General features: G+C 44.2%; 1 protein-coding gene across 1 annotated transcript; it reads right to left on the bottom strand.

Annotated features, from left to right (window-relative positions):
* Positions 1-41,306: 41,306 nt before the first annotated feature.
* OCSTAMP (osteoclast stimulatory transmembrane protein) lies at positions 41,307-118,457 on the bottom strand. The gene is made up of 4 exons (XM_073582519.1): positions 117,842-118,457; positions 117,575-117,683; positions 43,174-44,234; positions 41,307-41,575 (listed from the first exon to the last, which is right to left on the bottom strand). The coding sequence occupies exons 1-4, from the start codon at positions 118,455-118,457 to the stop codon at positions 41,307-41,309; spliced, it is 2,055 nt and encodes a 684-aa protein (XP_073438620.1).
* Positions 118,458-144,179: the final 25,722 nt, after the last annotated feature.

Below are 144,179 nucleotides of genomic sequence, written 5' to 3'. Positions count from 1 at the left end.
ACCCTAACCCTAGCCCTGGCCCTAACCCTAAGCCTAGCCCTGGCCCTAACCCTAACCCTGGCCCTAACCCTAATGGGAAAATGGAAATAAATACATTTTCTTTTAATTTTATTATTTTTCCCTAACTAAGGGGGTGATAACGGGGGGTTTGATTTACTATTTATGGCGGTTTTTATGTTTGGCAGCTGTCGCACGCTAAAAGACGCTTTTTATTGTAAAAATAGTTTTTGCATCACCACATATTGAGAGCTATAATTTTTCCGTATTTTGACCCACCGAGTCATGTGAGGTCTTATTTTTTGCAGGACGAGTTGACATTTTTATTGGTACCATTTTCGGGCACATGACATTTTTGATCGCTTTTTATTCCGATTTTTGGGACACAGAATGAACAAAAACCAGCGTTTCATGAATTTCTTTTGGGGGGGTGCGTTTACACCGTTCCATGTGCGATAAAATTGATAAAGCAGCTTTATTCTTCGGGTCAGTACGGTTACAGCGATACCTCATTTAGGTTTTTTTTTATGTTTTGTCAGTTTTATGCAATGAAAACAATTTTATATAAAAAATAATTCTTTTTGCATCGCTTTATTCTGCGAGCTATAACTTTTTTATTTTTTCGCTGATTATGCTGTGTGGTGGCTCATTTTTTGCGGGACAAGATGACGTTTTCAGCGGTACCATGGATATTTATATGCGTCTTTTTGATCGTGCGTTATTGCACTTTTTGTTTGGCAGTATGATAATAAATCATTATTTTTTTGCTTCGTTTTTTATTTTTATTTTTGAAGGGGTTCGCTAAAGGGGTTAACTAATGGGACAGTTTTATAGGGCAGGTCGTTACGGACGCGGTGATACCTAATATGTGTACTTTTATTGTTTTGGGTTTTTTTATTTCCAAAAAATGGATTTATTGGGGGAATTTTTTTTTTTTTTTCTAATTTATTTGGCGATTTTTTTAAAAATTATTTTAACACTTTTTTTTTTTTTACTTTATTGCATAGTCCCAGGTGGGACATCACTGTCCTGTGACAGATCGCTGAACTGTCACATCACTGTGACAGATCAGCGATCTGTCACAGGCACTGCTGCAGACTTCCTCATGCCTGCGCTTTGCAGGCACTGAGGAAGCCAGCTCCCTGCAGGCCCCCGAAGGCCCCCGTCGCCATCTTGGATTCGGGGGCCTGCAGGGAAGGAGACTCCCGCAGCAGCGCTGCACATTGCGCTGCTGTGGGGGGCTCAGGGAAGCACGGAGGGAGCCCCCTCCCTGCCGATGCTTCCCTTTAACCCCCGATTCTCCGCGATGGTGTTTGATCGTGGGGTGAAAGGGGTTAACGTGTCGGGGGCGGTCCGTGACCGCCCCTGACACATTGTGCCGGGTGTCAGCTGTGATAATCAGCTGACACCCGGCCGCGATCAGCGGCGCTCACCACGTGGGCGCCACTGATCGCTATGACGTACTATCCCGTCCCTGGGAATTAAGTCCCAGGACACATGGACGGGATAGTACGTCTCATGGCAGAAAGGGGTTAATCAGTATTTTACCTCAGTGTTTGATCAGTATTTTACCCCAGTGTTTAGTCTGTACTTTACCTCAGTGTTTGGTCAGTATTCTACCTCAGTGTTTGGACTGTATTTTACCTCAAATAAAAAAGAGGAGAAGCCAGCACTGCTTGTGGTCAGAACACAATACATAAATTGCATATGCACATATTGATTTCTAACTGTATTTCAAAATGAGACATTTAGCAAAAAATTGATCAATTAGAGCCACCCCGCCAAGGCATTATGACTCTATCTATGTACTCTGAGTGATATCAGAGTACAGGGATAGTGCACAGAAATAATAAAACATAATCAGTGATGTCATAATATGGGGGTAATAAACAGTCATGTCATATTACAGATATAATAAATACTATCATGTAAGAATGCGAGTATAAGATACACAGTGATGTCACTATATATATATAGAGAGAGAGAGAGACAGAGAGAGCGAGAGAGTAGACACATTAAAGGGTTTGTCAGGTCTTAAACTACAAGTCTGTAGTCGCTTAATGTGACTGCAGACTTGTCAATCCACTCATTGCATGCACTGTGTACAGTGAGGATTTTCCAGTGGCAGTGCAGATTAAGGCGCTCATGTGTCCACAAGTATGCAATATGCATAGTCCCGGCTAGATACCGACTAGATTGGGGTGGCCTCACTCAATGCAAGTTTATTACTTATTTTTTTCACATTTTCTGTTCAGACAGATTCCTGGCTACTGGAGAGACCTTATCATCTCTACATTTTCAATTCTGGATTGGAGCGTCCACCCTTTCTGGGATTGTTGGAGACACCTGCCGTGCTTTATGTGACATTCTGAATGAAGAATTCCTCCCCCAACCCACAACTGAACTCTGGCTGGAAAATGCTTCAAAATTTCTGGACATTTGAAATTTTCCAAACTGTCTGGGGGCTGTGGACGGCAAACATATTCGGATTATGAAACCAGCTGGAAGTGGATTCAAGTATTTCAATTACAAAAAATACCTTTCAATTGTTCTCATGATGATTGCAGATGCTGACTGTCAATTTGTCGCCGTGGACATTGGCTCATTTGGATGAGGAAATTACTCATAGACTTTCAAAAACTCAGTCATGGGCCAACGTTTGTATGGTAATGATTTCAATTTTCCACAGCCATGACCTCTTCCGAACACTGAAGGACCGCCAATGCCATTTGTTGTGGTTGGGGATGAGGCGTTTCAAATATGTGCCAACCTCATAAAACCATATTCAAGTCGCGACTTGAATCACACCAAAAGGATTTACAACTACCGACTGACAAGGGCATGAAGAACTGTGGCGTGTGCCTTTGGATTGCTGTATCTAAATGGCGCATTTTGGGTACAGCTATCAATCTTAAAATTGAGACAATTGAGGAGGTTGTGAAAGGGTGTGTTGTTCTGCACAATTACATCCTGGCAAAAGAGGGACCCAACTTAGAACTTGAGGAACCTGTTAATACCACATTGCAGGATTACCAAGATCACCCTCTGAGGACTACAGTGGAAGTTGACCAAATGAGGGATAAATTTGCTGCCTACTTTGTTTTGGATATTGGCATGGCAAGACAAAATGGTTTAAGCCGCTAAGTAAACTGTACCTGTAATGTTACTTTCAGGGTCTGCGGGATGGAGTTACATTGTTGACCTGGGGGGTGTCGGGCTGCGATGGTAGGCTATGAGTGGTTGGGGAAGTTGTTACAGGGGAAGTGGCAGTTAATTGGAGGATTGGATCAAAAACATTGGCAGAGGACACATTGGGGGAAGAGGACACATTAGGAGTGGAATACAAGTTGGAAGAGATTGACACATTGGATGGGAGAGAACCAAGGGAAGGTGTGGACAGACTTGAAAACAAAGACACATTCAGAGGTGAGGGTGGAGGGGGTGGTTGATGTTTCTTCGCTACTTTTCTTTTTCTGGCCTTCATTTTGCTGGTTCCTCTGCCTTTTTTCCTGTTCCTGGGGTGCTGAACTCGGCTGCGTAGTGGAAGTTGAAGGCGGGGTTGCTGCACTCGGCTGCATAGTGTAAGTTGAAGGCTGGGCTGCCGAACTCAACTATGTGGTGGAAATTGAAGGCTGGGCTGCTACATTCAAATGTGTGGTGTAAGTTGAAGGCTGGGCTGCTGCACTCAGATGCGTGGTGTAAGTTGAAGGCTGAGCTGCTGAACTCATCTGCATGGTGGAAGCTGAAGGCTGGGCTGCTGCACTCGGCTGCATGGTGTAGCTGGGTACTGTGGGAACAGTCCTAATGTCCAGCGGTGGTGGTGGTGGATAGGTCACTTGTTGAGCAGATTGGTATCCAAGTCCTTGCGATGTTTGGAAAGGTGCTGGCGGATTCTGCCACTGATACTGAGGTTTGTGCCTGCTGCTGATATTGGGACCATTGCATGGCTTTGGTGTAAGCAGCCTGACAGGCCTTCATCACATCCAACAGCTAAGCTAAGGTTTTTGGACACGCCCCATTCTATGGCAGAAAAATAATGTTGCGCTGGTCTATTAAGTTGGCTTTCAGGCGGTCAAGGCGTCTGTGGACTTCTTGGAAAAGTGTGTTCACCTGAGTGAACCCACTATCCAGTCTTTCTACAACTGCCTTAATCCCATCCTGGAAGATGGAGCCTAAGTGAACAAACTCGGGCATGACTGTTCTCTCCCAGGCCCTCTGCTGCTGGTGAGCAGACCCAAGTAAAGTAGTGGCAGAGGGCTGAGGGGAAAACCTGCTGGACCGGCTGCTTGTTACCCAGCCTGTGAAACCTGCCTGGTTGCTCCATCGCTGGTGGATGAATGGGATTGGGCCATAAATAAATGAAAAACATTAGTAAAAAATCAGGCAAATCAGGTGTTTCAGTCAAATCCTGATCGTTTCAGGATCGTTTTTTGTCCAATCACTTTAATGGTGTCAGGAAGCAATCTGGAGTAACTGGATTCTACCTAACACCATTAATGTGAATGGGAAAAAACTGGATTCTGATATTATCAGGATTTGGACGAAAAACCTGATTTTGACTGATTTGAAAAAAAAAACACAAGTGTGAAACCAGCGACACTGGATGAGTGTAGCAGCGCGCTCCAAGTGTCAGTGTGGGTGCACACAACATGGCTGCAGGCACGCTCTGATGCCTGCTACCTGTCTGCTCTTGGCTTCCCAAGTTGTGTGCACAGACTCAGTGTGTGATGTCAGTAAGGGGCACGACCGCGAAAAATGCCTAGGGCAGCATGAAGGCCAAATACAGCCCTGGCTGTGCGCATGCGCACTCTTCCCAGTGTCTCTCAGTGATCTGTGGGACTGGGATACACATGAAAATAGGGGGGGGTGAGGAGGAATCGTTAGTCTAGGTAGGAGAAGGGCCGGCCCGCCGGGAATAAAAGTCTGCAGGGCTGAGTGCTGACAGTCTAGACAGGCTCCATGTCTCCCCTGCTCATTTCCTGTGTTCCTCTGGGACGGACCAGCTCCCTGCAACTGCTCTCACTGTAGGTGCACATTCCATGTGATGTATGTTGATCTGTCGAGTGTGTATGTGTACTGCTGTTTATATAGGGCTAGTGTGTGTCTATACTGCTGTGTATATAGGTATATAGGGCTAGTGTGTGTGTATTTTCTGCTGTGTAATCACACATATGTGATTATAGGTATTTTATACACAGTGTACATGTCATGGTCACGTGTGTCGGGACGCAGATGATACCGCAAGGCGGACCCATAACACACGTGACCCTGGATACACCGCCTCCAGTGGGGCGCATTTAAATAATAAAACGTGCAGGTGGATACGCCGCCTCCACCTGGCGAATTTAGGTATTACACGTTATACATACAATAATCAAATAATAAAGGGGGAACCTGGGAAACTTTAACAATGGTGGGCCCTGCGATAGGGAATGGGGGACGTGGAGACTTCCTAAGCTCCCCTGAGCCAGTGTCCCTGCACTCCTTACATTCCCTAAACAGGCTCCGCACCTGTCGCCGCACGCGTACCTTAACGCCCTTGCTCACCCTGACCCTAAACCCTCACTAGGGAATGGGTCGGTGCGGAGACTAATCCCACCACTGCACTAATAACACACATGAGGAAAGAGACAATACAGGGGAAACACCACTTAGCTTTGCTCTGTTGCGTGCGCTCCTAGCAACAGAGCCCTCCACCTGAGTGCATTTTCTCCTCCACCTGGATCCATCACCATAACAGGATCCTTCACCTTAGTGCAGCCTTGGAGCAGAGTCCAACACCAGTTGCAGCTGCTTAGTACCAGAGTCCCAAGGAAGTGTTCAGCTTCTGCCACGAAGTCAAGCATGCTTGAGTCCAGCTCAGCGGCCAAGTCCCACATGGTGAGTGCCACTCTCCATAGTCGCCACTCCACCAGCCCATGCAGACACTTCCCGCTGACACCATCACTGCGACTCCACCACGCCATGCCAGCCCTTCGTCCAGACACCATAGCTGACACTCTTCCCCCCTGGCTAAGCTGCACAGGACTCCTCACCAGCTCCATCCTTCCTCCAGGCTCTCCACTTCAAAGTGAAAGCAATCTCACAATATCACAGGCAATGATTGCACACCTCTAGCACACCTTTATAGGGTGTCACACCTGATACCTAATTAAGTGCACAAAAACCCAAAGTGCAATACCACAACCACCACCGGGGACAGTCAAAACACCTTTAAACTTAACCAAAGTAAAAAAAGTTCACTTTGTGCTTTTAATACCGCCAGATCCAACACTGGATCATGACAGTACCCCCTCCTTAATGAGGGGCCTCTGGACCCTCAAGACCACCCCTCATTCGGGAAACACCTACAGCGGGGACGCCCAGATCCTGAGTTCACCCCACCATTACCTGACACTTCAGGTTCATGACAAACACCGCTGGTATTGGCAATACATGTTCATTTTGGAGGCACCACTCATCTCCACAGCGCCGACCTGGGGAACGAGATTATGTATGTGTATGTATGCTAAGAGCTGATCAGACTCCACAACACATTTCCAAGATGTTTTTTGGTGGCACCCATACATGCTCGTTCACACACAGGTCCGGACCTGCACGTTTATTGCACACATACATTTGTCATAACTTGGTGAACTAACTCTGGACTTGACAACAGAAGCGTCCCCCTGTGTCACCACACTCACACCCCCACTATTCACCAAGGGACACACCCTCCAACCCTTTCACCATGAGGACTGCGCCTCCTAGGGTTGGTTAATGGCGAGGGTAGAGATTTGTCCCTACTCCCCCGCAGCACACCTGCTGCACACACCAGGAGGAGAAGGGGACAGGGAAATGGAAGAAATATACTCTCGCTGGTCGCCTCCACATGACCAGGAGGGCGGCTTCTTCGATGGCATAGAAGATATGGCGTAAACCCCGCGGACTATCACACCAGTCAGCTCACCACAGGGGCGTACCCCTTCACCTCGGGGAATACCAGGCAGCTCCGTGGGGCACCATTCCTCCCACCTGCCTGGGTGCGCCCGCATGCATGAACCAGTCCCGCTCCCCAGCAGCGACTCTAGGGAGTTTTAGTACCATAGCCGCAGGAATATGAAGGAAAATATATATACTCGCTGGTCGCCTCCACACGACCAGGAGGGGCGGCATCGAAGATTTGGCATGAGCCCCGCGGACTATTCACCAATCTGCTCACTACAGGGACGTACCCCTTAACCTCGGGGAATACCAGGCAGCTCCGTGGGGGCACCATTCCTCCCACCTGCCTGGGTGCGTCCCCTGTAAGAGCAAGTCCCGCTCCCCAGCAGCGACTACACACCTAGTCTGCTCACCACAGGGATGTACCCCTTCACCTCGGGGAATACCAGGCAGCTCCGTGGGGCACCATTCCTCCCACCTGCCTGGGTACCTCCCCGTGCGAGAGCAAGTCCCGCTCCCCAGCAGCGACTCTAGGGGCTTTTGCCAGACCGCAGCCGCCATTTTTGCTTCTCTTGTTATCTGAGCAGAGGCCCCAGACCCTGATAACTGCTGCTGCAGCGGCTTAAACACGCCTTGCCACTCCTCACTGCACCTCAGTGAGGCCCGGCAGCAATTACCACAGGTCTCCACATGGCCAAAGCTCACCAGAAAAAAAAAAACTGTATGGCCTGTGATAATGTCATGGTCACGTGTGTCGAGACGCAGATGATACCGCAAGGCGGACCCATAACACACGTGACCCTGGATACACCGCCTCCAGTGGGGCGCATTTAAATAATAAAACGTGCAGGTGGATACGCCGCTTCCACCTAGCGAATTTAGGTATTACACGTTATACATACAATAATCAAATTATAAAGGGGGAACCTGGGAAACTTTAACAATGGTGGGCCCTGCGATAGGGAATGGGGGACGTGGAGACCTCCTAAGCTCCCCTGAGCCAGTGTCCCTGCACTCCTTACATTCCCTAAACAGGCTCCGCACCTGTCGCCGCACGCGTACCTTAACGCCCTTTCTCACCCTGACCCTAAACCCTCACTAGGGAATGGGTCGGTGCGGAGACTAATCCCACCACTGCACTAATAACACACATGAGGAAAGAGACAATACAGGGGAAACACCACTTAGCTTTGCTCTGTTGCGTGCGCTCCTAGCAACAGAGCCCTCCACCTGAGTGCATTTTCTCCTCCACCTGGATCCATCACCATAACAGGATCCTTCACCTTAGTGCAGCCTTGGAGCAGAGTCCAACACCAGTTGCAGCTGCTTAGTACCAGAGTCCCAAGGAAGTGTTCAGCTTCTGCCATGAAGTTAAGCATGCTTGAGTCCAGCTCAGCGGCCAAGTCCCACATGGTGAGTGCCACTCTCCTTAGTCGCCACTCCACCAGCCCATGCAGACACTTCCCGCTGACACCATCACTGCGACTCCACCACGCCATGCCAGCCCTTCGTCCAGACACCATAGCTGACACTCTTCCCCCCTGGCTAAGCTGCGCAGGACTCCTCACCAGCTCCATCCTTCCTCCAGGCTCTCCACTTCAAAGTGAAAGCAATCTCACAATATCACAGGCAGTGATTGCACACCTCTAGCACACCTTTATAGGGTGTCACACCTGATACCTAATTAAGTGCACAAAAACCCAAAGTGCAATACCACAACCACCACCGGGGACAGTCAAAACACCTTTAAACTTAACCAAAGTAAAAAAAGTTCACTTTGTGCTTTTAATACCGCCAGATCCAACACTGGATCATGACAGTACATGCATAAGGGGGCCCCCGACGTATTTCCTGCACAGGGGCCCATTGCTGCTTGTGTCCGCCCTGGTACAGAGTACAGACTGCAAAGACAGTCAGACAATTTCAAAGCTTCTATACTTACATCCAAAGTCTTGTGCTTGCATCCAGAGTCTTGAGAGTAATGAACTTGCTGTGTCCTCACCCCTTTTATACCCCTTTGTTTTAGGAGTGGCTGAAACAAGTTCCTGGACCTGTTCAGTCTGAAGTACGCATGCGTATCGAACACATTGGTACGCATGTCCTTGCGTTGTTTTGAAGCACTCAATCTGCAATCATCCAAATGTGCATGGCTGCACATAACTGATGCCTCAAAAAATGCAACATGCTGCGTTCGCCACACATCGCGTCCCTGCGTACAACATGTTAAAGATATGTGCGCATGACACATACGGATCTATGCAGATCATACGCTGCACACAGATACACTAATGTGAAACCAGCCTTAGCGAGGCCGGAAACAGTCAAGTCGGAATGTGTATATTCTAGACTTGTAGATTAAGATTGGACAAACCCTTTAATGTCACAGTCAAACAATTAGGAGGAGCCCAAAAGAAGAAACGTTACCTGTTAGATCCCAGTCCAGTGATAATAAATACTTACATGGGTAATTTCCACAATACAAGGATAATACATACAGTTGTGCTCAAAAGTTTACATACCCCAGCAGAATTTTTGCTTTCTTGGCCTTTTTTCAGCGAATGTGAATGATAACACCAAAACTTTTTCTCCACTCATGGTTAGTGGTTGGGTGAAGCCATTTATTGTCAAACTACTGTGTTTTCTCTTTTTTAAATCATAATGACAACCCAAAACAGCCAAATGACCCTGATCAAAAGTTTACATACGCTGGTGATTTTGGCCTGATATCATGCACGGAAGTTGACACAAATGGGTTGGACTGGCAACTAAAGGTGACATCCTCACCTGTGACCATTTAATTTTGTACGCATAGTGGGAATTGGATTTTTTGAAATCCCATCCACTATACTGTATCATTTGGACGCTGCTCAAGTACACAGTGTCTAATGAGTATAACAAATTACATAAAACTACAGGCAGCATCTTTACACTCACCATTATGGCTTGAGCTAACATCTAATACACTCCCATACTGTCGTCCAAGGTATTTTGTAATGTTTTTATTGTTCATGTAGCGGTCGGTAATGATGGACCGAGAAATATGGTCAAATATACTTGAAAGGTAAGAGCAAGAGTTAGTAGGAGAAGAGTGAGGTAGAATCACCGAAAATTCCCTTTATGAAGTTTTTTCTAATTTTTAACGCTTTGATTCTGTTTTTACAGAAGAAAAAGTCCCAGTAATTCTGTAAAGTGTTCCATGTTATAGAGGATGTTAGTTTCCTGTTGTGGTCAATATACATTGAATGACTATACTGTACATATGACTCATCAGTAGAGGCAGGGACAGTTTTAGGCAAAGTGGGGCCCTAGGCAAAAGTTTAAAATGGGGTCCCAAATGCTAACATATTGTACCATCACACAGAAATATTTTGGTTGTATTTACATGCGCTGATTTCAGGCCACTAAACGAGTGTGATCAAAATATTGAAGTCGTTCGCCGCTTGTTTCCCAGCCTCTTTACACCAGCTGAGGAACAATGATGGGGACAGAATGATCACTAGTAATTCAATTTTTCCACATACAGTACCATCTTCGCAGCATATCTGCAGTTTTCACCGGGCGATGCACTGATGAGAATAATGATTTTTGTTCCAGCATAACCAATCCAATCACTTGATGAAAAAGCTGCATTTTGCACTCACCCTAGTCCTTCATATAGTATAATACATCCGCATAGTCCTACATATAGTATAATATACTCCCCCTAGTCCTCCATATAGTATAATAGACTCCCCATAGTCCTTCATATAGTATAATACACCCCCATAGTCCTCCATATAATATAATACATCCCCATAGTCCTCCATATAGTATAATGTACTCCCCCTAGTCCTCCATATAGTATAATGCACTCCCTATAGCCCTCTATATATTATAATAGACTCCCCATAGTCCTCCATATAGTATAATAGACTCCCCATAGTCCTCCATATAGTATAATACACCCCCATAGACCTCCATATAGTATAATGTACTCCCCATAATCCTCCATATAGTATAATACACTCCCCATAGTCCTCCATATAGTATAATAGACTCCCCATAGTCTTCCATATAGTATAATACACTCTCCATAGTCCTCCATATAGTATAATACACCATACAGAATATACTTCTGACCTCATATAGTATAATGCAGCCTCCCACATAGACTATAATGCAGCCCCCCATAGAATATAATGCAGTCCCCCATAGAATATAATGCAATCCTACAGTATTATGGCCACCATGTACTCACTCGCTCACTGATACATACCATATTCATGGTCATGGAGAGCAGTGACGATTCATTCCCTTCAGTAGCGGGCACATGTGATCGCCCAGCGGCTGTGGCTACTGTGCCTGCTATTAAAGTGAATTGAATTTTTACTGCTCTCCACTTCTATAGTCCCTCCCATCTCTAGGCGCTGGCTTCAGTGCATAGCGGTGGGAGGGACTATGGGCATGGGGAGCAGTGAATATTAATTTCACTTTAGCAGCATGCACAGGCTTTAGCTGCAGCAGCCAGCTCCTGCCTCCAGTCACCTGCTGCTCTGCTACTGCTGCTGCTGCTGCTTAGCTGACACCGGGCGGGTCCTCCTGACTCATGGGCCCCATAGCAGCTGCATGGTGTGCCACTAATAGCGTCATGCCACTGGCTGGGGGCAGTGGCGGACACTAATAGCTTGGGGCCCCTGTTTAAGAAATGTGTCTACGCCCCCCTCCATGCCCAGTATGCTGCTTATGATGATGGCAAGAAAAACAAGGCAGATTGCCCTCATTATTACTGCCCTGTAAGCAGGGGCATACATAGTAATCACAATAAATAGAACACTACAGGCATGGCACATGACAGCAAGTGTGCAAAGTGCCTCCTCGTGGTTATGTGATTACTGCTGGAACTGGCAGAGCCCGACCAAGTATATATCACATTATATGTCTGGTATCTGTATCATCTGGTATCTGTGCTACATATACCACACATACATAAACACACATACCATACATACATGCACCATACATACACATACATATAACGTACATGTAAAACACACATATACCATACATTCACACAGATGCATATACATATACCATCATCCATACACATACCGTACATACACACACACATATAGACATACATACATACACCGTACAAACATACAGCTACACATGCCTATACCGTACATGCATACACACACACATATACCATACATACATACAGATACACATACCATACATACATACACACACATACCGTACATACACACACATTTACATATACTGTACATGCACACACACACAGACATACAAACATACCATACATGCACACACATATACCGTACATACAGTAGGGAAAAAAAGTATTTAGTCAGCCACCAGTTGTGCAAGTTCTCCCACTTAAAAAGATGAGAGAGGCCTGTAATTGACATCATAGGTAGACCACAACTATGAGAGTCAAAATGAGAAAACAAATCCAGAAAATCACCTTGTCTGATTCAGCAAGATTTTTTTTGCAAATTATGGTGGAAAATAAGTACAGTATTTGGTCATTAACAAAAATTCATCTCAATATTTTGCTATGTATCCTTTGTTGGCAATGACAGAGGTCAAACGTTTTCTGTAAGCCTTCACAAGGTTGGCACACATTGTTGGTGGTATATTGGCCCATTCCTCCATGCAGATGCAATCTAGAGCAGTGATGTTTTGGGCCTGTCACTCGGCAACACGGACTTTCAAATCCCTCCAAAGGTTTTCTATGGGGTTTTCTATACATCCGTACAGGTAGTCCTTCCAGGTCTGTGGTAAACATGGCCCAGAAGGGTTCCAGCGTGACTCGCTGCTGCGACCGCAGGGGTTCGGATAGCAGGGCACTTACCTCCACCCCCCCTCTATGGACCTACTGGCCTTATCTTTGGCCAGCATGTCCATGAGAGGGTCTTCCTCCCCGTCCTTGGGCAAGTTGCAGACCGGTAGGACGCAGGCTTCACGTTCTTGATGAGCCTTCATCATATTGATGTGAAAAGCCTTGCGCCTACCCCGAGCGTGGTCAAGAGTGACCACATAGGTGACTGGGTTGAGCTGTTGGTGTACGACGTATGGCCCTTCCCAGGCTTTCTGAAGCTTATCTTTTGGTACAGGGACCAACACTCACACCTTCTGACCCACCTGGTAGGTCCGCTCCCAGGCGTTCTGGTCATACCAGTGCTTCTGGTCAGCCTCAGCCTGCGCCATGTTTTCATGCACCAACTGCGTCAAGGTCTGCATCTTGTCACGGAAGCGCATGACATAATCCATGATGGTCACTTCTGAAGGGTTCAGTTCTTCCCAGGATTCCCTTACCAACCCAAGGGGTCCCTGGACTTGCCTGCCGTACAGGAGCTCGGAGGGGCAAAACCCTGTCGAGGCCTGTGGAACCTTTCGGTAAGCGAATAGCAGGTGTGGGAGGTACCGCTCTCAGTCGCATCCTTGGGTCTTAACCAGCATTCTTAGCATCTGTTTGAGAGTACCGTTGAAGCGATCACACAAACCATTGGTCTGGGGGTGATACGCGCTCAATACCAGACGCTTCACCTGCATTTTCTTACAGAAAGCCTCCATTAGGCGAGACATAAATTGAATCCCCTAGTCGGTAAGCATCTCCATGGGAAACTCGTACTCATGAAAAGATGGCCAACAGTTGAGGACAGAGCCACTGCCTTCGGGTACCGGGTAGCGTAGTCTACCACAGTGAGGATGTATTGCTTTCCAGAGCTGCTGGGGATGTCCAGTGGGCCCACAATGTCCACCGCGATTCTCTTGAAAGGCTCCTCTATCACTGGCAGAGAGATCAGGGGAGCCTTGGGAACAGGCCCTGACTTCCTCACTCTTTGACAGGTGATACAGGAGTGGCAGTAGTTCGTCACATCTGTCCCCATCTTGGGCCAATAGAAGTGATGAGACAGCCAGGTCTTAGTTTTGCTGATCCCCAAGTGTCCAGCGAGTGAAATCTCATGGGCAATCCGCAAAAACTCACCCCTAAATTGGTACGGGACGACCAGCTGTCTTTCGCTCAACTACTCCTTTTGGGATTTACCAGGAACCGTCTCCCGATATAGCCTCCCTCGTTCCCTGAACACCCTCTCCTTATCAGACTCGGAGGTGGGCTCCGGGGCAAGGCGTCTCAAGGTATCCAGGCTCGCATCTGAATGCAGAGAGGCCTGGAACGTCAGGCTGGAGGCAGCCAGAAGCGACATCAAGGTTCCTTCCTCACGGGAACCCTCTGGGACCTGCTCTTGATCCATCTCTGGTTCAGTCAACCCAATAAGGAGGGTCCAGAAGGCAGGGTGTCGCCTACATTCTGGGCACTCTGACTGCGGGTGACAGCGGCTACGTAGGCTGTCTCCCCGGAGTTTTCCACAGACCAATCAGCTGGCGCTGCTATGGGTTCTACCTCCCGATCCACCCCCAATACCTCAGGAGCAGTGCTATATATGGGGAAGTTCCCTTCCTCTGTGGTACTGGTCAGTTGCACGGCATCACCTTCCTCATGGTAACTGTGCATCTCCCCATTTCCCTTAGCACCGTCACTTGCTCCTTTTAGGGGTTCCTCAGCCATTTCACCCTGCAGAGTGACGTGGCTGAGCACTCCTGCACCTGTAGGCACATCATCATTTTCAGATAAATTATTAAACCACTGTCAGGTAAAGCATGCAATTTCACATTGTTATCATTAGCATTATCATTACCCTTAGTATCAGATTGGGGAGGGGGTCAGGGACATAACATGCAAACATTCTCCCCAAATCAGTCCCCATCAAAATGTTGGTGAGCAAGTTTTCGAAAAACTCCACTTCTTTCACCCCGCTCCTGGCACCCCAATCTATAAAAACCTGGGCCATTGGCAAGTGACAGCGGATGCCCCCCATCCCAGTGACGGTCAAAGTTTTCCCCGGAATAATCTCTTCAGGGGCCACCAGTTCAGGTCGGATGAGGGTTCGTTTAGCCCCGGTGTCCTTGAAGCCTCTAGCGACACGGCCCCCCACGGTGACGTTCTGCACAGGGTCTCCGGTGAGTCACCTGGCAGGGGCATTGGGGTTGGTTGATGGCTTACCTCCTCTCCAGCTAGTGGTGACTGGCTTTCACACCTACAGTTTACAGTTGTCCTCATAGGTGTCGGCGATCTGCCCTGATTTGTATGCGTCTTTGTGCTCTTGATCCATCATGAACTGTCGCACCTCAGCTGGGCAAAGATGTAGGAACTGGTCTTTGATCATCAGGTCTCTCAGCTGCTCAAAGATGGTCGCTGACAGTCCTTGGATCCACTGGTCAAAGTGAGTCCTGAGTCCATGCACCACATCGCTGTATGTGTCGTGTGGACCACGTTGGAGGTTCCGGAACTTTTTACGGTAAACCTCAGGTGTGCCCTGTGTACTGTGTGGCCCGGGCCCCCTGACTACAGGTGAGTACTCACCAGTCACCATTGGGACGCACCACGCAGGAGGACGGCAGCCAGTGAGCGCTTTCATCACTGTGGTGGGGAAAGCGTTCATTGGCCAGCGTCTCTCCCTGCATGACATACCCCCTTTTTGAACTCGGGCACTCTGCGTGCAGCTCTCTCCCTGACTCTGGGTATCCTCTTGATTAATGGAGGGAGTGAGAGAGGCTGATGCTGCATGACACCAGGGGCCTTTCACTCCCGCCCACAATTTTGACTGAGTGGCCCAACAGCACTATGGTGCAGTTGCATCAGCAGTATGTCTGCCCTAGGCAGCTTCCTTGTCTGCCTGCCCCTAACACCGGCCCTGAGTAGTGGTAATATGATAACTGGAAATGTAAAAAAAAAAGTTGTCCGGGGCAAGCACGCTGCTGAGATGTCTGTAGGATTGATCAATGTCACGCTCGTGCCTTGGCAGGTTGGAGCGAGCAAGGGGGTTGTGGCCCACTGTGCCACAAACCAAACTACCCTGTTAGGGGCGTGAATAGGACAGCTACCTCAGTCTTCACTGGAGCCTCTGATGGTGACAACAGGCTTGTGCGGCAGGTAGCTGCCAGGTGCCATCCCAGCGTGGTGTCTGGCTGTGGCTGCTGATCCCACTGGGGAAAAGGATGCTAGGACAGGTGCGACTGACAGACAGGCAGGTGAGCACAGCAGGCATGGCTGATACTCTGGCAGACAGGCACGGCTGAGACACAGACAGGCGGGCACGGATGAGACACTGGCAGGCGGGCAAGGCTGAGACACTGGAAGGCGGGCATGGCTGAGACACTGTCAGACGGGCACGGCTGAGACACTGGCAGGCAGGCACGGCTGAGACACTGGCAGGCGGGCTGGAAGGAGTGGTGTATAGAATAGGTAGAGACCAGTTCACACAGGAGGTGCAGGTACTGGTACTGGCAGGAAGGATTAATGTATGAAGTAACAGGTTTGAACCTGTTCACAATGGAGAAGAACCGCAAGGCTGTGGAGAGAAACTGCAGTTGACAGCAAGTGGTTCAGTAGCAGCAGAAGCAGAACAAAGCAGAATAAAGCAGAACCGCAGGAGTGCGGAGCACCAGCAGAGCTGTAAGGGTATGGAGCACAAGCAGAGCCGCAAGACTGCGGAGCATAGGCAGAGCCACAAGAGCGTGGAGAACAGGCAGGGCCGCAAGAGTGTGGAGCAGGCAGAGTCACAAGAGGGCAGAGCACAGGCAGAGCCACAAGAGTGCGGAGCAGGCAGAGCCGCAAGAGTGCGGAGCAGGCAGAGCCGCAAGAGTGCAGAGCAGGCAGAGCCGCAAGAGTGCGGAGCACAGGCAGACGGAGAGGACACAAGAATAGACACAGCAGGGAAAGAAGCCACAGACAAGAAGACTGAGAGACAGACATAGGTAACAGTACGAGACAAGATACAGGAAGAAAGACACAGAAATCTGGATATAGTTCCTCCTGGTGGGCAGAGAGGACAGGTATGAGACAAGACAAGAAACAATAGCACAGGGAAAAGGATATTCTGCCTCCTGAGGGGCGGACGGACAGGTACAAGGCAAGGCTAGGAACACAGACACAGATACCAGGATATACTACCTTCTGGAGGGCAGACAGACAGGTACAAGATATAGGACTAGGAATCAAGCCTCCACAGAAGGTGAAACACGGGACAGGACCTGGCAACTCAGTAGCACTGAGTAAAGGCGTTGCTCAGGCAGCTTCCACAGGGTGGAGCTGCACTAAATACTAGAGGCCTCTTGGTGATTGGCCTGGGGCACATTAGGCAGGAGCACCCTGATTCCATAAGAACTAGAGAATGCCGGCGCCGCCCCCCTATGCACACAGCCAGAAAGCATGCAGAGAGCAGGCAGGAAGCAAGAGGCACACAACACATGGCAGCAAACGGAAGTCACAGCATGGCCTGGAGCAGTGAGTATGTTGTTGTGTGGGGAATGGGAGACCATGCAGTGATGCCGGTAGGGTTGTTACAGTCATGAGTAGAGTTGAGTGATACCGTCCGATACTTCAAAGGATCGGATCGGAATGGATCGGCCGATCTTAAAAAAAAGTATCGGTATCGCCGATTCCGATACCGGAAGTCCCATTCAAGTCTATGGGACTTCCGGTATCGGAATAAGAAAAACCCTGTTTTTGCCTTGTACAGCCTCTCTGGGGTCTGTACGGGCCTTTCGGGGGGCTGTGCCGGCCTGCATGGGGGTCTGTGCAGGCTCCGGTGGTCTGTGCCGGCCTGCCGGGGGGCTGTGCCGGCCTGCCGGTGGTCTGTGCAGGCTCCGGTGGGCTGTGCCGGCCTGCCGGGGGGCTGTGCCGGCCTGCCGGGGGGCTGTGCAGGCTCCGGGGGGCTGTGCCGGCCTGCCGGGGGGCTGTGCCGGCCTGCCGGTGGTCTGTGCAGGCTTCGGGGGTCTGTGCAGGCATCGTCCGATGGGACTACAAGTCCCATCAGGCGATGCCTGCTACCATGACAGTGACTGACACATTAGCCAATGATGGGACAGTAGTAGTCCCATCATCCGGCTAATGTGTTGAATGTAAAAAAAAAAAAAAAAATTACATGCTACATACATGCTACATACATACAACATGCATACTACATACATGCTACATTCATACTACATACATGCTACATTCATACTACATATATACTACATGCAACATACATACTACATATATACTACATGCATGCAACATGCATACTACATATATACTACATGCAACATACATGCAACATACATACTACATACATACTACATACATACTACATACATACTACATGCTACATACATACTACATATATACTACATACATACTACATACATACTACATACATGCTACATACATACTGCATGCTACATACATACTACATACATACTACATACATACCACATATATACTACATACATACTACATGCATGCTACATACATACCACATACATACTACATACATACTACATACATAACACATATATACTACATGCATGCTACATACATACTACATATATACTACATACATACTACATACATACTACATATATACTACATACATACTACATACATACTACATGCATGCTACATACATACTACATACCACATACATACTACATACATACTACATGCTACATGCTACATACATACTACATATATACTACATGCATGCTACATACATACTGCATGCTACATGCATGCTACATACATACTACATACATACTACATGCTACATACATACCACATATATACTACATACATACTACATACAATACATTCATACAATACATACATAGACATACAGTACATATAACATAGAGTAACATACTTACCAATACTTGTCACATTGTTCCCCGAAGCCATTGTCTTTTACGGAATAAATATCAACATAACAAACCACAAAAATACTCACCCACGATCCGAAGCAGTCCACGAGTGTGTCCCACGACGATCTTGGGTAGAGAACTGCAGCATCAGCTGATGCTGCCGTTCTCTACGGGCTGCAGGAATCCAATGACGGAAGGTAGGTATCCTTCCGCACTGTATTCCTCCGCCACTTAAAAAAAAAAAGTCCCTAGTCTCACTTTATGCCATTGCTGTGTGGGAATTTCCCACACAGCAATGGCATAAAGTGAGACTAGGGACAATGTATGTAGCATGCATGTAGTATGTATGTAGTATGTATGTAGTATTTTTTTTTTTTTTTTTTTTAACATTTAACACATTAGCCGGATGATGGGACTACTACTGTCCCATCATTGGCTAATGTGTCAATCACTGTCAAGGTAGCAGGCATCGCCCGATGGGACTTATAGTCCCATCGGACGATGCTTGCACAGACCCCCGGACATCAGCACAGCCCCCCGGCAGGCCGGCACAGCCCCCCGGCAGGCCGGTACAGACCCCCACAGGGTGCACAGACCACCGGCAGGCCGGCACAGCCCCCCGGCAGGCCGGTACAGACCCCGGGCAGTCCACACAGCCCCCCGGCAGGCCGGCAGAGACCCCCGGAAGGCCCGAAATGACGGCGCATCATGATGCGCACACACCGCGCATCGTGATGACGTCATTTCGGCTGTCAATCAACTTTGAACTTCAACTTCCGATTCCGATGCCGACTTCCGATATTGAAAAAATATCGGAAGTCGGTATCGGAATTCCGATACAGCAAGTATCGGCCGATACCCGATACTTGCGGTATCGGAATGCTCAACACTAGTCATGAGTTTAAGACTGGTTGAAAAGTACATGTATGTGCTTCTGTCCACACTGTACATTACTTACATCTGGCCATTATGGGAGCAGATATCAGCTGATCATTTAGTGTGCCGGGTGTCGGACCCCTCCAATCTTAACTTGATGGCATGTCCTGTGGATAGTTAACCAATATGTTAGTCCCTTATAACTCCTTTAAAACATACTCATCATGATACATTAATCAGTCACAGAATTAAAACTACTAAAAGGGGAAGTGAATAACAAACATAAATAAGGGAGCAAATGAAGAGTCAGTTCTTGAAGCTGATGTACGAGGTTATGCCATATATGACTGACCAGTGTGGGTCTGATTACTGGAGCCCCCTACCATGCCTGCCCCACACCCTGTTTAATAATCATGGTATGAGAAGGAAAAGTTTACTTCTTTAGTATTATGATACATTTGTCTATTTTATTCTCCTGACCACTAAATTCACGACTGTTGGAATTATATAATAATCTCTTTAGTAATTATAGTTAAAGATTTTCACAGCGGACAACTTGTCATTACAAAAATTACTTTCTAAAGCTAATGGCTCGGAGACTTTAATGGGACATTTCTATCCCTGGAAGTTTAATATTTCTGAAATTGCAGGGCAGCTAAATTAAAAATTGAAGGGAAAAAGTACTCCTCTGCCACCATCTATCTGTTATGTGACATTGCAATGGCGCACTCAGGCCTGTTGTATTCATGACCCAGGAAGCTCAGGATGGACAATAAAAAATGAATTCATGATAGTACATCTGATTGATTCAGCAGTGAGAAAGCATAGAGGTGTAGGGCACAAAAGTGGTTGCCCTGCTGCCAAATTTTATGGGGTGAGAGAATTTTGGATACCCCCATCTCCACTGCAATTTTTTTTAAAAATCCAGTGCATGGATCTCTTTTTTTATGGCTAGGGTTAGGGCAATGGATAGATGTAGGGTTAGGTTTGGGGCTAGGGTAATACAATTTTAAATAAAAAAATGTAGTAATAAAAATTAAAAGTAAAAAATATATGTATTATCACAATGTATAACTTTTCAATTTTACATTTTTATATCAGATTTCAGCAAAATGCAAATAATATTAGGTGGTCAAAGGGCAAACTAATAAGATAAGATAAGGGATCAATACTGGAATGGAGGAAGGGACTCAAGGAGTTCAAATGGTTCACAGGTTAGGAGTGCAATATTTGCCTTGCCCAGAGCCCTGGAAACCAACACTACACCATTTCACCTGCATCTAGTCTTGCAGTCTATGGGGGAGGAGGATTCCTTGAATAAAATATACAGACTTCTTTTTCTCCTCTTGTTTCCACATATTTGAGTGCTAAAAGTGTAATGCAGATATTTGGCAGTGAACTTCTGCTTTTTGCTCAGCTCTCACATTGTTGTGAACCTCCCGCAGAAAAGCTTTGTATTTCTAAAGTGATGTGTACAATGGAGTAGATAACAATGCAGCTATATGAATGGCAAACCTTTCCAAATCAATTGTAAAAAAAGATTGTGGGGAGTTGTACACAAAACGCTGGTCCCATTCACTACGGAATCTCTTAAAACTTGACCTTTAGAGATTATACTACGTAGTAATAAAATGCCCATGAATTCTTCACTATTCACTCCATTAATTGAGATTTCCAAACACAAGCCAGTACTGTAGAACATACCAGCTCTTAAAGAGATACTTCTAAATACAGAATTTGGATTTTGTTTGGCAAACTGGAAAAGGGACCACTGTGAAAGATTACATGGGGATTACTTCATGACCCCAGATAGAAGGATTCGATGCTTCCATAGGCCGTGAGAGATTGTTCCCACCTTGGTTTGCTAAATGTTGTAGGACCTGGCAGGAGGGGGTACTGCACCGATTTCATATAAAAGGTATGCTGCATTTACACTGAATGATAATCGTGAACAAGCGTTCTCAGTCAGTGTGCACTGTGATATCTATTGCACCTACTTTAGAGATATAAATGGGCTCCCTTACCTTTTGAACCCCTATGCGAACGCACAGATTGCACCAATGATATGTCCTCCTCTTCCACTGTTAAAACTATCAAAGTATAGGGGATGACTTACCTAAGGCCACATGCACACATTCAGTATTTGGTGAGTTTTTTACCCCAGTATTTGTAAGCCAAAACCAAGAGTGGGTGAAAAATGCAGAAGTGGTGCAAATGTTTTTATTATGCTTTTCCTCTGACCGTTTCACTCCTGGTTTTGGCTTACAAATACTGGGGTAAAAAATTCACCAAAATACTCAATGTGTGCACATGGCCTAATTCTGGAACTCTCAGGATCTTAACAATGTGGTGCTGTAGAGGTCCGTTTGAATGGAGCAGAAGGGCATATGCTTGATCTCTGATCTATTCATTAGGTACCAACAAACCAGACTAATACACATGGTATTTTACCAATCAAATAACATTAATCATGTGCATTTGGATTACTACCGCCTATCATCAAATACGACATAGATAAATCTCAACAAAAGATTACAAGGCAACAAGTTTTTTAAATGTCAAAAAAGTATAATTTTATTAGAAAAACACATTAAAAACATAATGCCAAGATATGGGGAGAGAAGGGAGAGGGCAATATGCTCACCGCCATGATCACTCAATAACATGCATAGCCAGCCGGCAGAAAGTACTATAAATGCAGGAGGATTAGTTTACAAATCAACATATCTACCACAGAAGTGTACTTGTTGCGGCCATAAAAGTAGACTATCTGTTGCCAACAACCTTATTAAGTATGACACTAAACTAGCACATAAAATTGTGCTGATAGTTAATCTAAATATGCAGAGAAAAGAACACCTCCACGCAATAATAATGCTTGTGTACCCTTAGGTAAAGTATAACCAAATAACATAGCAGAGTGCAGAATGTCTCCAGTAAAATTGCCTCTAAGGGGTCCACAATGCTGTACCACTGCCACCTGGGGCTGCACGTCCGCCCCGACGCGCATTTCGGTCTCCTTCCTCGGGGGGCCTGTGACTAATGGTGTGTCCGGATCTTTTATATCCCCTTGCGGCGGCTGAATCAGCAGCGCAACCGGAAATGATACTCCCGACCCGGATGTGACGAGCCTCGCTGTCAAGACGACCGAGACGCCAGCCAGCGTCGGCATCAGACGGGAGGCGGACCCTAATTAGTTACTCACAATTAACCACTGATGATCGGCGCTCATAGCAAGTCAGAATTTCTGCTACATACAGGCGATCTTATCATCGCCTGTGTGTGTAGCAGAGCCGATTGGGTTATGGTAACTTCTAGTCTCCCATGGAGACTATTGAAGCATGCCAAAAGTAAAAAAAAGTTTTTAAAAATATAAAAAAAGTTCAAATCACCCCCCTTTCAAAATAAAAAAGCCCTCACCCAGCCCAAGATCACAAAAAATGTGGATGCTACGGTTATCGGAAAATGGTGCCATTTTTTTTTTTTTTTTTTAACAAACTTTGGAATTTTTTTCACCACTTAGATAATAAAGAATCTAGATATGTTTGGTGAATTCGTAATGACCTGGAGAATCATAATGGCAGGTCTGTTTTAGCATTTAGTGAACATAGTAAAAAAGGAAAATAAAAAACAATTGTGGAATTGCACTTTTTTGGCCATTTCACCGCACTTGGAATTTTTTCCCATTTTTCAGTACACAAAATAAACACATGCTAAAAAGGAAGAAAGAAATGTTTAACAAATGGAAAGAGGGAGGCATATCTAAAGAAGAATATAATGCTGTCTGCAGAACCTGAGGGAAATGAATCAGATTAGTTAAAGTTGACAAGGAATTAAGGCTTGCAAGAGATGTCAAAAGCAATAATAAAGGATTTTGGGGATATGTCAAAACTAAAAGAAAAGTCAAAGATGCTATAGGATTTTTACAGGATGAAAATGATGAAATGGTAAAACAGGATGTTGAGAAGGCCGAACTTTTAAATTCCTATTTTGCATCTGTTATCTCACAGAAAGGAAATGTAACATCAACTGATTTTCACAGTCCTATTAAGGGAATAGAATAATCCAGGATATCAATAAACAAAAAGATAGTGAGGAAACACTTAGCTAACCTAAATGAATTCAAGTCTCCAGGTCCAGATGAATTACACCCCAGAGTACTGAAGGAGGTAGCAGAAGAAACTTTTGAACCACTCTCCATAATCTTTGAAAAGTCTTGGAGAATAGGAGAAGTCCCAGAAGACTGGAGAAGAGCAAATGTTGTTCCTATCCTCAAAAAGGGGAAGAAGGTGGACCCAGGCAAGTATAGGCCGGTGAGTCTGACTTCTACACCAGGAATTATCTTTCAAATTATTAAACAACATGTATGTAAGTACCTGGATAAGAATGAAGTGACTAACCAGAGTCAGCATGGGTTTGTAACCAATAGGTCATGTCAGACTAACTTAATTTCTTTCTATGACAGAATCACTGACTTGGTGGATCAGGGATATGCTGTAGATATAGTATATCTTGACTTCAGCAAAGCATTTGACATAGTATCTCACACAATCCTTATTTAAAAAATGACTAAGTATGGAATGGACAAGGCAACGGTTAGGTGGATTCATAACTGGCTTAGTGATCGGACCCAAAGAGTGGTCGTAAATGGCTGCACATCCAGTTGAAAGAATGTCTAAAGTGGGGTACCACAAGGCTCTGTCCTGGGCCCTGTATTGTTCAACATCTTTAGCAATTATTTAGATGAAGGAATTGAGGGTAAACTGATTACATTTGCTTGATGATGCAAAGCTAGGAGGGACAGCTAATAAACTGGAGCAGTGGGCAGCAACTAACAGAATAGTTTTTAACAGGGAAAAGTGCAAAGTACTACATCTGGACAATAAAAATGAAAAAAGCATATACAGAATGGGAGGAATAGGGCTAAGAACAGCACATGTGAAAAAAGACTTGGGAATACTAATAAATCACAGACTGAACATGAATCAACAGTGTGATGCAGCAGCAAAAAAGGCAAATACATTTCTAGGATGTATTAACAGAAGCATACAGTCTAAATCACATGAAGTCATTATTGCCCTCTACTCCTCTTTGGTCAGACTTCATCTGGAATACTGTGTCCAGTTTTGGGAGCCACATTTTAAAAAATACATCAACAAACTGGAGCAAGTTCAGAGAAGAGTGACCAGAATGGTGACCGGTCTGCAAACTATGTCCTATGAAGAACGGTTGCAGGATTTGGGAATGTTTAGCTTGCAAAAGAGAAGACTAAGAGGAGACTTAATAGCTGTCTACAAATATCTCAAGGGCTGTCGCATTGTAGAAGGATCATCTTTATTCTCATTTTCACAAGGAAAGACTAGAAGAAATGGGATGAAACTGAATGGGAGGAGACACAGATTAGATATTAGAAAAAACTTTTTGACAGTTAGAGTGATCAATGAGTGGAACAGGGGGTGAGTTCTCCTTCAATAGAAGTCTTCAAAAAGAGGCTGGACAGACATCTGCCTGAGATGGTGTAGTGAATCCTGCTTTGAGCAGGGGGTTGGACCAGATGACCCAGGAGGTCCCTTCCAACTCTTCCATTCTATGATTCTATGATTCTATATGTTAAAACCAATGTTGTGATTCAAAAGTACAACTCGTTCTGCAAAAAACAAGCCCTCATATGGCCATATTGACAGAAAAATAAAAAAGTTATGGCTCTGGGAAGAAGGGGAGCAAAAAACGAAAATGCAAAAACAAAATACCTCAGGTCATGAAGGGGTTAAAAGAAAGAATTTCTAAACTGGACTACCCCTTTAAAGTCTGTCTTTAGTCACCTAGAAACCCATCTTGCAAAGATATACAGTCTATTCCCATCCTTTCGAGCAATACACCTTTAATAGCCCACATACCCTCTTGTACCTTATGCTTGGATTTGCAGGAAGACCCTATTAACAGTTGTTGAGTCACTAGTGAAGTGATGGAGGGGAGATATGTATGTGTCACTGCGCATGAGGACGTCCGTGATGTAAAACCAGAATCGTTTCCTCCAGCTACTATGTGTTGGGTCGTTTTATTGGAAGTAATATTACGGGCTGGTTTTAGTGGACCTCCATAGAGCGGGAGGGAGTGGGTCCACATATCTCCCTTGCAGTGTCCTTATAGGACCTGTGTGATGTCAGGATCATGTGATCAGTCACATGATGGACAGTCACATGGTCTGGCTTTAAATAGCGGAGCTCCAGGGTTAGTCTGAGCTGTTTAGGGCCTGGCGAGGAAGTGTGGAGTGTTTGTGCATGGACATTATTAACCATGAGTGGGCTGACCCCCCCACTAGTGCAAGGACTGCACAAAGCGTTTTGTTTTGCTGCTTTGCCCAAAGGGCCGTATTTATTTTTGTGCTTAAGAACTTGGTTTATGCTGTACTAATAAACCAAGTGCATCCTTAAAGGTGCAGTGTTCCATTGACTACCGCTGAGTGAGCCGATCTACCACACAGTATACAAACTATACAGACAATAGGCTTCTATTTATTTCTATGAAGGACATAGAATTTTAGAGAACACCACTACAAATACAACTATACAAGCTGTAGGATGAATAAGATCAGTGCATTTTACCATATGCTGGAGTTTATCAGGGGAACGTGATTGCAAAGACCCAGAGAGGTTCAGATCAGTGGGAATACTTGAATTATGAAAGTCAATTCCTGTGTACAACCCACTCAAGCTGTGATTCTTTCACTTGTCTCAATTCCTCATTTCTAAGCTTTAAACAAAAGCTTTATTCTTTATTTATGGGCAACAAACTTAAAGCAAAGCAGATGGTAAGACACTAATGCCTTACTGGAGGGCACAGTGGCAGCAATGGATGTTTCCATTAATGTTAATATCAAATTTAATCAAAATATATGTAATTCTACCACAAGATGTTCACAGACATAGGCTGCTCGGACCTCCAGAGATTTGCTGCCAAGATGGTTCATAGTCACAAGGTGTATGTCTGCTGAGCAAAAGTATGAGGATCATACCATATTACCTCACAAATCTGACCTAAAAGGGGTTTTATGGCTTCGGAAATCCCATTTTAGCCGGTTGAAGTTTGTTTAAAAAAACAAACTGGACTTTATTCCCCAGGTCCAGCACTGATTCCCGTCACACTGCTAACGGTGTCTGTTATAGTCTACAGCACTGATGTCATGTTGACGATGCTGCAGCAATCGGTGAGCTCAGCGGCTCTGAGCAGCTCATATCATCAACTGGGCAGAGCTCTGATGTAGCAGAGTCGGGGATCGTCGTGGGATGGATTTACAGCAGACCCCTTTGGATTATTTTTTTGTTTAAAGATAATAAATGGGTGAAAGAGGGTCAGAGAGTGTTTTGTACAATTAAAACACTTTTCTCTGTGTGTGTTTACTGCTTTTGACTATGGAGTTAGTAATGGGGATGTCTTATAGATGTCTCTCCTTTACTAACCCCTGGATGTCAGCGGACATTACACAGATAATACTCGTATCAGTCCCAAAACCATTACTCCAGTTGCCAACACACAAGGGCATGCAGGAAGAGCCAACACTAAGAACCAGAATAGGCACATCTAATGGATGTGCCATTATTGGGGCAGCTGAGGGCTGGTGTTATTAGTTTGAGAGGGGGCCAATATCCATGGCCCCTTCCCAGCCTATTAATATCAGCCCGCAGCTGTCTGCTTAGCCTTTGCTGATTAATAAAATTGGGGGGACCCCACATGATTTTTTCAGGATGACACACACGTGGTACGTGTGCCTGTGAGATTTTTTTCTCACATCTATTGACTTGTATTGGTGAGTCTCAGCTATTTTATGCAGCCATACACAACATGCTGCAATTTTTTCCTCACCCCAACTCCAGGTAAGGAAAAACTTGCATGTGAACACTGCCTAATTGAATAACATTGTTGCGAGAAAAAAAAAAACATACTTGATTGAAAAATTAATCAATTATTTGCTAAATGTCTCATTTTAAAGTACAGTTAGAAATTAATATGTGTATATGCACTTTATGTATTGCGCTCTATCCTTAGGCAGCGCTGGCTTCTCTCTCTGTGAGAAAAAATCGAATTGCACTCGCTGATTTTTTACGCAGATGTGAGTTCAGCTTTACGGTTTGTTTTGTTTTTTTAAACTAGCTACAGCCACGTGACGGGGGCTTTCTGAAACAGGAAAAGCCCCTTAATTACGAAACTTTCTTAATACCTATAGTCAAGGGGCCGTCTAACATATTTAGCTGTGATAACTTATTTGATATTATTATTTTGTGGGGAGTTTTCACAATTTGGTACTTTATTTTAATTAGTTGTTTTTCGGAACTATTTGTTATCAGTCATCCTTCAGTGACCGGCCTCATACTGTAGGCCTTGAAAAAAAATGTACCTGCAGCAAAATGATGCAGTAGCATCTAGTATGATCAGTGACCTGTCATTTAAGCCACAATAATAATCTTTATTTTTAAATAGCGCTAACATATTCCGCAGAGCTTTACATTATCTTCACTGTCTCCAACGGAGCTCACAATCTAAATTCCTTATCAGTATGTCTTTGGATCATGGGAGGAAACCCACACAAACATGGGGAGAACATACAAACTCCTTGTAGATGTTGTCCTTGGTGGGATTTGAACCCAGGACTCCAGCGCTGCAATGCTATCCACTGAGCCACTATGCTGCCCCAATAATGAAGATGAGGCCAGAGAGCACCAAATAAAGCCCCGTCCACAGTCCCGCCACGGAGTACAAGAATCTCATAAACTGAAAATAAAGATTACACAACAACCACAAGACAATTTTTTCAACCCAGGTATCATTTTAATCAGTGTAGCAGCACCAACCTGACAGTGTCTGTAGTTTACTTAGCAAAATCCTGATGACAGGTTCACTTTAAGGACACAGTAAATATTTTCATGTTTCTATTACTGTGTTTAAACCAGTTGAAATTGCCTACAATGGATGTGTTTCCCAGAATGAGTTGTAATTTAATTTTGGTTTACATACAGTGGGTACGGAAAGAATTCAGATGACTTTAAATTTTTCACTCTTTGTTTCGTTGCAGCCATTTGCTAAATTCAAAAAAGTTCATTTTTTTTCTCATTAATGTTCACTCTGCACCCCATCTTGACTGAAAAAAACAGAAATGTAGAAATGGTTAGGGCAGCACGGTGGCTCAGTGGTTAGCATTGCAGCGCTGGGGTCCTGGGTTTGAATCCCACCAAAGACAACATCTGCAAGGAGTTTGTATGTTCTCCCCGTGTTTGTGTGGGTTTCCTCCCACACTCCAAAGACATACTGATAGGGAATTTAGATTGTGAGCCCCATCTGGGACAGTGATGAGAATGTGTGCAAAACTGTAAAGCGCTGTGGAATATGTTAGCGCTATATAAAAATAAAGATTATTATTATTAAATGGTTGCAAATTTATTAAAAAAGTAAAACTGAAATATCACATGGTCATAAGTATTCAGACCCTATGCTCAGACACTCATATTTAAGCCTCATTCTGTCTATTTCCTTGTGATCTTCCTTGAGATGGTTCTACTCCTTCATTGGAGTCCAGCTGTGTTTAATTAAACTGATAGGACTTGATTTGTAAAGGCGCACACCTGTCTATATAAGACTTCACAGCTCACAGTGCATGTCAGACTAAATGAGAATTATGAGGTCAATGGAACTGGCCAAGGAGGTCAGAGACAGAATTGTGGCAAGGCACAGATCTGGCCAAGGTTACAAAAGAATTTCTGCAGTTTTCAAGGTTCCTAAGAGCACAGTGACCTCCATAATCCTTATATGGAAGAAGTTTGGGACCACCAGAAGTCTTCCTAGACCTGGCCATCCAGCCAAACTGGGCAATCGTGGGAGAAGAGCTTTGGTATGAGAGGTAAAGAGGAACCCCAAGATGACTGTGGCTGAGCTCCACAGATGCAGTAGGGAGATGGGAGAAAGTTCCACAAAGTCATCTATCACTGCAGTACTCCACCAGTCGGGCCTTTATGGCAGAGTGGCCCATCGGAAGCCACTCCTTATTGCCAGACATATGAAAGCCCACATAGAGTTTGCTAAAAAACACATGGAGGATTCCCAGACTATGAGAAATAAGACTCTCTGATCTGATGAGACTAAGATAGAACTTTTTGGTGATAATCCTAAGCGGTATGTGTGGAAAAAAACAGGCCCTGCTCATCACCTGCCCAATACAATCCCAACAGTGAAACATGGTGGTGGCAGCATCATGCTATGGGGGTGTTTTTCAGCTGCAGGGACAGGTCGACTGGTTGCAATTGAAGGAAACATGATTGCGGCCAAGTACAGAGATATCCTGGATGAAAACCTCTTCCAGAGTGCTCAGACTTGGCTGAAGGTTCAACTTTCAACAAGACGATGACTCTTAGGCTAAGTTCACACGTACTGGAACCTCGCGGAAATTACCGCGAGAATTCCGGAATTCCATTCCGGGGGAAAATCGCATTTTAAATTCCCACAATTTTCCCACGGAAAAACTAGCATTTTGCAAGCATAATTAGCTTGCAGAATGCTAGCGTTTTCCAAGCGATCTGGAGCATCGCTTGGAGAACTGATTGACAGGTTGGTCACACTCGTCAAACATAGTGTTTGACAAGTGTGACCAACTTTTTACTACTGAGGCCGCCTATGCAGCATCAGTAGTAAAAGATAAAATGTAAAAAAAATAAAAAATGGTGTTATTCTCACCTTCCGACGACCCGCACAGCCGTTCCCAGTAATCCTTTGCGAAAATGCCCGCGATGATGTACGCTCTCGCGGGACCGCGACGTCTCGCGGTCATTCGCGATGACGTCGCGCGAATGACCACGAGACTTCGCGATCCCGCAAGAACGGACGCCATCACGGGCATTTTCGCAAAGGATTACTGGGAACGAGAGCGTGGAGAGAGGCGGGAAGGCTGCGCGGGATGCCGGAAGGTGAGAATAACAATATTTTTTATTCTAAATTCTATTTTTTACAGGGATATGGTACCCAAAGCCCGGAGGACAGTCTCCTCTCCTCTGGACCGTGGGTACCATCCGCAAATGTTCTGCTTACTTTCCGCATGGTGTGCACAGCCACATGCGGGAAGTAAGCGGAACAATGCATTCCTATGGGTGCGGGATCGCCGCATTTCCGCAAAATTAATGAGCATGCTGCGGTTTTTACCACGAAGCGATTCCGCCACGGTAAAAACCGCAGCATTAGCACAGCATTGCGGAATCCCATAGGAATGCTTATTTTTCACGGCAAAATCGTGCGGTTAAAACCGCCGCGGAAACGCGAAAAAAATGCAACGTGTGAACTTAGCCTTAAGCAAACAGCTAAAATAACAAAGAAGTGGTTAAAGAACAACTCTGTGACCATTCTTGACTGGCCCAGCCAGAGCTCTGACCTAAACCCAATTGAGCATCTCTGGAGAGACCTGAAAATGTTTGTCCACCAATGTTCACCATCCAACCTGACTGAACTGGAGAGGATCTGCAAGGAAGAATGGCAGAGGATCCCCAAATCCAGGTGTGAAAAACTTGTTGCATCATTCCCAAGAAAACTCATGACAATGTAAGGGAATGGAAAATGTTATTGTTCTATCTTTTACCTCTTTCTTGTATTTCACTGGTACTGCTACATGTTCATGTGTATTATCATTATGTGTGTGTCACATAGGTACTGCCACACTATTCTGTGTTTATTACCCATGGGTTAAAAGTGTAATGTATATTTATGTAAATGCTATTCATATCTACTGTAAGGCTGGAGTTACACTAGATAGAAATACGGACGAGTGCTATGCGATAAAAAATTGCATAGCACTCGGACCAATGTTAATCTATGGGGCAGCTCCCATCATCCATTTTTTTCTCACCCGTATTATACGTGCGGGTGAAATCGCAGCATGCTGCAATTTGCACCGTATTACGCCCGAGACTCACCAATGCAAGTCTATAGGTGCGAGAAAAAAGCAGATTACACACGGATCATACGTGTGACTTGCGGGAAATACCCACCGGTGTCCTTTAGAAAAGCCGTCAATTCAGTGTGCTATACTGTAAAATCACACTGACAGGTTAAAATAGAATAGATAGAATACATGTATACACATAGTATAGGTATATATATACAGTGGGGAAAAAAAGTATTTAGTCAGTCAGCAATAGTGCAAGTTCCACCACTTAAAAAGATGAGAGGCGTCTGTAATTTACATCATAGGTAGACCTCAACTATGGGAGACAAACTGAGAAAAAAAAATCCAGAAAATCACATTGTCTGTTTTTTTTTCATTTTATTTGCATATTATGGTGGAAAATAAGTATTTGGTCAGAAACAAAATTTCATCTCAATACTTTTTGATATATCCTTTGTTGGCAATGACAGAGGTCAAACGTTTTTTGTAAGTCTTCACAAGGTTGCCACACACTGTTGTTGGTATGTTGGCCCATTACTCCATGCAGATCTCCTCTAGAGCAGTGATGTTTTTGGCTTTTCGCTTGGCAACACGGACTTTCAACTCCCTCCAAAGGTTTTCTATAGGGTTGAGATCTGGAGACTGGCTAGGCCACTCCAGGACCTTGAAATGCTTCTTACGAAGCCACTCCTTCGTTGCCCTGGCGGTGTGCTTTGGATCATTGTCATGTTGAAAGACCCAGCCACGTTTCATCTTCAATGCCCTTGCTGATGGAAGGAGGTTTGCACTCAAAATCTCACGATACATGGCCCCATTCATTCTTTCATGTACCCGGATCAGTCGTCCTGGCCCCTTTGCAGAGAAACAGCCCCAAAGCATGATGTTTCCACCACCATGCTTTACAGTAGGTATGGTGTTTGATGGATGCAACTCAGTATTCTTTTTCCTCCAAACACGACAAGTTGTGTTTCTACCAAACAGTTCCAGTTTGGTTTCATCAGACCATAGGACATTCTCCCAAAACTCCTCTGGATCATCCAAATGCTCTCTAGCAAACTTCAGACGGGCCCGGACATGTACAGGCTTAAGCAGTGGGACACGTCTGGCACTGCAGGATCTGAGTCCATGGTGGCGTAGTGTGTTACTTATGGTAGGCCTTGTTACATTGGTCCCAGCTCTCTGCAGTTCATTCTCTAGGTCCCCCCGTGTGGTTCTGGGATTTTTGCTCACCGTTCTTGTGATCATTCTGACCCCACGGGGTGGGATTTTGCGTGGAGCACCAGATCGAGGGAGATTATCAGTGGTCTTGTATGTCTTCCATTTTCTAATTATTGCTCCCACAGTTGATTTCTTCACTCCAAGCTGGTTGGCTATTGCAGATTCAGTCTTCCCAGCCTGGTGCAGGGCTACAATTTTGTTTCTGGTGTCCTTTGACAGCTCTTTGGTCTTCACCATAGTGGAGTTTGGAGTCAGACAGTTTGAGGGTGTGCACAGGTGTCTTTTTATACTGATAACAAGTTTAAACAGGTGCCATTACTACAGGTAATGAGTGGAGGAAAGAGGAGACTCTTAAAGAAGAAGTTACAGGTCTGTGAGAGCCAGAAATCTTGATTGCTTGTTTCTGACCAAATACTTATTTTCCACCATAATATGCAAATAAAATGAAAAAAAAAACAGACAATGTGATTTTCTGGATTTTTTTTTCTCAGTTTGTCTTCCATAGTTGAGGTCTACCTATGATGTAAATTACAGACGCCTCTCATCTTTTTAAGTGGTGGAACTTGCACTATTGCTGACTGACTAAATACTTTTTTTCCCCACTGTATATCATTGACACACACATATATATATGTATATATATATATATATTTCATAGAGATATAGATAGCAGAATAAGTGATAATTCAATTGTCAGCATCTGTAAAATCATTACAGAACCTGACAGGATATGAGACATGGTTTACATACAGCAAACCATTGCATATCCGTTAGCTTTATACACTGTGTTGCAAATTATTAGGCCGGGGTCACACTGGCGAGGAATACGGGAGAGTGAGAGGCGCAAAAAGCACGCATTACACACGGACAAATGATTTTCTATGGGGTCCCTCGCACCAGGCGTATATTTCTCCTCAGTATCCTACGCTCCGTGCCACTCGCAGCATGCTGCGATTGTCAGCGTACTACGCCCGTAGTACGCCAATGCAAGTCTATGGGTGCGCAAAAAATACGGATTACACACGGACCACACGTGTGACTTGCGAGAAATACGCACCAGGTGTCTTTTAGCAAAGCCGACAATTCAGTGCGCTATACAGTAAACTCACACTGACAGGTTTAATAAAGAAACGAAAGAATAGATATAGACACATAGAATACATATATATATAAATATATATATATATATACACGCATTCTATGTGTCTATATCTATTCTTTCATTTCTTTATTAAAACTGTCATAGGGCTCCATTATATGTCCATTTTGCAAGCCTGCGAGAAAATCTCACCATACGGATGCCATACGGATTATATACGGATGCTGACATGCGCAAAATACGCGACCACACCTTGATTACGGATGACATACGGAGCACTGTTTAGGGGTCTGTCATCCGTATTACGCATGTAAAATACTGACCGTATTTTGCGCAGGTTAGTGTGACTCTGGCCTTAAGCAAATGATATTTTTCTCTGATTTTCCTAAATAGTCGGTACAAATGACAGTCAGTCTAATAAAAGTCATCACTCGTTAGAGTATACATCAAATTTTATTGAAGAAACCTCTCAATGATAACAGTATAATCTCCAAAATGAATAAAAACTCAAATTGCACTGTTCCAAATTATTAGGCACATTAGAATTTCTAAACATTTGATCTGTTTTAAAGAACTGAAAATGTTCATTTGTGGAGTTTGCAGCATTAGGAGGTCACATTCACTGAACAAAAAAGCTATTTAACTTCAAAACATCCTAACAGGCCAAGTTACATGTTAACATAGGAACCCTTCTTTGATATCACCTTCACAGTTCTTGCATCCATTGAAATTGTGAGTTTTTGGAGAGTTTCTGCTTGTATTTCTTTGCATAAAGTCAGAATAGCCCCCCAGAGCTGCTGTCTTGATGTGAACTGCCTCCCACCCTCATAGATCTTTTGCTTGATGATACTCCAAAGGTTCTCTATAGGGTTGAGGTCAGGGGAGGATGGTGGCCACACCATGAGTTTATCTCCTTTTATGCCCATAGCAGTCAATGACTCAGAGGTATTCTTTGCAACATGAGATGGTGCATTGTCATGCATGGAGATGATTTTGTTCCTGAAGGCATGTTTCTACTTTTTATACCATGGAAGACAGCTGTCAGTCAGAAACTCTTTATACTTTGCAGAGGTCATTTTCACACCTTCAGGAACCTTAAAGAGCCCTACCAGCTGTTTCCCCATGATTCCAGCCCAAAACATGACTCCTCCACCTCCTTGCTGACGTCGCAGCCTTGTTGGGACATGGTGGCCATCCACCAACCATCCACTACTCCATCCATCTGGACCATCCAGGGTTGCTCGACACTCATCAGTAAACAAGACTGTTTGAAAATTAGTCTTCATGTATGTCTGGGCCCACTGCAACCATTTCTGCTTGTGAACACTGATAAGTGGTGGCCGAATAGTAGGTTTATGCACCACAGTAAGCCTTTGAGGCTCGAGGGACTCCAGAGGCACCAGCAGCTTTAAATATCTGTTTGCTGCTTTGTAATGGCTCTTTAGTAGCTGCACTCTTAATCCGATGAACTTGCCTGGCAGAAACCTTCCTCATTCTGCCTTTAACAGCACAACATGTCTGTGCTCAGAATCAACCACAAATCTCTTAACAGTACGATGATCACGTTTAAGTTTTTGGGAAATATCTAATGTTTTCATCTCTTGACCAAGGCATTGCACTATTTGATGCTTTTCAGCAGCAGAGAGATCCTTTTTATTTCCTAAATTCTGTGAAACCTGTGCCCTGCTTAATAATGTGGAACATCATTCTTAAGTAGTTTTCCTTTAATTGGGCTCACCTGGTAAACTAATTATCACAGGCGTTTGAGATTGATTTCAGTGATCCAAAGAGCCCTGATACACAATACCATCTATGAGTTTATTTGAAAAACAAAAAATTACATCTTTAGGACACTTAAATCCAATTTGCATAATAATTTGGAACACAGTGTATATGTCCCTCACTAATAATGTTAGTAGTGTGTGTGTGTGTGCAAAATTTTGTAGGTGTTAAATTAAAGCATTAATTCATGGTGTGGGCTCCTGCGCAATTTTCTCCGCCAGAGAGGGAAAGCCAGTGACTGAGGGCAGATATTAATAGCCTAGAGAGGGACCATGGCCATTGCCCCCCCAACTAAAAGAAATCTGCCCCCAGCCACCCCATAAAAGGTGCATCTGTAAGAAGCTCCTATTCCGGAACTTACCCTCTCTCTTCCCATTGCTCTGTAGCGGGTGGCATATAGGGTAATAAGGGATTAATGTCACCTTGCTATTGTAAGGTGACATTAAGCCTGGTTAATAATGGAGAGGTGTCAATCAGACACCTCTCCATTATTAATCCACTAGTCTGAAAGAATTAAAAACACACACACATTAAGAATATAGACTTTTAATGAAATAATTAAACACACATTTTTGCCATCTTTATTTAAATCCCAATCCAATCGAAGCCCTTGATCTCCTGTAAAAAATCCCAAATAAAAAAGCAACAATATCCCATACCTGTCCGCCGTATAGTCATGTCCCACGCTGCAATCCATCTCAAGGGGTTAAATAGTTTACAACCGAGAGTGGTGCTAATGCTACCTCCCCGGCTGTAAACCACTGCAGAATGAATGAAAAGCTGCCTGCGCAGCCTCCCTACCTGACTGGACATGAACTCATTAGTGTGGGATGTTTTCCTTCCCTCAAGATCTGTTGATATAACTGAATATACGCTGGGTCCTAATATGTGGGACCGTACTGCCATTAAAGGAAGGGTGAAGCCCAACCCCAAATACTGTGGACCTTATACATGGAACATTTTTGTATATATGTTTATGTCCAATGGACGGACAGGACTGGAGTTCAATGAACATTGTCGTGGAAAGAGACTTTCCTTGTCACGGATCGTTTTATTGGACTGTAGGTGACCTGGACGACTGTGAGCCAGGCACTTCAGATAAGAAAAGTGTAAGAGTTTAATAAAAACATTGCTCATGTTGAGCTAAGGTGAATTATTTTTAAATGCCTCCCTGGGTGGAGAATTGACTGTAAATAATAAAGTGGGTATGGAATGGTCAGGGACGACCATTGTTGATGGAAGGAAGAATGTAAGGGAATGGAAAATATTATAGTTCTATCTTTTACCTCTTTCTTGTATATTACTGGTACTGCTACACGTTCATGTGTATTACCATTATGTGTGTTTCACATAGGTACTGCTACAATATTCTGTGTATTACCTTAAGGGATAATAGTGTAATGTATATTTATGTAAATGCTATGTATAACTACTGTTATAGTTGTAGGGAAAGCGTAGTACTCAAGTTAGGCCACTAGATGGGGGTGGAGCGCATACTCAGCCTGTAAATAGTTAAAGTAGGAGGAGTGTTGTGAGCTCATTCTCTGGTTCACCAGTTGTGAGTTCTCCTTCCAGACTCCCTCTGGTGGTAACAGGAGGTAGTGAGGCTGATTTGATCGGTGGAGATCTGCCACCTGAGAATGAGGATGACGATTGGACCTCAGGAGTCTCAGATTGGATTTAAGACAGTCGACGCCCTATTCAGTTGCTGGTGATTCCTTCTGGCTTGTCAGCTCTTGGTTTTCAGCTCTGTTCCAGTCATCTAAAGCTAAGTTTTTTCTGCTAATGTTCACACTTGATTTTGTTGGTCTATTCAGTTTCTTGGTGTGGTCAGCCAGCCCCGGCTGGGGGCTGTGCTGAATTTCCACTCTTATTTATCAGTATTTTGCCAATTTGCTTTTTGTCCCTTACTAGTTTGGTCTCTTTTTGCTCTGTCTCTGAATATTTCAGAGTGCTGATATAGTGGGAGAAGTCTAGTGACTTCAGGGTTAATTTTGCTATCCGAAGTGTTGGACATTATTTTTGTAGGGTTTTTTGCAGGTTGCAGACAGTGTCTTTCCTTTCCTCTCTAGTTAGTTTGGGCCCCATCATTTGCTCAGCCTATTTTCCTGCCTGTGTTTGTGCCTTCATCTTGTTTCACCGTCAATACATGTGTGGGGGCTATCTATTCCTTTGGGGTCTGCTCTGGGGCAGTTAGTTTTCCCCTTTTCTTGCTTCAGGCTTATTTAGTCCTCCGGCTATGACGAAGCGTCTAGGAACATCGTAGGTACGCTCCACTGCTGCTGCTAGTTGTGTGGTAGGATCAGGGATCTGCAATCTGCATAGTTGCCAACCTCTCTGGTTTTCTGTGACTTAGCTTGTTTTGTTTTTTTCTCCTCGGTGACCCATTCATAACAGAGGAGCTAACGGCCATTAAGCTGGGGTACAGCTTAGATTTGAATCAGTTGGGCGGGAGCGCCCTGACAGGGCAGTCAACTCCGTAACATTAGAGACACGGGCCCAGCCGTTCAGGGCCTGAGGGCCACAGATTACAACACTGCAGAACACAATCGCACAGATCACAGCAGTGCAGAACATAGCAGTGTAGATGACTACACTACAGATGGTAGTGAGACAGTTGGCAGTGGTACAGCAGCACAGATCGCTCATTTTGAAGCAGCTTGCTATGTGGGCAGATGCCCTTTTGTCTGGGGCGAAACAGACAGGGGAACTCCCAAAAATGGTAGAGCTGGACAGGGAGGAAGCTGTGATGCTGAACGGAACAGGACGTCCCAGGAATGTTCTGGAAGAAGACAATGAGAAGCTAGGGAAAGTGACAGAATTGTGCACTGTGGAAGCTGAGGTAACTGCTGTAAAGAAAATGGATGTGCTGCATACAAAAATGAGTAAAGCTGTTATTGTTAAAGTTGAGCTGGACTGTGTCTCCGTTTGTACCACAATGCCTGGAAAAAGTATACAGCAACCTAGAGAAAGCCCTGATAATGAGAAGAATGAGGCAACAGGTATGCTGACAGAAAGCTGTCATGTCTATGTGAGGGGAGGCCAGGACACAGTTGCTCCAGAGTCCTCAGCCACAACTACAGTCCTGGCCAACCCTTACAACTGTACTAGCTCAAAAGGGCGCTTCTACTCAATACTGAGCAAAGGGTCTGAGTACTTATAACCATGTGATATTTCAGTTTTTCTTTTTCAATAAATTTGCAAAAATTTCTACATTTCTGCCTTTTCTTTCAGTCAAGATGGGGTGCAGAGTGTACATTAATGAGAAAAAAATGAACTTTTTTCAATTTACCAAATGGCTGCAATGAAACAAAGCGTGAAAGATTTAAAGGGGTCTGAATACTTTCCGTACCAGGAACTACTTTTGATGCACAGTGCAAAAGACAGAAGGAAAGGAGCACCATCATTTAGTACAGATTTTACTGTTTTCATTTGCGGATACCACTGGGAGAGCACCTAAGATGCTAGAACAACAGAACCCACCATAAGTGACCCCATTTTACAAACTACACCTCTCAATTAATTCATCTATGAGTGCAGTGATCATATTGACACCACGGGTGGGTCACAGAATTTTATACCAATTGCACAGTGAAGAAAAAATAAACACATTTTACCAGAAATAAATTGTTTTAGTCACAGATTTTACACTTTCACAAGGGTAAATGGGTGACAGTGGCAAAAAAATTTGTCACACAATTTCTGTTGAGCCTGGAAATACCCCATATGTAGCTGTACAGTATTTCTTAGCCACACGGCGAAACTCGGGAGTGTCGGAGCGCTATTTGCCTCCTGCAGCACAGATTTTCTTAGATTAGTTTACAGACTCTATATACAAAGCCCCTAAGTGGTAGAAGACCAGAATCCCACCCTCAAGTAACCCCATTTTGGAAATTATACCCCTTTGGGAATTTATCTACAGATGTAGTGATGATTTTGCCTCCATTGGTGTTTTTCAGAAACAAGCAACAGTGAATGTTGCTGAGTGAAAATTGTAAATCTGCTATTGTAGTGTCTGTACATTGTAGTGCCAAGTACATTATTCCCAGCTCTTGCTTCTGGAGACATGCACCCATAAAATAAGCAGGCTCCCATTGCTACAGAAATGCCTTTGTTTTTCATAAAAATATTTATATGCAGTCTAATCGCAGTTATAATGTATAACACATGAACAAACCGGTCTGTGCGCCCCAATACTCTTCAACTCCATATGTGGGTTCAACGTTGCACATCAAGTTGAAGTTTCTGCTGGCATTGGTGGGCTTCCACCCACACGGGCCCAGTCACAGTCGCGACCTCTGCAACTGTGGTCATTATGGTACATACTGAGTACATTACGTCCTGACACTGCACAGCAGCTGCCAGGACAGAGTATAAGTCAATATGGGCCACTGGCTCCCAGACAGTAGAAGAGGCACAGCAAAGGTGAGCAGGACCAGGCTTGGATTGTCTCACAGGAGAACAGGAGAATCCTCCAGTGGGCCCCTGTGGAAGACTGGCAACACCCTCTTATATGAGCAGTACTTGGCACAATAACCTTGAATCACTATGTACAAATAAAGGCAACATCTTATTCTTTTAACAATCTACCTAGTTCATTGTTATATAAATTTGTGACTGAGGATATTGTCACATTTGCATGAAGCTGAAAAATGGGCCCTGGAGTTGGATACTGGTGGGCCCTTGGCTCCCCAGTCCAACACTGAGCAGGACTGTTTACTTGTCCTCTGCCAGAGCAATAGAGTTGCAAATATCTGCTTGTGCTTTTTTGCTCTGCCTCTTGTCCTGCTGAGTGCCGCACTGCCCAGTGTTATCTGTAGCTCCATCGCAGGCAGATGTCAGGAGCGCACATCTCTTGTGCAGTCTTGAGATCAGCTGATGCTAGCAATGCGCTCCCGACCTCTGCTACTGCCATGGAGTTACAGATAACACTGGACAGCTCGGCACTCAGCAGGACAAGAGTCAGAGTGATATGCACATCTCTGACCCTAGAAAACAATAGATGAGTGCGCTCCTAGCAGGGGCACCTCTGTGGATAGGGGATCCTTGGCAAGTACTCAGTCTTCCCCCTAGCGCCAGCCCTAACACCCTGACATCACAACATGTTTGTTTGAGGAGCTAACTAGGTGTAGGGCAACGCACGTTGGGATATCCTGACTCCATAATGTAACAACGTCTCATCGTGCATTACTGAGGCCTAGTCATGGTGGAAGGAGAAATTCATTGCTATGCCAGAAGAAAAGAAGACACAAGAGTCACAGAGAAAAATTGTCTGACTAGGTGGGGGGCCGTAGCAGCGGGACAAGTGAGTAGCGAACTGAGTATAATTTTTTTAAACCCTATTCAACCCATAGGAATGCGGAAAATTGTCAGCTGGAGGAGTGGAGACCCAATTTATTTTATAAAATTCAAGTGGAATTTGATTACGGTAATATCATATTGTTTTGCTCCTAGATAGAATGATTTTGCAAAAGTCTTCACATTCTTGAGGAGGGTTATACACTTAAATTGATTGTCTAGATAAATTGAATAATTTGGTAAATTTAACATTTTTGGTATTTTTTTTTCCTTATTTATAACCAGCAAACCATAATCACAGTATAGCTATAGGGTCCAAACAAGCTGGAGGTCTCTAGCACCTGTTTAACCAGTGACTGCTGATTTGGCATTTTGTGGCATTTTTACCATTTGGCAGTGTATGGCAATGCTAGTTGGGCATTGCTGCTTCTGATCACGATGTCATCATTTTTTTACTATTTGGTCAAATAAGAATGAAATTCTTTCTTCTTCTCTTGATCGATAGAACATGGCGGAGATCTTGCGGCAAAGACGTTGAACATACGTTTCCAAACATACGACAACAAGCAAGATGCCGTAGATGAACACAATGGATGCAGTCACGGAAGGATCTGGAGGACTCGCAGGCAGCTTGCAATGCTCAGGAAAGAAAGTAAAGTTCAGCTGGTGTGCTATGTCAAGTAAGGCGACATTTCTAAACTGGATGAATGGCCCTAGAGAGATCTGCATAAACAAAACAAGGGATCAGATTAGATCGATCATTTTGACGTTTAAAGCAACATCACTGAATAACTATGCAACAGTACAATAATAGGTGAACAATTATATTAAAGGGATTCAAAATTAATAGAGATGTGCTCTCTTCCAGGCTTAAAACAGTGCCACTCGTGTCCATTGGCTGAGATTGGTATTTCAATTAATCTATAGTCAAATAGCAATTAAAGGGATCCTGTTAGCGAACCCATCCTGCCTGAACTATAGGTAGCATGTACCAGGCACTGGCTGTATAATCTCAGACTTGTTTGACTCTGAAATGCTGCAGTAGAAAAATGTGCTTTACAAGCCGCTGCAGACCAAGCCACATGGAGGACTAGCTCTTTCCCTGCATGTGTGTATAGGGAAATAACTGTAAGTAATTGGTAGTGGGAAAAGACAAGCCACTGGAGTCAGGCTTTTTTGACTAGTCATGTTGGTCCAAGATGGCTTTTAAAGTATGTCAAACAAACCTGGCTGAAATCCTCCAGCCAGTGCCTGATTAATGCAGCTCATGGATCAGGCAGCATACGGTATATCAGCTGTCAGGTTCCCTTTAAGGTAATGAAGACTAAACAGTTGTGTAATACTTCAGAACTCTTATGTGTGAATTGGTTAGTTTATCTTTAGTGGCAATGTGTACGATTAACCACTTCAGATGCAAATGCTTCTAATAGTACAAACCCTCATGAATTTGTTTGCTAGGACTTTAAGGACTTTAGCTTACAGTCCATGGTTGCAAAAGTGGCTGGATTTGCTTAATTTGCTTACACGTCAATGTATTTAGTTCCCAAGACAACACTGTCACATCATAGAAGACCTTGAAGCTGCATTAGAGAGAAAAAGTCCTATCTCTGTATTACCGTAAAGTTGGTGCAAGTGGATTCGCACATCCCAGTCCATCAGCTACAACAGTCAACAGTAGCCACTGGACAGGAGTAGCAGAACTGCCTCTTACCTGACGGCATCCACAGCTCCTCTTTTAATCAGGCAGCCTGGCGTGACATCACTTGTACATCACGCTGCAACAATGACAACACACCTAGCCGGCTAGTCAAAAGAAGATCTGCAGATGCCATCAGGAAAGAGGCAATTCTCCCACTCCTGTCCGGCAGTCACTTGCCATTGTTGTGGCTGATTCATTGGGTGTTAGAGTCAATTTACATAAACTTAGCCACTGAATATTATGAATCTGGCTCAAAGGTCATAGAAAGGATAAGAAATGGAATATGAAGATCAGGCTCCTCTGTCTTTGGTGGCAAAATATAAAGCTATTATAAGGATGGAGGACGTGATAACATTTTGACCTTTTCAATGTACATCAATGTTGCTATGTAATAAATAACAACTTTTTGATGTGTGGGCAATGAAGTCTTCTCTTGGGGACTGCCATCAAAGAAATTTTATAGGCTTAGTATAATGGTTGCATTAAGTTGTCTAAAAATGGCAACCAGGACATAGTAGTCAATGAGATATAAGTTCACCAGCATAACTGTTCAAAAGATCCTTCAGGTAATATCCCAAAAAGGTTCAACCCTTGCCTCCCCTTGACCATGACTAATACTTACTTGGGAGTTATAATTCATATGAAAAGTCACTTGCATAGCAGGCAGTTTTTCTACCCAGTTGCCAACCTCCAAAGCAAGGTAAAAGACAATATGGTCCATGGCTAAGATGAGCGCAGAAAGCAGAGCAAATACCAAAATGCTCAGAAGACGAAACAAGATAGAGCCAAGCTCCTTTCTCGACATCTTAAATCCAGTTGACTTTATTAACCTTAGTGAAGAGCGATTGTTTAAATCTGTAATGTTATTTTTCTGGGCCATTTCCACTAGTTGCCTTGTAATATATTTGTTGTCAAACTTGATGTTAGTTAGATAGTTTCTTAAGTACCAGGTAGAATTATAAAGAACATACAAGATGAAACATCCAGCAATCACCCTATTTGCTACTAGGTGTAGATCCTTAAAAGCCAATTCCACAGTTTCAAAATCCTTATTCATGTTATTGGCCACTGCAGATATTTGATTAGAAACCAAAGAAGTATTAATATTTGCTAAAAGGTTCACCTCCGGACTAAACTTCAGCTGAAGTCCTGCCATCACGTCTGCAGTCTTTTTAATTATGTTCCTCAATTCAATAGTTAAATCACGGAAGGTGCTGGTGGAGTTAAGGACCTCTTCTGAAGAGTGTTGGGAAATACATCTAATGATATTGAAAATATTTTTGAGGTTTCTGAAGATATTTGGTAAGATGTTAAGAGCCATGAACATAAAGCAGGTGGACAACAGTAGCCGGCGGCCTTGCTTGGTTCCTAGGGTTGGGATGATGATGGTCAAGATGCAACGGATTGGGTGGATGAAAACAAGGATAATGCACAAAGGAAAGGCTGTGGATATGGCCAGGACAGAGGCGAGTAATGAGTTATACTGCAAGGAATAAGATAACCATACAAAAAGAAATGTCCCAGCCAAACATGTAAAGGCAAAGCATAAAATAAAAAGTTTTAGAGTTTGCTTCCAGTCTTTAGGAACCGGATCAGAATATGCAGCTGAGAGTTCCCATAGCCAGCCATGAATTTTTAAGTGAATCTTCTTAAAGTCCTGCCAACATGATGATCTGGAATGAAGGAGGAATATTAATTGGAATATGAAACATGTAAAGGAAAATTTAGAGAAACAATAAAACATATGTTTTAGCTTGAGAACACCAAGGCTTTGTCTACCAGATACATTTTTCTGTCTTTACAGGTTTCGCAACAGAATTGAAAACTCAGTTAATTACTGGTTGAGATACATCACCACTGAACCCAGTGATTGAATGACCAGTTATTTATTGTGTCTCAAGAAGATCCAGGAAATGAAAACTGACAGCTCTGCGAATGTCTTAAAAGAAGAGCAGAGAACAATCAGAAAGGTGGACAATACTTCTGCTGTTTTTGTTGTGCAATTTTGACCTTTTTTATAAAATAAATAAATGTATATTGGCTATCCTACCCTTCTTAGCCTTCTTAGTTGGAGTAATTCTGGTCCATTGAGGTTGCAACTTGGATAAGTCTGTACCAATCATGAGATCATTCTTTTTAGTAGCGGGTTGGTTTCCCTTTTTGTACAGGGAGAGCTGCCAAAAAGTTCAATGTCCAGGACGTCCTAAACTATTATCAACATTACCCATCTTAAATCTCGTACCCAATAATATACATTTAATGGGTGATCTGTGAGTGTCATAGCATGATCAGAATAAAGTATAAAGATCATGTTATATCTACTCTTTAGGAAATAATATGGGGTTTTTTTAAACCATTGAGGACAACACCATATATTTATTGGGTCTCTGGTGAGTGGGACAGAAGATTAATCAATGCTCATAGCACCAAGCAGCATACAGCCTTGGCAATTCTCTTGGGACATTGGTCTCTGATAGGAGTATAGTAATAAGTGGTAGAGAGGTAGCAATTACACCCAGGCCTTGCTCCCCTCAGAAAGGCCCAACTTTGTCATATGAGAAGAAATTTGCATGCTAAATGTGATCTCGTTACAGATTTTGTATTGGGACCTAGGTGTACAAGCTATACCCCACAACCCCAAATGTAATACTTTTTGATTAGTGGCCAGTGGAAGCTGAATAAGTCAAAAAGTACCAAGAAAGTTCAAATTTTATTTGAGAAGAGGAAGCTTAGTCTTAACCAGCAGACATAGAGATTTCTCCTCCAGTTCACAGCTATGATCCTGAAATATCTCATCTTTATCTGGCACAGTGGAGGGGACTTCCTGTGAAATGTTCCTCATAAATCACTCTCAATTCTGCTTATCCCACCTACTTATACTAAAATGATAAGATTATTAAAGAGGTATAACCAGCTTTGATATTATTAGTATATCTATAGTATGTTATAAACATATCTGCTAAATATCCCAGAATGTACAGAAGGCTCTCGAAAAAGAGAAGATCTCCCAGACTCCCGGAATACTTGACAGACTTTCCACATCTCATAATAACCTTCCAGAAATTGCTGGCCAGGTATGATTTCTGGTTTCAAGAGATGGGACTACAGGTATTGAAGGGTTGAGATTGATCAATAAGTAGCCAGGTGAGTGGGTTGTGGCCTATAAAAGGTGGATGTTCTCTCCTCCTCTTTCATATGTTACCTTCAGAAATCTGGCCAATATTGTCATAAATGTCTGACTGATATCTATACCACCACTGAGTCAAACATGTACAGTATCTATAGAATAGTAGTCCATTGCCCCCCATTCTCCCTTGTGAGGAGTTCACTATGAATGGAGAAGTGGTCCTTAATTGATGGGAGTTTCAAAAACAACTAAGAAAGAGGGTGCAGGACGTCAAGGGCAGCACAATTTCTCGATGGTTGGCACTGTAGCCTTGCAGCACTGGGGTCCTGCATTCAAATCCCACCAAGGGCAACATCTGCAAAGGAGTCAGTATGTTTTCTCCATGTTTGTGTCGGTTCCCTTGGGTTCTCCAGTTTCCCTCCACACTCCAAAGACATACTGATATGGAATTTAGATTGTGAACTTCAATAGAGACAGTGATGACAATATCTCTAATCATTGTGAAAATTAATTAACCCCTTCATCACCTATGACATATAGGTGCATCATAGGTCGCTTCCCTCCCTGTGATGCGGGCTCCAGCGCTGAACCCGCATCTTATCCCTAACAGCCATGGGTGGAATCGCGATGCACGTGCAGCTGTTAACATGTTAAATGCCGCTGTTGATCTCTGACAGCGCTATTTAACAGAAGCGCATCACAGGAGCGACAGATGACCCCTTGCCTGTCATTGCAGATCTCCTATGGATGCTGGCATTCAATGGGTTATTAAGCGAGTAAAATAAATGCAAATTGAATTAGCAGAGATGAATTTGTCCTTCACAACATTTTTAGTGCATCCACATACCTGACAAACCACAATGACATTCAAGGCAGTCAGCCAAGTACTGTGCTACCTGTGATAGATCTGGGTCGCCCTCCCAGGGCTGTGGGGTACTCGGTACCGGGCCGGTGTCAGCGGGATGTGTCACAGCAGCGGTGACCCGGTCCGTGGCCCTGGGCGCCCAATGTCAAAAGGGGAGATGTAGTTAATGGAATAGTTCGTGACGCCACCTGTGGTGTTCGGCAAGCGAGATGTTAGGCCGACACTGCATGCAGGTCCTCTGGGGCTGGTGGTGTGTTGCAGCCAAGATGGTGAAGCTCCCCACAGGTTGAGCTGTAGCCCCAGGGCAGTGTAGATGTAGGGGTAGAGGAGAGGCACAGGCGGTGTAGAAACTGGTACCCAGATGTAGCGGTGCTGGGTGCGTTGGTGCAAGAATGAATGGAGGACACCAGGGCTTGTAGTTCCAAAGCTTTACTCACAGTCTGTAGTACACACAGGTGCCTGCCTCCGTGCTGTGTCCTCTGGGTCAGGGACTCAATCAACCTCCAGGCCAGATGGAATGCTCCCTTCCAATACTCCGCCACCATGTGCCTTTCTGAACGTCTCCTCTTATAGCGCCTTTAAGGGTGAAGTACTCCTAGTACTGAGTTACACTGGAGTGCCTCCTGACAGATGTTCCCAAGAACTCTACTTGTACGGCAGACAGCTGTAGCCTGCTTCGGGGACTCCTTACTCCTGAGTCCCGGCTCACTATCAATGTTGCTGTTGTGCCCCCAAGTCTTAGATGGGTGTTGTGAGCTCATTTTCGGGTTTGCCTCTGGCATCTGGTGAGAGTTATGGAGCTGGCTGTGCTGACAGAGGAGTAGTGAGTTCTCTATCTGGACTCCCTCTGTTGGTGAAGGGAGGTAATGAAGCTGATCTAAATGGCAGAGACCGGCCACCTGAGGAAGAGGACTGTGATTGGACATCAGGAATTTCTGATTGGATTTAAGGCAGCCGACTCCCTAGTTTCTTGCTGGTGATTTCTCCTGACTGTGGCTTCTGGTTTCCAGTTTGGTTCCTGCCATCTTAAACCTAAGTTTTCTCTGCTATTGTTCATATGAGTTTTCATCTGGTTTACTTTGTTTTTGTGTTCAGCCAGCCCTGGCTGGGACTGGGCTGAATCCTCATTTTGTCTCTGATCTGTTGATCTCTTTTGCTCTGTCTTCAGAATATACCTGAGTGTTGTGAGTTAATTTTCCCCTCCGTCACTGAGGCCTGGTGAACTCCCTATTCTAGTGAAGGAAGGTAGTGAGCCTGATTATCAGACACCTGGGACTGATGAAGACGATTGGCTGAGTGGAGTCACTGACTGGATTTAAGGCAGCCTACGCCCTTTCTGCCCTGCGGGTGATTTCTCTGTGGACTCTTGGACACCAGTCTGATTCCTGCTCTCCTAAAGCTAAGTTTTCTGTTTTGCCTTTTGCATTTAAGATTTGTTTTTGTTTTTCTTGCTTATTGGATTCTGCCACTCCCTGCTGGAGTGTGCAGTGTTCCTTGAGCTCTGTCTTCTGAAAGTACCTGAGCGCTGATTTAGTTTTTGAAGCTTAGTTGCTTCAGGGCCATTTTTATATCAGCTTGTTGGCTTTTGTCTCTGATAGGGTTTTGGCAGATTGCAGACAGCAGCCTTCCTATCCGTTCCTATCTAGGTAGTTTTTGGGCCCCGTCTTTGCTCAGCCTGTCTTTCTGTCTGTGTAAGTGTTGTCATCTTGCTTCACCGTCATTATATGTGGGGGGCTGCCTATTGCTTTGGGGTCTGCTCTGGGGCAGTTAGATTTCCCCTTTCCTTCTTTAGGCCTATGTATCTCTCCGGCTGTGATCGAGGGATCTAGGTCATCGTAGGAACCCCCCATGGCTACTGCTAGTTGTGTTGATAGGTTCAGGGGTCTGCAATCTGATAGTTGCCAACTTCTCTGGTTTTCAGGACTTAGCTAGCATTTCTGTTTTTGCCTCCTACGGTGACTCAATCATAACACCTGAGTGCTGATATAGGGAATTGAAGTCTAGCGACTTCAGGGCCTTTTTCTATCAGACGTGTTGGACATTTTTTGGCAGGGTTTTTTGCGTGATTGCAGACAGCAGCTTTTCTTTCCTGTCCTTTCTAGTTAGTGAGGGCCCCATCGTTTGCTCAGTCTATCTTTCTATCTGTGTTTGTGTTTTCAGCTTGTTTCACCGACAATACATGTTGGGGGGTGTCTATTGCTTTGGGGTCTGCTCTGGGGCAGTTTAGATTTTCCCTTTCTTTCTTTAGGCTTATTTAGTTCTCCGGCCGTGACGAGGCGTCTAGGACCACCGTAGGCACGCTCCACGGCTACTGCTAGTTGTTGTGGATAGGATCAGGGGTCTGCAATCCGCTAGTTACCAACCTCTCCGGTTTTCTGGGCTTAGCTTGCTTTTTGTTTTTTCCTCCTCGGTGACTCATTCATAACAGATGGGAGTAGTGCATTTACAGCCCACTACTCCACTGGTGTCTGCTGTAGAACCATTAGTGTCCATATAACTTCTGGGACCGGGCCTCGGCCTTGCGCTTAGAACTTCTAGGCAGGGTTCTTCCTCTAACCCACGTCCTCTATTCCCTTTTACTCCTACATTCCGTACTAGTCTTTCCTTCTTATGGAAGATCAGGTTTCGGTTCAATGTCTTTCTCCTTCTTTCCTTTCCCATGCCAGCAGACCCAGATCACTGAGGTCTACTGCAGCACGTCCTTCCTCCATCCCTCTTCCAGGGATCTTCTTTCCTCACTCCTCTCTGAGTGACTCTCTGACTGACAGACCTCGAACTCACTGAAATTCTAAACCTTCCCACTCTTTTATGTATTCTAACTCCACCCGCCTGCCAGCACGTTTAGTGTTCCAAGCAGGGAGCCACCAAAAGTGCTCTGCTACACTCCAAGCAGGGAGTCGCAATGTGGCTTTGCTGAACTACTCTGTTGTGTGGGATGCAGGTGTTGGAGCGTGGTCAGGAGCCTCCAACTTACCTGGATGGTGGGGCACCACACCTCAGGAGGAGGTGCAGTACCTCTGTGGCGACTGAGCCTCAGGGGCGCCACAGATCCATCTCATCACTGTTTATAATGGAAGCCGTAACATTAGTGTGTACAGAGCCTAATACATTAGGTTACCTGCAGCCCTATGTAAAATAACAAATGGCGCATTATCAGTTGTGCCCAACAATCTCAGCTCTGCTATACTTCCAAGGAGCTCTTCTCCTTTTACTGTAAATAATGAAGACACATGTTGTTCTAAAAATATTAACCACATAATAGATTTTCCACTTCCGCTTGTATATTTTCTTTGAAGTCAAAGGGATGTTGTATTTTATGGAATTGTGGAGGCTTTTCTTAATGTGTTTTAGAATCCTTCATTGTATCATAGAATAAGACCAACTTTAGACACAGCATCGAAAATAATAGATTTTTAAAAGGCAGAAAGATAGATAAATATGAGATTAATAGATTATGTTATTATTTCATTAATTCTTCTTTTTTTGGGCTATTTGCTCCTTTTTTATTTTATTTCTAGTGTGCATTAAATTTAACAACTATTTGCACCATATAATTTGAGCCTAAACTAACAATTCAGAGTTTTGTCTTTGAACGTGTATGGGATTCTTTTTTGGATACTTTCTTGTGACTTCTTAAAATATTTTGTGCATTACTGCTCCACAGGATAGATTCCTAAATTAGTGAAACCTTACCTGTCAAGAAAATGTTTTTACAGTGGGTACAGAAAGTATTCGGACCCTTTAAAATTTTTCACTCTTTGTTTCATTGCAGCCATTTGGTAAATTCAAAAAAGTTCATTTTTTCTCATTAACCCCTTCATGACCCAGCCTATTTTGACCTTAATGACCTGGCCATTTTTTGCAATTCTGACCAGTGTCCCTTTATGAGGTAATAACTCAGGAACTCTTCAATGAATCCTAGCGATTCTGAGAATGTTTTTTCGTGACATATTGGGCTTCATGTTAGTGGTAAATATAGGTGGATAATTTTTGTGTTTATTTGTGAAAAAAATGGAAATTTGGCGAAAATTTTGAAAATTTCGCCATTTGACTTTTTGAATGGAAAATTAGCTCCAATCGTTAGCGGACACCGTGTCGTGTTTGGAGAGCCCCTGTGTGCCTAAACATTGGAGCTCCCCCACAAGTGACCCCATTTTGGAAACTAGACCCCCTAAGGAGCTTATCTAGATGTGTGGTGAGCACTCTGAGCCCCCAAGTGCTTCACAGAAGTTTATAACGCAGAACCGTGAAAATAAAAAAAATGATTTTTAGCCCACTATTTTTTATTTTCACAAGGGTAATAAGATAAATTGGACCCCAAAAGTTGTTGTCCAGTTTGTCCTGAGTACGCTGGTACCCCATAAGTGGGGAGGGGCCACTGTTTGGGCACACGTTGGGGCTCGGAAGGGAAGTAGTGACGTTTTGAAATGTCGACTTGATGGAATGGTCTGCGGGCGTCATGCTACGTTTGCAGAGCCCCTGATGTACCTAAACAGTGGAAACCCCCCACAAGTGACCCCATTTTGGAAACTAGACCACCCAAGGAACTAATCTAGATGTGTGGTGAGCTTGTTGAACCCCCAAGTGCTTCACAGAAGTTTATAACGCAGAGCCGTGAAAATAAAAAATAATTTTTTCTCCACAAAAATTTTTTTAGCCCCCAATTTTTAATTTTCCCAAGGGTAACAGGAGAAATTAGACCCCTAAAGTTCTTGTGCAATTTTTTCTGAGTACACTGATACCCCATATGTGGGGGTAAACTACTGTTTGGGCACATGTCGGGGCTCGGAATGGAGGCAGCACTGTTCGACTTTTTGAACGCAAAATTGGCTGGAATAAATGCTGGCACCATGTCGTGTTTGGAGACCCCCTGATGTGCCTAAACAGTGGAAACCCCTAAATTCTATCTCCAACCCTAACCCCAACACACCCCTAACCCTAATACCAACTCTAACCCTAATCACAAACCTAACCCTAATCCCAACCCACCCCTAACCCTAGCCCTAACCCTAGCCCTAACCCCAGTCCTAACCCTAGTCCTAACCCTAGCCCTAACCCTAGCCCTAGCACTAACCCTAGCCCTAGCCCTTGCCCTAACCCTAGCCCTAACCCTAACCCTAGCCCTATTTCTAACCCTAACCCTACTTCTAACCCTAATTGAAAAATAAAAATATTTTATTATTTGTCCTTATGGGGGGTGATAAGGGGGGCGGTGATTTACTTTTTTTTATTTTGATCACTGTGAGAGTTTATCACAGTGATCAAAATAAAAAAAACAAATCTGTCACCGGGAAATGTCGGCGGACGCACTGTGCATGCGCCCGCCATTTTCCAAGATGGCGGCGCCCATGGACCGGGACGGCCAGATGGCCGGACATCGGGACGGCCAGGGGGGTTAGTGAGTATAGTGGGGGGAACCAGAAGGTGGGGGGGAGCGGAGGGGAGGGGGGGCAGATTGTGACAGTGGCGGCCGATCGCCGCCGTCAGTCGGTGGCGGCGCCCGATCAGCGCCGTCAGTCGGCGGGGGGGTTAACTTAGTGTCTCCAGCCATGTCCGATGCTATTTCAGCATCGGCCATGGCTGGATTGTAATATTTCATCAATTTTCATTGATGAAATATTACTATCGCTCTGATTGGCTGTTTCACTTTTAACAGCCAATCAGAGCGATCGTAGCCACGTGGGGTCGAAGCCACGCCCCCTGTGATGAAGAACAAAGCCCCCTGTATCTGCGGGTCGGATGACCTTTCAGTGACCGGTCACCCGACCCGCAGGGGGGGCTTTAAAGTCATGACGCTACATAGGCGTCATGGGTCGTTTTGGCACGACTTTTCATGAAGCCTATGTGGCGTCAAAGGTCGTGAAGGGGTTAATGTACACTCTGCACCCCATTGTGACTGGAAAAAAACAGAAATGTAGAAATTTTTGCAAATTTATTAAAAAAGAAAAGCTGAAATATCACATGATCATAAGTATTCAGACCCTTTGCTCAGTATTGAGTAGAAGCACCCTTTTGAGCTAGTACAGCCACGAGTCTTCTTGGTAATGAGGCAACAAGTTTTTCACACCTGGATTTGGGGATTCTCTGCCATTCTTCCTTGCAGATCCTCTCCAGTTCAATCAGGTTGGATGGTGAACGTTGATGGACAGCCATTTTCAGGTCTCTCCAGAGATGCTCAATTTGGTTTAGGTCAGGGCTCTTGCTGGACCCATCAAGAATGGTCACAGAGTTGTTCTGAAGCCAGTCTTTAGTTATTTTAGCTGTGTGCTTAGGGTCATTGTCTTGTTGGAAGGTGATAGGTGAACCTTCGGCCAAGTCAGAGGTCCAGGATATCTCTGTACTTGGCCGTATTTATGTTTTTTTCAATTGCAACCAGTCGCCCTGTCACTGCAGCTGAAAAACACCCTCATAGCATGATGCTGCCACCACCATGTTTCACTGTTGAGATTGTATTGGGCAGGTGATGAGCAGTGCCTGGTTTTCTCCACATATACCGCTTATAATTATCACCAAAAATATTCTATCTTCGTCTCATCAGACCAGAGAATCTTATTTCTCATAGTTTTTTATATGTCTGGCACCGAGGAGGGGCTTCCGTCGGGCCACTTTGCCATAAAGGCCAGACTGGTGGAGGACTGCAGTGATAGTTGACTTTGTGGAACTTTCTCCCATCTCCCTACTGCATCTGTGGAGCTCAGCCACTGTGATCTTGGGGTTCTTCTTTACCTGTTTCATCAAGCCTCTTCTTCCACGACTGCTCAGTTTGGCTGAAAGGCCAGGTCAAGGAAGACTTCTGGTGGTCCCAAACTTCTTCCATTTAAGGATTATGGAGGCCACTGTGCTCTTAGGAACCTTGAGTACTGCAGAAATTCATTTGTAACCTTGGCCAGATCTGTGCCTTGCCACAATTCTGTTTCTGAGCTCCTTGGCCAGTTTCTTTGACCTCATGATTCTCATTTGGTCTGAAATGCACTGTGAGCTGTAAGGTCTTATATAGACAGGTGTGTGCCTTTACAAATCATGTCCTATAATAATAATAATAATCTTTATTTATATAGCGCCAACATATTCCGCAGCGCTTTACAGTTGAACAGTTTCAAACACAACAGTCATAAGTAACAACGTTAACAATACAATAATTAAAGCGAAATAAGACGACCCTGCTCGTGGAGCTTACAATCTACAATGAGGTGGGGGGGGATACAAAGCACAGGTTTGTATTTACAATGATGTATTTACAATGACGGTCCAGCCATCTTCAGGGGGTGGGGGTTAGATGGAGATAGTGAATGGGCTACACACACACAAACATGACTTTGATTACTGAATGTGATAGGCTGCTCTGAACAAATGTGTTTTGAGCGAGCGCCTAAAACTATGCAAATTGTGGATGGTCCTAATATTTTGGGGTAGAGCATTCCAGAGGATTGGCGCAGCACGGGAGAAGTCTTGGAGTCGGGAGTGGGAGGTACGGATTAGGGCAGAGGTTAGTCGAAAGTCATTTGCAGAGCGCAGCGGTCGGTTAGGCCGATAGACAGAAATGAGGGAGGAGATGTAAGGGGGTGCCGCACTGTGGAGAGCTTTGTGGGTGAGAACAAGTACTTTGAATTGTACCCTGTAATGAATTGGCAGCCAGTGTAACGACTGGCGAAGAGCGGACGCGTCTGAGAAACGATTAGCCAGATGGACAACCCTGGCTGCTGCATTAAGGATAGACTGGAGAGGGGAGAGTCGAGTGAGAGGGAGGCCAATTAATAGAGCATTACAGTAGTCTAGGCGGGAGTGGATCAGGGCGACAGTGAGAGTTTTTGTTGTTTCCATGGTGAGAAAAGGGCGGATTCTAGAGATGTTCTTTAGGTGTAAGCGGCATGAGCGGGCAAGAGATTGTATATGGGAGGTGAAGGAGAGATCGGAGTCGAACATAACACCCAGACAGCGCACCTGCTGTCGGGGTGTTATTATGGTGCCACCCACAGAGAGGGAAATGTCAGATTTAGGGAGGTTAGTAGATGGTGGGAGCAGAAGAAGTTCAGTTTTGGAGAGGTTGAGTTTCAGATAGAGAGCAGACATGATGTTGGAGACTGCAGACAGACAGTCAGTGGCGTTCTGTAGTACAGCGGAGGTAAGGTCAGGGGATGATGTGTACAGTTGTGTGTCATCAGCATAAAGATGGTACTGAAAGCCAAATCTGCTGATGGTCTGTCCAATTGGGGCTGTATAGAGAGAGAAGAGAAGGGGGCCAAGGACTGAGCCCTGAGGTACCCCAACAGTGAGAGGAAGAGGAGATGAAGTGGAGCCAGAAAACAGAACACTGAAGGAGCGGTCGGAAAGATAGGAGGAGAACCAGGAAAGAGCAGTGTCCTTAATGCCTAGTGACTGGAGCCTAGAGAGTAGGAGAGGATGGTCAACAGTGTCGAAAGCTGCAGAAAGGTCGAGAAGAATGAGCAGAGAATGGTCACCATTTCGTTTTGCTGTCAGAAGGTCATTGGTCACTTTGATGAGTGCAGTTTCTGTCGAATGTAGGGGGCGGAAACCGGACTGTGAAGGGTCTAGGAGAGAGTGAGTGGAGAGGTAACGGGTAAGGCGTGAGTATATCAGGCGCTCCATGAGTTTAGAGATGAAGGGGAGATTGGAGACTGGTCTGTAGTTGTTTGTGCAGGAAGGGTCAAGGGTGGGTTTCTTTAGTAATGGAGTAATGATAGAGTGTTTGAAGGAGGAGGGGAAAATGCCAGAGGAGAGGGAGAGATTAAAGATTGTAGTTAGGTGAGTTGTGACGACTGGGGAGAGAGACTGGAGGAGATGTGAGGGAATGGGGTCGGTTGTGCATGTAGTTGGACGAGAAGAGGAGAGGAGCCTGGAGACTTCTTCTTCTGTGATGGGAGCAAATGTGGAGAGTGAGCCAGGGGAAATGCAGGGAGGGATGGGAGTCACTGAACTTGGTGGTTGGGAGCGGATTTCCTGACGGATATTGTCTATTTTCTCTATAAAGTGGGAGGCCAGGTCATCAGCGCAAATGTCTGTGATAGGGGCTTGTGCTTTTGGCCTGAGGAGGGAGTGAAAGGTGTCAAAAAGTTTCTTGGGGTTGTTGGATAGTGAGGAGATCAGGGTGGTGAAGTAGGTCTGTTTGGCGAGGTGAAGGGCAGAGTTATATGTCCTTAACATAAATTTGAAGTGTATGAAGTCTTCTGGTGTGCGTGTTTTCCTCCATAAGCGTTCAGCACACCTAGAGCATCGCTGGAGAAATCGGGTTTGCGATGTGAGCCAGGGCTGTTTCACTCTGTGTTTGGAGGTTCTGAGGGTGAGGGGAGCTACTTGGTCAAGGGTGCTTCTAAGAGTGTCATTGAAGTGATGTACAGCCAGATCAGGACAGGACAAAGAAGAGATTGGGGACAATGATGAGTGTAGGGAGTCTGAAAGTGTATGAGGGTTAATGGCTTGTAGATTTCTGACTGAATGGTAGGTAGGAGGGTGCTGGGGTGAGCGAGGATTTGTGAGTGTAAAGGAGAGAATGTTGTGGTCAGAGAGGGGAAGCGGTGAGTTATCTAGGTAGGAGATTGAGCAGAGCCGGGCGAAAACCAGGTCCAGGGTGTTACCGTCTTTGTGTGTTTCAGAGGTTGAGAGCTGAGAGAAGCCTAGAGAAGTGGTTAGTGATAGAAGCTGGGATGCAGATGTGGAAGTGGGGCTGTTAATGGGGATGTTGAAGTCTCCCAGGATAAGGGTTGGTAGTTCTGAGGACATGAAGTGCGGCAGCCAGGCAGAGAAATGGTCCAGGAAGTGGGTGGGTGAGCCTGGGGGCCGGTATATGACCGCTACTCTGAGGGAGAGGGGACGAAAGAGCCTGATGGTGTGGACTTCAAAAGAAGGGAATGAGAGTGATGGAACTGAGGGGATGACCTGGAAAGTGCATTGTGGGGACAGGAGTATGCCGACTCCACCACCAGGTCTATTTGTCGGTCTCGGGGAATGGGAGAATTGTAAGCCACCATGGGAAATGGCAGCAGGAGAGACAGTGTCAGAATCCTGAATCCAGGTTTCCGTGAGGGCCAACAAATTCAGAGAGTTTTTCAGAAAGTAATTGTGTAGGAAAGGAAGCTTGTTGCATACAGACCGTGGATTCCAAAGGGCACAATTGAAAGAAGGAGATGAAGGAGTGCAAGTGATATTAGTAAGATTATTAAGGTTTCGATGTGAGGTAGGGTAGGGGTTGAGGTTGGGGGATGGTGGACCGGGGTTGGGGGAGATGTCCCCTGAAATCAGTAGGAGCAGGAAGATAAAGAGCAAGTAGTTTTTGGAATTGTATGAAGATTTTATGTGCAGTGTGTTTGGGCAAGATGGGCTGAGGCTTTTTAAGAAGGTGAGAAGTGCATGGGAGCTGTACATGGGAGAAGCAAAGAGAGAGGAGCTGATGTATATGAGTCGTGATGGAGGGGGGATTGGTCGGTGAAAGTGGATTGCAAGAGAACATAGGAGGATAGGAATAAAGCACATGGTTAAAAGGGACAGCAGAGTGAGGGTTACCTGACTCCTGTCCTGACTAACTGCCATGTAATAACTGCTGTATCCCGACGCTTATCTTCGTGACGCTTTGCTTCTGTGATGCGTGCACCCCCACATGCGTGCACCCCTATGGATGGTTCTAAATTTATAGTCCAGACTGCAGGGTCTGAAGAGATGGATTGTGGGAACTGGTTGAGGATAATTTGGCAGCTGGGGTCAGCACACCAGGGTTTTTTTTTTGGTTTTTTTTTTGGGATGATCAAAGACATTCAGCCTGGCAACATCTATTTTAACACCTCCACCAGATAAGATCTACACTGATCCCAGTCATGGAAATGCAACAGTGAGTTTTAAGTACAATGCACCAAATGATTTATAACAAAGAATTAGCAGACACATTAAACTATGTTTCTAGATGGTAAAGCAGCAGATGACACAGCAGACAGCAAGCAGAGGGAATTTTTACCATTAGAGTCTATTGCAGCAGATGAGACAGCAATCAGAGGTGGGAAGTTGTACCATTTGAATATGTTGCAGAAGACAGCAAGCAGAGGGAATTTTTACCATTAGAGTCTATTGCAGCAGATGAGACAGCAATCAGAGGTGGGAAGTTGTACCATTTGAATATGTTGCAGAAGACAGCAAGCAGAGGGAATTTTTACCATTAGAGTCCTATCAGTTTAATTAAACACAGCTGGACTCCGATGAAGGAGTAGAACCTTCTCAAGGAAGATCACAAGGAAATGGACAAGATTTGACTTAAATAAGAGCAAATTAAATTAATACATTTGCAAAAATTTCTACATTTCTGTTTCTTTTTCAGTCAAGATGGGGTGCAGCATGGGCGGACATACCGAGGGTTTAACCGGTGCGTTGCACTGGGGCCCAGAGGCTCCAGGTGGCCCCTGCAGGGCGATTAATGATGAGAGCAATCTGGCCGGTTTCTCCAGGCCCGAGGCTCCGGGGGGCCCCTGGCCAGATTTCCCTCATGTGTAGCGGCGGGCAGGGAGAGATCCCAACAGCTCTGCTGCCTGCAAGAGAAAACAGAAGGAGTGGAGCGGCATGGATCCTTCCTGCCCGGCACCAGCGCTTCCTGTGTCTCTCTGACACAGAGAGCAGCACCACTGAATGACGTCATCATTCAGCGGCACGGCTGCTGTGCCAGAGACACAGAAAGCAGCCGGAGGCGTTGATACTGCGGAGTGGACATACTAGGTACTGTGCTGCCTGTCACTGCTGCTGTGTGTGTGTGCGTGGGACTGTGTATGTGTGTGTATGTATGTAGTATGATGATGGGAGTGATGGGGAGAAGGCAATGGTGTAGTATGTAGTATGTGTGTGGAGTGGATGTGTGTGTATGTATGTATGTGTTGTGTGTATGTGTGTGTGTGTGTGTGTGTGTGTGTGTATCGATGTGTGTGTGTGTAGGTGGAGAAGGCCATGATGGGGTGATGGGGAGAAGGCCATGATGGGGTGATTGGGAGAAGGCCATGATGGAGGTGATGGGGAGAAGGCCATGATGGAGGTGATGGGGAGAAGGCCATGATGTAGGTGATGGGGATAGGGCCATGATGGAGGTGATGGTGAGAAAGCCATGATGGTGGTGATGGGGAGAAGGCGATGATGGAGGTGATGGAGAGGGCATTGATGGGGATGGTGGGGGAAGAGGAAATGATGGAAGTGGTGGAAAGGGCAATGATGGGGTGGGGGAGAAGGCAATGATGGTGGTAGTGGAAAAGACAATGATGGGAGTGATGGGGAAGGAGGCAATGATGGGGGTGGTGGAGAAGGCAATGATGGAGGTGGTGGAATGGGCAATGATGGGGTGGCAGGGGAGAAAGCAATGATAGTGGTGGGGGAGAAGGCAATGATGGAGGTGGGAAAGAAGGCAATAATGGGGTGGGGGAGAGGACAATAATGGGATGTGGAGAGAGGAGGACAATGAGGGGTGTAGGGCTTGGGATGGGAGGAAGGGGGACTTATAATGGACTTAGGAACGGGGGAGGTGGAGGAAGACATTATTATCGCTTATTATGTCTAACACAGTCCCTTAGTATATAGTGTACTCACTTATTATGTCTAACACAGTCCCTTAGCATATAGTATACGTACTTATTATGTATAACACAGTCCCTTAGCATATAGTGTAATCACTAATTCTGTATAACACCCTCCTTAGTTACATAGTTTCCTCTTTTATTATGTATAATACCGTCCCTTATTACGTACCATCCTCTCTCGTATATATGGTGCCATCCCTTATTATATAGTTTCCTCTGCTGTTATGTACAGTGCTGTCTCTTACATAGTGTATTCTTGTTAATTTTGTTATTAACAGTGCCCTCTTTTATTACATAGCCCCCTCTCTTTTTAGTTATAAAATGACTGCTGATGGAGGAGCCGGTGACCAGACAACCAGTTCATCATCTCCTCCATTAGAAATGAAGCTTTCCTAGCCATCATTGCATTATACAGCTAACAAGACTGGACGGTATGTAATAAAAAACGAGGCTCTGTATAATCCAATATGTAGGGAACGATGCTGTACATAGCAAGAGAGGGCACTGCATAATAAGGAACGGCAATATACATGTATGTATTGTGGCGTGGCAAAGGGTTGTGTAGTCGATGGGAGATATGTGTCTCATAAATGGCTTGTCTCCATAATGTAAGGCATAACAAACATTGCTGTATTATTATTGTTTGAAGGACCTGTGGTGAGGTCACAGTCATGTGACCAGTCAGCTGCTGGGTTCGTGGGTGTCGCTACACCCTTATAATGTGGCCTGCTCCTGAACCAGGGGGCTGTGTGTGAGGGGGTATACACCTCCTGTGTGCACTGAGGCTCGCAGACTGAGCCTGAAGGAAAGGACATTCGATGTTACTTTGTCTCCTGAACTGAAGGCTGTTTATTTTGGTGACTTGCTGTTTGGTTTATGACGTAATAAACCGCATGAACTTTAAGGGGACCTGCCTCCTGACTGTCTCCCATCGCACCTAAGCGAGTAGAATCCCTACAATTGGTGGAGAATGCGGGCAGCGTTCCCGGCAGAGCCGTGAGACTGTTACTGCATGTCCTGGGTCAAGTTTGCAACAAGCCAGCAAGCATTGCCTGGTAAAATGGAGGACCTGCTGAAACACCTGGTCCAGGTCCATGCACAGCAACAGGAGACCAACAGGCTGTTATTACAGCAGATCCAACAGAGCCAGCAGGAGCAATGGCAGCAGTTCCAGCAGAACCATCAGGAGCAACGGCAGCAGTTCCAGCAGAGCCAGCAGGAGCAACGGCAGCAGATGCAGCTTCTGGCAACCGCCATCCAGGAGGGTAGGACGAGCGCCCCAACTCCAGATCTGGCTGATGCCACCCCCGTCGAGAAGGCGGTAAGACGCGCATTACAAAAAATGACCCCTGAGGATTATGTTGAGGCCTTCCTGACGGTGTTTGAGAGGGTGGCTGAGAGGGAAAAACTTCAGCCAGAGCAGTGGGCAAGTGTACTGGCCCCATACCTGACGGGGGAGCCCCAGAAAGCGTACTATGACTTAACTGTAGAAGACGCCAAGGAGTATCCCAAACTAAAAGCGGAAATTCTCGTACGTTTGGGGGTGACAATGATTACCAGGGCACAGAGAGTTCATCGCTGGGCCTATCACCGGGACAAACCGCCGCGCTCCCAAATGTTCGACCTGTTGCACCTGGTCCAGAAGTGTCTGCAGCCAGAGTCGTCTTCCCCGGCACAGATGGTAGAGTGAGTGGTCATGGATCGGTTTGTGCATTCTCTGCCGAGACCCCTACAGACTTGGGTTGCCAAGGGTGATCCCCAAAATGCCGATGAACTGGTTGGGCTGGTCGAGAGATACCAGGGGATGGAAGGTTCCTTGGGGAAGCAGCCCATTCCGTATTGGGGGAATCCACAGACCACCTCCAAAGACCTGCAGCATCATCTTGCTGCAGATGGTGTCACTGTGCATCGGTCAACAATACAGCGCACTTTGCACAAGGAGAAGCTGTATGGGAGAGTGATGCGAAAGAAGCCGTTTCTGCAAGCACGCCACAAACAGAGTCGCCTGAGGTATGCAAAAGCACATTTGGACAAGCCAGTTACATTTTGGAAGAAGGTCCTGTGAACTGATGAAACAAAGATTGAGTTGTTTGGTCATACAAAAAGGCGTTATGCATGCGCTGTATTGTTGACCGATGCACAGTGACACCATCTGCAGCAAGATGATGCTGCAGGTCTTTGGAGGTGGTCTGTGGATTGTCCTTGACTGTTCTCACCATTCTTCTTCTCTGCCTTTCTGATATTTTTCTTGGCCTGCCACTTCTGGGCTTAACAAGAACTGTACCTGTGTTCTTCCATTTCCTTACTATGTTCCTCACAGTGGAAACTGACTGGTTAAATCTCTGAGACAACTTTTTGTATCCTTCCCCTGAAAAGCTATGTTGAATAATCTTTGTTTTCAGATCATTTGAGAGTTGTTTTGAGGAGCCCATGATGCCACTCTTCATAGGAGAATCAAATAGGAGAACTACTTGCAAGTGGCCACTTTAAATACCTTTTCTCATGATTTGATACACCTGGCTATGAAGTTCAAAGCTCAATGAGGTTACAAAACCAATTTAGTGCTTCAGGAAGTCAGTAAAAAGTAGTTAGGAGTGTTCAAATCAAGAAAATGATAAGGGTGCCCATACTTTTGCACCGGTCAAATTTTGTTTAAATGCAGATTGCACATTTTCTGTTAGTACAATAAACCTCATTTGAATCCAGAAATATAACTGAGTCCATCAGTTATTAGATATATGAAACTGAAATAGCTGTTGCAAAAACCAAAATTGTTATAAAGAAAAAAGGTTAACATTAATAGGGGTGCCCAAACTTTTACATATGACTGTATAGCTGCCCGTTGATCCCAGGCCACCGAGCAGATGGAATGCAGCATGGGACGCCATAGTTCATACTATGCATATCCAGCTTGCAGTGTGAACTCGCCACCTAACGAGGGGCCACAAGCCTGTCCCGTAAAGGTTAACGGTCAAGCAGCAATGGCGCTTCTGGACTCCGGGAGCTTAGTGACCCTTGTAAGGGCCAGTTTTCCTCTCAACCTAGTCACAGGGAAAAGGGTTGGCATTCGTTGCATACATGGTGATGTGTTATGAGCTCATTTTCTCCTTCACCTTTGATGTCCAATGAACTCCCTCTGCTGGTGAAAGGAGGTAGTGAAATTGATTTGGATGGGAAAAATCTGTCATCTGAACAGGTGGAGTGTGATTGGACATCCGGAATCTCTGAGTGGATATAAGGCCGCCGACGCCCTGCTGGGTTGCTGGTGATCCTCTCTGCTCTGAGCTCTGGCCTCCAGTTTAGTCCTGTCTACTAAAGCTAAGTTTTTGCTCTGCTATTGTTCCATGAGATTTTGTCTGGTTTACTTAGTGTTTGTGTTCAGCCAGCCCTGGTTGGGACTGGCTGAACTCCATTTTTGTCTCTGATCAGTTGATCTCTTTGCTCTGTTTTCAGAATATACCTGAGTGCTGATATAGTGATTTTGAAGTCTAGTGACTTCAGGGCCTTTTCTATCAGACGTGTTGGACATTATTTTTGGCAGGGTTTTTGCGTGATTGCAGACAGTTGCTTTTCTTTCCTGTCCTATCTAGTTAGTGAGGGCCCCATCGTTTGCTCAGCCTGTCTTTCTGTCTGTGTTTGTTTTCATCTGTTTTCACCGTCAATACATGTTGGGGGCTGTCTATTGCTTTGGGGTCTGCTATGGGGCAGTTTAGATTTCCCCTTTCTTTCTTTAGGTTTATTTAGTTCTCCGGCTGTGAACGAGGTGTCTAGGACCACCGTAGGAACACCCCACGGCTACTCTTAGTTGTTGTGAATAGGATCAGGGGTCTGCAATCCGCTAGCTACCAACCTCTCTGGTTTTATTGACTTAGCTTGTATTTTTGTTTTTTACTCCTCTGGTGACTCATTCATAACAGTGATGCAAAAGACTACCCTATGGCCAGGTTGAACATTGAAACGGCGCATGGCACCGAGTCCCATGAAGTTGGTGTCGTTCGGGACTTGTTGCATCCGACAATTATAGGCCGGGATTTCTGTCTGTTTTGGGATCTGTGGGGTAAGGGTTCTGAGATGGCTAACAAGAGCAGGGAACCCATGAACCCTAATAAGGTATCAACCCCAACAGAGGCAGATGGGTTTCCTTTATGTGTCCTTTTTGGGGATGAGGAGGAAGTGTCCCCTGTACCTGACATTCCGGAGTTAGGGGTGGCCGGTGAGAATTTTAGGACTGCCCAAAAGAGGGACCCCATGCTGAGGGAGGCCTTCAACAATGTCACCATCATTAATAGGGTTGCACAAGAGCCGGAAGCAGACACAAGGTTTCCCTATTTTATGTTGAATGGGGAATTGTTATACTGGGTCACAAAAATATGGGAGGAGGTGGTGGAGCAGTTAATAGTACCAGGCCCCTATAAACGGAAAGTGTTGGACATGGCCCATGCACACATCTTGGAGGGACACCAGGGGGTGAGAAAAACGTAGGAACAGATTGTACAGAGATTCTATTGGCCTGGGTATCACCAGGAAATAGCTAACTATTGCAGCTCCTGCCCAACATGTCAGTTAACTGCCCCCACATCTCATTTTCGGAACCCCCTTGTGCCACTGCCCATTATTGAGGTGCCATTTGAGAGAACTGCCATGGACTTGGTCGGTCCCTTAGTTAAATCAGCTTGGGGCCATCAGTATATATTAGTCATCCTGGACTATGCCACACGCTATCCTGAGGCAATTCCACTGAGAAACTCCTCCGCGAAGAGTATAGCCCTCGAGCTGGTCCATGTGTTTTCCCGGACGGGTCTGCCAAAGGAGATCCTGACCGACAAGGGCACACCTTTTATGAGCAAGGTGATGAGGGAATTGTGCAGAGTCCTGCAAATCTCCCAGTTGAGGACTTCAGTGTACCATCCGCAGTCAGATGGCCTTGTTGAGAGGTTTAACAAGACACTGAAGAGCATGCTAAGAAAAGCCATAGAGAAAGACGGTAGAGACTGGGATTGTCTCTTACTTATCTGCTGTTTTCTATCTGTGAAGTCCCCCAGGCTTCCACAGGGTTCTCGCCCTTCGAGCTTCTGTACAGCCGACATCCGCGAGGTCTCCTAGATATAGTAAAGGAAACCTGGGAAGCCGAAGTCACGCCCCACAGAAGCGTCACTAAGCATATAGCACTGATGCAACAGTGGGTTGCGAAGGTGATGCCCATTGTTAAAGAACATCTCCGCCAGGCACAAGAGGCTCAGGCCAGGGTCTACAACCGGTCAGCCAGAGTGAGGCAGTTCAATACGGGAGATCGAGTTCTCGTGCCAATCCCGACGGTGGAGAGTAAGTTCTTGGCCAAGTGGCAAGGGCCGTATGAGGTGGTGGAGAAGCTTGGAGACGTAAATTACAAGATCCACCAACCCGGAAGATGGAAGCCATACCAGGTTTACTGTTATGAATGAGTCACCGTAGGAGGCAAAAACAGAAATGCTAGCTAAGTCCAGAAAACCAGAGAAGTTGGCAGCTATCGCATTGCAGACCCCTGAACCTATCAACAACAACTAGCAGTAGCCGTAGGGGGTTCCTACGATGTCCTAGACCCCTCGATCACGGCGTGAGAACTGCCTAGCCTAAAGACAGAAAGGGAAATCTAAACTGCCCCAGAGCAGACCCCAAAGCAATAGGCAGCCCCCAACATATAATGACGGTGAAGCAAGAAGAAAAAACACTAACACAGATAGAAAGATAGACTGAGCAAATGATGGGGCCCAAGCTAACTAGATAGGACAGGATAGGAAGGCTGCTGTCTGCAATCCATGAAAAACCCTATCAAAATTTTGCATCTGTTTTCTCTCGGAGGGGAAGTGTGACATCAACTGTTCTTCGCTGTCCTATTCAGGGAATGGAGGAATCCAGGATGTCTATGGACAGAGGGATGGTGAGGAAACACTTGGCTGACCTGGGTGAATTCAGGTCTCCGGGTCCGGATGGATTACACCCCAGAGTGCTGAGGGAGATAGCAGAGGAGATTTTTGAACCCCTCTCCATGGTCTTTGGGAGTTCTTGGAGAACAGGAGAGGTCCCGGAGGACTGGAGAGGAGCGGGTGTTGTTCCTGTCTTCGGAAGGGGGAGGAAGGTGGACCCAGGCAACTGTTGGGCCGGTGAGTCTGACTTCTATACCAGGAGAGATCTTTGAACGGATTGTTGGACAGCGTGTGTGTCGGTACCTGGATGAGAGTGAGGTGATTGGGCAGAGTCAGCATGGGTTTGTGACTAATGGGTCATGTCAGACTGGCTTGATTTCCTTCTGTGACGGAGTCGCTGATTGGGTGGATGGGGGAGGTGCTATAGATGTAGTGTGTCTTGACTTCAGCAAAGCATTTGACAAAGTATCTCATGCGGTCCTTGTTGAGGAGGTGACTGGGTATGGAGTGGACAGGGCAACTGTTGGGTGGATTCGTGGCTGGCTTGGTGATCGGACCCAAGGAGTGGTCGTAGATGGCTGCACATCCAGTTGGAAGAATGTGTCAAGTGGGGTACCACAGGGCTCTGTCCTGGGCCCTGTATTGTTCAACATCTTTATCAATGATTTAGATGAAGGAATTGAGGGTAAACTGATTAAATTTGCTGATGACACAAAGCTAGGAGGGATAGCTAATACTAGAGAAGAGAGAGAGAGGATTCAAAAAGATATAAATAAACTGGAGAAGTGGGCAGCAACTAACAGAATGGTTTTTAACAGGGAAAAATGCAAAGTACTACATCTGGGCAATAAAAATGAAAAAAGCATATACAGAATGGGAGGAATAGGGCTAAGCAACAGCATATGTGAAAAAGACTTGGGTATACTAATAGATCACAGACTGAATATGAGTCAACAGTGTGATGCAGCAGCAAAAAAGGCAAATGCAATTCTAGGATGTATTAACAGAAGCATACAGTCTAGATCACGTGAAGTCATTATTTCCCTCTACTCCTCTTTGGTCAGACCTCATCTGGAATATTGTGTCCAGTTTTGGGCACCACATTTTAATAAAGACATCAACAAACTGGAGCAAGTTCAGAAAAGAGCGACCAGAATTTCTAACTTAATTTCCTTCTATGACGGAATCACTGATTGGGTGGATCAAGGAAATGCTGTAGATATAGTATATCTTGACTTCAGCAAAGCATTTGACAAAGTATCTCATACAATCCTTATTGAAAAAATGACTAAGTATGGAATGGACAAGGCAACTGTTAGGTGGATTCATAACTGGCTTAGTGATCGGACCCAAAGAGTGGTCGTAACAAACAAACTGGAGCAAGTTCAGAAAAGAGCAACCAGAATGGTGACCGGTCTGCAAACCCTGTCTTATGAGGAAAGGTTGCAGGATTTGGGATTGTTTAGTTTGGAAAAGAGAAGACTGAGAGGAGACTTAATAGCTGTCTACAAATATCTCAAGGGCTGTCACATTGTAGAAGGATCATCTTTATTCTCATTTGCACAAGGAAAGACTAGAAGCAATGGGATGAAACTGAATGGGAGGAGACACAGATTAGATATTAGAAAAAACTTTTTGACAGTTAGAGTGACCAATGAGTGGAACAAGCTGCCACGAGAAGTGGTGAGTTCTCCTTCAATGGATGTCTTCAAACAGAGGCTGGACAGACATCTGACTGGGATGATTTAGCTAATCCTGCTTTGAGCAGGGGGTTGGACCAGATGGCCCAGGAGGTCCCTTCCAACTCTACGATTCTATGATATGATTCTATGATTCTATGATTCTATGAATGGTGACCGGTCTGCAAACCCTGTCTTATGAGGAAAGGTTGCAGGATTTGGGAATGTTTAGTTTGAAAAAGAGAAGACTGAGAGGAGACTTAATAGCTGTCTACAAATATCTAAAGGGCTGTCACATTGTAGAAGGATCAACTTTATTCTCATTTGCACAAGGAAAGACTAGAAGCAATGGGATGAAACTGAATGGGAGGAGACACAGATTAGATATTAGAAAAAACTTTTTGACAGTTAGAGTGATCAATGAGTGGAACAAGCTGCCACGAGAAGTGGTGAGTTCTCCTTCAATGGAAGTCTTCAAACAGAGGCTGGACAGACATCTGACTGGGATGATTTAGCGAATCCTGCTTTGAGCAGGGGGTTGGACCAGATGGCCCAGGAGGTCCTTTCCAACTCTACGATTCTATGATTCTATGATTCTATGAAAATAAGAGCCAACAGACTGACAGGGTAAAAGGCCCTGAAGATGCTAGGCTTCAAAAAGACTATGTCAGTACTCAGGTACTTTCTGAAGACAGAGCAAACCGACAAAAAGGAATTCAGCTCACCCCAGCAGGGAATGGCAGAATCCAGAAAAGCAAGGCAAACTAAAACCAAAACACAAATGCAAAAAGGCAAAGCAGAAAACTTAGCTTTAGAGGAGCAGGAATCCGACTGGTCTCCTAGAATTCCACAGAGAAATCACCAGCGAGGCAGAAGGGCGTCGGCTGCCTTATATCCAGTCAGAGATCCCCGTCGCCCAGTCATCCTCTCCCAGCTCAGGTGCTTGGTAATCAGCCTCACTACCTTCCTTCACCAGAAGAGGGAGTTCATCAGACCTCAATGGTGAAGGGGAAAATGAACTCATAACAGTTTACCATGTCAACCTCATCAAGCTGTGGCAAGATAGAGAGCCAGCGGTAACTCCGTGCCTGCTGGGCAACCTAGCAGGGGAGGTTGGAACGGTTACCATAGCGGAGACACTATCGAAGACCCAGAAACAGCAGTGCCGGGAGTTACTTCAGAAAAACAGGGACCTATTTTCAGAGTTGCCAGGGTGCACGAAGGTTGTGGAGCATGAAGTTCTGACCGAGCCATATGTGCGGGTGAACGTGAAGCCTTATCGAATCCCTGAGGCCCGTCGAGAGGTAATCTCCAAGGAAGTCCAGCGTATGTTGAAGCTCAGGGTCATTGAGGAATCCAAGAGCAGCTGGTCGAGCCCGATTGTCCTGGTCCCGACGGGTGCTTCCAGTATGTCTGGATGCCGTTTGGCCTGCAGGGAGCTCCGGCAACCTTCCAGAGGGCGATGGATAGAATCCTTGCGCCTCATAAGCTATACACTGCTGCTTACCTGGATGATATCGTCATCTTTACCCCGGACTGGGAGACTCACCTGGAAAAGGTTCAAGCAGTGTTTGATGCGCTAAGAGAGGCGGGGTTTACAATAAACCCGAAGAAGTGTGCCTTGGGTAGAGAAGAAGCCAAGTACCTCGGATATGTAGTGGGGCGTGGTGAGATCAAACCCCAAATCAATAAAGTGGAGGTAATTCAAACATGGCCGAGGCCTCTGTCAAAGAAGCACATTAAAGCCTTCCTGGGGATCTCAGGATATTACAGGAGGTTCATCCCAAACTTCACCACAATGGCTGCACCTCTAACTGTCCTGCTTAAGGGGACAAAGTCAGTGATGGTCAGTAGGTCCGAAGAGGCGGAGTCAGCCTTCCAAAAAATGAAAGGAGCTTTATGTATGCACCCTGTTTTGTTGGCCCCAGACTTTAAACATGAATTTGTCCTCCAGACAGATGCCTCAGATGTCGGGGTAGGAGCAGTCCTTTCCCAAGAGATACGTGGGGAGGAGCATCCTGTTCTCTACTTGAGTAGAAAGTTGTCTTCTTGTGAGAAAAATTACTCAGTTGTAGAGAAGGAATGTTTGGCCATAAAATGGCCAGTGTATACATTACGATACTACCTGGTGGGACGGAAGTTCAGATTAATATCCGACCATGCCCCGCTCAGATGGATGAGGGAAACAAACGGTAAGAATGCTAGGGTCACCCGCTGGTTCTTAGCCCTGCAAGATTTCAACTTCCATGTAGAGCATAGGGTTGGGAAACTACATGGTAATGCCAATGCCCTCTCAAGAATACCTTGCCTGGTAGGTGAAAGTGCCAAGCCCCATGGCTTTAGGCAGAGGGGGGAGGTATGTGGCATGGCTAAGGGTTGTGTAGTCGATGGGAGATATGTGTCTCATAAATGGCTTGTGTCCATAATGTAAGGCATAACAAATATTGCTGTATTATTATTGTTTGAAGGACCTGTGGTGAGGTCACAGTCATGTGACCAGTCAGCTGCTGGGTTTGTGGGTGTGGCTACACCCTTATAATGTGGCCTGCTCCTGAACCAGGGGGCTGTGTGTGAGGGGGGTATACACCTCCTGTGTGCGCTGAGGCTCGCAGACTGAGCCTGAAGGAAAGGACATTCGATGTTACTTTGTCTCCTGAACTGAAGGCTGTTTATTTTGGTGACGTGCTGTTTGGTTTATGACGTAATAAACCGCATGAACTTTAAGGGGACCTGCCTCCTGAGAGTCTCCCGTCGCACCTAAGCGAGTAGAATCCCTACAGTATGTATGTAATATATACATATGTGTGTGTGGCGCAATATATATAATATATATATATATATATATATATATATATATATATATATATATATATATATCTTTCTCGCCATAAATGGAAGGGGGCGGTCCAGACACATATCTTTCACAGGGGTCCCAAGCTGTCAGTGTCTGCCCCTGGGGTGCAGAGTGTACATTAATGATAAAAAAATGAACTTTTTTGAATTTATCAAATGGCTGCAATGAAACAAAGAGTGAAAAATTTAAAGGGGTATGAATACTTTCCATACCCACTGTACATACAATCACAATGGCAATCAGTAGGTTAATATCGTTTTAAAGTTGTGCAAGGGGATAATTAAAAGTGCTTCCAGTTATTGGGGCCACATTGATGGAGGTAAACAGTCAGCACTCACTATAAATTCAATGGGTAGAGATAATTAGCGTGGGGAAAATAATTATTTAATACACCATAGATTTTGCAAGTTTTCCCAACTACAAAGAATCGAGAAGTCTGTAATTTTTAGCGTAGGTACACTTCAACTGTAAGAGACCGAATCTGAAATTAAAAAACAGAAAATCAGACACCTGTCCACACACTCAATCAATCACATGCCAACCTGTCTACCATGGCCAAGACCAAAGAGCTGTCTAAGGACAACAGGGACAAATTTGTAGACCTGCACAAGGCTGGGATGGGCTATAGGACAACATGCACGCAACTTGGTGAGAAGGCAACAACTGTTGGCACAATTATTAGAAAATGAAAGAAATACAAGATGTTAATCTTCCTTGGCCTGCGGCTCCATGCAGGATCTCGCCTCATGGGGTAGGGATGATTCTGAGAAAGGTCAGGAATCAGCCCAGAACTTCATGGGAGGACCTGGCCAATAACTTGAAGACTGCTGGGACCACAGTCTCAAACATTACCATTAGTAACACACTATGATATCATGGCTTAAAATCCTGCAGGGCGCGCAACGTCCCCCTGCTCACGCCAGCAAATGTCCAGGTCCATTGGAAGTTTGCCAATGACCATATGGATGATACAGAGGAGGCATGGGAGAAGGTCATGTGATCAGATGAGACTAAAATAGGACTTTTTAGTAACAACTACATTACCATGTTTGGAGGAAGAAGAATGACTACAACCCCAAGAACACCACCCCAACCGTGATGCATGGTGGGGGAACACATCATACTTTGGGGGTGCTATTCTGCAAAGGGGACAGGACAACTGCATAGTATTGAAGGGAAGGTGGATGGGGTCATGTATTGCAAGATTTTGGCCAAGAACCTCCTTCCCTAAGTAAGAGCATTGAAGATGGGTCATGACTGGGTCTTGAAGCATGACAATGACCAAAAACAAACAGCCAGGGCAACTAAGGAGTGGCTCCGTAAAAAACATTTCACGGTCATGCAGTGGCCTAGCCAGTCTCCAGACCTGAACGCAATAAAACATCTTTGGAGGCAGCTAAAACTCAATTTTGCTGAGTGACAGACCTGAAACCTGAAAGATCTGGAGAAGATCTGTGTGGAGGAGTGGGACAAAATCCCTGCTGCAGTACGTAAAAACTCAAGAACTACAGAAAACATCTGACATCTGTAATTGCAAACAAAGGTTTCTGTACCAAATATTAAGTTCTGTTTTTATTTTGTACCGAATACTTATTTCATGCAAATTAATTGTGTAAAAATTCTACAATGTGATTTTCTGGATTTTTTTAAGATTCTGTCTCACACAGTTGAACTGTACCTACTATAAAAATTACAGACCATCCATTCTTTGCTGGTGGGAAAAGATGTAAAATCAGCAGTGCATCAAATATTTATTTTCCCCACTGTAGACAGATAGCTATCCACATGTGCTACTAAAGTCCACACTTCTTGCCTATTAATGGAGTGCTGCTTCTTCTTATCTCTATATGATAGATAGATAGATAGATAGATAGATAGATAGATAGATAGATAGAAAAACAGACAGACAGATAGATACCGTATATACTCGAGTATAAGCCGACCCGAGTATAAGCCGACCCCCCTAATTTTGCCACAAAAAACTGGGAAAACTTATTGCCTTGCGTATAAGCCTAGGGTGGAAAATGCAGCAGCTACTGGTGAATTTAAAAAATAAAAATAGATACCAATAAAAGTAAAATTAATTGAGACATCAGTAGGTTAAATGTTTTGAATATCAATATTGAATCAGGAGCCCCAAATAATGCTCCATACAGTTCATGATAGCCCCATAAGAAGCTCCATACAAAATACACCCCATATAATGCTGCACAAAGTGTAATAATGGCCCCATAAGATGTTCCATAGAATAATATGCCCCATATGCTGCTCCATAAAGGTTATGGCCCCATAAGATGTTCCATAGATTATGCCCCCATATGCTGCCCCCATAAGATGCTCCATAGATTATATCCCTATATGCTGCCCCCATAAGATGCTCCATAGATTATGCCCCTATGTCATGCTGCCGCTGCTGCTGATGCCCTTAAAAATAAAAAAATGACATACTCACCTCTCGGTCGCTGGGGGCCAGGTGCCGGTGTTACTGCTGGCACCTGAGATATTCACCTGTCGGGGGTCCATTGCTGCTTGCTGCTGTCTGCCACGTCATCTGTCAGTGATGTTCAGACTGCAGGGGGCACGGCGTGCACTAACCACGTCACCGTGCCCTCCGCTGTCTGAACGTCACTGACAGATGACGTGCCAGACAGCAGCAAGCAGCGATGGACCCCGGACAGGTGAATATCACTATACTTACCCATCCTGGCACTGTCTCTGCAGCCCCCAGCTTCTCCGCGATCTCCTTTCCTGCCTTCAGCGGTCACGTGGTACCGCTCATTAAACTCATGAATATGTGCATATTCATGAGTTTAATGAGCGGTACCATGTGACCGCTGAAGGATGGAAGGGAGATCGCGGAGAACCTGGGAGCTGCAGAGACAATGCCAGGACGGGTAAGTATGACCTGACACCCCCGCGCCCCCCTCCCCCTCCGACCCCCTGGTGTATATGACTCGAATATAAGCCAAGAGGGGGACTTTCAGCCAAAAAAATGGGCTGAAAATCTCAGCTTATATTCGAGTATGTACGGTAGATAGATAGATAGATAGATAGATAGATAGATAGATAGATAGATATGGGATAGATAGATATGAGATAGATAGATAGATAGATAGATAGATAGATAGATAGATAATAAAAAGAATATAGGTTTCAGAGTGTCAAAAATATTATGTAGTTAAACCACCACAGGGACAATTGATCAATAAGTTATTACTTTACTATTCTCTTCAACAATTTCTTCTGAAGGAATAAAGGGGAACTGCAGCAAAAAGCTTGTGTGCAGATGGCTTTGTCTGTGTTGCCACACACGTCTTATCCATTATCAGCAGTAAAGAATTACAACAGGATTTCCTATGAAGTTATATTTGTAACTATCTTTCGTCTATGTGAACTAAATATAAAAAAGTGAAATAATGTAACAAAGTATGATGTAATGATACCTTACTATGGGATATAGAAGATTACCATAACACAGCAGCTTCCTTCCAGACACAGCGACACTATTGTCCATGGCCTGTGTCTGCTATTACAGTTCTGCCCTATTTCAGTCTGGATGGGTTGTATTGTGCTTTGTCTTTGTTTTTTTTAATCTGAATATTTGATAATTGTCACTACTAGTTTGTAGATCCCCCACTGATGCATTGTAATCAATAGAGGAACCATCATGTCGTTTTTCTCACAATGATACACAATTATGGGAAATCTAGTAAGAAGGGCAGATAGGAAGTGGTTGTGCAACTCTAAGAACTTATTAGAAAATATAGTTGTTAGTGTTTCACATAAAGCTCTGGCAAAAATTTAGAGACCACTGCAAAATTTTCAGTTTGTCTGATTTTTCTCTTTATAGGTATTGTAAGGTAGCGCTTGTTACTCAGGTTGGGGATACTCGCTTTACAGCCAAATAACCAGGTCCGACATGGGTTTTTCATATAACATCAACAGTCCATGCGTTTTTTTTATCATCATAAACCAAAGCAGCAACCAACAGTCTTACAGCAGACAACAGTGTATTCATAGTGGAGCTCTGCTCCCCTTAGCCCTCTGGTCAGACAGGCTGTGCTTCATCCAGCCAATAGGCTATACAGTCTCTTAGTTACAATCCCGTGTCCGGGTTACCTCTTAGCTGCTTCACACTGCAGTCGACCATTCCCTCCAGGGAACTGTCATACACACGTCGCCATTACTCACAGCATCCAGACATGCACCCAGGAAGGCAGCCACATCTTCCAGCACGTCAGCCAGACGAGACCTTCCATACAGACCAACCGGGTCCAGGCATTCACTCATGTGACCTATCCTAGTCACCTTATATGGTCCGTAGCCACGCCCACCGGATCACATGGCTATGACCTCATTGCAGGTCCTACAACCATTCATACACATGCGCTTTACTATTGGCTTTTTATACACACGCCCCTGGATGGGTTTGTAGGTAGTTGGTTCCACCCGTCTCACCAACCACCTAAAGGCTTCCCTAACACATTGGAACAGAACATCAGCAGTAGCCCTGCTGATCGACACATAATCAAGCCTTCATCCCAAGGCCACCCACCTTGGGATACATAATGGTCATCTAGCATCGTGCTCCTATTACGACCCTGAATATGGCTATATGCCCGTCCTGGGACACCCACACAGCGTCCCATAGCGGGCACAGTGGACACTACACCACATACCTCCCCCTCTGTTCGAACTTGTGGGGTTGAACACACAACATCACCCAGGGATCTCAAGACCGGGCACCCATGTCACCTTGCCCAACAGGTTGAGAGAACCGTCTCTGTCTGTTTTGTCTGTCATATGGCCTCATCTCTACGTTAGGCCTCTCCCACCCCCAGTGGTCAGAATATCAGTCTTGGGCTTTGGCCCTCCAGTCACAGTCTGTCTGCGTCATCAGACACTGTTTAGTCACCACACTTCTACAGTACGCTCCGTCAACTCCTTTTTTGCCTATGCGTCTTGTAACAAATGGTACATCACCACGTCTAAGTTTGCTTGTCAGTGCATTAACCTCACGGCTCATTGCATCTGCTGTCTCTGTAGCATCCTCCAGCTCACGCTGTAATCTACAGTGCAATGTATTGGCATGTTGAGCCTCTTTCTCTGCTTCTTTCACCTGGCGCTTCAGTTGTTTCCGACGAACATTATTTTCCTCCGCCTCGTCTTTGTACTGCTCAGAATTACGCCTTTCATCATCCATTTGCATTAGTACATCCTTCAGTTTTTTTCTCTGTACGACATACTTATTTGCTTGCAGATTGTCGCTCTTTAGTTTCAGCATCAAGTTGTTCCTCTAGTTGTGCAACCTTTGCTGCAAAAGCGGTGATTGAAGCCTTGAATTTAGATTTAACAGAGCCTTCTAATTCTTATAACTTTGTTTTTAACTCCATATTCTGGAGATCTAATTGCTGACGGGCATTCTCGTTCTTCTGAGCATTACTACGTTCTGCATTCAGATCAGCATTCATCTGGTCAACCTGAAGTGTGGCCTTACTCAGCCTGTCATTGGCTAATTCAACGCTGCCTTGTTCCTCCTCCAATTCTTCTTCAAGCTGTGCAATGCGAGAATCTAAACATCTCTTTTCTTCCAAAGCCAGAGCACCTTTACCACTGCTGTTGGCAAATCATCGGCCAGTTCATCTCTTTCCTGCTGTGCATGCCTTTTAGCACGCTCTGCAGCAGCAAGCTCCTCCTGCATGTGAATCATCTCTGCTTCCATACTTTTCAGTTTCTTCTTGTCTTCACTCGGTTCATCACTCGGGCCCGGCCGCTGTAAGTCTTCGTCCCACTTCTTCTCCTGCAGAAGACCTCTTACAGTTTCTGTGAGTACTCCTACCTCTTCTATGAGGGTCTTATTCAGACCTTGCCACGTTTCCAGGTGACCTTTGAGCTCGGAGACTTCCTTCTCTAGCTCTCTAGTCTGTGCTCCCTTTCTCTCTCAGCGCCACAGTCACCCCCAGAGACTGAGTCACCCCGATCATCCGAGTGAACCCTCCAGTTACCCTCTGACCGTGTGTCCGCTCCAGTCATCTCATCTCCCAGCCCACCATCCGTCATATCACGAGACAACAGGTCAGTAAGTTGGGCAGATGTACCCCTTCTTTCGGTCACTTCTACAACTGACTTGTCCACTTTAGCAAGTGTCACCATCTCAATATCTGCTAGCCCAACAGGAAGAAACGCCTCCATCTCCCTGCTGTAGAGGAACTTACCTCTCCCACAAGCCAGAGAACAGTCTAGAAACCCAGCCTATAATCACTGGACAGGACAGATTCGGGACTATCGCGACATCCTGTCCCTCGATGTCCCAGCCTGTCTCAAAGACTACCCGGGCCACTGGACAATCCTTAGTGCCCCCGTGGTTGCAAGTGACCCCAAACTTTCTGCCGGGTATCTCAGGAGCAACCCTTAGCAGAGTCACCGGGCTCTCCGGGTCGACCAGACCAACTATCTCTTCATTATTTATCTGGAGACCACACCCCAGTAGCATCGTGCCAGCTGGGTAGTTCACCAGGCAGATTGGACAGACATAGGACATTTGCTCCTGGCAACAGTTCATCTGTCCCATCCCCTTCACGTTGGGATGCCCCTCCCAATTTTGGGCCACTGTCCCCTTTTTGGACTCTGCCTCCCCCAGGGACTCCACACCTTTTTGGGTTACCGCCCCCTTTCGGGATCTCCCCATGTCCTTTCAACAAGCCTCCTTAGACCAGAGTTCACACAAAAATGGTTTGTCTCTTGGGCTTGTACTTGCCCTTTAAGCACGATACCACACCAGTTCTTGCTGGCACTGCCACAGCTCCTGCTGTCACTAATCACCGACACCTCCGGCTGCCACTCACACACAGCTGCTGGTGTCACCTTGTAACCCCGCCGAGTTACAGCAAGCCGCTTGTCACCATCGTAACCCCGCCATGTTACAGCAAGCCGCTTGTCACCTTCTTGACCCCACTGAGCCACCGCAAGCTGACTTGAGAGGGAAAAGAAAAAAAAAACACAACACAAAACACACATGTCCTGACTCCTGTCTGTGTGCTATTCAGGGCGTCGGTCTCCTCCTGAGACCGTCCAACACACGGCGCATCGGGTGCTATTCAGGGAGCCGAACCTCCTCCCAAGGTTTCCTAACACATCTGCCACACCAGGTCCAAAGGCTCAGCTTTTGTTATTCAGGACATCCGTCTCGACCTGAGACTGCCCAGCAATCACACCTCACCAGATCCAAGGTCACAGCACGTGCTCCAGGGATCCGATTCTTCTCCCAGAACCTCCCAACACTGACCCTCCAGTACCTTGCACACTGAACCATCCAGATACACAGTCTTTCTCACTGACCCTGGTCAGTACAACACAGACTCCTGTCTGTTACCTGTTGGTGATGGCCACACAGGTTCTCGGATGCCTCTTCTCCTCAGAGGTATCCCACAATTTATCAGTCTTTTTTCTCTGACCCCGGTCAGTATACCACACGGTTTTCATGACGGTTACCTGCCGGCCACGCAGGTTCTCGGACCCCTCTACAGCAGAGGTGTCCTATAAATCTCTTCCACTGACCCCGGTCAGCATACCACACGGTTTTCAAGACCGTCCGCCCTCCTGGCTCAGAGTTGCCAGCACTGCAACATGTGCTTTTGGGACCGTTGTCCTTAGCAACCGAATTTTGCAGACCTCGTCTGTTGCCCCTAGCAACAAGGCTACAACAGTGCCCTTCGCATTCGCCACCAATTGTAAGGTAGCGCTTGTTACTCAGGTTGGGGATACTCACTTTGCAGCCAAATAACCAGGTACGGCACGGGTTTTTCATATAACATCAACAGTCCATGCGGTTTATTAATCATCATAAACGAAAGCAGCAAGCAACAGTCTTACAGCAGACAACAGTGTATCTTCATAGTGGAGCTCTGCTCCCCTTAGCCCTCTGGTCAGACAGGCTGTGCTTCATCCAGCCAATGGGCTATACAGTCTCTTAGTTACAATCCCGTGTCCGGGTTACCTCTTAGTTGCTTCACACTGCAGACGGCCATTCCCTCCAGGGAACTGTCAGACACACATCGCCATTACTCACAGTGTCCACACGTGCACTCAGGAAGACAGCCACATCTTCCAGCGCGTCAGGCAGATATGACCTTCCATTCAGACCAACCGGGTCCAGGCATTCGCTCATGTGACCTACCCTGGTCACATTATATGGTCCGTAGCCATGCCCACCGGATCACATGGCTATGACCTCATTGCAGGTCCTACAACCATTCATACACATACGCTTTACTATGGGCATTTTAGACACACGCCCCTGGATGGGTTTGTAGGTAGTTGGTTCCACCCGTCTCACCAACCACCTAAAGGCTTCCCTAACACATTGGAACAGAATATCAGCAGTGGCCCTGACATAATGGTCATCTAGCATCCTGCTCCTATTATGACCCTGGATATGGCTATATGCCCATCCTGGGACACCCACACAGCGCCCCCTAGTGGACACAGTGGACACTACACCAAAGTATATTTTTGAATAAAATGTAAATTGCTCTTTTATTCTATAAACTACTGACATGTCTTCACATTTCCAAGCACTAAATTTTGCATTTATTTTCAGAAAATGAGAAATGGTCAAAATAACAAAAAAATGCAGTCCTTGCCGACCTCAAATAATGCTAAAAAAACAAGTTCATAATCATTTACCAACAACAATACTAATGTTTTAACTCAGGAAGAGTTCAGAAATCAATATTTTGTGGAATAACCATGATTTTTAATCACAGCTTTCATGCGTCTTGGTATGCTTTCCACCAGTCTTTCACACTGCTTTTGGGTGATCTTATGCCACTCTTGGCACAAAAGTTTAAGCAGTTCTTCTTTGTTTGATGGCTTGTGACAATCCATCTTCCTCTTGATTCCATTCCAGAGGTTTTTCAATGGGGTGCAGGTCTGGAGATTGGGCTTGCCATGACAGGGATTTGATGTGGTGGTCCTTCATCCACACATTGATTGACCTAGCTGTGTGACATTGCACATTGTCCTGCTGGAAAAAACAGTCCTCAGAGTTGGGGAACATTGCCTTAGCAGAAGGAATCAAGTGTTTTTCCTGGATAACCTTGCATGCGGCTTGATTCATAAGTCCTTCGTGAAAAATAACCTTCCCAATTGCAGGCTTGCTGAAGCATCCCCAGATCATCACTGATCCTCCACCAAATTTCACAGTGGGTGCAAGACACTGTGGCTTGTACACCTCTCCAGGTCTCTGTCTAACCATTAGATGACCAGGTGTAGGGCAAAGCTGAAATTAGACTCATCAGAGATTACCTTACTCCAGTCCTCTATGGTCCAATCCTTATGGTCTTTGGCAAACTTCAGCCTGGCTCCCCTTTGTTTCTCATTGATGAAAGGCTTTTTTGTAGTTTTACATGACTTGAGCCCTGCCTCTAGGAGCCTGTTACAAATTGTTCTTGCCATGCACTTCTCCCCAGCTGCCATTTGCCATTCCTTTTGTAGGTCACTTGATGTTATCCAGCGGTTGCTGAGTGACATTCGAATAAGATGACGGTCATCCCGGTCAGTGGAGAGTTGTTTTCGCCCTATGCCGGTCTGTAGCTTTGTTATCCCCAATGTCTGCTGCTTGACCTTGTTGCAATGGACTGCCGTCTTAGAAATTTTAAGGATGGAGGCAACATGATGCTCACTGTATCCCTCTGCTAGTAAAGCCAGAATTGAGCCCTTCTTTTCCTCACTCAGGACTTTTCTTTTCAACTCCTTTGGCATGGTTAAAAGTTATTTTTTCATTCCTAATACTTTTGGGACATTACTAGCACTTGTTTTACCATCCAGCTTGTCCTATTGCAAGAGGATTATGAACACCACAGCAGGGTTTTTATACTTTCCTTCATTAAATAAGATTTGGTTCAGGTGATCACCTAATCAGAAGCACATTAAGTAGAATGAGGTGTACTCTGGTTGGATTTCAACTGAAACTGGAATGGAATGGCTGTCAGACATGTAGAGAAGATGATTTTTATGAAACTGTGCAGTGGTCTCTTAATTTTTGCCAGAGCTGTATTTAGTAGATAGATATAAATTAGATAAATAGAGGTAGATACATTATGTAAACAGACATGAAAGAAAAATGGAAAGATGATAGATAGATAGATAGATAGATAGATAGATAGATAGATAGATATGGGATAGATAGATAGATAGATATGAGATAGATAGATAGATAGATAGATAGATAAATAGATAGATATGGGATAGATAGATGATACATAGATAGTAATAGATGATTCATAGATAGTAATTCATGTAAAATCTATCAATAATCAGTATAATTACCGCATATTAGAAGCTTTTTGGAGAGTCATCCTATAGGTTGTGAGGACTTGTCAGTGTCAGATGATGTTGCACACTGCATACACCACAAGCAGATGACACTGATAAGTTATGGCACTGCTGATGCCCACACCCTCCTCAGATCTGACGTGGTTTTTAGAGAAATTCCTTTTTCTAGTTGGATTTTGAAGTCCCTTGATACTAACACTTGAGACAGCTGGATGTGTTTAATTGTATGTGACACTATATACTATACTCAAACTATATAAACAAAAGTATTGGGGCGCCTACACATTGCACCTCCAGGAGCTTTTATGACATCCCATCCTGCATCCATATACATTACTATGAAGTTGCATCTATAACAGATTTCTATTTTCTGGGAAGGTCTTTTTTACCTATTTTGGAAGGTGTCTATGGGAAGTTTTGCCCATTCATCCAGAAAAGCATTTGTGAGGTCAGACACTGATGATGAAGAAGAGCACCTGGTTCCCAATCTCCGTTTTTCATTTCAAAGGTGTTGCATGGAGTTGAGGTCAGGGTTCTATGCGGCCGCTCATGTTCTTCGATGCTAAATTTATCTACTATGCACGTCGCTTTGTGTACAGGGGCAAATTCATGGGGAACAGTAGGAGCCTTACCCAAACTGTTCCCACAAAGATAGAATCTACAGTTTTCTAAAATGTCTTAGTAATGCTCTTCTGTCATTCATCAAACCCAGACTCATCCATCAGATGACAGATAGAGGAGTATGATTTGTTGCGCCACAGAACACATTTCTGCTGCTCCAGACTTCAGTGGCAGCAGCTTTACACCACTCCATCATACGATATGCATTGTGCTTGGTGATGTAAGGCTTGTACGATACTCTTCAGCCATGAAAACCCATGTCATGAAGTTTTTGTGCTGATGTTAATACCAAAGTAGGTTTGGACTCTGCAGTTACAGTCAGCTGATCGCTGGTGACTTTTCTGCCCTCCTCCTCAGCACTCCGAGACCCCGCTCCGTAACTTTACCTGGTCTACGCTTCATGGCTTCGTGGCTGAGCTGCTACAGTTCCTAAATTCTTCCACTTTTCACAAATATCACTCACAGCTGATAGTAGAAGAATGTAAGGATGGAATAAATTTCACAAACTGAATTGTTACGTCGGTGACGTCCTATTACAAGACTGTGCTGGTGTCAGTGAGCTTTTTAGAATGATCCATTGTTTCACAAAAGCTAGAAAAAGGTAGACAACGTGGTAATGGGTCGGGTTATACACCGGGGGCAATGAGACTGAAGGAAAAACCTGAATTCAGTGGTTAGTATCCCAATATGAGACTGAGAGGAGACTTAATAGCTGTCTACAAATATCAAGGGCTGTCACATTGTAGAAGGATCATCTTTATTCTCATTTGCACAAGGAAAGACTAGAAGCAATGGGATGAAACTGAATGGGAGGAGACACAGGTTAGATATTAGACAAAAACTTTTTGACAGTCAGAGTGGAACAGGCTGCCACGAGAGGTGGTGAGTTCTCCTTCAATAGAAGTCTTCAAACAGAGGCTGGACAGACATGTGTCTGGGATGATTTAGCAAATCCTGCTTTGAGCAGGGGGTTGGACCAGATGACCCAGGAGGTCCCTTCCAACTCTACCATTCTATGATTCTATATTCATGTCCATATGTATAACAAATGTGTTTTCGGCACTTAGTGACTTGCTGCTGATAGTGCAACACCATTTCGATGGCAGGGTTTAATCAGGCCCGGATTGATAATGTGCCCAATCGGGCATTTTCCCGCTGGGCCGCTGTCATGTGGGCTGCGGGCTGGCAGCGCCCGCTTATCTGACCTCTTGCCAGCTGATGCGGCCACTGGCCTGGCTGTTCTTCATGCCGCTGGCCCTCTGCGGGCACAGCGGTTATAGCAGGGAGATAAGCTGCCAAGCCCCTCCACGCACCCCATCCTCGCCCTCCAGAGACCCCCCTCCTCAATTGGCTGTTATCTTCTCTGCGAGAAGGTCCTATGATGAGGTCACAGGAGGGGAGGAGTCAGGGGGTCACATGATCAGGATCCTCTGTCCAGACCCCTCCCCTTCTGTGACCTCATCACAGGTCCTGTGCGCACATCCCTGCCTCTTGGTGTCTGCAGGAGTCTGCTGTGTTGGTTGTCATGGTGCTGGATAAGGGAAGTTTCTGTGGGGTCAGGAGGGGTTCACAGGGTGGATATAGCAGAGCTGTGTGTGTACGAGGTGTACGGAACAGAGCCGCGTGTGTACAAAGTGTATGGAGCGGAGCCGTGTGTGTACGGGGTGTACTGAGAGCAGCCGTGTGTGTACGAGGTGTATGGAGCGGAGCCGGAGGTGCATGAGGTGTACAGAGTGGAGCCAGATGTGTACGAGATGTACGGAGCGGAGCCGTGTGTGTACGAGGTGTATGGAGCAGAGCGTGTATGAGGTGGACAGAGCGGAGCCGTGTGTGTACGAAGTGTACGTAGCGGAGCCGTGTGTGTACTAGGTGTAAGGAGCAGAGCCGGAGATGTACTGAGCGGAGCCATGTGTGTACGAGGTGTATGGAGCAGAGCGTGTATGAGGTGGACAGAGCGGAGCCGTGTGTGTACGAAGTGTACGTAGCGGAGCCGTGTGTGTACTAGGTGTAAGGAGCAGAGCTGGAGATGTACGGAGCGGAGCCGTGTGTGTACGAGGTGTACGGAGCGGAGCCGTGTGTACAAGATGTGCAGAATGGAGCAGAGCCAGGTGTGTATGGGGTGTACGGAGCGCAGCCATGTGTGTACAAGGTGTACGGAGGGGATCCAGAGGTGCACAAGGTGTACAGAGCGGAGCCAGATGTGTATGGAGTGGAGCAGAGCTGAGGGTGTATGGAGCAGAGCCGCGTGTGTACGAGGTGTATGGAGCAGAGCCGGAGGTGTACGGAGTGGAGGAGTGTACAAGGTCTACGGAGCGAAGCTGGGTGTGTATGAGGTGTACGGAGCGGAGCCGTGTGTACAAGATGTGCAGAGTGGAGCAGAGCCAGGTGTGTATGGGGTGTACGGAGCGCAGCCATGTGTGTACAAGGTGTACAGAGGGGATCCGGAGGTGCACGAGGTGTACGGAGCGGAGCCAGATGTGTACGGAGTGGAGCAGAGCTGGGGGTGTACGGAGCGGAGCCGTGTGTGTACGAGGTGTACGGAGCGGAGCCGGAGGTGTACGGAGTGGAGGTATGTACAAGGTCTACGGAGCGGAGCCGTGTGTGTACGAGGTGTATAGAACGGAGCCCTGTGTGTACAAAGTGTACGGATTTGCGCATTGTGTTTACGGAGCGGAGCAGATCCGGGTTTGTACGGAATGAAGCCACATGTGTGCGCGGTGTACGGAGCAGAGTGGAGCTGCGTGTGAATGGAGCGGAGCCACGTGTGTACGAGGTGTATGGAGTAGAGTTGAGCGAAACAGGTCGAAAAATTTCAAAAGTCACCGACTTTTGTCAAAGTCGGGTTTCATGAAACGAAACCCGACCCTAGGATGAGGTCGGCCACGAGGTCGGCGACTTACGCGCCAAAGTCGCGTTTCAAAAGTTTGTTTTGTGCTCTTTTACAGCCAATCAGGATCCACGGACACTGTGGGCAACGTGATGACATAGGCAGGGGTCACCACCATCTTTCAGAAGGGCATGCAAGTGATTGGCTTGCTTTGGTGGGCATCACAGGGGGTATAAAAGGGCGTGCACGCCGACCGCCATCTTACTTCTGCCGATCTTAGCATAGGGAGAGGTTGCTGCTGATTCTGTAGGGAGAGCGTTAGGCAGGGAAGAAGAAAAAAAAAACTGCTTATGCTGCTAGCGATTTGGCCTGCACAACACACAAGTCACTGTGTGTGCAGTGCAAGGGGAGGCTATATTGTGGTGTATCAGTGGCGTTGGGCTGCCTTTTAAGGCTTCCTGACAGGCTGGCATTGCTGTTTACCCACTGCTCCGCAAACTGCTTTTTTAAAAGCAATCCCAATTTTTTTTTTTTGTCCTGCTGAGAAGAAAAAAAAACTGCTTCTGCTGCTAGCAATTTGGCCTGCACAACACACCAGTCACTGTGTGTGCAGTGCAAGGGGAGGCTATATAGTGGTGTATCAGTGGTGTTGGTTGTTGGGCTGCCTTTTAAGGCTTCCTGACAGGCTGGCATTGCTGTTTACCCACTGCTCCGCAAACTGCTTTTTTAAAAGCAATCCAATCTCCCTTATCCTGTAGTCACTTTGGTCACAGCTGTGCCATCGAGCCTGTCACATAGCGCTCAGATATTCATTGGGCCTCACACAATCCACAAGTGTCCAGTGTCCAAAAGTGTGTGCAGAGATTCAAAATCTCCCTTATCCTCTCGTCACTTTGGTCACAGCTGTGCCATCGAGCCTGTCACATAGCGCTCAGATATTCATTGGGCCTCACACAATCCACAAGTGTCCAGTGTCCAAAAGTGTGTGCAGAGATTCAAAATCTCCCTTATCCTCTCGTCACTTTGGTCACAGCTGTGCCATCGAGCCTGTCACATAGCGCTCAGATATTCATTGGGCCTCACACAATCCACAAGTGTCCAGTGTCCAAAAGTGTGCGCAGAGATTCAAAATCTCCCTTATCCTCTCGTCACTTTGGTCACAGCTGTGCCATCGAGCCTGTCACATAGCGCTCAGATATTCATTGGGCCTCACACAATCCACAAGTGTCCAGTGTCCAAAAGTGTGTGCAGAGATTCAAAATCTCCCTTATCCTCTCGTCACTTTGGTCACAGCTGTGCCATCGAGCCTGTCACATAGCGCTCAGATATTCATTGGGCCTCACACAATCCACAAGTGTCCAGTGTCCAAAAGTGTGTGCAGAGATTCAAAATCTCCCTTATCCTCTCGTCACTTTGGTCACAGCTGTGCCATCGAGCCTGTCACATAGCGCTCAGATATTCATTGGGCCTCACACAATCCAAAAGTGTCCAGTGTCCACAAGTGTCTGCAGAAATTCAAAATCTCCCCTGTCCTATAGACACCTTGTACCTTGTTTTACATTACTATATAGTTTGTTGCATTTTGTCTACATTTCTACCAAAAATGAGGAAGGCTGGTGGAAGAGGCCGTGGAATTGGGCGGGGGTTGGCAGCTGGTAATGATGGTGTTGGTGGTGGATCTGATGGTAGTGGCAAGAGCAAAATAGGACCGAATGCAGGAGGTGTTGAGCCTGCGTCATCATCTGGCTACATAAGGCCTCGAACGCTTAGTTTTCTAGGAGTTGGCAAACCGCTTTTAAAGCCAGAGCATGAGGAAAAAGTTTTGTCTTACATTGCTGACTCAGCCTCCAGCTCTATCGCCTCCTCTTCTTCAGTTGTAAAAAGTAAAAGCACTGAGTCGTCATTGGAGGCTCATGTTCATGAACCACACCTTTCCTTGTGTCCTTCACCCCAACCAAGATTGAAGGATGACGCAGGCCATACTACTGATTACTCCATGGAGCTGTTTTCACATACCATGCCTGGATTATCAAGTCAAATGGTGAATTACCCAGGCCAAGATGAATCTGACATGGAGTGCACTGATGCACAGCCGCTGATGGATGATTCTGCTGGTACATTCACTCAGAGCACTACATTGTCCTCGCAGTGTACAGAGCCAGATTCTGACCCTGATGAGACTCAGGTGCCCCTTCCCGCACACTATACCACCATACACGGTGACACAGAGGAAGGTGCACATGACATAGAAGAGGAGGTGATGGATGACCCAGTTGTTGACCCAGATTGGCATCCATTGGGGGAAGAGGGTGCTGCTTCCAATAGCTCAGATGAGGAGCATCCACAGCAGACATCGACATCGCAACAGCTGTTATCTGGCAGGCCCGTAGCACTCCAAAGACAGGTTCCAAACATCAAAAGAGTTGCTGGACAGCTTGTCTAGAGGGTCAAAACATCACAGCGTGCTAGGCCGCAAAATGTCTGCCAAAGTAGGAAGAGTGCAGTGTGGCACTTTTTTAAACAAAATCCTCATGATCAGGCCAAGGTTATCTGTAAGAAGTGCGCAAAGACCTTTAGCCGAGGGAAAAATCTGAAAAATTTGAATACCAGTTGCATGCTTAGACATTTAACCAGCATGCACTTGCAAGCGTGGACACAACACCAAACCTCAAGTGCCACATGTGCAACTGATCACAATGAAGGTAGTCAGCAACGCTACATTGTTTCCCCCACTGTAAGCCCACCGGTTAGCACAGCAGCAAATGTTGAGGTGTCGTTGCAAGGCCACAGCAGTCAGGGAATCCCACTGTTATATCAACGAAAGACTGATTCTAGGCCATCAGAAAGAACACCAACTCCATCACCATCATCAACCCTCTCTCAGTCCGCCCTGTCCACCGCTACTTCCACCATATGCAGCTCTCAAGTCCAGCTCACCCTCCCAGACACTATGAGTAGGTCAAGAAAGTACTCAGTCTCTCATCCGCGTACACTGGGTTTGAACGCCCACATTGCCAAACTAATCTTGTTTGAGATGATGCCCTTTCGGTTGGTGGAAAGCGCAGCTTTCCGCGAACTCATGGCCTATGCAGTACCACGCTATGACCTACCCAGTCGCCACTTCTTCTCTGGCAAAGCCATCCCAGCCCTCCACCATCATGTGAAAGACCGCATTGTCCATGCACTCAAGCAGTCAGTGAGCGGAAAGGTGCACCTCACAACTGATGCATGGTCCAGTCGGCATGGCCAGGGCCGTTACGTGTCCATCACTGCGCACTGGGTTTATGTGGTGGATGCAGGGTCCACAGGGGACAGCGGTGGTGGGACAGTGCTGCCTAGCCCACGGTATAGGAAACAGTTGGCTGTAGGCGTTCGACCCTCCTCCTCCTCCAGAAGCAAAAGCTCGTCCACAGAGCGCAGTCGTACGAGCACTCCATCTGCAGCTGCCACTGTTGCACACGATGTGTCCCCCTATCGAGCAGCTAGTGGAAAGCGTCAGCAGGCTGTGTTGCAGATGATGTGTTTGGGCGACAGACACACCGCCGAGGTGCTGGCCGAGTACTTGAAGCGACAAACTGAGTCATGGCTGGGCAGTGTACATCTTGAGGCAGGCAAGGTAGTTAGTGATAACGGCCGTAATTTTGTGGCAGCCATAGCCCTTTCAAAACTCAGCCACATACCTTGCTTGGCTCACACCTTGAACCTGGTGGTGCAGTGCTTCCTCAAAAATTATCCGGAGTTAACAGCCCTGCTCCAGAAGGTGCGAAGACTGTGCGCGCACATCCGCCGGTCGCCTGTACACTCCGTTCTTATGCTGAAGCTGCAGCGATTGCTCCACCTTCCCAACCACCGCCTCATTATCGACATTGCAACAAGGTGGAACTTCACCCTGCACATGGTGGAGCGGCTGTGCGAGCAGAGGCAGGCCATAATGCATTTGTGGGAGGATACACAGCCAGGCACTTTGAGAGCAGATATGGAGTTGACAGGTGTGCAGTGGTCGAAGCTGAAAGACCTCTGTAAAGTCCTTCAGTGTTTTGAGGAATGCACACGGCTGGTAAGCGCAGACGACGCCATCCTAAGCATGAGCATCCCACTTATGCGTCTGCTCATGCAAACTTTGACGCACCTTAAGGTGCAGGCTTCTGCAGCCAATGTTGATGAGGAGGAAGAGGAGGAGGGAATCCTTGATGACATTCAGCCATTGTCTGCTCAGGGACCTCTCCTGGACGAGGAGGAGGAAGAAGAGGAGGAGGAGGATGATGGGGATGATTACTTAGGGGAGGAGGATGCATCTCGTGGGGCAAGTGAAAATGTTGGCGTGGCAAGGTCTGGTACAGGGTTTGTGCGTGACTGGAGGGATGTGGATTTGCCAGAAAGTGCTCCTCCACCCAGCACTCGCAGTGCATCATTGACACCGGGAACATTGGCCCACATGTCAGATTATGCCTTGCAGATCCTAAAAAGGGACCCCCGCATTGCCAAAATGATGAACGATGACGACTACTGGTTGGCCAGCATCCTGGATCCACGCTATAAAGGCAAATTACAAAACATCATGCCACAGGAGAACCTTGACCTAATATTGGCTAATAAACAAGCAACTCTGGTAAATCGGTTGCTTGAGGCATTCCCAGCACACAGCAGCGGTGATGGTTCTCACATGAGCCGTACGGGCTGGGGGCAGCTTGGCAGAGGTGTTCGTGGTGCACACAGCAGAAGTGGCGTTGGAGACAGGGGTTTCATGACAATGTTGTGGACTGATTTTTCAAATACCGCTCACACAACTGGTAATACTGCATCGATGGAAAGTGACAGGAGACAGCAGTTGTCAACTATGGTAACAAACTACTTTTCCTTCCATATCGATGTTCTCCCACACAGGTCATTCCCCTTTGACTATTGGGCCGCTAAACTGGACACCTGGCCTGAATTGGCCCAATATGCCTTACAGGAGCTCGCTTGCCCAGCTGCAAGTGTGCTATCGGAAAGAGTCTTCAGTGCAGCTGGATCAATCCTGACAGAAAAAAGGACCCGTCTGTCAACCCAAAATGTGGATGATCTAACCTTCATTAAAATGAACCATGCATGGGTTTCCAAGGATTTTGTCCCACCTTCCCCTGATGACACATAGGGTGACAGAAAAATGGCTTCCTTTGGTCCACCTCTTCCTGGGACTTCACCTATTTCGCCTTTTGCATCAGCTGAATGTCCAACATCAACATATGCCACTTTCTAAAACTCCCTAACTGTGCTACCTCCCCCCCATGGCCGGGGTCACCACCTAGCGCACGACACCGTGCGAGTGCCGTTGCCCTGGACAGGTGGGTAGGCCGACTCTTGGGCGCGGGCACTGGCACAGGGTCCCTCATAGTGCAATCAAGTGTCTCTGACGGTGGTGGTGCACACCCGCTGTCAGACACACCGCTGTACTATGAGGGGCCCAGTGCCAGTACCGACGCCCACGAGTGGGCCCCCCTTGCTTGGGCAGGGCCCCAGCATTTGCAATCTTTACCTCTCCCTGCTCCTCCGCTGTGTAATCTGGGCCATCAAATCCATACTGTGCCTGACACCGTCTGAGCCTGCCTCCTGAGACATATATTTTGAATGTGTACGCTATCCATACATGTTATCCGGGGAAACGGTACCCTTTCAAACCTTTGTACAATCACGTGCAATCCATACTGGGCCTGACACCGTCTGAGCCTGCCTCCTGAGACATATAATTTGAATGTGTACTCTATCCATACATGTTATCCGGTGATACGGTACCCTTTCTAACCTTTGTGCAATCACGTGCAATCCATACTGGGCCTAACACCGTCTGAGCCTGCCTCCTGAGACATATATTTTGAATGTGTACGCTATCCATACATGTTATCTGGGGATACGGTACCCTTTCTAACCTTTGTGCAATCACGTGCAATCCATACTGGGCCTAACACCATCTGAGCCTGCCTCCTGAGACATATATTTTGAATGTGTACGCTATCCATACATGTTATCTGGGGATACGGTACCCTTTCTAACCTTTGTGCAATCACGTGCAATCCATACTGGGCCTAACACCGTCTGAGCCTGCCTCCTGAGACATATATTTTGAATGTGTACGCTATCCATACATGTTATCTGGGGATACGGTACCCTTTCTAACCTTTGTGCAATCACGTGCAATCCATACTGGGCCTAACACCGTCTGAGCCTGCCTCCTGATGTATAGACATATATTTTGAATGTGTACACTATCCATACATGTTATCTGGGGATACGGTACCCTTTCTCACCTTTGTGCAATCACGTGCAATCCATACTGGGCCTAACACCGTCTGAGAATGATAGATGGGGCCCACCATACACTGGAACATTCCAAAGGTGGACATCAGACACTGGAGCAGCATTTACAGGGCCCATTATACACTAGAGCATTAGAAATGGGGCCCATTATGTTTGGAGCATTATTTGGGCCCATAAGACAGTAGAGCTTCATCCATGGGGACCAACATATACTGTAGCATTATGTGGAGCTCATCATATACTGTTTCAAACATTATATGGGACCAATGATTCTGTATGGAGAAATAGATGGGCCTCGTCATGAGATGTAAAAAGTGAGGTATTTTTCATTGTACTATACTGCTATTTCTCTGCCGTATCGGAGCATGATGAGTTGTGGTATGTGTTAAAGGGGCGCTCTTTCGCCCAGGGCACATGAAAACCTGGAGCCAGCCCTCCCCCCCCACAGTCTGTAGCCAAATAACCCCCATTTTTCAGTGCGTAACTTGTATTATGAAGTTAATTAAGGTTGACAAGCTTAAGTAAGAAGAATTGATGCTTTTGGCATTCAAATGGGCACTGTAGGTGTGTTTCCTGTCCTCCTCTCACAGCCGACTTTTATTCCCCATTGACTTACATTGGGTTTCGTGTTTCGGGACGACACCAACTTTTCCCTATAATCGGACGATCTTGCTCGACCCGACTTTTAGAAAAGTCGGGTTTCACGAAACGAAACGCGACCCTAAAAACCCAAAGTCGCTCAACTCTAGTATGGAGCAAAGCCGCATGTGTACAAGGTTTACGGAGTGGAGCCATGTGTGTACTGAGTGGAACCATGTGTGCGCAAGGTGTACAGAGCCTAGCCGTATGTGTACGAGGCATACAAAGCTGAACCGTGTGTATGAGGCGTGCGGAGACATGCGTGTACGAAGTGTATGGTGGGGAGCATTAAAAACGTCCTGTATCCAATGGGACAGTCCCGATTTTGAGAGAGAGAGACTGCCCTAGCTGGGAGCTTACTTTTCCCATGCACACAGGAGTACACCGCGGAGCCCCGAGGAGCACTTTAAAACTCGAACGTGACGTTCTACCGGAAGTGACATGCTAGAAGCTGACTGGAAATGAGGTAATTTAAGGAGGAGATTGTGACGGAACCATGGAGGCACTTCAGGGAATGCTTCAGATCACCATGTCCTCCACTGACAGCGCGGACAGCGGGATTGTCTTGGAATCTTTGTCTCTCTCTCTCTGTTCATTCTTTTTTTTCCTCAGTACCAGCCACTGTGCCCTAAATGGCTGATGTATATACACTGTACACTGTATATACATCAGCCTCGAGTCAGCACCTATGTACAGTGGGGAAAAAAAGTATTTAGTCAGTCAGCAATAGTGCAAGTTCCACCACTTAAAAAGATGAGAGGCGTCTGTAATTTACATCATAGGTAGACCTCAACTATGGGAGACAAACTGAGAAAAAAAATTCCAGAAAATCACATTGTCTGTTTTTTTTTTCATTTTATTTGCATATTATGGTGGAAAATAAGTATTTGGTCAGAAACAAGCAATCAAGATTTCTTGCTCTCACAGACCTGTAACTTCTTCTTTAAGAGTCTCCTTTTTCCTCCACTCATTACCTGTAGTAATGGCACCTGTTTAAACTTGTTATCAGTATAAAAAGACACCTGTGCACACCCTCAAACAGTCTGACTCCAAACTCCACTATGGTGAAGACCAAAGAGCTGTCAAAGGACACCAGAAACAAAATTGTAGCCCTGCACCAGGCTGGGAAGACTGAATCTGCAATAGCCAACCAGCTTTGAGTGAAGAAATCAACTGTGGGAGCAATAATTAGAAAATGGAAGACATACAAGACCACTGATAATCTCCCTCGATCTGGTGCTCCAAGCAAAATCCCACCCCGTGGGGTCAGAATGATCACAAGAATGGTGAGCAAAAATCCCAGAACCACGCGGGGGGACCTAGTGAATGAACTGCAGAGAGCTGGGACCAATGTAACAAGGCCTACCATAAGTAACACACTACGCCACCATGGACTCAGATCCTGCAGTGCCAGACGTGTCCCACTGCTTAAGCCTGTACATGTCCGGGCCCGTCTGAAGTTTGCTAGAGAGCATTTGGATGATCCAGAGGAGTTTTGGGAGAATGTCCTATGGTCTGATGAAACCAAACTGGAACTGTTTGGTAGAAACACAACTTGTCGTGTTTGGAGGAAAAAGAATACTGAGTTGCATCCATCAAACACCATACCTACTGTAAAGCATGGTGGTGGAAACATCATGCTTTGGGGCTGTTTCTCTGCAAAGGGGCCAGGACGACTGATCCGGGTACATGAAAGAATGAATGGGGCCATGTATCGTGAGATTTTGAGTGCAAACCTCCTTCCATCAGCAAGGGCATTGAAGATGAAACGTGGCTGGGTCTTTCAACATGACAATGATCCAAAGCACACCGCCAGGGCAATGAAGGAGTGGCTTCGTAAGAAGCATTTCAAGGTCCTGGAGTGGCCTAGCCAGTCTCCAGATCTCAACCCTATAGAAAACCTTTGGAGGGAGTTGAAAGTCCGTGTTGCCAAGCGAAAAGCCAAAAACATCACTGCTCTAGAGGAGATCTGCATGGAGGAATGGGCCAACATACCAACAACAGTGTGTGGCAACCTTGTGAAGACTTACAGAAAACGTTTGACCTCTGTCATTGCCAACAAAGGATATATCACAAAGCATTGAGATGAAATTTTGTTTCTGACCAAATACTTATTTTCCACCATAATATGCAAATAAAATGAAAAAAAAACAGACAATGTGATTTTCTGGATTTTTTTTTCTCAGTGTGTCTCCCATAGTTGAGGTCTACCTATGATGTAAATTACAGACGCCTCTCATCTTTTTAAGTGGTGGAACTTGCACTATTGCTGACTGACTAAATACTTTTTTTCCCCACTGTATATGTAAGCCTCAGCACCAGTATATACATCAGAACCTGAATAATACACAGGTGCTGGGGCTGATGTATATACAGGTGCTGGCGGCGGTGATGTATATACTGGTGCTGACTTGAGGCTGATGTATATATGGGCTGTATGTATATACATCACTGATAAGCCTCTAGTCAGCACCTATATATACACCAGCCCCAGCACCTGTATATACATCAACCCCAGCACCCATATATACATCAGCCCCAGCACCCATATATATACCAGCCCCAGCACCCGTATATACATCAGCCCCCCGCATCATATATACATCAGCCCCAGCACCCATATATACATCAGCTCCAGAACCTGTATATACATCAGCTCCAGAACCCGTATATACATCAGCCCCAGCACCCATATATACATCTGCCCCAGCACCCATATATACATCAGCCCCAGCACCCATATATACATCAGCCCCAGCACCCGTATATACACCAGCCCCAGCACCCGTATATACACCAGCCCCAGCACCTGTATATACATCAGCACCAGTATATACATCAGCCCCAGCACCCGTACATACATCAACCCCAGAACCCGTATATGCATCAGCCCCACCACCCATATATACATCTGCCCCAGCACCCATATATACATCAGCCCCAGCACCCATATATACATCAGCCCCAGCACCCATATATACACCAGCCCCAGCACCCGTATATACACCAGCCCCAGCACCTGTATATACATCAGCACCAGTATATACATCAGCCCCAGCACCCATACATACATCAACCCCAGAACCCGTATATACATCAGCCCCAGCACCCATATATACATATGTATATACAGTAGTCTCAATGTGATATATATTCAGCAGTATGTAACATATAGTATAATACTGTCAATTATGATGTAGAGTTGTGTGTATATAGTGTAGAGCTGTTCATATAGTATGATGCTGTGTATATAATATATAGTGTGGAATCCACAATATATACACTGGCCCATCTCTACATTATATAGTATATACACAGCTCCACTCTATATTCCTTACCACAGTATATATTGTGGAGATGTGTACATTGTGTATACTCCTCCTGTCCTGTATACCTGGTGTAAATATATGTATCTGCTCTAAGTGTGTGTATATATGAAAATAAAAAGTGCTCCGATGAATTGTGGAAAGTGGCAGACCCTTTATTAGCCCATATGACAAAGTTTTGGATCTATAACCAATCATTTCTCTGCTATGGAATTGAAATATTATTACCACATGGGCTAATAAAGAGTCCTCCATTTTTCTCTTATTTAATCATTTTATCGGTGTGCTGATTATTTTCTTTTTATAAATGCCTTTGATTTAAGGATGTGTGTCCTAAAAGCATTTCACCCACTGCTTAATATTTGGTGGTGCTCAATTATGACACACATATCAAGGCTGACATCACCACCACCCGGCAAAAGCGAGCAAGTGCCGTCAGGGACTTGGCATGCTATGGGGCTCGTAAGTAGTGGGGCTCTGGTGCCAGTGCCGACACAGTTGAAAACAATGATGAGTGAGGGAGCCATCTGCTGATTCTCCCTCTCTCATTATTCCCTCTCTGCGTCTGAGCTCTGTGACGTCTTAGTGCAGAGGGTGCAATGACATCACTACAGCGAATTGTCTGTGCCAAGCAGTGCAGAGGATCAGAATACACTGAGGAGACCAGAGCAGTGGGGACAGGAAGAAGTATTATATGGGACCCATTATACTGTATGAAGTAATATATGGGGCCCATTATACTGTATAAAGTAATATATGGGGCCCATTATACTGTTTGAAGTAATATACAGTTTGAGGGCCTATTATACTGTATGGACCATTATATGGGGCCCATAAAACTGTATGCAGTAATGTATGGGGCCCATAATAGTGTATGGAGCATTATATGGGTTCATTGTACCGTATGGAAGAATATATGGGGTCCATTGTACTGTATGGCGCAATATAAGGGGCCATTATACTGTATGGAGCAGTATGTGTTGCCCATAATACTGTATGGAGGACTATGTGGTGCCCACAATACTGTATGGAGGACTATGTGATGCCCATAATACTGTATGTAGGACTATGTTGTGTCCATAATACTATGAAGGACTATGTCATGCCCATAATACTGTATAGAGGACTATGTGGTGCCCATAATACTCTATTAAGGACTATATGGTGCCCATAATACTTTATGGAGGTCTATGATGTGCCTATAATACTCTATGGAGGACTATATGGTGCCTATAATACAATATGGAGGACTATGTAGGGCCCATACTGTATGGAGGACTATATGGTGCCTATAATACTCTATAGAGGACTATATGGTGCCCATAATACTGTAAAGAGGACTATGTGGTGCCAATAACAATGTATGGAGGACTAAGTTGTGCACATAATACTGTATGGAGGACTATGTGGTGCCCATAATACTGTATGGAGGACTATGTGGTGCCCATAATACTTTATGGAGGACTATGTGGTGCCCAAAATACTGTATGGAGGGTTATCCAAATTCAGAAGTTCTCCTCTATCTTTTGGATAGGGGATGACTTTCTGTTTGTTGTGGATCTGACCGCTGGAACCCCAATGGTCCTAGGAAATGTAGCTTTGAAGAGCACCATGTAAATGGAGCTGTGGTCCAATCATACGCACTGTGACGCCATTCACATGTGGCTCTTTAATTAACTCCTTTAAAGGAGTGATGAGAGGATGAAAATATATAGTAAAAATTCACTGATCGGAGCTGATGAGTGTTATAGTTTGTGGCCTGGTGGGATTTGTGTGGCAGAGCTGCTTTTTTGTCCCAGTCCGGCCCTGGGTTTAATGCTCTTTTTAGTCTTCTAGACACTTCCCTACCCCCAATCAGACATGGTATTAGATGACCTCTCATCAAGCTGGGATTGCAACTCATCTCAGGGCCATTGAAATATCAACCTTACCAGGCTTGGGTTATGCAGATGTCCATGTTCGTGACCCATGTAGACTATATGGGTGAAATTCAAGCAAATTCTGATATGTAGGAGAAATCTTGATGTGATTGTAAGGCTTTATTCAGACATCTATTTTTCATGTCTGTCTTTTATGCATGGTGTTCACAGCTAGAACATGTACATGTTACACTATACGGAGTTGTTCAAATGGCTGGGGGGATTTTGCGGACTGTGTGGTCTGAAAAAATCACAATGACATCTTATTTTGAGATGAGTCAGAAAAAAATCACAGACATCTGAATGAGGCCTAAGGGTACCGTTACAATTTGCGATGCACCAGCGATCCCGACAACGATATGGATCGCTGGTGCATCGCTAGGTGGTCGCTAGTGAGCTGCCACACAGGCAGATCTCACCAGCGACATCGCAGGGGTCGGGGGTCGCTACTTACCTGTCAGACGCGGCGATCCAGACGTCCTCCGCCCGCCTCCACGCGTCACTCGTCGGCGCCACAGGAAGCCCAGCAGGAAGCGCCCGACGAGAAATGGTCCAGGACGTTCTCGCGCGATCAGCGATAATCAGCGGGGGAGCCGGTCGGAGGTAAGTATCAGACATAGCGATATCGCTAGCAATATCGCTGCTACGTCACAAAATCGGTGATGTTACAGCGATATTGCTAGCAATATCGCTATGTGTAACGGGGGCTTAAGGGAGATGTTCCAGAATGTGCAGTCATTACTACTGTAAAGCCACAGGCTACTGAATTTTGCTCTATGCTTTATGCCCTAGTTATTACTAGTCATGGTGTAGTGGTATTATGTAGCCTACAATGTATGGTACCAAATTATTACATGAGCACTACAAGGGGGTATTAAGTGGTGTATGATTGCACTACTATGGATTAGACTGTATGAAGCTGTTAATATATATTTATGTATTTATTTTCATCTCTTTTATAGCGCCATTAATTTCCATAGTTTTTTACCGACATTATCATCGCTGTCCCCATTGGGGCTCACAATCTAAATTTGTTATCAATATTAGAGATGAGCAAAAAAACGTTTGCCAATTTCAAATTCGGTACCAACATAGCTCATTCGGATTCGTGTTTGGATTCCCGAGGATTTTCCCTCAAAATTGGCAAAATTCGGGCTTTTGTCATTGGTTGCCAAAGTCACATGTCCCTCTCCATATAAAAATATAAAAAGCGGCCATGTTGTTTTGCTGGCGCCATTTTCTCAGTGTAACAGCGTAGAGAGGCCGCTCCTGCTGCTGCTGCAAGTTGTCATATAGTTAGATAGGCTCCTGTCCTGAGTGAAATCGACCTTCCAGCATCAAATTAGTTTGTGCTAATAGCCATTTATCAAAAAGTTGTCCACAATTCGAAAATGGACATACACGCTGCTTTAGTAAATTTATGCAAAACAGACCTAATTCCTGATATATTGGTCAGGAACATGCAATCGAAGTGACAAAAAGAGTTAATATAAAAAAAATAAAAATTTCAGGAAATGGATACTGGAATGGAAAGGCTTAAATGCTAACAGTAATAACAATAGCAGCACAGTATCTAATACTGCTTTTTCAAACACAATTTCAGGGTAATTCAAACAAGATAGTAAAATTAATTTGTAAACATGATCAGATCACCTCTTCAAGTTAACTAGGTGGCATAAACTTACTCAAGTGCTAAAGTGCATGTGCTTAGGACTAAAGAAAACCCAAAATAGGTGGGGGGGGCATCAAGATTTTTAGTGATGCTTCGGAATTCTATCCTATGAAAGGCCACTAAGGCTACTAAGATCACTATATTATCATTTCAATATTTCATTTTTTATGTCTATAGCAAAGCATATTCTAGAACAAGAATTCTGACAAAGGCATCTACAGAACAAAAACTATTAGAATATACCTACAAATAAGCTGCAGTGAGGGAAGATGTGTGTGAAGCTCCAGCCTTCTAGCCTTTATGCACGCATTTCTCCTTGCTTCTTCGATGGGCATGGGAAGCAGGACAAAACGCGCGCATCGGGGCTAGAAGGCAGCAGGCCCTGTTTTGCCTAATTTTGGGTTGCAGGCACCAGGCCCCTTTTCCTAATCCAGTTCATTTGGGCTAATACTGTGTTTCAGTCAGGACTCAGGACATCACGTTTGCTAATCAAAATCGTTTTGGCTAATATTGAGTTGCAGGCACCAGGCCCCATTTTCTAACCCAAATAGTTTTTGCTAATACTGTGTTGCAGTCAGGACTCAGGAGGTCACATTGAGGGTGTGTGCACACACTGCAGATTGGGGTGCGGGTTCATCCGCACGGATTTTGTAAAATCCGCAGGTGAAACCGCAGGTCAAAAGACCTGCGGTTTTACCTGCGGATTGCTCTGCGGTTTTTCATCTCCTCAATAGAGGAGATGGCAAACCGCAGCAGAATCCGCAGAAAGAAATGACATGTCAGTTCTTTCTGCGGTTTGAAATCCGCAGATAATCCGCGCGGAAAATTCCGCACCGTCTGCACTGCGGATTTTGATTCCCATAGGGAATCATGGTACTGTACACTGCAGCAAAAACTGGTGCGGGTACGCAGCGACCAAATCCGCTGCGGAACCGCAGCAAAATCCGCAGCGTGTGCACACACCCTGAATAATTAAAATCATTTTGGTTAATGTTGAGGTGCAGGCAGATGTCCGTACTAATATTGGTGTGTAGGCACCAGACCCCATTTCCTAATCCAAAACATTTGGACTAATACTGTGTTTCAGTCAGGACTCAGGAGGTCACATTTAATAATCAAAATCACTTGTACTAATATTGGGGTGCAGGCACCAGGCCCCTAATTCAAATAGTTTTTGCTAATACTGTGCTGCAGTCAGGACTCAGGAGGTCACATTTACTAATCAAAATCATTTTGGCTAATATTGAGGTGCAGGCAGGTGCCCAGATTTACAATCAAAATTGTTTGTGCTAATGTTTGTCATGATCTCCGTGCGGGTTTGACTCGGACATGTGGGGTTAATGTCTGGAACCAGTGCTGATGACTGGCACGTCTGAGGTTAAAGGTTATGATCCCAGTGCAGGCTTACCTGCACACCTGGGGCTCATTATTGTAGCCTCTCCCTGGTTCTGGGAAGGCTTCTTATGGCCTCAGGAAGCTCCTATCCCCGTCAGTTATACTTTCACCCTTGGCAGAGTGTGTTGACCCCTGAGTGTGTTTGTGCTGTGTTCTTGTTTGCCTGATAACTTGGTGTATGACTCGGCCTGTTCTCTGGATACTGCTTGTTGGATTCTGCTTGGTACCTTCTATGTCTGTTTGGCTTTGACCACTGCCTGTTCCCGACTATCCGTTCTGTCTCATCCCTGGTACTTTACTGTTATCTCTGTGTATGACCCGGTTTGTCTGACTTTCAGTATTCCTGTTTAGTATTTTGCCTATCTCTGGCAGCAGGATGCTAAGCCCCACCCCCTTGCAGTCACATGACCGTAGGTCCTTCACTGCTCACTGACTCAGGTTCTCCAGGTCCTGTTTGCCTGAACTATCTGGCCGTGTCTAACCACGGGCCCCTCTGCAGTGTGGGTGAGTCCTTGCTCAGCGGTGACTGCACACCGACCCTAACAGGACCGTGACAATATTAGGGTGCAGGCACCAAGCCCCATTTCCTAATCCAAATCGTTTGGGCTAACAATGTCAGGACTGCAAATTTCATAATCCAAATTGTGTGGGATAATAGCCTGATTGAGGCACCATTTCTCATTTCATAATCCAAACCGTTTGGGATAATAGTCTGGCGCAGGCACGAGGCCTCATTTCATAATCAAAATTTTTTGCACTAATTCTGTGGGCCCGCCACCAGTCCACATTTCAAAACATACTGTACATCTTTTGTGCTAATTCTGTGGTCTAGCCACACTATATCAGCCAATAAATACTGAATATTTATTTAGTGACAGGTGACTGACAGGTCTGGGCCTAGAGTTGTGAAACTCCTGGTTAAAAGAAGGGAAGGGTACTTCCAACAACATGAGTGGGGAAAAAGCAAGGTGTGGTGGAAGGGGGAATAGGCTTGGTGTTCGAGGTGTACGTGGGGTAGGTAATAATGCTATTCAAAGCTCTACTGAACAAACACTGGCTCGTCCTATTCAAAGACAACTGACAACTTGTTACTGGATGGGCTACTCCACTCCCTTTCTTTGGCAGCCGCACAGCAGCATGTCTTGTAGATGAGGGCCTGAAAGAGCATGAGCTACAGTGGATGGCAAGTGCTGCATCAAGTGGCCTCTTCTCCTCTTCCTCCACCTTAACTTCACACACAGTACAGTCTTAAGAGGTAGAATCAGAACTACCCATGTTTCTCCCCGCGTACAACACTTCAACCTCCCAACTGACCAAGAGTACAAATTGTATAATTGTGCAGCATGGATGCTTGGGGCAGGGTCTGGGACAAGGCTTGAACCAGCATTTCTAGCTTAAATTTTGATCAGTAACAGATGGATGAGTGACAGGTGTAGTCCTGGTGTTCTGAGAGCCTTTACAAATTCAGGCACCAAAGACAGTTAGGTCCATATATATGGACAGAGACAACATTTTTCTAATTTTGGTTCTAGACATTACCACAATGAATTTTAAGCAAAACAATTCAGATGCAGTTGAAGTTCAGACTTTCAGCTTTCATTTGAGGGTATCCACATTAAAATTGTATGAAGGGTTTAGGATTTTCAGCTCCTTAACATGTGCCACCCTGTTTTTAAAGAGACCAAAAGTAATTGGACAGATTAAATAATTGTAAATCAAATGTTCATTTCTAGTACTTGGTTGAAAACCCTTTGTTGGCAATGACTGCCTGAAGTCTTGAACTCATGGATGTCATGATCCCAGTGCGGGTTGGACCCGCTCGCTTGGGGTTAATGTCTGGAACCAGTGCTGGTGGACCTGCACTTCTGGGGTTAAATGTTATGATTAACCAAAAAAATGTCCACAGGACCAGGGAAGAAATATCAAAAGTACCTCTCTATCTGGACAACTCACATGTAATGAATGAGTCACCGTAGGAGGCAAAAACAGCAATACTAGCTAAGTTCAGAAAACCAGAGAAGTTGGCAGCTATCGGATTGTAGACCCCTGATCCTATTAACAACAACTAGCAGTAGCCGTGGGGGGTTCCTACAGTGTTCTAGACCCCTCAATCACAGCCGGAGAACTAAATAGCCTAAAGACAGAAAGGGAAATCTAAACTGCCCCAGAGCAGACCCCAAAGCAATAGGCAGCCCCCAACATATAATGACGGTGAAGCAAGATGAAAAAACACTCACACAGATAGAAAGATAGGCTGAGCAAATTATGGGGCCCAAGCTAACTAAATAGGACAGGGTAGAAAAGCTGCTGTCTGCAATCCGCCAAAACCCTATCAAAACAAGAGCCAACAGGCTGATAGGGAAGAAAGCCCTGAAGATGCTAGGCTTCAAAAAGACTATATCAGTAGTCAGGTATTTTCTGAAGACAGCGCAAAAAAGAATTCAGCTCACCCCAGCAGGGAATGGCAGAAATCCAGAAAAACAAGGAAAAACAAAACCAAAACACAAATGCAAAAAGCAGAGCAGAAAACTTAGTTTTTGAGGAGCAGGAATCAGACTGGTCTCCTAGAATCCCTCAGAGAGATCACCAGCAAGGCAGACGGGCGTCAGCTTCCTTATATCCAGTCAGCAATTCCCGTCACCCAGTCATCATCATCCAGCTCAGGTGCTTGGTAATCAGCCTCACCACCTTCCTTCACCAGAAGAGGGAGTTCATCAGACCTCAATGGTGAAGGGGAAAATGAACTCACAACAGTACCTACCCCTTGAGGAGGGGTCACCGAACCCTCATTCATGCCACCAGGGCGATCAGGGTGAGCCTCATGAAAGGCACGCACCAATCTTTTGGCATGAATATCAGAGGCAGAGACCCAGGAATTATCCTCCTGACCATAACCCTTCCACTTAACCAAATACTGGAGTCTCCATCTAGCCAGACGGGAATCCAGTATCTTCTCTACCTCATATTCCATGTTACCTTCAACAAATACAGGGTCCGGAGGTGCCACCCCAGGAACTACTGGTTCAACAAACCTCTTCAACAAGGACTTATGAAACACATTATGGATTTTAAATGTGACAGGAAGAGCCAAACGAAAAGAGACCGGATTAATAATCTCCAAAATCTTGTAAGGTCCAATAAATCTAGGCTTAAACTTAGGAGAAGCCACCTTCATAGCGATATTTTTTGATGATAACCAAACCATATCACCAACCTTAAACTGGGGACCAATGGTCCTATGTCAGTTGGAAAACCGCTGGGCCTTTTCCTGGGAGAGAGATAACTTATCCACCACTTGGTCCAGATCTGGTGCATTCTCTCCACCACAGTGTCAACACCTGGGCAGGCAGAAGGCTCCACCTGCCCTGAAGAAAATCGAGGATGAAACCCAAAGTTACAAAAAAAAGGTGACATCAAAGTGGCAGAACTAGCTCTATTATTTAAAGCAAATTCGGCCAAGGGCAAAAATGAAACCCAATCATCCTGATCAGCGGAAATAAAACATCTCAAATACGACTCCAAGGTCTGGTTTGTTCTCTCCGTCTGCCCATTGGTCTGAGGGTGAAAAGCAGAGGAGAAGGACAACTGAATTCCCAGCTTGGAACAAAAAGTCCTCCAAAATCTAGACACAAACTGAACTCCTCTGTCAGATACAATGTTCTCAGGAATCCCGTGCAAGCGAACCACCTGTTGCAAAAACAGGGGCACCAACTCAGAGGAAGATGGCAACTTAGGGAGTGGTACAAGATGAACCATCTTAGAGAACCTATCACAAATCACCCAAATAACAGTCATTCTCTGAGAGACAAGCATATCAGAGATGAAATCCATTGAAATATGGGTCCATGGCCTCCTGGGGACTGGCAAAGGCATCAACAACCCACTAGAGCGAGAACAAGGTTTAGACCGGGAGCAAATACCACAGGACTGCATAAAATTCCTGACATCACGAGACAAGGCGGGCCACCAAAAAGACCGACTCACCAGATCTCTAGTACCAAAAATTCCTGGATGACCAGCCAATGCAGAGCAATGAACTTCAGACATCACTCTCTTCTTCCACTGGTCAGGAACATACAACTTTCCACTGGGACAACGTTCAGTTTTGTCCTCCTGGAACTCTTCCAGAGCACGTCTCAAATCGGGCGAGATGGCAGAAAGAACTACCCCTTCGCCTAAGATGGTAGCAGGCTTGGTCACCACAGGAGGATCAGCAAAGAAGCTCCTAGAGAGAGTGTCAGCCTTGACATTCTTAGTGCCAGGATGAAAAGAGACCACAAAATCAAAACGTGTAAAAAACAAGGCCCACCTAGCCTGTCTAGGGTTCAAGCGTTTGGCCGACTCCAGGTAAATCAAATTCTTGTGGTCAGTGAGGACCACGACTTGATGTTTAGCTCCCTCCAACCAATGTCTCCACTCCTCAAATGCCCATTTCATGGCTAACAGTTCCCGATTCCCCACATCATAGTTACGTTCAGATGGAGAGAACTTTCGGGAAAAGAAAGCACAGGGATTCATTTTAGATGTTACAGGATCCTTTTGGGACAAAACAGCTCCTGCACCAATCTCAGAAGCGTCCACCTCTACCTGGAACGGGAGTGAGAGATCAGGTTGCCGCAAAACCGGGGCAGAAGTGAATCTTCGCTTCAGCTCCTGAAAGGAAGAAACAGCCTCCGGAGACCAATTCAACACATCAGCACCCTTCTTAGTCAGATCAGTCAATGGCTTGGCAATACTAGAAAATTTTGCTATAAATTTCCGATAAAAATTAGCAAAACCCAAAAACTTCTGGAGGGCCTTCAAAGAAGTGGGCTGAACCCAATCATAAATAGCCTGTACCTTGGCCGGGTCCATTTCAATAGTTGACGGAGACAAAATAAATCCCAAAAATGAAATCCTCTGTACCCCAAAAAGGCATTTCGATCCTTTGACATACAGGGAATTCTCCCTCAAGATCCGAAACACAGTCCGAACATGTTCCACATGAGAATCCCAATCCTTGGAGAAGATCAAAATATCATCCAGATAGATAATCAAAAATTTATCCACAAAGTCTCGGAAAATGTCGTTCATGAAGCACTGGAAGACAGAAGGGGCATTAGTGAGCCCAAAAGGCATCACCAGGTACTCAAAATGTCCCTCCGGAGTATTAAACGCCGTCTTCCATTCATCCCCATGCTTAATGCAAATAAGATTATACGCCCCCCTGAGGTCAAGCTTGGTAAACCAGCAAGCACCTTTAACTCTGGAGAATAGATCCGAAATCAGGGGTAACGGATACTGATATTTAATAGTAATTTTGTTGAGGGCACGATAATCAATACAAGGCCTTAATGAACCATCCTTTTTGGCCACGAAAAAAAAACCAGCACCTAAGGGTGAAGAGGATGGTCTAATATGACCCTTCTCCAATGCCTCCTTAATATAGGATCGCATAGCCTCGTGCTCGGGTACAGATAAATTGAAGAGCCCACCCTTGGGAAAGTTACACCCCGGGCTCAGTTCAATTGCACAGTCATAACTCCTATGAGGAGGCAAAGACGCAGACTCATTCTCACTAAATACATCATAAAAGTCCACCAAATAGTCCGGAACATCATGCGACTGAGGAGAGGTGGAAAAAACCGGCGCCTCACTAAGGGCAGACCGACAACCCCAACTCACCACAGACACAGATTTCCAATCCAAAACTAGATTATGAATTTGCAACCAGGGAAACCCCAGAACAATGGTATCATGCAAATTATGCAACACCAAAAATCTGCAATTTTCTTGATGGTCTGGGGCGACCCGCATTACCACCTGGGTCCAAAACTGAGGTTTATTTTTCGCCAAAGGAGTAGCATCAATCCCCTCAAAGGGATAGGCGTCCGCAGAGGTGTCAACAGAAATCCACAACGTTTAGCAAAATTCAAGTCCATTAGGTTCAGGGCTGCTCCCGAATCCATAAAAGCCTTGGCGGAAAATGTGGACAGGGAGCAGATCAGAGTAATTGCCAGAAGAAACTTAGGTTGAACACCACCCACAGAAAACGTGTGTGCAAAACGTTTCTCTCATTTAGGATAGACAGAAATAATATGCGAGGCATCTCCACAAAAAAAACACAGCTTATTATGCCTTCTGAACTCCTGACGTTGCTCCCTGGACAAAACTCTATCACATTGCATAGGTTCAGACACTTGTTCAACAGGTGGCAACCCCTCTCGTGCAGTCCTGCGTTCACGTAAACGCCGATCAACCTGAATGGCTAATGACATAGAATCGTCAAGACCAGAGGGAACAGGAAATCCCACCATAGTATATTTTACGGCTTCTGACAAACCCTTTCGAAAGAGAGCAGCCAAGGCATTATCATTCCAGGTAGTAAGGACCGCCCACTTTTGGAATTTTTGACAGTACAATTCTGCAGAATCTCGACCCTGGCTCAATGCCAACAGGGTCTTTTCAGCCTGATCAATAGCATTAGGTTCGTCATACAACAACCCCAAGGCTTGAAAAAATGCATTCACATTAGTCAGAATAGGATCATCTGGTTTCAAAGAAAACGCCCAATCCTGGGGATCGCCACGCAGCAAAGAGATGACAATTTTAACCTGCTGCACGGAGCTCCCTGACGAGTTAGGCTTCAAGGCAAAAAATAATTTACAATTATTTTTGAAATTCAAAAGTTTAGACCGATCCCAAAAAACAAATCAGGAGTAGCGATCTTTGGTTCAGCAGCATGTGAATGAGCAAGGTAGGCGGAAATGCCCCGCACTTCCGCAGCGAGCTGCTCCACACGATCAGACTATTGCTTTATCTCCATTGAGAGAAAAAAAAATTCCCCCTACGGCCTTAGAGATATAGAGGAAAAAATATACACACTTTTTTTTTTTTTTTTTTTTACAATTCTTTCCTGCTATTGAGTATCCTAGGATCTGCGGCATGGCTGGTGATTCTGTTATGAATGAGTCACCGTAGGAGGCAAAAACAGCAATACTACCTAAGTCCAGAAAACCAGAGAAGTTGGCAGCTATCGGATTGCAGACCCCTGAACCTATCAACAACAACTAGCAGTAGCCGTGGGGGGTTCCTACGGTGCCCTAGACCCCTCGATCACAGCCGGAGAACTAAATAGCCTAAAGACAGAAAGGGAAATCTAAACTGCCCCAGAGCAGACCCCAAAGCAATAGGCAGTCCCACAACATATAATGACGGTGAAGCAAGATGGAAAAACACTCACACAGATAGAAAGATAGGCTGAGCAAATTATGGGGCCCAAGCTAACTAAATAGGACAGGATAGAAAAGCTGCTGTCTGCAATTCGCCAAAACCCTATCAAAACAAGAGCCAACAGGCTGATAGGGAAAAAATCCCTGAAGACGCTAGTCTTCAAAAAGACTATATCAGTACTCAGGTATTTTCTGAAGACAGAGCAAAAAGGAATTCAGCTCACCCCAGCAGGGAATGGCAGAAATCCAGAAAAACAAGGAAAAACAAAACCAAAACACAAATGCAAAAAGCAGAGCAGAAAACTTAGCTTTTGAGGAGCAGGAATCAGACTGGTCTCCTAGAATGCCTCAGAGAGATCACCAGCAAGGCAGACGGACGTCGGCTGCCTTATATCCAGTCAGCAATTCCCGTCACCCAGTCATCATCATCCAGCTCAGGTGCTTGGTAATCAGCCTCACTACCTTCCTTCACAAGAAGAGGGAGTTCATCAGACCTCAATGGTGAAGGGGAAAATGAACTCACAACATCACATCCATGAATTGGCTGGTTCCTTATTGTGCCTCCTGATGAACCGTGTGGATGGTGAAACGCGTCGAGCTGGAAGCTAAGTTTCGGTTAACCCCCAGCTGTTTCTATAATTTTTTTTTTGTTTGGCAATAGGTATCATCCATTGCCTTCTATGGGAACCAATATGGATATAATTCTGATGTTCCTTTATTGAACCACGCTATTTTTTTTTACCTCTTGTCTGTGCTTGTCTGATTTTACTGCAGAGAGTTTTTTTTTTGCTTTATTTGATAATGCATATGGAATCTATGTTTTCTGTAGTCTATTAATACCCAAAAAGACAAGATTGCCACTATCTACTGGTAGCTTATGGAATCTATATTTTCTGTGGTCTATTAATACCCAAAAAGACAAGACTTGCTACTATCTATTGGTTATACAAGAGGTTTCTCTATGTTTTCTCTATGTTTACATGTAATATCCTGTCTTTTATATATTGTACATTAATAGCCTGTGTATTATATTAAGCACTATCTTTCATCTCTTTTATTTGCTTATTGTTTTCCCACCTGTAGTTTATAAGGGTCATTTAGGGCGAGTCTGGGACAGCCGCCGCGGAGTGGGGGCTCCAAATCGTATCTTTTAGGGTGCCAACCTCCACTGTCAGGAAGGGATAGCAGGCTAGTGTAGGGCTATCGCAGGTTATTATTGTACAGAGTTTGTTAATTGTGTTATTGCACTAGGGGGGTGTTTTGTACCTCAAATTATTAAAGTTTCATATTTTTAAAGGGATTATATGATTGCACGTTAAATGTTATGATCTCAGTGCAGGCTCTTACCTGCACACCTGGGGCTTATTAGTGTGGCCTCACCTTGGTTCTGGAAAAGTTTTTTATAGCCTCAGGAAGCTCCAATCCCCGTCAGTTATATCTTCGCCCTTGGCAGAGTGTGTTGACCCCTGAGTGTTTGTGCTGTGTTCTTGTTTGCCTGATACTTTGGTTTCGACTCGGTCTGTTCTCTGGATACTGTTTTTTGGATTCTGCTTGGTACCTTCTATGTCTGTTTGGCTTTGACCGCTACCTGGCCCCGACTATCCGTTCTGTCTCATCCCTGGTACTGTACTGCTATCTCTGTGTATGACCCCTGTTTGTCTGACCTGAGCATTCCTGTAGTTGTGTCCTGCCGATCTCTGGCAGCAGGACGCTAAGCCCCACCCCTTGCAGTCACATGACTGTAGGTCCTTCACTGCTTGCTAACTTCAGTGTCTCCAGGTCCTGTTTGCCTGAGCTTCCCGGCCGTATCTGACCCTCGGGCCCCCCTGCAGTGTGGGTGAGTCCCTGCTCAGTAGTGGCTGCACGCCGGCGCTGACAGGACCGTGACAATGGACATCACCAGACGCAGTGTTTCCTCCTTTTTGATGCTTTGCCAGGCCTTCACTGCGGTGGATTTCAGTTGCTGATTGTTTGTGGGCCTTTCTGTCTGAAGTTTAGTCTTTAACAAGTGAAATGCATACTCAATTGGGTTGAGATCAGGTGACTGACATGGCCATTCAAGAATATTCCACTTCTTTGCTTTAATAACCTCCTGGGTTGCTTTGGCTTTATGTTTTGGGTCATTGTCCATCTGTAGTATTAAACGACGACCAGTTTGGCTGCATTTGGCTGGATCTGAGCACACAGTATGACTCTGAATACCTCAGAATTCATTCGGCTGCTTCTGTCCTGTGTCACATCATCAATAAACACTAGTGACCCAGTGCCACTGGCAGCCATGCATGCCCAAGCCATCACACTGCCTCCGCCGTGTTTTACAGATGATGTGGTATGCTTTGGATCATAAGCTGTACCATGCCTTCGCCATACTTTTCTCTTTCCATCATTCTGGTAGAGGTTGATCTTGGTTTCATCTGTCCAAAGAATGTTCTTCCAGAACTGTGCTGACTTTTTTAGATGTTTTTTAGCAAAGTCCAGTCTAGCCTTTTTATTCTTGATGCTTAGTGGCTTGCACCGTGCAGTGAACCCTCTGTATTTACTTTCATGCAATCTTCTCTTTATGGTAGATTTGGATATTGATACGCCTACCTCCTGGAGAGTGTTGTTCACTTGGTTGCCTGTTGTGAAGGGGTTTCTCTTCACCATGGAGATTATTCTGCGATCATCCACCACTGTTTTCTTCTGAGGGCGCCCAGGTCTTTTTGCATTGATGAGTTCACCAGTGCTTTCTTTCTTTCTCAGGATGTACCAAACTGTAGATTTTGCCACTCCTAATGTTGTAGCAATTTCTCGGATGGGTTTTTTCTGTTTTTGCAGCTTAAGGATGGCTTGTTTCACCTGCATGGAGAGCTCCTTTGACCGCATGTTTCCTTCACAGCAAAACCTTCCAAATGCAAGCACCACACCTCAAATCAACTCCAGGCCTTTTATCTGCTTAACTGAGAATGACATAACGAAGGGATTGCCCACACCTGTCCATGAAATAACCTTGGAGTCAATTGTCCAATTACTTTTGGTCCCGTTAAAAACAGGGTGGCACATGTTAAGGAGATGAACTCCTAAACCCTTCATCCAATTTGAATGTGGATACCCTCAAATGAAAGCTGAAAGTCTGAACTTCAACTGCATCTGAATTGTTTTGTTTAAAATTCATTGTGGTAATGTCTAGAACCAAAATTAGAAAAATGTTGTCTCTGTCCAAATATATATGGATCTAACTGTACATCAAGGAGATCCAACTTGGAGTCCAAACATTTCCAAAAATTAGGGGCAGATACCACTATAGTGTCATCAATTTCCCCAGAGTAGAAATAGTATAATGGGCCTCTGACACCTCCTCCACTACAGGCAGCCCACCAGATGGAGACTTGACAGGCGAGCTCAGGCCACTCTTCCATTTTTGAAGACCAAAGTGCAAAAGGGTACAAATTCGCCCTGATGGCATTGATATCGAGCTTGAGATACTCCTGCACCATCCTCTGCAGCAGGGGTGGGCACTTAATTTTTCCAAGGGGCCACATGAGAGACCGTGACTGTTGTGGAGGGCAGAACCAATAGCTTGAAATTAATTCTACTCACAATTAATATTAATAAATTGATATTATCACTTAATATTGAGCAGAATTAACTATGATGACACCCCCTATATATCTTTGAACCCAAGTACAGCCCCTTCTGTAGATCGTAAGAACCCCCCACAGCCCCTTATATACAGCATGAGCTTCGCACAGCCTCCCCATAAACAGCATGAGCGTCGCACAGCCTTCCCATATACAGCATGAGCCCAATACAGCCTCCCTATATACTGCATGAGCCCCACATAGCCTCCCTATATACTGCATGAGCCCCACACAGCCTCCCTATATACTGCTTGAGCCCCACACAGCCTCCCTACATATTGCATGAGCCCCACACTGCCTTCCCATATATTGCATGAGGCCCCCATAGCCTCAGCGCGTGCTGCCTGTCACCCCCATAGCCTCCCCATGTGCTGTATGTCACCCCCATAGATTCCCCATGTGCTGCCTGTCACCCCCATAGAATCCATAGAATCCCCATGTGCTGTCTGTCACCCCATAGAATCCCCATGTGCTGTCTGTCACCCTCATAGAATCCCCATGTGCTGTCTGTCACCCCTATAGAATCCCATGTTCATACACACAAAAAAAATATACTCACCTCAGTCCCGTTCCTTGGCGCTCTGCTCTTTTCCCTGCCTCCGGTGCGCTGACTCTCCGGTGGTACACAGCTGATGCCATGAGATGACGTCATTGCGTCAGCTATTTAACAAGCTGATTGATGGAGGAAGTGGCCGGAGGCCCCTCCTCCGCCAATGCTGACTGCACCTAGGGAGACAATGAAGGGAGCCAGCGGACGGGAATGGTGCGGCCCGCGGACCTCTGGTTTCCAGCCCCATGGCTGTCTCGGTCCGTGGGCCGGATGTCGCCCACAGGTCGCACTTTGCCCAGGTCTGCTCTGCAGTCATTCACAACGTGTCAGACTTGTACTCTGTTCTGATGGCGCACATGCTGGCCTAAAAAAATGTATGAAATGGCTCACAGAAATTGCTTATTATGTCACTTACACTGCTGCTGCTAAAGTTTTTGTGTTGACAACTCGATGTTCCCAGGGTTGGAAGTCTATAACTGTGATGCACGTTGTTTGCCTGACTACTATCGGTCAGGGAAAACCACTCTTAAGATTGTCTACAAGCATGTTTCGATACTCCAGCATGCGTGCGTCCCTTTCCAGAGGGAAGCATTTGGCAAAATTTTCTCTTTTACTGTGACAACAGTACAGAATGGGAGGAATAGGGCTAAGCAACAGCACATGTGAAAAAGACATGGGTATACTAATAAATCACAGACTGAATATGAGTCAACAGTGTGATGCAGCAGCAAAAAAGGCAAATGCAATTCTAGGATGTATTAACAGAAGCATACAGTCTAGATCACGTGAAGTCATTATTGCCCTCTTCTCCTCTTTGGTCAGACCTCATCTGGAATACTGTGATCAGTTTTGGGAATCACATTTTAAAAAATACATCAACAAACTGGAGCATGTTCAGAAAAGCACGACCAGAAAAGGTTGCAGGTTTTGGAAATGTTTAGCTTGCAAAAGAGAAAACTGAGAGGAGACTTAATAGCTGTCTACAAATATCTTAATGGCTGTCACATTGTAGAAGGATCATCTTTATTCTCATTTGCAGAAGGAAAGACTAGAAGCAATGGGATGAAACTGAAGGGGAGGACACACAGATTAGATATTAGAAAATACTTTTTGACAGTTAGACTGATCAATGAATGGGACAGGCTGCCACGAGAGGTGGTGAGCTCTCCTTCAATTGAAGTCTTCAAACAGAGGCTGGACAGACATCTGTCTGGAATGATTTAGTGAATCCTGCTTTGAGCAGGGGGTTGGACCAGACAGCCCAGGAGGTCCCTTCCAACTCTACAATTCTAGGATTCTATAACAACCCAGTAGTCCGCAATATTTCTAATCCTAACAATACGGGCATCATGTTGCAGATAGTGCAGCAAGAAGGGGTGCTTCCATAAGGTCCAAGTCCATGGTGTCTTGATGGCAGTGTAGCACTCAAGCTTGCTTCCTACGTCCCCTCCTGCCAACCACCGACAACTGAGAGGGGATCATTATCCTCTTCACCTCCTGACTGGTCCGCACCCATCACTTCTTCCTCCTCAACCTCCTCCCTTTGTGTCTCGGCACCTGCACCTTCACTAATAGTTTATCTGGTACCATGACCCTCATAGATCATTGTAATCCACCCTCCCATGGTACGCCCTTGTGCGACGACAGTCCGGAACTTTGACATATTCTTATCACTTCTGCATCCTCTTCTTCTTCCTCCTCCCGCAGACTATTCAAAGTTTGCTCCAGCATGTAGATGACCGGAATAGTGAAGCTGACCTTGGTGTCCAGTGGTTTAGTTCATGATCCCTTGTTGTGTAGTGGATTAGTTCTCCATCCCCTGGTGTGTAGTGGTTTTGTTATCCAACCCTAGGTGTTTAGTAGTTTACTTCTCCAACCTCTGTTATCTAGTAGTTTAGTTCTCCATTCTCTGCGGTGTACTAGTTTAGTTCTCCATTCCCAAGGGCTCTGCAAGTCTTGGAGATTCCAGGACTTGTGGAGCAGACCCTTCCCTGCCTGCCCCCACAGTCACCAGAGTCATCCAGTTCCCAGTCAGCGAAATGTAATGCCCCTGGTCATGCTTGCTGGTCCAGGTGTCAGTGATCAAATGCACCCTGGCAGACATAAATTTTTTTCAAGGAACGGGTGATGTTGTCTGCAACATGCTGGTGTAGCGCAGGCACAGCTTTCTTAGATAAGTTATGGCAACTGGCCAACTGGTACTGGGGACTGCGACAGGCATCAGTTTTCAGAAAGCATCTGTATACACTAGGCAGAAAAGCAGCATTTCTGTGGCCAAAAGATTGGAGATGATGAAGTTCAAGCTCTTAGCTTTGCCATGTGTAGGCAGAAGCAAACTTTTATGTGACCACAACTTCGAGACCGAAGGCTGGCTGCTGTGCTGAGAGAGGGTGGAGTAGGGTGAAAACGACAAACTGCTGGCCTGTGAATGAGGTGCAAGAAGAGATCCTATGGTGGATTGAGAAAGATGTGATGTGTTCGGTGTCTGAGATCGGTCAAAAACAGCAGGCATGTCCACTCCCTTAACAGCTGACGGGCTGTCACTCACACCGACTGTAGCAGCTAAATAAGTGGAGGTTCTGTGACCGCAGACCTATATGAGAACACTTGCCGCGGTGACGGAGGAGGAAGAAGCAGCAGATGCAGTTGAAGGGATACCTAGTGGTTGGTGAAGCCCACTAGGCCTTTTTTTTAGGGCAGTGATATTCCCACACTAACGGATGTTGATCGCGCATGTACTGGTTCATGCATGTTGTAGTCAAACTAATTAAATTTTTGCCTCTAATGAGTCTTTTTTAACAAAGTTGGCAGACAACATGAGTTGAGTGATTCTTTCTGGTCTCAAGAAAGGCCCAGGCTGGAAACTCTTGCCACCCATGTAAACTGCAGACCCACAATAGCTGCTGACCACAGCCAAAGTTGTGGCTAAGGATGCAGTGCTTGTCTTGGTTGCATTACTCTGTGTCTGTGCGGCAAGCCACAACGTAACCGCCTTGTCTTCCTCCTCTACCTCCACTACTGAGCTGCTAAGCTGCGTGCCTCTGAGTTCACAAAAACTGGGATCTACAACCTCATTTTCATCCTCTCTGTTTTAAAACTCCTCGCCTGAGTGTCACACTCCTCCTGTTATGAATGAGTCACCGAGGAGGAAAAACAAAAACAAGCTAAGCCACAGAAAACCAGAGAGGTTGGTAACTAAGCGGATTGCAGACCCCTGATCCTATCCACACAACTAGCAGTAGCCGTGGAGCGTACCTATGATGATCCTAGACACCTCGTCACAGCCAGAGAACTAAATAAGCCTAAAGCAAGAAAAGGGGAAATCTAAATTGCCCCAGAGCAGACCCCAAAGCAATAGACAGCCCCAAACATGTATTGTCGGTGAGACAAGATGAAAACACAAACAGATAGAAAGATAGGCTGAGCAAACGATGGGACCCACACTAACTAGAAAGGACAGGAAAGGAAAGATGCTGTCTGCAATCACGCACAAAACCCTACCAAAATAGGTCCAACACTTTCTGATAACAAAACCCTGAAGTCGCTAGACTTCAATTCCCTATATCAGCACTCTGGTATATTCTGAAGACAGAGCAAAAAGAGACCAATCTGATCTGGGACAAAAAGCAAACTGGCATAAACAGAGACATAAGAATGGAAAATCAGCACAGCCCCAACAGGGGCTGGCTGACCACAAAAACTGAGTAAACCAGACCAAATCTCATGTGAAAAAATAGCAGAGCACACTTAGCTTGAGAAGGCAGGAACAGAACAGGAAACCAGAACCTCAGGGCAGGAAAAATCACCAGCACAAAATTAGGGAGTCGGCTGACTTAAATCCAGTCAGAGACTCCTGATGTCCACTCACAGTCCTCCTCCTCAGGTGGTAGGTCTCTGCCGTTTAGATCATATAAGAAAAAAATCCGGCACTCCCGAATGCAAAAAGAAGTTCCTTTTTATTTTTCACAGCTTAATAATCCACATGATGTACATTCAATAACGTTTCGGTCTCTATAATGGACCTTCTTCAGACTGAAAGTGACACAACGAAAGAAAAAAGAAAACAAAAAATCACAAAAATAAAATTAATAAAACAAAGCTGGTTCTCAAAACGCCTATCAAAATACGAATACTGTCAATGAAGACTAGATCTGCACAGGAAACCAGATTATATAAGAGTGAATCATATGCGCATCATATTTATCTAGTGGTCACAGAAATAAGAACACATAATAATCATATACACATTTTAGAGAGGTAAAGTATCCCATATGAAACAACACCAAAAATATCATACAGCATAATATAGAGAAATACAAATACAGATGGAACTCCCAATACACGGGTTACTGAAGAGATATTCCATCTAGCTATCAAATCGTCATTTAGCTAATATCATTAACGAAAGCAAGTGATAAAATGCCCAAAAGACTGACATCAGAGATCTTAAAAAAATACAGGAGAAATAAAGAAAAAAATAAAGAAAAAAATAAGGAAAAAAAAAAAAAAAAAAGGATAAATAGCTAGTAGAGCAGAAATACTCAATGACCTAGCATATGTCTAACAAGTTGAATAGTATTATTAAGGTTCAAAGTGACCCAATAAGTCACAATCATGTTGATTAATCTGAATAGACTCCACTACTTCAAAAAACAGACGCTGAACAGTCCAACTGACATCCATAGACGCAAAAAAAGTGCAAAAAAAGTAATGTAATGGTGCTTACCATGTGGAGCTGTGAGGATCGCCACGTGCAGAAAAACATGCGCTGTCAGTTGTATGCTGCCATAATAAGAAGTGCGCTACTGGCGATTGTATGCCGCCGGGATTAAATACCCGACGGCAGTGCGCACAAATGCGCACAAGTGTAAACTCACAACTGGGGAAAAGCCGAGAGTGAGGAGTGAAACGCTCCATGGAGCGCAAACCGGAAGTGCGTCATAGAGACTGCCCGCGACCGGAAGTAGTGGAACGCAGTATAGATGCGGCGGTATATTCAATGGTGACTCGTTCCTTCAATGTGGCTAATCCCTCAATGCAGTGACACTAGGTAGAAAGAAACAAATGCGCGTTATATGGCAGCAACTTATATGTAGCGTAATGTACAATGTTAATAAAAGAAAAAAAGGAAAATTAGTTTATTATCATACTCAAACAAAAGGGAGGATAGGGGAAAAGGATTAGAAGGGGAAAAAAAGGATATATAAAGAAAAAAATATAAAGTAAAAATATGCATAAAACTAGAAAAAAATTAGAAAATAACTACATAAAAAACAGACAAATAACTAAAGAAAAAATAAAAATAAAAAATATAACTATACGATGGGAATAAGAAAAAACAAAAATTAAAATTAAAAAATAACAAAATATTATAAACACCATACCCCTCCAAAGATACTTTCTAACGAGATTGCTGCTGCTGTAAAAAATGAAAAAAAAGGAAAAAAAAGGGGGGGAAGAAAAAAAGAGAGGGTTAAGAAAAGATCTCATGATATCAACCTTAAAATAAACTCATAACATCGTATTCTCTATTCAACCCTTTGGGTTCCAAAGTTTGTAACGAATGAATCCAAAAGGCCTCTCTGAGCTTTAATGATTTAACCTGATTGCCCCCTCTTCTATGTGCTGGAACGTGTTCGAGGACAAGAAACTTTAATTGGGCTATAGTATGTCCCGCATTATGGAAATGAAATGGTATGGGTAGATGATGGCGTCCACAACGTATATCTGACTTATGGTGAGAAATCCTATCCTTCACGTTCTGTGTCGTTTCACCTACATACAATTTGCCACAAGGGCATTTAATCGCATACACCACAAATTTAGAATCGCAGGTGTAGTACCCCTTGATAGGGATGTCTACACCTGTCTGTGGATGTGAAATAGAGGAACCTTTTAAGACATTAGCACATTGTGCACACTGTAGACACGGAAAGGTCCCTCTTTTCTGTGTTTGGAGAAAACTTTGCCTAGAAATTTTTAATGCAGAGCCAATATCTGCTCTAACGATCTTATCTCTCAGATTATTGGGTCTCCTAAAACATGGGAGAAAAGGGACCTGAAAATCGGGTATCTTCGGGAAACTATCCCGAAGTATAGACCAATGTTTACGGATTTTCTTGTGCAGTCTGTACATGAAAGGATGGAAAGTATGCACGAAGGGAATTCTAGAACCCATACTCAGTTTATTGCGGGAACGGTTGTCATCCCGGCATTTCTTGAGCAAATGGCGGGGATAACCCCTCTCCACAAATTTATCTTCCATACTGCTTAATCGTGTGGAACATATTAGGGGATCACTAACAATCCTTTTAACTCTATCAAACTGTGAAATGGGAATTGATTTTTTCACTGCCACTGGATGACAGCTTTGGTATAGCAACAAGTTATTCCGTTCCGTTTCCTTTGTAAACAAATCTATCAAGAGATTACCAGAGGAATCTTGTATAATCACAGTATCTAAAAAACTAATCTTAGTTTTATGGCTATTCAAGGTAAAGGTCAATTCAGGCCAAACACTATTGAGGTATATATGAAATTCCTCTAATGAGTCAAGTGATCCATGCCAAAGGCAAAATACGTCATCGATGTACCTACGCCAAAGTAAACAATGAGATTGGTAGTTATCATGTGGATATATAAATTCAGACTCAAACTGAGCCATGAAACAGTTAGCATAGGGGGGTGCCGTATGCGACCCCATAGCTGTCCCCTGTATCTGAAGATAAAAAGAATCTTCAAAAAGAATAAAATTTTCTGTCAGTACCATTCTCAATAAATCCATCAAAAAATTAATGGCATTAGGCTCAATTGTAGACCTCTCTAATAGAAGTTTAGTTGCTCTCATTCCCTTCTCATGTTGAATAGAAGTATACAAGCTGTTAACATCAAAGGTCACCAATAAGGTGCCTTCTGGTAATTGACCAAAACCCTTTATAATCTCCAGAAACGCCCCAGTGTCCAAAATAAAAGAGGGAGTGTCCTTAACTAGTGGAGTAAGTGTTCTCTCTAGAAGTTGGGACAAAGGGGATAAAATGGAGTCAGTTGATGCGACTATCTTTCTACCTGGGGGATTATAAAGCCTTTTGTGTATCTTTGGGAGTGTGTAGAAAACAGGAATAATCGGCTCTATCTTAGTTAGAAAATCTCTCATCTTCTTATCGATCGTACCTTCCCCCAATGCACGTGTCAATGTCTCCTCAACTTTATCCCGAATAGATCTTGTGGGATTATGGGGTAGTGGTAAATAAACCTCCCTATTCATAAGTTGTGATAGAATCTCGTTGCGATAAGTTGAGCGGTCCATAACGACCGTGGCTCCCCCCTTATCCGCTGGTTTGATAATTATGTCGTGATCATGGATTAGGGCTTGTAAGGCATCCCGTTCTGTCTGATTCAAATTAGAGCGGAAACTCAATTCACCCTTGGTGATCTGTTTAGTATATAATAAAACTTCCTTCTCTATCAGGGAAATAAAAGTTTCGACCGGTGGACTTGTTCTAGGTGGATTAAAGGTACTCTGTAGTCTAAGGCCCAAATCAGTAATATTTACCGGTGTTTTAACATATTCTAATCCCCTAGATGGAGTGGGTAACTGTGTACCAAAATGAGCCTTTAACCTCAGGTTCCTATAGAACCTTTGTAGATCTAGATCCAACTGGAAGGTGTTAAATTTATATGTAGGACAAAAAGACAGTCCTTTTTGTAATAAAGCTATTTGTGAGGGATCTAGAGAGTTAGAAGAAATATTCACAACCAGATTTGTTATGTTACCTGTCTTGTGCTCATTATGTGGCGATTGGTGTCTGTGGCACTGGCCCCCCCTCCTCGTCCTCTTCTTAGATTGTAACTCCTGTCTTGGCCTAAAAAAGAAGATCTGCCTGTGCCTGTTTTCTCGTTGTCCGAGCTTGAGGCTGAGGAGCCGTCTGTAAATCTGTAATTGCGATAGTTCGGACGAGAGGAGCCGGTAGAGCCCTGCCATCTATAGACTCTTTTTTGTAGGTAATCTTGTGTATCACGAATAAACTTCTGGCGTTTACGCTTCTCAGTCTCTTGTCTAAAGGTTTCTAGACTCTCCTTGGTACGGCTTGCAATATTATCAAATTCTTCCTTCGATAGTGTATCCTTAAGTTGTCTTTCAATATTAACAACCTTCTCTTGTCCACTCTTTATATCCTTGTTCAGATGTTCGAGAGTCAAGGCCATCAAATCCAGTGAGCATTTATTCAGAATCTGTTCAAATTTTTCACAGAAGTCAGTATTATTCTGAAACAGAGTGGGTCGCAGTGATACCCTAAGGCCTCTTGGTATTCGCTGTGTTCGAATATACTCTGCTATAGTTGCGCTATGTAACTCCAGACCTATAAGATGTCGAGATTCCCTCTCAAGGTCTCGCGTCTTGAATTCACTTCCAGGAATTTGTAAAAATTCACTTGATGTAGTAACCTGTGAGACTATGTCAGCTACTTCTGTCTCATTAAATGAGAAACTATTGGCAGACATCTCACAAAAATAATTTTTCTTCGAAAAACCAGTAGTAGCGGGTGCCCGTGTGTATGGTCAACTACAGTATAACAAAAAGACACGTCACTCCGATAATTAGATAAGGGGTGCTCAGAACAGGATACCAGTCCCAATAAATCATATAAGAAAAAAATCCGGCACTCCCGAATGCAAAAAGAAGTTCCTTTTTATTTTTCACAGCTTAATAATCCACATGATGTACATTCAATAACGTTTCGGTCTCTATAATGGACCTTCTTCAGACTGAAAGTGACACAACGAAAGAAAAAAGAAAACAAAAAATCACAAAAATAAAATTAATAAAACAAAGCTGGTTCTCAAAACGCCTATCAAAATACGAATACTGTCAATGAAGACTAGATCTGCACAGGAAACCAGATTATATAAGAGTGAATCATATGCGCATCATATTTATCTAGTGGTCACAGAAATAAGAACACATAATAATCATATACACATTTTAGAGAGGTAAAGTATCCCATATGAAACAACACCAAAAATATCATACAGCATAATATAGAGAAATACAAATACAGATGGAACTCCCAATACACGGGTTACTGAAGAGATATTCCATCTAGCTATCAAATCGTCATTTAGCTAATATCATTAACGAAAGCAAGTGATAAAATGCCCAAAAGACTGACATCAGAGATCTTAAAAAAATACAGGAGAAATACAGAAAAAAATAAAGAAAAAAATAAGGAAAAAAAAAAGGATAAATAGCTAGTAGAGCAGAAATACTCAATGACCTAGCATATGTCTAACAAGTTGAATAGTATTATTAAGGTTCAAAGTGACCCAATAAGTCACAATCGCCAGTAGCGCACTTCTTATTATGGCAGCATACAACTGACAGCGCATGTTTTTCTGCACGTGGCGATCCTCACAGCTCCACATGGTAAGCACCATTGCATTACTTTTTTTGCACTTTTTTTGCGTCTATGGATGTCAGTTGGACTGTTCAGCGTCTGTTTTTTGAAGTAGTGGAGTCTATTCAGATTAATCAACATGATTGTGACTTATTGGGTCACTTTGAACCTTAATAATACTATTCAACTTGTTAGACATATGCTAGGTCATTGAGTATTTCTGCTCTACTAGCTATTTATCCTTTTTTTTTTTTTTTTTTTTCCTTATTTTTTTCTGTATTTCTCCTGTATTTTTTTAAGATCTCTGATGTCAGTCTTTTGGGCATTTTATCACTTGCTTTCGTTAATGATATTAGCTAAATGACGATTTGATAGCTAGATGGAATATCTCTTCAGTAACCCGTGTATTGGGAGTTCCATCTGTATTTGTATTTCTCTATATTATGCTGTATGATATTTTTGGTGTTGTTTCATATGGGATACTTTACCTCTCTAAAATGTGTATATGATTATTATGTGTTCTTATTTCTGTGACCACTAGATAAATATGATGCGCATATTATTCACTCTTATATAATCTGGTTTCCTGTGCAGATCTAGTCTTCATTGACAGTATTCGTATTTTGATAGGCGTTTTGAGAACCAGCTTTGTTTTATTAATTTTATTTTTGTGATTTTTTCGTTTTCTTTTTTCTTTCGTTGTGTCACTTTCAGTCTGAAGAAGGTCCATTATAGAGACCGAAACGTTATTGAATGTACATCATGTGGATTATTAAGCTGTGAAAAATAAAAAGGAACTTCTTTTTGCATTCGGGAGTGCCGGATTTTTTTCTTATATGATTTATTGGGACTGGTATCCTGTTCTGAGCACCCCTTATCTAATTATCGGAGTGACATGTCTTTTTGTTATACTGTAGTTGACCATACACACGGGCACCCGCTACTACTGGTTTTTCGAAGAAAAATTATTTTTGTGAGATGTCTGCCAATAGTTTCTCATTTAATGAGACAGAAGTAGCTGACATAGTCTCACAGGTTACTACATCAAGTGAATTTTTACAAATTCCTGGAAGTGAATTCAAGACGCGAGACCTTGAGAGGGAATCTCGACATCTTATAGGTCTGGAGTTACATAGCGCAACTATAGCAGAGTATATTCGAACACAGCGAATACCAAGAGGCCTTAGGGTATCACTGCGACCCACTCTGTTTCAGAATAATACTGACTTCTGTGAAAAATTTGAACGGATTCTGAATAAATGCTCACTGGATTTGATGGCCTTGACTCTCGAACATCTGAACAAGGATATAGAGTGGACAAGAGAAGGTTGTTAATATTGAAAGACAACTTAAGGATACACTATCGAAGGAAGAATTTGATAATATTGCAAGCCATACCAAGGAGAGTCTAGAAACCTTTAGACAAGAGACTGAGAAGCGTAAACGCCAGAAGTTTATTCGTGATACACAAGATTACCTACAAAAAAGAGTCTATAGATGGCAGGGCTCTACCGGCTCCTCTCGTCCGAACTATCGCAATTACAGATTTACAGACGGCTCCTCAGCCTCAAGCTCGAACAACGAGAAAACAGGCACAGGCAGATCTTCTTTTTTAGGCCATGACAGGAGATACAATCTAAGACGAGGACGAGGAGGGGGGGCCAGTGCCACAGACACCAATCGCCACATAATGAGCACGAGACAGGTAACATAACAAATCTGGTTGTGAATATTTCTTCTAAATCTCTAGATCCCTCACAAATAGCTTTATTACAAAAAGGACTGTCTTTTTGTCCTACATATAAATTTAACACCTTCCAGTTGGATCTAGATCTACAAAGGTTCTATAGGAACCTGAGGTTAAAGGCTCATTTTGGTACACAGTTACCCACTCCATCTAGAGGATTAGAATATGTTAAAACACCGGTAAATATTACTGATTTGGGCCTTAGACTACAGAGTACCTTTAATCCACCTAGAACAAGTCCACCGGTCGAAACTTTTGTTTCCCTGATAGAGAAGGAAGTTTTATTATATACTAAACAGATCACCAAGGGTGAATTGAGTTTCCGCTCTAATTTGAATCAGACAGAACGGGATGCCTTACAAGCCCTAATCCATGATCACGACATAATTATCAAACCAGCGGATAAGGGGGGAGCCACGGTCGTTATGGACCGCTCAGCTTATCGCAACGAGATTCTATCACAACTTATGAATAGGGAGGTTTATTTACCACTACCCCATAATCCCACAAGATCTATTCGGGATAAAGTTGAGGAGACATTGACACGTGCATTGGGGGAAGGTACGATCGATAAGAAGACGAGAGATTTTCTAACTAAGATAGAGCCGATTATTCCTGTTTTCTACACACTCCCAAAGATACACAAAAGGCTTTATAATCCCCCAGGTAGACCGATAGTCGCATCAACTGACTCCATTTTATCCCCTTTGTCCCAACTTCTAGAGAGAACACTTACTCCACTAGTTAAGGACACTCCCTCTTTTATTTTGGACACTGGGGCGTTTCTGGAGATTATAAAGGGTTTTGGTCAATTACCAGAAGGCACCTTATTGGTGACCTTTGATGTTAACAGCTTGTATACTTCTATTCAACATGAGAAGGGAATGAGAGCAACTAAACTTCTATTAGAGAGGTCTACAATTGAGCCTAATGCCATTAATTTTTTGATGGATTTATTGAGAATGGTACTGACAGAAAAATTTTTTCTTTTTGAAGATTCTTTTTATCTTCAGATACAGGGGACAGCTATGGGGTCGCATAAGGCACCCCCCTATGCTAACTGTTTCATGGCTCAGTTTGAGTCTGAATTTATATATCCACATGATAACTACCAATCTCATTGTTTACTTTGGCGTAGGTACATCGATGACATATTTTGCCTTTGGCATGGATCACTTGACTCATTAGAGGAATTTCATATATACCTCAATAGTGTTTGGCCTGAATTGACCTTTACCTTGAATAGCCATAAAACTAAGATTAGTTTTTTAGATACTGTGATTATACAAGATTCCTCTGGTAATCTCTCGATAGATTTGTTTACAAAGGAAACGGACCGGAATAACTTGTTGCTATATCAAAGCTGTCATCCAGTGGCAGTGAAAAAATTAATTCCCATTTCACAGTTTGATAGAGTTAAAAGGATTGTTAGTGATCCCCTAATATGTTCCACACGATTAAGCAGTATGGAAGATAAATTTGTGGAGAGGGGTTATCCCCGCCATTTGCTCAAGAAATGCCGGGATGACAACCGTTCCCGCAATAAACTGAGTATGGGTTCTAGAATTCCCTTCGTGCATACTTTCCATCCTTTCATGTACAGACTGCACAAGAAAATCCGTAAACATTGGTCTATACTTCGGGATAGTTTCCCGAAGATACCCGATTTTCAGGTCCCTTTTCTCCCATGTTTTAGGAGACCCAATAATCTGAGAGATAAGATCGTTAGAGCAGATATTGGCTCTGCATTAAAAATTTCTAGGCAAAGTTTTCTCCAAACACAGAAAAGAGGGACCTTTCCGTGTCTACAGTGTGCACAATGTGCTATTGTCTTAAAAGGTTCCTCTATTTCACATCCACAGACAGGTGTAGACATCCCTATCAAGGGGTACTACACCTGCGATTCTAAATTTGTGGTGTATGCGATTAAATGCCCTTGTGGCAAATTGTATGTAGGTGAAACGACACAGAACGTGAAGGATAGGATTTCTCACCATAAGTCAGATATACGTTGTGGACGCCATCATCTACCCATACCATTTCATTTCCATAATGCGGGACATACTATAGCCCAATTAAAGTTTCTTGTCCTCGAACACGTTCCAGCACATAGAAGAGGGGACAATCAGGTTAAATCATTAAAGCTCAGAGAGGCCTTTTGGATTCATTCGTTACAAACTTTGGAACCCAAAGGGTTGAATAGAGAATACGATGTTATGAGTTTATTTTAAGGTTGATATCATGAGATCTTTTCTTAACCCTCTCTTTTTTTCTTCCCCCCCTTTTTTTTCCTTTTTTTTTTAATTTTTTACAGCAGCAGCAATCTCGTTAGAAAGTATCTTTGGAGGGGTATGGTGTTTATAATATTTTGTTATTTTTTAATTTTTATTTTTGTTTTTTCTTATTCCCATCGAATAGTTATATTTTTTATTTTTATTTTTTCTTTAGTTATTTGTCTGTTTTTTATGTAGTTATTTTCTAATTTTTTTCTAGTTTTATGCATATTTTTACTTTATATTTTTTTCTTTATATATCCTTTTTTTCCCCTTCTAATCCTTTTCCCCTATCCTCCCTTTTGTTTGAGTATGATAATAAACTAATTTTCCTTTTTTTCTTTTATTAACATTGTACATTACGCTACGTATAAGTTGCTGCCATATAACGCGCATTTGTTTCTTTCTACCTAGTGTCACTGCATTGAGGGATTAGCCACATTGAAGGAACGAGTCACCATTGAATATACCGCTGCATCTATACTGCGTTCCACTACTTCCGGTCGCGGGCAGTCTCTATGATGCACTTCCGGTTTGCGCTCCATGGAGCGTTTCACTCCTCACTCTAGGCTTTTCCCCAGTTGTGAGTTTACACTTGTGCGCATTTGTGCGCACTCCCGTCGGGTATTTAATCCCGGCGGCATACAATCGCCAGTAGCGCACTTCTTATTATGGCAGCATACAACTGACAGCGCATGTTTTTCTGCACGTGGCGATCCTCACAGCTCCACATGGTAAGCACCATTGCATTACTTTTTTTGCACTTTTTTTGCGTCTATGGATGTCAGTTGGACTGTTCAGCGTCTGTTTTTTGAAGTAGTGGAGTCTATTCAGATTAATCAACATGATTGTGACTTATTGGGTCACTTTGAACCTTAATAATACTATTCAACTTGTTAGACATATGCTAGGTCATTGAGTATTTCTGCTCTACTAGCTATTTATCCTTTTTTTTTTTTTTTTTTTCCTTATTTTTTTCTGTATTTCTCCTGTATTTTTTTAAGATCCCTGATGTCAGTCTTTTGGGCATTTTATCACTTGCTTTCGTTAATGATATTAGCTAAATGACGATTTGATAGCTAGATGGAATATCTCTTCAGTAACCCGTGTATTGGGAGTTCCATCTGTATTTGTATTTCTCTATATTATGCTGTATGATATTTTTGGTGTTGTTTCATATGGGATACTTTACCTCTCTAAAATGTGTATATGATTATTATGTGTTCTTATTTCTGTGACCACTAGATAAATATGATGCGCATATGATTCACTCTTATATAATCTGGTTTCCTGTGCAGATCTAGTCTTCATTGACAGTATTCGTATTTTGATAGGCGTTTTGAGAACCAGCTTTGTTTTATTAATTTTATTTTTGTGATTTTTTTGTTTTCTTTTTTCTTTCGTTGTGTCACTTTCAGTCTGAAGAAGGTCCATTATAGAGACCGAAACGTTATTGAATGTACATCATGTGGATTATTAAGCTGTGAAAAATAAAAAGGAACTTCTTTTTGCATTCGGGAGTGCCGGATTTTTTTCTTATATGATTTATTGGGACTGGTATCCTGTTCTGAGCACCCCTTATCTAATTATCGGAGTGACGTGTCTTTTTGTTATTCTGCCGTTTAGATCAGCTTCATTACCTACTGTCACCACTAGAGGGAGCCTGGATGGAGAACTCACGACTCCTCTGTCAACACAGCCAGCTCCACCACCCTCACCAGAAGCCAGAGGTAAACCAGAAAATGAGTTCACAACACCTCCTCTTCCTGCCCTGACAGCAAAGTACAGTCCGCGTGCGACTCAGGTATCTGAGTCTCATCAGGATCACTTCCAGTTCTGGGGGTTAACGTTTGGTGACGAGGGTCTGGATTCTGCTCGGACCCTATTTCGTCCGGCCCTGGGTCTAACTGAAAAAAATTTGGGGCATCGGTGCAATTGCTTTCCTCCTCTTGAGTCTGAATCTTTGGAGAAGACCTCTGATGCTCATGGAATAGAATGTGTGAATAGCTTTACAGTCTCGTCCATCTGTTATTTCCCACAGTCAGTTGGGTGGGAGTTGTGATGCAGGGGGAAACAAGGGTGATTGGGGTGTCACCTCTGAGGACTACTGTGTGTGATATTAAGAAGGATGCTCTCTTTGGCCCTTATCTACTAGGCGTAGATAAGTGTAAAATAATGCTTATCCTGTAAAATACTCAGGACTAAATGCTTATCCTGTAAAATACTCAGGACTAGTTACCAGATAAAAATATAGTGGTTTATTTGGATTCTTCCATCAAAGAAAGGTTATTACAGAAAAACAGGTGAATAAAAATAAGTGAGAGATTGTCCATTGTTCATAGCAAAGCAGCATGTAGTCTTCTTCTCTCCGAGATCCTGAATAGCAAATGGCTGCTGTCTCTCAGTTCGGCTTCTCACATCGCCGTCAAGTAATATACCAGCTGTTATGTCATGTCATGTCCCAACACAGGCGACATCTTCGTGTCTGTCTCTCATGATGGTGAGGGAAGAAGACAGCGACCTCTACAGTTAGCCATGAATTATATACGTCTCTTGAAGCACGTGATCTCGGTATATATGGAGTTTGACATTTACCTCAAGGCTAAACTTAAATATGTAGTGAGCTGACATTTCTACCATGAGCCAAGCTTAAAAATAGCCTATGTCATATAAGCTAAAGCAATCTACAGAACTGGGTGTAATAAGAAATATTTAACGAATTATTAATATTTAACAATTCCCCCTTTTGAGGGAGACAGACATTAATTGGAACCCTCAAATATAACAAGATCTTTTTCTTCTTTTCTTCTTCTTTGACAAAATAATTTAATATCAATAACAATAATAATATCAGATTACCGTTATAAGTACTCAATGACATAATTGATGTGAATTCATGTTATGGTAAGCCGTGAACAATATTCATATAAAATATGTATAATTATACTTCCCTAAGTCTAAATTGAAGCATCTCAGGTCCAGTCATTATCATCTGGTGTCATCTGGTCTTCATTTTGATGTCTTCTGTCTTCTTCTTGGTTCTTTTAAAAACACAGTTTTTCTATAGCATATAGATGTTGTAGAAATCGTGTTGTGTATAAAATCAAAGTTTATAAATTCAAATTTTGATAAGAAGCAAAGTCTATAGATGAAATGCAGCTTTAATATCTGTGCAGTGTCATCTTTAAAAACCTGGGCTTACATTGGCTCGCCTTGGATATTCTGGAATCCTCCATCGGTACTGGTCTTTGAACAGGTGTGACGTCTTTGGTCACCAAAGCAAGGGTTAAAATGACTCTTCCTTGCTAAACATAGCACCATAACCAGTCCTTGTCCTAATGCACAGGACATATGTCAGGGTTAATTACCTTCATTGTTCACCAGCTTTACATTGAAGCTTTACAGGTGATTGAAAACCTCTGGAACTTGATAAGAACGTGATAACACAGTTCATCTCAGCATCATAGGATCATCGTCCTCTGGTTGTCAGGTTAGACACTTTAATTGTGACTGTCGGTGGTGGATACTGCACTTGTGACTGTCAGTGGTGGATACTGCACTTGTGACTGTCAGTGGTGGATACTGCACTTGTGATTAACGCAGTTCATTTCTCAGAAGTTATAGCTTTGTTACCTTCTGGGACTTCTGGATAACGACATTCTTCTTCTTGCAACTGATAAGAATCAATAAAGTTTAGAAATATAAAAAGTCTTTATTAACGTAATTTCAGTATCTTGCTTGAAGTCTTCATTCCCTATTCTATACCAAATCTGGTAATTTTCCTATCCTATAATATCACAGCGTACCATAGCAATCAGTAATATCCATATAATTATTATCAGAATTTGTACCATATATGGATTTCAATATTTGAAATAATAAACCAATAATAAGTGATAATACATTATTATCCATATTCTTCACGTGATAGAACATTTTTATGTCTTAGGTGTAATTACCTTTTTCAACCCATAGGTGTCACTGTGTTTTATGTAACCAGTGTTTTCATCTTTATTAATAAGGAATATATTTATTATACTAATAATATGTAGGAATGTATAGCCATGAACCAAAATAAGAATATATGAGTGAGCGAATGACTGAATAAAAGAATTGTTGCATATAACTCAGAAGTGAAACATTTTCCTTAGTAATAGAACCATATAATTGCTATATTTAATGAAGCAATATTCTCAGTAGACATTACCCCACTAAATATTGGTGAAAGAATTAAAAATAATGAAAAATAAGAATAAAAATAAAAATAAGAATAAGGCCTTTATGTTGATGCAGAGTAGTTATGTCTTCAGTAACATATACCCTTAATATTACCATGATCTGGATTATTTCATAATTGTCATAAACTTGTGTTATCAAAATATTCAAATCATGCAACTTTGCATGTAATTCCTCTTAGTGTAAAGAAATGACTCTTTATAATACTTGTTATTATACCCAATACTTATACCATTGTACCTTATTAATATTTTTTCCTATTAAAATGTGTGAAGAAGAGGTATTAATCAAATGTGATGATGTAGTCAGGATAAAAAACATATTTTCCCCCTTAATACCAAAAAATATTGTTTCATGAAATAATTCATTTATCAGAACCAAAATTAAAAATAATTAATTTATAAATTGTGTAAATATTATACTTGCTTATACCATTATTTGTCTGAAGATGTGTAACCATTAAAATTAATTTGAATATCATAAAATTATCCTTTGGAAAAATTAATTTAAATGTAGTTTAAGATTAACACACTTGGACAGAGAAGGAAGGTCCACTATTCCCAGATGCAGCTGGTGAATACCAGGCTCTGTGCTGGTGCCTGTTTAAAAGAGCTAAAGCTGATAAGGAAAGAATAGATTTTCTTCATAAACTATTTTCTATTTTGTTGTGCGATTGCACTTATCCACAATTAACTAAATCAAGAAATAATTACTAAAGAACTATAGAAATATATGTTGTGTAGATAATATTTCATTATGTATCTTAATATTCTAATAATTTATCTGATCTGCATATTTCTCCTAAAGATAAAAGCTTTGGGGTTTTTGTTTTTTTTTCTCATTCAGAATCCTGAGGCCTCATACAAACGTATCACATCACTCGCTCAGCAGCTGCTCATACACTCAGTCACTGTCACTCAGACTGTGTCACATATTTAAGTTTAAACCAAATACCTCACATACGAAGGTGTGATGAATACACGTATTTTAACCCAAATTATCCTAATCATAAATGCATTGTAAACTATTTCAATTTAGTCTCTTAATATTTCTTTGAATATTCCCCCACATGACATAAATATATGTTGTATAGCTATACTTGACATTTAGGCCTGGAAAAAAAAAAAATTCCATTGGTTTGCAAAAGTTGAGACCCCCTTAAAAATTCTTTCCCTAAGGAACAGGGACATAGTATACTGGTATACTTGTATTATTAGAACAAGGTTCAAATTTCCCTGCTGTGGTTGTCATTCGAACCATGCAGAAAAGCACACACACAGAACATATTTTAAAATGCAGTTAGTTATTTCCTTTTAAGGGTTAGATATATAAAATCATGCAATTATTGCAACTTCCTGTGTAAATAAAGGCATAAATCCTTGTAAGAGAATTTTTCCCGATTAAGTCCTGCTTTGAAATGAAAATTCTAAGGAAACATAAAAGAGAAGGTTAATATCATATTCATATTCTAAATATTATTACTGATGTAGATTTTAATTTTCATTAAAAAATACAGTTCTACTATTTCTACTTCTGCAAACACTCTATATATACTGTATGAATATGTATATATCCACAAACCATAAAACTACAGGATTATACTCTATAAAATAATTACATATAACTCACTAATTGTATAACACTGTTACACAAAATATATATATATAATTACTTTTTCTAGCCAATTCCTAAACCCATACTTATTTCTCTGCAAAAAATATCCTGAAAGGTTCTTGCCATTTTAAAGCTGATAGATTCTTGGAGCAGAGTATTCAGTTTACAGACCATGATGTCACTCACCACCTGTTTCTGTCTGTCAAATTCGGCCATCTTGGTTACAGAAAGAAGATCAAAACTCATCATTTTTCTTAATTCAATTTGTGTCTTTTCAGTGATACTTTGCATCATTCCGTAGGGCTTAAAGCAAACATGTGATTTCCTTTGTTTTTCATAAATTTGATTTTGGGGAAAACTCATTTTAGAAGGTTTTGCTAATACAGGCTTCTGATAAGATTTTACTCCGCCTGTCTTCACAAAATTAGCACAATTTACTTTCCTTTCACGATTCTCGTGTTTTCTGGCAAAATCAAGGGATTGCGCACATTCAAACAATGAATCTTTTTGTGACGCAATAACACGAGATGCAGGATTTAGAAACCAAAATTTGCTTACAAAACTCCTTATGAGGGACGGTGTTTTGACATTCTCACTCAGCATTCTATACAAACGTTCATATATGGACATGAACGTAAAAATACATTCCTTCCGACCAATCCTTTTCATTTGATGAACAAAAAATGGGAATTTTTAATCTGTCTTTATCAGTTAAATTCTCATGTGTTTCACCAGATAACTTTAAAGATAACCTCCTGGAAAAGGTTACAGGGATCCACATTTTGAACAACTGATTCTTCTCCTCGTTAGATAAATCAAATTTGTCAACACAACTTTCAAAAACCTCAGAGTTTCTACAAACATGCATTTTGTTGTCATATGCAGGTATTATTTTACATATCTGTAGCAAAGTTTTTCTTACTTTCCTTTGGATTTGGGCCTGTGAGTCGTCTATTTTTAGTGGTACGTCTTTCCCTTGTACGTCCTCTACGTCAGTTCTGAAGTCTCCTCCTACTTCTCCATCTTGTTCCACGTCTGCAAGGTCACCTTCAATGGCTGCTGCTACTTGTAACTGTTTCTCCACATTACAGTGAATCTCGGGAATATCACTATCCTCTACACAATCATTTTTGGATTTCTCTGACACAGATCTATGAAATATATCTACCATCTGTAGAATATTTTTTAATCTCTCTCTTTCTCTATTGAAGAATTTACAGTCTAACCTCTGATTCTCGAGTTCACACTCGGCATATAAACTTAACCATAGAACTTCTGAATTAGAATTGTCTACAGACTTAAATTTCAATTTACTCTGCTTAGCAAGACAATTAATGACATCCATTTTATCTTACCTTGAAATGTCTCAGCTTGTTCCTTTGATGGACAACGCTGGGCTCTTGTCTTCACACGTCTTGGCTTCAGCACGTCTGGCACTTTGGCACTTGTAGTACTTCTCAATCTATCTGGCACTTCTTAGTCCTCACGTCTAGGTTCCGTCTGATTCTTGTGAATAGTGGAATTCCTGACAACTTGCACATATGATTTGACGTTAGCAAAGTCCAATCCCCCTTGTGGGCAAGTGGAGGGAAATCCACAAAAAAGTACAAAAATTCAGATCTGGCTGGCTCTCCAATGTAAAATAATGCTTATCCTGTAAAATACTCAGGACTAGTTACCAGATAAAAATATAGTGGTTTATTTGGATTCTTCCATCAAAGAAAGGTTATTACAGAAAAACAGGTGAATAAAAATAAGTGAAAGAGAGATTGTCCATTGTTCATAGCAAAGCAGCATGTATTCTTCTTCTCTCCGAGATCCTGAATAGCAAATGGCTGCTGTCTCTCAGTTCGGCTTCTCACATCGCCGTCAAGTAATATACCAGCTGTTATGTCATGTCATGTCCCAACACAGGCGACATCTTCGTGTCTGTCTCTCATGATGGTGAGGGAAGAAGACAGCGACCTCTACAGTTAGCCATGAATTATATACGTCTCTTGAAGCACGTGATCTCGGTATATATGGAGTTTGACATTTACCTCAAGGCTAAACTTAAATATGTAGTGAGCTGACATTTCTACCATGAGCCAAGCTTAAAAATAGCCTATGTCATATAAGCTAAAGCAATCTACAGAACTGGGTGTAATAAGAAATATTTAACGAATTATTAATATTTAACAATAAGGGAGTCCTGCAAGCTCACGGCCTCAGGGTAACCCTGGACTCTGATCTCTCCATCAAAACACATATCCATGCCATTTCCATGTCCTGCCAAATACAACTCTAAAATGTTTCCTGGTTTCATACATTCCCTAATCAGAAATCTGCAAAAAACCTAGTCCATGCACTCATTATCTCCTGCCTCGACTACTGTAACCTTCTGCTTTGTGGCCTCCCTTCTAACAGTCTTGCACCCCTCCAATCTATCCTAAATGCTGCTGCCCGACTAATCCACCAAATCCCCCACTATTCCATGACCTCCCCGCTCTGTCAATCCCTTAACTGGCTCCCCAATACACAGAGACTCCAGTTCAAAACCTTTACTATGGCGTACAAAGCAATCTATCTCCTCCATACATCTGTAACCTAGTCTCCCGATACTTATCTGCACACAACCTCCGATCATCACAAGATCTCCTTCTCTACTCCCCTTTTATCTCCTCTTCGCAAAATCGGAAACTATATTTCACCTGTAGATCCCCTCTACTCTGGAACTGTCTACCCCTACATATCATACTCTCACCTACCATGGGAACCTTCAAAAGGAATGTGAAGAACCACCTCTTCTGACAAGACTACAACCTACAGTAACCAGCGCTCCACCATACCTTGTCCTCCTCACCTGCCCCCCATGTCCAGCCACTAACACATCCTCGCAGAAACCTCACACACCTAGACACTCACAGACTCTCAGACTCTATTCTACCTCTGTCCTCCATATCTTCACTCCACGATACGGACACCGCCACTGCTTTCTACAATGCCACTCTCACATCAGCCATAGACTCAGTTGCCCCTCTCATGCATGGCAAAGTGCGACGAATCAATAGGCAACCCTGGCACAACAACCTCACCAAAAAAAATTTGACAAGCATCCAGGGTCGCGGAGCGGTGTTGGAAGAAAACACGCCTGCCAGACGACTTCACTGCTCTCAAACAAGCTAGACTTGCCTTCAAATCAGCCCTTACCTCTGCTAAACAGACCTATTTCACAAACCTTGTATCTTCATTATCCCACAACCCAAAAAAACTGTTCAGCACATTTAACTATATCTTCCGCCAACCACTGCCACCTCCAACTCCCCTCATCTCTGCCGAGGACTTTGCCACCTACTTCAAAAACAAGATCGACCAAACAAGGCAAACCTTTACTGTTCCACCACCCCAACCACTCCACATACCAGACTTCGCTAATAACCTCCCTCTCCAACACCACTGAAGGAGAGCTTACTCATCTCCTTTCCAAATCACACCTCACCACCTGTACACTTGACCCCATCCCTTCCCACCTGCTCCCCAACCTCACTAACACACTCATCCCAGCCCTAACCCATCTCTTCAACCTATCACTATCTTCTATTACCTTCCTCTCTGCCTTCAAACATGCCACCATCACACCCATCCTCAAAAAAACAAACCTTGACCCAACTGCTATGCCCAGCTATCGCCCCATATCATTGCTCCTATTTGCTTCCAAACTCCTTGAACACCATGTCCATGCTCAACTTTTCTCCCGCCTCTCATCTAACTCCCTCCTTGACATCCTCCAATCTAGCTTCCACCCCCACCACTCCACTAAAACTGCCCTGACCAAAATTACTAATGACTTACACACAGCCAAAGCTAACAGACAGTTCTCCATCCTCCTCCTTCTCAACCTGTCCTCTGCCTTCGACACAGTCGACCACTGCCTTCTTCTACAGATTCTTTCTTCCGTTAGCATCAAAGACCTTGGCCCTGTTCTGGATTGCCTCATACCTTTCTGACCACACATTTAGTGTTTCCCACTCCCACACTACCTCCTCATCCCTCCCTCTCTGTTGGAGTCCCCCAAGGCTCTGTCCTGGGGCCCTTACTTTTTTCCATCTATACCCTTGGCCTAGGACAACTCATAAAGTCCCAAAGCTTCCAGTACCACCTGTATGCGGACGACACTCAGATCTACCTCTCTGGCCCAGATGTCACCTCTCTGCTGTGCAGAATCCTGGAGTGTCTATCAGCCATATCCTCTTTTTTCACCTCTCGCTTTCTAAAAGTCAATGTAGGCAAAACTGAACTCATTATGTTAGCAGCGGATTAATCAACGTAACATCCAGAGTCAGCAACACAGAATGTAGATTGATTCATATCCAGGTTGAACAGCTTACAGCATGAAATGTGATCAGTCTGGTATCTGCTGTGGCTTGCAGCATGGGAGCATTACAACAACAAGAAAGGGAAGAGAAGGAGGGGGCATCCTATCTGTTTGTTTTTTTGTCACTGAACTTTGTTAACAATCTCACAATATGCACAATATATCAAACAGTACAGTAGTAGTTGTTGCAATACATACAGATCAATATGCATTATTCCAACACCCCCACTCAACAACTACTTATCCTCTTAGTCCCAGTGTGGTTCTCAATTCTTGGAACCTGGCTCGTGGCAATGGCTTTGTCATAATGTCACATTTCCAAGGTCTTTCGTTTCAAAATACTGGTTCAGAATTTCAGCCATTTTTCCAATTTCTGCGTCTTCCTGATGAACTACAATCACATCGTCCACATATTAGAGAATATACATCCACTTTCCATCTGTATATTTTGTGTATAAGCATGGATCCGCTTGACCTCTTTTAAAACCTTCTTCCAACAAGACCTTATTCATCTTAGTATTCCATGCTCTTGCTGATTGCTTAAGACCATAAAGGGATTTTTGTCGTTTGCAAACAAGATTCTCTTCACCCCCTTTTACATAACCTTCAGGTTGAGTCATGTATAAGTCCTCCTCAATGTCACCATTTAAAAAGGCAGTTCTTATATCCAAATGTCTGACATTCATCTTTTGTACAGCAGCTACAGCTAGCAAAGCTCTGAACGTGGTCTGTTTAGCGACTGGAGCAAACGTAGCATCGTAATCTTCGCCATACTTTTAAGAATATCCTTTTGCCACCCACCTTGCTTTAAATCTGTGGACTTTACCTTCAGAGTCATATTTGGTTTTGAAGACCCACTTGCACTTGATTGCCTTTTTGCCCTGTGGCAGCTTGGTGAGTTTCCAAGTTTGTAGTTGATGAAGCGATTTGATTTCCTGATTAGCAGCATTGATCCACTTTGTTCTTTCATGGACAGGTAGTTCTTGCATTTCATCCCATGACTGCAGCTCTGATTCAGGTAGTGTCTTGACTATGTAGGATAGACGTTTAGCTGGTACGCCTCTGTTTGATCTTGAAGATCTCCTGATTTCAGATTCACCTGATTTTTCTGTTGTTCCTTCAGTAGTTGAAGAATCCAGCCAGACCTCTACATCCTCCTTGTTATTGTCTTGTAATTGTGACTTCAGCTGGACTACTGGCGTGATGTCACCATACTTGGGGGACACAAAGTTCTCATCAATCACTACATCTCTAATGATTGTGACCTTGTTTGTTTCTGGGGTAGAATCCTATAACCTTTCTGGGTTTCACTGTAGCCTACCAGTTCTGAAGATAGCAAGCTGTCATGATTGCTTCACGCCAATATGCTGTGGGCAGATTTGCATCAAACAACATACTTCTTCCACTTTCACAGAGTGTTCGGTTCCTTCTTTCCGCGACACCATTTTGCTCAGGATTGTACGGTACAGTGGTCTGAAATAAGATTCCATTTTTCTTTAAGATGCTCTGTGTCTCATTACTTGTGTACTCAGTCCCATTATCTGCACGTAGAATCTTTGGCATTCTCCCAAATTTATTATATACCTCAGCTAGATATACTTCAAGTTTCTCTGGAACTTCTTTCTTGCTGTGAAGCAGATGGACAACTGTATATCTTGAATGATCATCAATAAATGTGAGAAAATATATCTTCTTCCCAGGAGTCTGAGTGCTCATTGGACCACAGACATCTGTATGTATTAAATCTAGTGTCTGTTCTGTTCTTGTAGTACTTCTCTTAGGAAAAGCTTGTCTAGACATTTTCCCTTTGATGCAGCTAGTGCATTTCATTATCTGGTTACATAGATCAATTGTAATGTCCTCAGCTAGTTGCTTTTGAACTAACTTCCTTATTGCTTCTGGGTCTCTGTATGCTAGACGCCTATGCCATACATGAATGCAGTTATTGTGCCTTTCTTCCTGAGCAGTGTACACACACTCTTTGCATTTAAGCTGGTAAAGTTCATTTGTGATTTTTCCTTCTGCTAGTGTGTGGCCCTCTTTTGAGATGATGCAGCTATCATGCTTAAATGTAACTTCATTTCCTTGTTTTGTGAGTTTCTTCACAGATAGTAAATTACTCTGAAGACTAGGCACATAGAGCACATCTTTTACTGGGATCTTCTTGCTTTGTGTTGGTGAGATTTGACAATCAATATAACCATCTCCTATACCTTGTGAAGTCATGTACTGACCATTAGCCATAATCACTTTCTCTGACTTACTTTGGTTAAGCTTAGAAAAGAAGTCCCTGTTATTAGTCATGTGACTAGTTGCTCCAGAGTCTATACACCATGCATGCTTTGATGTATTTACACTGACAGTAAATGCAGTTTCAGTATTCACAGAATCATTTTCTGCAGACACAGCACTTTTAACCCTTTGAAGACTGCTTTGCTTTTTCAGCTGATTCATTCTAGCTTTCCAGACTCTGCAGTCGGCTTTCAAATGTCCTGATTTCTTGCAAATAAAACATTCACGTGTTTCTTTTAGGTGCTTTCTGTTATCATTTAGATTTTGTGTCTGTAAAGCAGATTCTGCATCGCATGTCCTGCTGTTTACACCTTCCGCTTTCGCTTATATTCATCTATGAGCTTCCCTCTGACATACTCCAATGTAAGCTCATCATCTGGGTGTGCATCTAGTGCAGTCACAAGCGTGTCATAGTTTTCTGGAAGACCACTAAGCGGTAATGCGGCTACATGAAAGTCCTTCAAATCTTCCCCAATGCCTCTTAGGCGTTCTACAATCTCTAGAATGCTTGTTATGTAGTCCTGCATATCCTGGCCATTCTGTAGTTTAGACTGGTACAATTTTCTCATGAGATAAAGTTTATTGCTTAAATTTATCCTCTCATGCACCTTTTGCAGCTGCTCCCACATTTCTCTTGCAGTTTAACTTTTACACACATGCACAATCTGATCATCATCTATACTGAGTGATATGGTACTTTGTGCTTTCTGATCCATCTCTATCCACTCCTGTGATACTGGGTCAGGTTTAGGCTCCTGTGTGTATTTCCACGTACCTTCTCTTATCAGCAGCATTTTCACTTTGAATTTCCAGGATTGATAATTCTGGTTAGTGAGACTTGGTACTGTAAACTTCATGGAGTTGCTCCTGCTGGTGGCCATCTTTGCTGTCTTCCTTTCTTTTCTTTTCTCTGTGCTCTGGGGATCTGGGACTCTAGGACTCTGGGCCCATAACCTGTTAGCAGCGGATTAATCAGCGTAACATCCAGAGTCGGCAACACAGAATGTAGATTTATTCATATCTAGGTTGAACAGCTTACAGCAGGAAATGTGATCAGTCTGGTATCTGCTGTGGCTTGCAGCATGGGAGCATTACAACAACAAGAAAGTGAAGAGAATGAGGGGGCATCCTATCTGTTTGTTTTTTTTGTCACTGAACTTTTTTAACAATCTCACAATATGCGCAATATATCAAACAGTACAGTAGTAGTTGTTGCAATACATACAGATCAATATGCATTATTCCAACACATTATCTTTCCTCCATCTCACGTATCTTCCCTACCCGATCTATCTATTATGGTGAACGGCATCACGCTCTCTTCCGCACCTGAAATCTGCTGCCTAGGAGTAACTCTCGACTCTGCCCGGTCCTTCAAACCGCACGTCCAAACTCTTGCCACCTCCTGTCACCTCCAACTCAAAAATATTTCCAGAATCCGTCCCTTCCTCAGCCCTCAATCTACTAAAACTCTTGTACATGCCCTTATCATCTCCCGCCTTGACTACTTCAACACTCTCCTCTGTGGCCTCCCTGCTAACTCTCTTGCACCACTCCAGTCTGTCCTCAACTCTGCTGCCCAACTAATCCACCTCTCTCCTCGCTACTCCCCTGTCTCTCCAGTCTGCAAATCCCTCCACTGGCTCCCAATTCCCCAACAAATCCAGTTCAAACTACTAACACTGACCTACAAAGCCATCCACAACCTGTCCCCTCCCTATATCTCTGTATTAATCTCCTAATATCTTCCCTCACATAATCTTCGATCCTCCCAAAATCTCCTACTCTCCTCCACACTTATTCGTTCCTCACACAACCGCCTCCAAGATTTCTCCCAAATATCCCCTATCCTCTGGAACTCCATGCCTCAACACGTCCGGTTATCTACCACCTTCGGATCCTTCAAACGGAACCTGAAAACCCATCTTTTCAGGAAAGCTACAGCCTGCAATAACCATTTTGCCGCCTCACCACCGCCCGAGCTGCCGCCTCATCACCACCAGAGCTGCTGCACCCCGACCTTCTGTCTCTTCCCCACTATCCCATAGAATGTACAGTAAGTCCGCAAGGACAGGGTCTTCTCCCCTCTGTACCAGTCTGTCATTGTAAAATGATTTACTGTTAACGATATCTATAACTTTGTATGTAACGATATCTATAACTTTGTATGTAACCACTTCTCATGTACAGCACCATGGAATTAATGGTGCTATATAAATAAATAATAATAATAATACTGCTGCATGACCAGCTCTACCCTCATCTACTGTATCCTCACCCATCCCTTGTAGATTGTGAGCCGTAACAGGCAGGATTCTCTCTCCTCCAGTACCAGTCGGTGACTTGTATTGTTTATGATTATTGTACTTGTTTTTATTATGTATACCCCTTGTCACATGTAAAGTGCCATGGAATAAATGGTGCCTTAACAATAAATAATACTAATAATAATACCACTGTGCGGCTGCCAAAGAAAAGGAGCCATTTAGCCAATACAGTGACAGAAGTTGTCAAAAAACTGCGCAATTATACTATTTCTACTCTGGGAAAATTGATGACACTTTAGTTGTGTGTGTTAATAATTTTGGGAAATGTTTGTACTTCAACTTCAGTCTATTTCATGTGTGTTTCCTGTAGCAGTAGGGCTCCCAGACCAGCAGGCCTGCACTTACTTTCAATTAAATACCTGTGTTACTATCCTTAAATGTTTTTAACAATAGTAGTCTAAGAAGTTGATATGAGTATGGATGTGCATAAAAGCAGTTTGAGCTGTTACATGTGGTATCAGGACTCCCAGCTCAGCAGGTTTTCATCCAGGGCCGGTTTTAGGCAAAGTGGGTTCTAGGCAAAAGTTTAAAATAGGGCCCCAAATGGTAACATACTACACCACAGTCCTCCTTATTGTAAAATGCACACCCCACAGTCCTCCATATAACAAAATGTGCCCCATAGTCCTCCATATAGTATAATACACCCCCCATAGTCCTCCTTATAGTATTATACACTTCCCATAGTCCTCCATATTGTATAATATACTCCTCATAGTCCTCCATAAATTAAAATACACTGCAGTCCTCCACAGAATATAATGCAGCCCCCTTATATAGTATAATGTAGCCCCTCCATAGAATACAATGTAGCCCTCCTCATATACTATAATGCAGCCCCCATACAATATAATCTGGCCCCCCCATAGAACATAATGCAGCCCCCCACAGAATATAATGCAGCCCCCATAGAATATAAAGTAGTCCCCTTAGAGTATAATAAAGCCCCCCATACAATATAATCTAGTCCCCCATAGAATATAATGTAGCCCCCAGAGACTATAATACAGCCCACCTCCCCATAGAATGTAATGCAGCCCCCCATAGAATATAATACAGCCCACCTCCCCCCATAGAATATAATGTAGCTCCATCAAAGAGTATAATGCAGTCCTCCCTCATAGAATATAATACAGCCAACCCCCCCATAGAATATAATGTAGCGCCCATAGAAAATAATACAGCAGCCCACCTCCCATAGAATATAATATAGCCCCCATAGAATATAATACAGCCCACCTCCCCATAGATTATAATACAGCCCACCTCTCCATAGAATATAATGTAGCCCACCCTCCATAGAAGAATATAATACGGCCCACCTCCCCATAGAATATAATTTACCCCCCCCCCCGAGAATGGCCCCACAGTCCAGTACTCACTGATATGTTAAAAAAAACACAATCCTCACCTCTCCTCATGCCCCGCGCTGCTCCAGGCTCCGCTCCGATCTAAACGACGGCACACAGTGGGTGCACGATGTAGTGACGTCATGGTGCACCCGCAGTGTCAGTGGGGAATGATGGGAGAGGGAGCGTCATGTGACGGTCTGTCCTCCATCATTGCTTTGAACGCGGCAGCACGGGGGGGTGAGTCGGCATTGGCAGCAGGCAGGCCCCCCTGACCCTGGGGTAGTGGGGGCCCTAGGCAGCTGCCTGGTCTGCCTGCCGCTAACGCCGGCCCTGCTTACATAGGTCCATCACCAACCTCGCCTTAATTAAACCTTACATTAAAAATTATAAATGCTGGCCCAGACCCTGATACCTCATGAATGGCCCATGGCTGACTGCTGCTGTGCCATTATGAAATTTCTACTGTGGGTCAACTGATGCCACTTGGAAATGCTTGGAGTCCAAGCTGGGTCTCTTTCATGTGTGTTGCCTGAATTTAGCAGGGCTCTCAGAGCATCAGACCTACACCTGTCACTAATCCTCTTGTTACTGATCAATGTTTCAACTAGAAATGTGGGTCCAAGCCCTACCTACCTCATGCATCCATGCTGCGCAAATATACTATTTGTACTGTGGGTCAATTGATGCCACATTTCCTGGTGTCTGCCCTTAATTTGAGGTGTTTGGGAAGCTTTTTGGCCCTCCTTAATCCCTTCATGACCGGAGATATTTTCATTTTTATGTTATCGTTTTTCTTTTTTCAAAGAGACATAACTTTTTTTATTTTTCGTCAATATGGCCATGTTAGGGCTTGTTTTTTGCGGGACGAGTTGTACTTTTCAATGACACCATTGGTATTAACATATCGTGTACTGGAAAACAGGGGAAAAAAAATTCCAAGTGCGGTGAAATTGTAAAAAAAAAATGCAATTCTACAATTGCTTTTTGTTTTGCTTTTTACTATGTTCATTTAGGCTGTGTGCCCACGATGCGATTTTTAAGCGTTTTTTCCGCGATTTTCGGCGCGAAAACGTTTAAAAAATCTTGTACAGAATGCACCCCATGCATTCCTATGGTATTCCGCACATGCTGTGCTAATGCTGCGCTTTATTCTGCGGTGGAATCGCATAGCGGAAAAAATCGCAGCATGCTCATTCTTTTGTGCGGAATCGCAAAGAATTGCCGCGATTCCGCACCCATAGGAATGCATGAGAATCGCTTACTTCCCGCATGTGGCTATACCCACCATGCGGGAAGTTAAGCGTCTCATGTGCGGTTGGTACCCACGGTGTGGAGGAGAGGTGACTGTCCTCCAGGCCCTGGGTACCATACCCCTGTAAAAAAAAGAATAAAAAATAAAAAATCGGGGAATATTTACCTTCCGGCGTCCCGCGATGCATTCCCGGCCTAAGCGTTCCCAGTAATGCCTTGCGGCAAGGCCCTGTGATGACGTGGTCTCGCGTGACTCTAGCGGTCTCGTGAGATCGCTATAGTAACGCGAGACCAATGTCATCACAGGTCTCGCAAGGCATCGCTGGGAACGCTGTGGCCCGGGATGGCAGCGTGGGACGCCGGAAGGTAAATATACACCGATTTTTTATTTTCTAATTATTTTTTACATCCTATCTTTTACTATTGATGCCACATAGGCGGCCTCAATAGTAAAAACCTGGTCACACTTGTCAAATACTATGTTTGACGAGTGTGACCAACCTGTCAATCACTTTCCAAGCGATGCTTCAAATCGCTTGGAAAGTGCTTGAATATCGCATGCGGTAAAATCGCGCGGGGAAAAAACACGCGATTTCTGGGAAGGAGTCCGGTTTTCAGTGTCCGGATTTAAATGCTAAGTGGGCACATAGCCTTAATGCTAAAACTGCCATTTTCCGATAGCCGTAGTGTCTCCATTTTTCGTGATCGCATGGTGGGTGAGGGCTTATTTTTTGCACGACGAGCCGATGTTGTTAAAGATACCATTTTGGTGCAGATGCGATCTTTTTATCGCCCGTTATTGCATTTTAGTGCAATATTGCGGCGAACAAAAAAACTTATTTCTGTCGATTTGACTTTTTTTCTCATTATACCGTTTAGCAATCGGTTTAATTTTTTTATATTGATAGTTCAGGCGATTCTGAATGCGGCGATACCAAATATTTGTATGTTTTATATTTTTGAATGTTTTATTTTAAATGGGGCGAAAGAGGGGTGATTTGAACTTTTATATTATTTTAATTTTTTTTATATTTTTAAAAACTTTTTTTTACTTTTGGCATGCTTCAATAGTCTCCATAGGAGACAAGAAACTGCCATAACCCAATCGGCTCTGCTACTTACAGGTGATGATCAGATCGCTTGTATGTAACAGAATTGCTGACTTGCTTTGAGACCTCTGGTTGTCATGTCAACCAATCGGTGACCCACGATCACGTGACGGGGTCACTGATGGGCGGGATTTTTGGCGCGCTTGACGAAAATATAACTAGTTAACATCTGCGAGTGGGTCAAGATTCCACCCGTGGATGCTAGAGGCACATGTCAGTCGTTCAAAACAGCTGACATGTGCTGGAAAAGATGTGGGCTCAGTGCTGGAGCCCACATCAATGGGAGGGTGTCCGACATTGGTGTATTATTACACCCGATGTCGGAAAGGGGTTAAAGTGTTGTCTATGCATTTGGTTTTCCCTACCATTGAATTAAATGGGGTTCTGGTATGTTCAATGAACATGTTCCGTGAACATCGGGACGTTCGCTAAACTAAACCTTAAAAGGTTTGCTCATCTCTAATCAATATGTTTTTGGAGTGTGAGAGGAAACCAGAGAACCTGGAAACCCATGCAAACAAGGGGAGAAGTTACAGACTCCTTGCAGTGATTTGGCATATTGCATGACACTATATAGAATGTTACTAGGTAGTATATTTTAATGTCCTGTAATTATTCTACAGTATATGCCATTGTCATTGGCAATGGATAAAGAAAAGGGTAGATAGATAGATAGATAGATAGATAGATAGATAGATAGATAGACAGACAGATATTGACAGACATGGACTTTCATTGTCAAGTTTTGGGCGTTTTTTGGAAATGTACCGATTTGCGCCAACCATACTTAAAAAGACGACAAAACACTGGTGCCATCTTGTGAACAATAGGTGTAACAGCAAGTGAAGGACTCCAGATCTGTGGAGATATAGGCTTAATACTAATATTTTGGATAAAGCACAAATTCTATTGCACTTTTGTCCAGATACAAGTACACATAAGACAGAGATTACTTAATAATCAAATATTCAAACAATAATAATTAGGGCTTCTTGTTTGCCAACAAAATAAATGAAAAATAAAATATTCAGAGCTTAGATTTATTCTGTTAGGAACCCATCAGCAGGCAGGCTAACTGGTCTCATGTTGATTGTAATAATATACAGAAATGCTTAGCTTATCCGTACAGGGTCATACGAATAGTCTAGATAATTCTGTACACCGAAAACCTGGAACAACATGTGCTGCTTACCTTCTTCTACCATTCTGGGGAGCGTAACGGCCACTTGCCTTGAGGCGATAAGATTCAAAATTGATCACGATGATAATTATAAGAGTTACGTTGATGGCTGTGGTATAACAATTAGTAAAGTTTGACCGATATAATGTTATGTGTTTTAGGAGTCAGTTCATTAATTTGATAACTGTGGTTAATATATGCAGTCTGTAAAATCCAGACCAAAAATTTACTTTTTTAAAGGGTTTGTCCCCTTACAGAAAATCCCAGGTCCCAGGCACAGTTCCTTATGAATAGAAAGCTTTAGACACCATTCCCAGGTCCAGAGCTGAGTCTCCTGGTGTCTGGAATTATCTGCAGTGCTGACATCACATGGACAGCACAGCAGCCAATCAGTGAGCTCAGCAACTCTGAGGGAGGTATTCTGACTACAAGAGCAGGGCCACTGAGCTCACTGACTGGCTGATGCACTGTGAACATGATGTCAGCAGTGCTGTGAACATCAGGTGCCAATTGCAGCAACGGATATTCAGTGCTGGGCCTGGGACAGTGAGTAAAGGTTATGGTTATAATGCAGTATGAGGCACAGAAGCATTATGGTTATCACTCAGTATGAGGCACAGAAGCATTATGGTTATCACTCAGTATGAGGCACAGAAGCATTATGGTTATCACTCAGTATGAGGCACAGAAGCATTACACAGGTCAACGAAAAAAAAATTTTTTTCTGGTGTCCAAAATATTTTAATGAATTTGGGGTATTTTTGGGGTGCTGATTCTGAATATGTCATCAGTTTTGCCAGATTGGCTCAAGTTTTTGAGATTTTTGGTATCTTATTTATAGCACTTGTTGGTAAATGCGACGCATCATCTCATTAATTTCTTTGGATTAGTACTTGAACTGAGCAGTTCTCAATATAGTTTTGTGTTAATTAGTGTTCTAAAAGTTTGTTCATAGCTTGATTTTTGCACTAACTTTATGTTGTTGTCTGTTTTCCAGTGAAAAGCATGAACTCATCATGAAGAAGTTGTCTTAACGATCCAGACTCATTCTGTTACATTTGTGGTGAATATACACTGCCAAAACATAGAAGAAA

Source organism: Dendrobates tinctorius, unplaced genomic scaffold (assembly GCF_039654945.1).
Source record: "Dendrobates tinctorius isolate UK_male_01 unplaced genomic scaffold, ASM3965494v1 ptg000071l, whole genome shotgun sequence".
Classification (NCBI taxonomy): Eukaryota; Metazoa; Chordata; class Amphibia; order Anura; family Dendrobatidae; genus Dendrobates; species Dendrobates tinctorius.
Note: the sequence above shows the minus strand (reverse complement) of the source record. Positions and strands in the feature narration are given on the sequence as shown.

Bases quoted from the DNA above. Each gene is read 5' to 3' on its own strand.
- OCSTAMP (XM_073582519.1), bottom strand. From the start codon at position 118,457: ATGTCTGCCAATAGTTTCTCATTTAATGAGACAGAAGTAGCTGACATA. The intron at 117,684-117,841 runs GCACAGGCAGAT...CTAACTCTCTAG, and splicing joins CTCGGACAACGAGAAAACAG to ATCCCTCACAAATAGCTTTA. The intron at 41,576-43,173 runs GTCATGGTCAAG...AGATCTCTCTAG, and splicing joins TAACTCCCAAGTAAGTATTA to GGCCATTCATCCAGTTTAGA.